The sequence below is a fragment of the Kogia breviceps genome, chromosome 4 (assembly GCF_026419965.1).
Source record: "Kogia breviceps isolate mKogBre1 chromosome 4, mKogBre1 haplotype 1, whole genome shotgun sequence".
Classification (NCBI taxonomy): domain Eukaryota; kingdom Metazoa; phylum Chordata; class Mammalia; order Artiodactyla; family Physeteridae; genus Kogia; species Kogia breviceps.
In genome coordinates, this window is record NC_081313.1 from 174208384 (window position 1) to 174352562 (window position 144179).

The 144179-nt window shown below is 42.1% G+C and overlaps 2 protein-coding genes and 1 pseudogene across 15 annotated transcripts; 2 read left to right on the forward strand and 1 right to left on the reverse strand.

Moving 5' to 3' along the window:
• Nucleotides 1–13974: 13974 nt before the first annotated feature.
• ADGRE3 (adhesion G protein-coupled receptor E3) lies at nt 13975–53132 on the reverse strand. The gene is made up of 16 exons (XM_059059770.2): nt 52989–53132; nt 43772–43822; nt 42389–42511; nt 40183–40338; nt 37056–37093; nt 32272–32455; nt 29069–29185; nt 27188–27372; nt 24511–24678; nt 23201–23398; nt 22676–22911; nt 22111–22177; nt 21799–21890; nt 19552–19720; nt 16559–16654; nt 13975–14190 (listed from the first exon to the last, which is right to left on the reverse strand). The coding sequence occupies exons 1-16, from the start codon at nt 53011–53013 to the stop codon at nt 14182–14184; spliced, it is 1914 nt and encodes a 637-aa protein (XP_058915753.1). The 5' UTR covers nt 53014–53132; the 3' UTR covers nt 13975–14181.
• Nucleotides 53133–59759: 6627 nt separating this feature from the next.
• LOC131755832 (group XIIA secretory phospholipase A2 pseudogene) lies at nt 59760–60434 on the forward strand (annotated as a pseudogene).
• Nucleotides 60435–66809: 6375 nt separating this feature from the next.
• ZNF333 (zinc finger protein 333) lies at nt 66810–92095 on the forward strand. Of its 14 annotated transcripts, none has more exons than XM_067032709.1 (13): nt 66812–67143; nt 67324–67454; nt 69725–69768; nt 70839–70962; nt 71388–71486; nt 75036–75118; nt 78185–78301; nt 79744–79831; nt 86501–86589; nt 87193–87319; nt 87736–87831; nt 88333–88409; nt 88912–92095. In XM_067032709.1, the coding sequence occupies exons 3-13, from the start codon at nt 69766–69768 to the stop codon at nt 90007–90009; spliced, it is 2001 nt and encodes a 666-aa protein (XP_066888810.1). In that variant the 5' UTR covers nt 66812–67143; nt 67324–67454; nt 69725–69765; the 3' UTR covers nt 90010–92095. The 14 variants fall into 14 exon arrangements, with proteins under 14 accessions (XP_058915752.1, XP_066888810.1, XP_066888814.1 ...); XM_067032713.1 differs by having other exon boundaries at nt 86504–86589; XM_067032707.1 differs by having other exon boundaries at nt 66822–67143; nt 67324–67650.
• The last annotated feature ends 52084 nt before the right edge of the window (nt 92096–144179 follow it).

Genomic DNA, 144179 nt, shown 5'->3' on the forward strand with positions numbered 1-144179 from the left:
TATTGGATTAGAGCCCACCCTGATGAGTTCATTTAATTTAATTACCTCTTTGAACACTTTATCTCCAGTCTTCACATTCTGGGGTGCTGGGGGTTAAGACTTTAACATGTGAATTTTTTTGGGGGGGTACAATTCAACCCACTAAATGCCAGAGGTGTCCTTCCCAGTCATTGTGCTAATCAAAAAAACCCCCCCAAAACAAAAAACACTCCCTAGAGGGCTGGTACTACCCCCGGCTGAGCACAAGTCAACACATCAATCTCTTTAGACAATCCCTGCATTTGTGTCCAGGGGTGGGTACAAGCCAATCAATTTATTGATCAACAAGTGCCCTTGACTAATAGCACAATAATTCCTGTTTTGCCTGAGAGCAGGGGACTAAGGCAAGGGCGCTCTGAGCAGGGAAAGCAGTGAGAGCAGGGGACTGGCATTCACTTCACTTCCTGTTCCCTCTGTACTTGTCTCCTCCCACCTCCACACCTGCCCCCAACTCATCAGTATCGAAACTAACTCTCCATACGGCTCATAGACTGCAGAGTGGGTGGGCATCCTGTTCTAAGCCCTCCACCCAGGGGAACTTGGGCCCAAGCAACTGTTTTCTCTAGGGTCAGGGGAAGTTTCCCCATCTCAGAAGAGGAAACTTCAGTTTCCCCGAATATGTATGCTGAGAAATGGGGAAGCACGAGGGCTGTGGGCACATCTCTGAGTCACGCTGCAGGGGAATGGTCCCCAGTGGAGCTGGTCCAAACCTATCTCCTGTCTGCATCTCTCATGATTGTCTAATTTCAGGTAGAGAGGAAAACATGAAGGAGGTCCTCTTTTTTTAAAAAATTTTTTTTTTTTTTTTTTTTTTTTTTCAGTACGCGGGCCTCTCACTGTTGTGGCCTCTCCCGTTGCGGAGCACAGGCTCCGGACGCGCAGGCTCAGCGACCATGGCTCACGGGCCCAGCTGCTCCGCGGCATGTGGGATCTTCCCGGACCGGGGCACGAACCCGTGTCCCCCGCATCGGCAGGCGGACTCTCAACCACTGCGCCACCAGGGAAGCCCTAAAAAAAATATTTAATTAATTTATTTTTGGCTGCGCTGGTCTTTGTTGCTGCCATTGGGCTTTCTCTAATTGGTGGTGAGCGGGGGCTACTCTTTGTTGTGGTGCAGAGGCTTCTCATTGCGGTGTCTTCTTTTGTTGTGGATCATGGGCTCTAGGCGCGCAGGCTTCAGCAGTTGTGATGCGCGGGCTTAGCTGCTCCGCAGCACGTGGGATCTTCCCAGACCAGGGCTCGAACCTGTGTCCCCTGTATTGGCAGGTGGATTCTTAACCACTGTGCCACCAGGGAAAGCTCTCTTTACCTCTTTGGGTCTAGGGGACCAAAGGTTGGGCATTCTTGGTGGTTAAAAAAAAAAAAGCCATGATTAGTCAAGCATATATCGTGCACTAGATAGATGGAGTAGCTCTCATTTAATCTTCACGATGATTTTGTGAGGTTGAAATAATTACCAACCCCATTTTATAGCTGGGAAAACTGAGGCCCAGAGGGGTCTCATGGCTTGTCCGTTGTCATTTAGTGGATAAGTGGTAGAGCTGGTGTTTGGACTCAGTCTGTGTCTCCAGTGGTTGAGCTCTCTCTGTAGCACCGCTGTCATTTAAGGGACTGTCTGTAAACCTGAATTATCCCTGAAAACTCTAACCTTGTAGCTCTTGCCTCAGCCCACAGTTATGGGAAAGGAACAACATGATATGATAGAACAGACATCCTGGACTGAGGTAGGAGAGCAGGAGTTGGGTTCTGAGTCTGATGATAATCATCTCTGTGGCTCTCCTGGGGCTATTACTATAACGCAGGTGAGGGATGATGGGGACCAGGGAGCTAATTGTGAAGGCAGGAAGAATTCTAGATCTATTTTGAAGATGCAGCTAGTGAGATTTGCTGATGAATTGGATGTTGGGTGTGAGAGAAAGAGAAGCCTAAAGAATGACTCCAGGTTTTCAGCTTAAGTAGTAGGAAAGAAGGAGTTATCGTTACTAGAGATGTACTTATGCTAACAACACAGTTAAATTTAGGTGGTTCATGAACTCCTGCCAAGTTCTAAGAACTTCTCTTGGGTCAAGGATAGAATCTTGTATGTAGCAGATGTGCTCATGCCCTGCTTATATCCTTAGTCCTCACATTTTCAGTGACTTCTGTTGGCCAGCAGCTGCCACTGGAAACCACCTTATCTGGCAGATGGCAGGTGAGAAGCATGAGGGGGAAAATGCTTCCTGGAACAATCCTCAACCAAAGCCTGAACTTGGTATACACATGCCCCAGCTCCCTCATCCCTCAGGTGAGATGAGTCTGAGATGCAGGTCCCAAGTGATTGCCCAGAGGTCCCTGCTGGGATTAAGCTCTCATCTTGTATTGGCTTCCTTTCTTCCCCTGATTCATTTCTTTGCAACCCTGCTGGTGTTCACCAGGATCACCTCCAAAATAAACTACTTACATTAGAATCCTTGCTTCAGAGTTTGCTCCTGGGGGAGCCCAAACTAAGAAACTATGGGAAAGGAGAAGATGAGATTGCAATATAATTCTGGTTTTCCTGGGATGGAGGGGTTTCTGGGATGCAGGACTTTTAGTGCCAAATCTGGGAAAGTGCAGGGCAAACTGGGATGAGTTGACCACCCTTAAAGGAGAATAGTGTGGTGTTAGAGAAGCCAGGAGAAGAGAATGCTTCAAGAAGCAAAGGGGATAATGCATACGTAGATAAAATCATCATGTTGTACACCTTAAATATATACAAATTTTGTTTGTTAATTATATCTCAATAAAGCTGGAAAAAATACCTAAAAATACTTGATTGTCAAAAAAGAGAAGAAAGGAGGACCCAAAGGTCAAGTTAGAAAACACTGAGAAGCCGTCAGTGAACTTAGCACTGAGGAAGCATTTGGGACATTGAGTCATTCTTGGGTGTGTTGGAAGCAGAAATCAGACTGCAGTGGGCTGAGCAGTGAAGGGTGGGAGGAAGTGGGGACAGCAGGGTGTAAACAACTTTTCTAGAATTTTGGCTATGAAGAGAAGTAGATAGAATGGTTATTGTAGCAGGCGGAACTTCTGGGGTGGAAGAGACCTGAACATACTTCCTCCCTACTCTTCCAACCTCTACCCCCAATTATTCCCATAGTAGATCTCCTGGGTCTCCAAGACTGATCATTTTCCTTCATGATTTTCATCTTTTTCTTTTTTTTTTTTTAATTTTTTAACATCTTTATTGGAGTATAATTGTTTTACAATAGTGTGTTAGTTTTTCCTTTACAACAAACTGAATCAGTTATACATATACATATGTTCCCATAGCTCTTCCCTCTTGCATCACCCTCTCTCCCACCCTCCCTATCCCACCCCTCTAGGTGGTCACAAAGCACAGAGGTGATCTCCCTGTGCTATGCAGCAGCTTCCCACTAGCTATCTAATTTACATTTGATAGTGTGTATATGTCCCTGCCACTCTCTCACTTCGTCTCAGCCCACCCTTCCCCCTCCCCATATCCTCAAGTCCATGCTCGAGTAAGTCTGTGTTTTATTCCCGTCCTACCACTAATCTCTTCATGACATTTTTTTCCCTTAGAGTCCATATATATGTGTTAGCATACGGTATTTGTTTTTCTCCTTCTGACTTACTTCACTCTGTATGACAGACTCCAGGTCCATCCACCTCATTATAAATAACTCAGTTTCATTTCTTTTTATGGCTGAGTAATATTCCACTGTATATATGTGCCACATCTTCTTTATCCATTCATCTGTTGATGGACACTTAGGTTGCTTCCATGTCCTGGCTATTGTAAATAGAGCTGCAATGAACATTTTGGTACATGAGTCTTTCTGAATTATGGTTTTCTCAGGGTATATGCCCAGTAGTGGGATTGCTGGGTCGTATGGTAGTTCTATTTGTAGTTTTTTAAGGAACCTCCATACTGTTCTCCATAGCGGCTGTATCAATTTACATTCCCACCAGCAGTGCAAGAGGGTTCCCTTTTCTCCACACCCTCTCCAGCATTTATTGTTTCTAGAGTTTTTGATGATGGCCAATCTGACCGGTGTGAGATGATATCTCATTGTAGTTTTGATTTGCATTTCTCTAATGATTAATGAGGTTGAGCATTCTTTCATGTATTTGTTAGCAATCTGTATATCTTCTTTGGAGAAATGTCTATTTAGTTCTTCTGCCCATTTTTGGATTGGGTTGTTTGTTTTTTTGTTATTGAGCTGCATGAGTTGCTTATAAATTTTGGAAATTAATCCTTTGTCAGTTGCTTCATTTGCAAATATTTTCTCCCATTCTGAGGGTTGTCTTTTGGTCTTGTTAATGGTATCCTTTGCTGTGCAGAAGCTTTTAAGTTTCATTAGGTCCCATTTGTTTATTTGTGTTTTTATTTCCATTTCTCTAGGAGATGGGTCAAAAAGGATCTTGCTGTGATTTATGTCGTATAGTGTTCTGCCTATGTTTTCCTCTAAGAGTTTGATAGTGTCTGGCCTTACATTTAGGTCTTTAACCCATTTTGAGTTTATTTTTGTGTGTGGTGTTAGGGAGTGTTCTAATTTCATACTTTTACATGTAGCTGTCCAGTTTTCCCAGCACCACTTATTGAAGAGGCTGTCTTTTCTCCACTGTATATCCTTCCCTCCTTTATCAAAGATAAGGTGACCATATGTGTGTGGGTTTATCTCTGGGCTCTCTATCCTGTTCCATTGATCTATATTTCTGTTTTTGTGCCAGTACCATATTGTCTTGATTACTGTAGCCTTGTAGTAGAGTCTGAAGTCAAGGAGCCTAATTCCTCCAGCTCCATTTCTCGTTCTCAAGATTGCTTTGGCTATTCGGGGTCTTTTGTGTTTCCATACAAATTGTGAAATTTTTTGTTCTACTTCTGTTAAAATGCCAGTGGTAATTTGATAGGGATTGCATTGAATCGGTAGATTGCTTTGGGTAGTATAGTCATTTTCACAATGTTGATTCTTCCAATCCAAGAACATGGTATATTTCTCCACCTATTTGTATCATCTTTAATTTCTTTCATAAGTGTCTTATAGTTTTCTGCATACAAGTCTTTTGTCTCCTTAGGTAGGTTTATTCCTAGATATTTTATTCTTTTTGTTGCAATGGTAAATGGGAGTGTTTTCTTAATTTCACTCTCAGATTTTTCATCATTAGTGTATAAGAATGCCAGAGATTTCTGTGCATTAATTTTGTATCCTGCAACTTTACCAAATTCATTGATTAGCTCTAGTAGTTTTCTGGTAGCATCCTTAGGATTCTCTATGTATAGTATCATGTCATCTGCAAACAGTGACAGCTTTACTTCTTCTTTTCCTATTTGGATTCCTTTTATTTCTTTTTCTTCTCTGATTGCTGTGGCTAGAACTTCCAAAACTATGTTGAATAAGAGTGGTGAGAGTGGGCAACCTTGTCTTGTTCCTGATCTTAGTGGGAATGGTTTCAGTTTTTCACCATTGAGAACGATGCTAGCTGTGGGTTTGTCATATATGGCCTTTATTATGTTGAGGAAAGTTCCCTGTATGCCTACTTTCTGCAAGGTTTTTATCAAAAATGAGTGTTGAATTTTGTCAAAAGCTTTCTCTGCATCTATTGAGATGATCATATGGTTTTTCTCCTTCAGTTTTTTGATATGGTGTATCACGTTGATTGATTTGCGTATATTGAAGAATCCTTGCATTCCTGGGATAAACCCCACTTGATCATGGTGTATGATCCTTTTAATGTGCTGTTGGATTCTGTTTGCTAATATTTTGTTGAGGATTTTTGCATCTATGTTCATCAGTGATATTGGCCTATAGTTTTCTTTCTTTGTGACGTCTTTGTCTGGTTTTGGTATCAGGGTGATGTTGGCCTCATAGAATGAGTTTGGGAGTGTTCCTCCCTCTGCTATCTGTTGGAAGAGTTTGAGAAGGATAGGTGTTAGCTCTTCTCTAAATGTTTGATAGAATTCGCCTGTGAAGCCATCTGGTCCTGGGCTTTTGTTTGCTGGAAGATTTTTAATCACAGTTTCAATTTCAGTGCTTGTGATTGGTCTGTTCAAATTTTCTATTTCTTCCTGGTTCAGTCTCGGCAGGTTGTGCATTTCTAAGAATTTGTCCATTTCTTCCAGGTTGTCCATTTTATTGGCATACAGTTGCTTGTAGTAATCTCTAATAATCTTTTGTATTTCTGCAGTGTCAGTTGTTACATCTCCTTTTTCATTTCTAATTCTATTGATTTGAATCTTCTCCCTTTTATTCTTGATGAGTCTGGCTAATGGTTTATCAATTTTATTTATCTTCTCAAAGAACCAGCTTTTAGTTTTATTGATCTTTGCTATTGTTTCCTTCACTTCTTTTTCATTTATTTCTGATCTGATCTTTATGATTTCTTTCCTTCTGCTAAATTTGGGGTTTTTTTGTTCTTCTTTCTCTAATTGCTTTAAGTGCAAAGTTAGGTTGTTTATTCAAGATGTTTCCTGTTTCTTAAGGTATGATTGTATTGCTATAAACTTGCCTCTTAGAACTGCTTTTGCTGTATCCCATAGGTTTTGGGTCGTTGTGTCTCCATTGTCATTTGTTTCTAAGTATTTTTTGATTTCCTCTTTGATTTCTTCAGTGATCACTTCGTTATTAAGTAGTGTATTGTTTAGCCTCCATGTGTTTGTATTTTTTACAGATCTTTTCCTATAATTGATATCTAGTCTCATAGCGTTGTGGTCGGAAAAGATACTTGATACGATTTCAATTTTCTTAAATTTGCCAAGGCTAGATTTGTGACCCAATATATGATCAATCCTGGAGAATGTTCCATGAGCACTTGAGAAAAATGTGTATTCTGTTGTTTTTGGATGGAATGTCCTATAAATATCAATTAAGTCTATCTTGTGTAATGTATCATTTAAAGCTTGTGTTTCCTTATTTATTTTCATTTTGGATGATCTGTCCATTGGTGAAAGTGGGGTGTTAAAGTCCCCCATTATAATTGTGTTACTGTCGATTTCCCCTTTTAAGGCTGTTAGTATTTGCCTTATGTATTGAGGTGCTCCTATGTTGGGTGCATAAATATTTACGATTGTTATATCTTCTTCATGGATCGATCCCTTGATCATTATGTAGTGTCCTTCTTTGTCTCTTTTAATAGTTTTTATTTTAAAGTCTATTTTGTCTGATATGAGAATTGCTACTCCAGCTTTCTTCTGATTTCCATTTGCATGGAATATCTTTTTCCATCCCCTTACTTTCAGTCTGTATGTGTCCCTAGGTCTGAAGTGGGTCTCTTGTAGACAGCATATATATGGGTCTTGTTTTTGTATCCATTCAGCCAGTCTGTGTCTTTTGGTGGGAGCATTTAATCCATTTACATTTAAGGTAATTATCAATATGTATGTTCCTATTACCATTTACTTAATTGTTTCGGGTTGTTCTTGTAGGTCTTTTCCTTCTCTTGTGTTTCTTGCCTAGAGAAGTTCCTTTAGGATTTGTTGTAGAGCTGGTTTGGTGGTGCTGAACTCTCTCAGCTTTTGCTTGTCTGTAAAGGTTTTAATTTCTCCATCAAATCTGAATGAGATCCTTGCTGGGTAGAGTAATCTTGGTTGTAGGTTTTTTTCCTTCATCACTTTAAATATGTCCTGCCACTCCCTTCTGGCTTGTAGAGTTTCTGCTGAAAGATCAGATGTTAATCTTATGGGGATTCCCTTGTGTGTTATTTGTTGTTTTTCCCTTGCTGCTTTTAATATGTTTTCTTTGTATTTAATTTTTGACAGTTTGATTATTATGTGTCTTGGCGTGTTTCTCTTTGGGTTTATCCTGTATGGAACTCTCTGTGCTTCCTGGACTTGATTGATTATTTCCTTTCCTATATTAGGGAAGTTTTCAACTATAATCTCTTCAAATATTTTCTCAGTCCCTTTCTTTTTCTCTTCTTCTTCTGGGACCCCTATAATTCGAATGTTGGTGTGTTTAATGTTGTCCCAGAGGTCTCTGAGACTGTCCTCAGTTCTTTTCATTCTTTTTTCTTTCTTCTGCTCTGCAGTAGTTATTTCCACTATTTTATCTTCCAGGTCACTTATCCGTCCTTCTGCCTCAGTTATTCTGCTATTGATCCCATCTAGAGTATTTTTAATTTCATTTATTGTGTTGCTCATCGTTTCTTGCTTCCTCTTTATTTCTTCTAGGTCCCTGTTAACTGTTTCTTGCAAATTGTCTATTCTATTTCCAAGATTTTGCATCATCTTCACCATCATTATTCTAAATTCTCTTTCAGGTAGATTGGCTATTACCTCTTCATCTGTTAGGTCTGGTGTGTTTTTATCTTGCTCCTTCATCTGTTGTGTGTTTTTCTGTCTTCTCATTTCGCTTATCTTACTGTGTTTGGGGTCTCCTTTTTGCACGCTGCAGGTTCGTAGTTCCTGTTGTTTTTGGTGGCTGTCCCCAGTGGCTAAGGTTGGTTCAGTGGGTTGAGTAGATTCCCTGGTTGGGGGGACTAGTGCCTCTGTTCTGGTGGATGAGGCTGGATCTTGTCTTTCTGATGGGCAGGTCCTCGTCTGGTGGTGTGTTTGGGGATGTTGGTTACCTTATTATGATTTTAGGCAGCCTCTCTGCTAATGGATGGGGCTGTAGACCTGTCTTGCTCTTTGTTGGGGATAGGGTGTCCAGCACTGTTCTTTGCTGGTCCTTGATTGAAGCTGGGTCTTGGTGTTGAGATGGAGATCTCTGGGAGATTTTCGCCGTCTGATGTTACGTGGAGCTGGGAGGTCTCTTGTGGACTAGTGGCTTGAGGTTGGTTCTCCCACCTCAGGGACACCGCCCTGGTGCCTGGCTGGGGCGCCAAGAACCTTTAATACACATGGCTCAAAATAAAAGGTAGAATAAATAGAAAGGAAAGAAAAGGAAGGAAGGAGGGAGGGAGGGAAGGAAGGAAGAAAGGAAGGAAGAAATGAAGGGAGGAAGCAAGAAAGGAAGGTGCAGAGGAAGAAAGGGAGGAAGGAAGAGAGGAAGGGAGGAAAGAAGGGGGAAGGAAGGGAGAAAGGAGGGAAGGAGGGAAGAAAGGAAGGAAGAAAGGAAGAAAGAAAGGGAGAAGACAGAGTAGTATAAAGTATAGTTATTAAAATAAAAAATAATTATTAAGGAGAAAAATTTCCTTGAAAAAAAAAAAAAACAGAAAAATGGGTCGGTCTAACCCTAGGACAAATGGTGAAAGCAAAGCTATACAGACAAAATCTCACACAGCAGCACACACATACACACTCACAAAAAGAAAAAAAAAGGGAAAATAATAGTATATCTTGCTCCCAAAGTCCACCTCCTCAACTTGGGATGATTCGTTGTCTATTCAGGTTTTCAACAGATGCAGGGCACTTAAAGTTGATTGTGGAGCTTTAATCCGCCGCTTCTGAGGCTGCTGGGAGAGACCTCCCCCTCTCCTCTCTGTTCGCACAGCTCCTGGGGTTCAGCTTTGGACTTGGTCCCGCCTCTGCGTGTAGGTTGTCCGAGTGCGACTGCCCTTTGCTCAGACAGGACGATGTTAAAGGAGCAGTTGATTCGGTGGCTCCAGCTCACTCAGGCTGGGGGGAGGGAGTGGCACGGGGGCGGGGCGAGTCCGCGGCGTCAGAGGCCGACGTGACGCTGCACAGGCCCAAGGCGCGCCGTGCGTTCTCCCGGGGAAGCTGTCCCTGGATCCCGGGACCCCGGCAGGGGCGGACTGCACGGGCTCCCGGGAGGGCCGGTGTGGAGAGTGACCTGCGCTCGCACACAGGCCTCTTGGTGGTGGCAGCAGCAACCTTAGCGTCCGACACCCGTCTCTACTGTCCGTGCCGACAGACGCGGCTCGCGCCCGTTTCTGGAGTTCCTCTACACGGTGCTCTTAATCCCCTCACCTCACACCCGAGGAAGCAAAGAGGCAAGAAAAAGTCTCTTGTCTCTTCAGCAGCTCCGCGCCCGCCCCCGGGGCTCCTTCAAGCGGCGCACTTAATCCCCTCTCCTCGCGCCCAGGCAGCAAAGAGGGAGGAAAAGGTCTCTTGCCTCTTCGGCAGCTCCAGACTTCCTCCGAACTCCCTCCCGGCCAGCCGTGGCGCACTAGCCCCCTTCAAGCTGTCTTCACTCTGCCAACTCCAGAACTTTCCCTGGGATCCGACTGAAGCCCGAGCCTCAGCTCCCGGCCCCGCCCGCCCCGGCAGGCGAGCAGACAAGCCTCTCGGTCTGGTGAGTGCCAGTCGGTACAGATCCTCTGCGGGAATCTCTCCGCTTTGCCCTCCGCACCCCTGTGGCTGAGCTGTCCTCCGCGGCTCCGGAGCTTCCCCCTCCGGCGCCCGCAGTCTCCGCCCGCGAAGGGGCCTCTAGTGTGTGGGAGTCTTTCCTCCTTCACGGCTCCCTCCCACTGGCGTAGGTCCCGTCCCTATTCTTTAGTCCCTGTTTATTCTTTTTTCTTTTGCCCTACCCAGATATGTGGGGAGTTTCTTGCCTTTTTGGAGGTCTGAGGTCTTCTGCCAGCGTTCGGTGGGTGTTCTATAGGAGGAGTTCCACGTGTAGATGTATTTCTGATGTCTCTGTGAGGAGGAAGGAGATCTCCGCGTCTTACTCTTCCGCCATCTTTAAGCCGTCCTTCATCTTTTTCTTTTTTTGCTCTGTGTTTTTTTTTTTTGAGATATTTCTTCCACATGGTCTTCTAACCCACTACTTTGGCTCTTGACAGTGATCATCCTCTTCTTTAATTCATCCAGTAAAATTCATCTTTTTATTTATTCCCTTTTTATTTGGTTCCATAGAACGTTTTGGTGTTGTACTTTAACCTCCTTGCATTCTTCTTCTTCTTCTTCTTTTTTTTTTTTTTGTGGTACGCAGGCCTCTCACTGTTGTGGCCTCTCCCACTGCAGAGCACAGGCTCCAGACGTGCAGGCTCAGCGGCCATGGCTCATGGGCCCAGCCACTCTGCGGCATGTGGGATCTTCCCGGACCGGGGCACGAACCCGTGTCCCCTGCATCGGCAGGCGGACTCTCAACCACTGCGCCACCAGGGAAGCCCCATTCTTCTTTTTTATTATTCTTGTTTAAAGTTGTTGTCTGTCTACTCCAGCAGCTCGATTTTCCTGGGTGACAATTATGTTGGACTATCCTCTTTTTGGCTGTTGGGGGCCTCTCACGGGCTGTCGTTTTTCTTTGGGGCTCAGATGTGGGGGTTGAGAACTCTAAGTGGTGACAGTTTCCCAAGTGATGAAAGGAGATGGATTCTTCACTGCAGGGGGTCTATGTGTGCACTAGGCAGGTGTGCAGGGGTGCCTCCTTGCTCCCTAATCTCCTTGCTTTCTTCTAGATTCAGGAGCAGAGCTCCTTTTGGAGTCCTTGGGAGCCAGATGGATCAGACACACACACACAGGAGTGATGCTGACCTTATTCCAGGATGTCTGTGGACCCTGGTGGGTCAGACTCTTCATAGGATGAACTGTGTTTGATTTCCACCCAGCGCATTCTTCAGCTTACCTTAGAACTTTCCACCTGGTGCATAGGGGAGACATTTCAACCCCAGATTTCCCTCTGGGGATTCCCCCCAGAGATATCACTTTCATGCCCACCCAGCTGCCATGGGTTCCAGCAGACTTTTGGTTCAAAGAGGCAGATATATTAAGGTAGAGAGTGGAGGGGAACTGAGATATGTGCAGATGGCCATTTTCCTAGAATCTGCCATCTCTCTTTCTTTATCATGGGGGCCAGCAAACTATAGCGTTGTGTGTGTGTGTGTGTGTCAAATCCTTCCTGCAGCCTGTTTTTGTATGGCCAGTGAGCTAGGGATGGTTTTTGTATTTCTAAAGTGATATACACATATATTCCTTTACACACATGTCACACAAATGTATTTATGCCTGTCTATCTATCTATCACCTATCTATCTATCTATCTATCTATCTATCACTGTATCTAGCCGAAAAGTCTAAAATATCTGGCCCTTTACAGAAAAAGTTTGCTCATCCATTCTTTAAAAAAGTATTTATTTATTTGGCTGTGTTGGGTCTTAGTTGTGGCATGCGGGATCTTTCATTGCTGTGCACAGGCTCTTTGTTGCTGCACAGGCTCTTCTCTCTAGTTGTGGTGTGCGGGCTCTATAGCGCGCAGTCTCAGTCGTTGCGGCATGCAAGCTCTCTAGTTGTGCTGCATTGGCTCCAGAGTGCGCAGTCTCAGTAGCTGTGCACGCGGGCTTAGTTGCCCCGCGGCATGTGGGATCTCAGTTCCCCGACCAGGGATCGAACCCGTGTCCCCTGCATTGGAAGGTGGATTCTTAACCACTGGACCACCAGGGAAGTCCCACTCATCCATCTTTAGCATATTTAAATGCCACTGAGGAATGTGAGGATGTGAGAGAGATGGCAGACTCAGGAGAGAGAGGAGATAATCAATGGAGAAAGGTCCCCAAAGAGGCAGGAGGAGACAAGATCGAAAGCACAGCGGTGGAGGTTAGTTTCAAACAAGAAGAGGGACCCTCTGTGCCATTGTGGAAGAATGGAGGAGATGATGTGAATCAGTGGGGGAAGGAATCAAGGATGAGTGTGGATGTGGGTATAATTGTAAGGGATGTCAGAAAGTTGAGGGAGTTTTCATAAGCCGGTGTTTATTTTCTCCGTGAAGTAGGAGACAAAGTCTTCTACCTTATATAGAGAAAGGGGATGCAGATTGAAGAAAGAACTGAAAAACTAGAACTCCCCATGTGGGGAAGTTGACCAGGGATAGGAAGAGTGAGTTCCAGGTAGCCTGGAAGGTCTCATTTAGACCAGAAAACACACATTTGTATTGGCTCCTAGCTGAGTGATTCTGAGAGCTCGCTGCCTTGATAGAGAGCAGAGAAGAGACATGGTTGATTCATAAGGAAGGATGCTTTGGACTGCAAGTAACAGATAACCTGACCCAACTGGCTTAACAAAAGGAGTTTATTTGTTTTACATATGAAAAAGTTCAAGGGTTGTTTCAGCAACCCAACAGTGTCATAAAAGCCCTGATTATTTCTGTCTTTTCACCCTTCCACCCTTAGTATTTCCATGATATCTCCTCTCCAAGCCTCATATTATTATATGTTAGCAGCTAAAACTAGGAAGTAATCGGCAAGCTCTTCCTGAATTTGTATTTGTTTTTATCAAGGAGAGAATGTATGTTCCAGTAGGTGTTTCTTATATCTCAGTGGCTAGAATTCATCCAAATGCCCATCCCAAACCATTTGCTAGCAAATAAGAATAAGATCACTATGGTTAGTTTATACCAGGGTTTCTCAACCTCAGCACTACTGATATTTAGGGATGGACAGTTCTTTGATGTATATGTGGGGGCTGTCTTGTGTATTGTAGGATATTTAACAACATCCCTGGCATCTGTCACTTAGGTGTCAGTAGCATCTCCCCTTGCCCCAGTCATGTCAACCAAAAATGTCTCTAGACATTGCCAAATGTCCCTAATGGTGGGGATAAATCACCTCCAGTTGAGAATCACTGGGCTTAGACCAATCTCAATTGACCTCTGGACCCAGGTACAGTGCTGTCCCAAATATGAAAACAATCAAGATTCTGTCAATAAGGAACATGTGATGGTGGTGATGGCTGCTGAGTAGACAATCCACAGTGCCTGCCATGATTGGATCGGTCCTGGATTTGGGTTTTCCCAGCTGGGTATAGAATCAGAATGAGGAAGCAATGGTGTTGAAAGCATGGGAGAGAATCATTTGACATGGTTGATCACGAGATTTAGCCTGGATAAGAGAGGAGGTAAAGATGATGGTTTGGAAGAAGCTGATGGTTTGAGGGACTAAATGAGTTTAAACTCATTTAGTTTAAACTCACAGTTTAGAGCAAGTTTAGGATGAGAGAGAGTAAGAACCTGAAAAAAGGCCTTGAAAAGGGCTTCTTCATTTACAAAAAGTCCAGGGAATATTTGCACTGGTCATGATTTGTGTATCCAGGAACAAGCATTGATTGAACACATAAGTGAAGAGAAATCCAATTGAATACACATTTATTGAGAGCCCATTATGCAGAACAAACACTTCAGGAAGTAAAGGTTAAGCATTTCCTCTCCAGGAATGACATGTATAATGATTCTCCTTGTCCCCACCTTCACTCTTTATGATGCCAACCAGGTCCACATGTATGACTTTCCATGAGGAGCTGAATGTTCTAGTTTTAGTATTTTCTCTTCACTTGTCCTGGAAAACATGCCCCCCCCCAAGACGTTTAGATTAAAGGTAGATGTAAGGGTAAAACAAACAAACAAACAAACGAATAAACGAACGAACGAATGACAACAAAACAGAAAGAAATAGCAGGAGTGGGTTAAAGCCAGAAAGCTCCATCCAGCAGGCAATGATGGCATGGTATCCTAGCATTTTGGAATCCTAGGAAAGGTGTGGCCTTCTTTAGCTTACAGTGGTAGGACTTCTTAAAAATCCAGGTTGAAGAATTCTTTTTTTGAAAAAAAGTTTGGATATAGTATTCTACTCTAGAATTTCAGCCCCCTGGATGCTGGTTTTTGTCCATAAAGAAAGGCTAGACTCTAAGCTCCTTGAAGGCAGGTACTGTGTTAGTCTTATTGCTTTTTGTATGTCCACTGCCTACCATAGTGTCTTATGCATTGTAGAACTCAACAAATACTCTCTTTGCCCCCTACAAGCTCCAGCTTGGTTTAGATGACTCAGGCCCCACAGAGGAACAAATATCTCGTACTGCAGCCCATGAGGATGGGAATTCCTGACTCAGTTGTAAGAGTCACTCTATGCAGGAAGTCCAAAGCTATGCCTTCCTTCCTGGTATTTATGGCTCATTCACAGAATTTCCCGCCGAGTCAAGCGTATGACTTTTCCCATAAACAGTATTTCCTGGTTATATAGCTGACTTTCCAATGTTATCAAATGTCTGGGGAACAGAGCTAGAGAGTTAACCCAAGACCAAATTTGTTCGTAAAGGACAGAGGGTTTTGTTAGCTTTTTACTCATACTCTATGCATAAAAAAATAAAAGCTTCAGAAATTCTTTTAATTAAACCAAATGTATTTCTTAAATGCAGCTACATATAAAATATATTATAAATATATAATATATCATTATATTTATATATGATATATAATTCCCTTTTAAAAGATATACTCATTCAATTTCCATAATGTTAAGCAATAATAATAATAATAATAAATAATAATAAAGCTTTCTTATTCATTGTGGGAAACCAGTAGCTGGAGTGCTGGCCGCTTTATTATTTTGGATTATCTGGGAAATGTTTCAAAGGTCACAGCCAATGGTTAGCACCTACCACAATTTTACTCTTATTGAAAATGATTAAGCTTAATATATATAAAAAATATTCCAATCAGCTGACGTGACTGTCCTAAAACTTTTGTCCTAAAAATGGTTCCATTTTCCTCTTGGTTCTTTTGGAAAGATTTAGAATGAATTCCCTTTCCCTCCCTCCAATAAGGAATAGATGTTTCTTCAGTGACTTCAATATTTCTACGGCTGAAGAAAATCCCATATTTTCTCAAGAAATGTAGAAGACAATGTATCAGAAATTTCTCAGCTTAAAAATAACATATTCTGGGCTTCCCTGGTGGCGCAGTGGTTGAGAGTCCGCCTGCCGATGCAGGGGACGCGGGTTCGTGCCCCGGTCCGGGAAGACCCCACGTGCCGCGGAGCGGCTGGGCCCGTGAGCCGTGGCCACTGAGCCTGTGCGTCCGGAGCCTGTGCTCCGCGGCGGGAGAGGCCACAGCAGTGAGAGGTCCGCGTACCTCAAAAAAAAAAAAACAAAACCCAAAACATATTCTAAGGCTCTTTGGCTAGCAGATGTGGTAGGCATGTACATGGAAGGTATAAAACCAAATGAGATTGGGAGAATTTTTATGGATTTTGAGCTTTGGAACCCATCTGGCTTATCTAGTGACATGGTTTCTTACAAGTATGTTCTCTCATTTTTCTAAAAGGGCAATTAGGAGAGAAGTCTCAGATAGTACTGGGAGCTTATTCCTTGGTGCATTGATCCTGAGTTAGCTCAATGGAAGAACAGACGAAAACTAGCAAACAAGTTCCAGAGAGGTTCCCTTTCTAACAGGACCATTTCCTCTCCCAGGAAGGTCCCATTATCACATGCACTCCTCCTCTATAGGTAGGTGGAGCATTTGGCGTGGGGTTCCTCTCCTGGATCCTTTCTGTGGTATCCACTAACTCCATGGGGCTCAAGTCCACCTCTCTTTAGACAGTGAGATTTCAGGGGATGATGACCACTCTGCTATGTCTATGATTGTAAGTCTCCCGCTAAAGGATTCAACATTAGATGGTGGTGGTGCTGGTGATGTTTTACCCATACTTTAAATGACAGGAATATATAGAGCAGCCAGCTTAAGCACTGTTAGTGGGCAAGGAAGAGTCACTGAGAAACAATACGATGGGAATGAGGAATGCAAGTCAGGTCATCAGGAAAAGAACTCTTCTCCATACCCTGCACGAAAGGGAGCTTGTACTAAGACAGGGAGAGGAAGTTCGGGGTGTCAAGGGTTAAAACATTAGCATAAGTCACAAGTCTTCTTACCTCATTGGGTTTTGAGTCAGGACCAAACCTGCTGGAAAGTGTATGAGTCTCAGGCTCAGGTTTAGATTTGATGATCTCGCCAAACCACTTTCGGACCTGGAACATCAAAGGAAATGCTAGGATTGTTTTTGTTAACAGTGGAGAAGAGAAAAGACAGTGAGTTAGAAAGACGATAGAGACATTATGAAAAACTTTCCCTACAAAATGTGGTATATGCATACAATGGAATGTTATTTATTCCTTAAAAAGGAATAAAATTCTCACACATGCTATAACATGGGTGAACCTTGAAGACATTACACTGAGTGAAATAGATGAGCCAGACACAAAAGGACAAATATTGTATGATTCCACATGAATGAGATCCTTATAATAGTCAAATTAATTGAGACAAAGTAGAATAGTGGTTACCAGGGGCTTGGCAAGGGAGGATGGGGTATTATTATTTTTTGTTTTGTTTCTTGTGGTACGCGGGCCTCTCACTGTTGTGGCCTCTCCGGTTGCGGAGCACAGGCTCCGGATGCGCAGGCTCAGCGGCCATGGCTCACGGGCCCAGCCGCTCCGCGGCATGTGGGATCTTCCTGAACTGGGGCACGAACCCGTGTCCCCTGCATCCGCAGGCGGATTCTCAACCACTGCGCCACCAGGGAAGCCCCACTAGTATATTTTTGAAAATTTTTAAAAATTATTTATTTTATTGAGGTATATTTGATTTACAATGTTGTGTTAGTTTCTGGTGTATAGCAAAGTGATTCATTTATACATACATATAGTATATATTCTTTTACATATTTTTCCATTATGGTTTATTATGAGATATTGAATATAGTTCCCTGTGCTGTACAGTAGCTCCTCGTTGTTTATCTATTTTATATATGATATTTTGTGTCTGCTAATCCCAAACTCCTAACTTATCCCTCCCTCCCCCTCCTTTCCCTTTTGGTAAATGTGTTTGTTTTCTATGTCTGTGAGTCTGTTTCAGTTTTGTAAATAAGTTCGTTTGTATCATATTTTAGATTCCACATATATTCGCTAATATATTTTGAATATCCTTCCAGTCATAAAATATTCTTGAGCCCAGACAAAAATGAACACTTGAATGGTCTATGCCTATGCTCATCCTTTGTTCTCTAGGGAGTGTCTGCTCTGTCAGCTCAGTTTCTTCCTCTCTCCTATCCTCAGAGGAGCTGTTCTTCCTTTCCTAGTTTGGTCCTTTGGGCGTGTAGATGCAGAGTGAGGAAAAGAGGGAGAGAGGAAGGAGCGCGCGCGCACGCGCGCGCGCGCGCGCGCGCGCGCGCGCGCGCGAGAGAGAGAGAGAGAGAGAGAGAGAGAGAGAGAGAGAGAGAGAAGAGGAAGAGGAGGAGAAGGAGGGAGGAGGAGGAGGAGGAAGAGGAAGGAGAGTATCAGGAAAGAAAGAGTATCAGTCAGGACATGTTTTGCTGCAGTAACAAACAACCTCAAAATCTTAGTGGCCGAGCTCAACAAAGCTCAGCTGGACTATGTGTCTTCTTCATCGTTTTTGAGAAGTACAAATAAAGAATTTGGGTGATTTTGTATTTCTTCTGGCTGCTGGAATATCTTTATTTGGCCATTGCACCTCCTGGCCTGGACCACGTGGATCCAAGTTTCATTGGGGTTTCAGTCTTTTACATTATATTTAATAGTTGCATAGTATCCTGTTCTATAGATGAGTGTAACTTAACTAAATCTAAGTAGAAGTATGTCAACATGGTTCAGTAGTGTACAGCACAGTAGCATCTTGCCTGGGGTTCAATTCTAAAGCCAGCATGCAGTTCACATTACTCCTGAGCACCCCTTAGTAAGGAGCCATCTTAGAGATTTATCTCAACAAGCCCAAAGCAGCCAGTATTTCCCAAGTGTCAGATGCACACTGTTTCTTTTGTTCAGCTGCAGACACATGAATTGGCTTGGGTTTAGTAGCCATATTGAATACAAAATATATATCTTGAAAAACTGGAAGCCCACACTGTGAGATGCCTCAGGCACTGAGATGAACTGGGGGAAGAGTACAAATAAGTCTTTTGCATTGTGCTCACTCAAGTGCATACATCCACTGAGAAGAGTTGCTTACAGTTTTCTTTGGCTGTATAGTTAGATGGATGGGTGGATGAATAGAAGGGTAGGTATATGGACAGTTATGTGATTAAGCAAACATAGCACAATGTTACTTACAGAATCTAGGTGAACGGTATGTGCGTGTTCACTACATAATTCTTTCAACTTTTTTGTATATTTGAAAAAGTTCATGATCAAATGTTAGAAAAACTATAGTATTATGTAATTTCATTATAGAGCTATTAAAACATTAATAGAGAGGCTATACATCACATTGAAATGTGTTTAATAATTCATGTTAAGGGGTGTGGTAGATTGCTTTATTGATCTCAGTTATTCACTCCTCTGTAGTAGTATTACACCCTGTCTTAGCTTCGTGGTGAATGGAGTGTTTTTCTCCCATTGACTTTGGGCTTGGACATGGGATCTTATTTGGCCAATGAAATATTGGTGGAGGTGATGTAAACAGAATCACCTTGAAATGGCCTTGCTCAGTAGAACTTGCCTTCTTGTGATTTTGCCATTGTTATAAGAAGAACTTATGTTAGGGAGATGCTCCCCTTTCTCCCAAGCCTCAGGGTCACAAAGAGCAGACCTGAACATGATCTGCATCCTGGAGCCAGGCCAAGCTGAACCCAGCCAAGATCAGCTGAACCCCAATTAACCTGCAGACTCCAGAATGAGAAAAGTAAATATTTGTGTTTAAGCCACTGAGATTTTTGAGGTTGTTTGTTAAAACAAATTTATGTTTGATACAATCAATAGCATCTCACAGTAGAGAAAGTATAGGGAGTGTTTACACACTACTCACAATTGCCTATGAAAATTTAGAGAACGTGGATTTCAATGTTTATTAAACTATGTATCTCCAAATTTCTCTTAACTTTAAAACAATAAAGAAATAGGTCACAGTTTACCTGCTGGCTGAGGAGGCAGTAGACCAGGAAAATGAAGAAACCCTGAAGGCTGTTGATAATGGTGAAGAGGTAGGCCATGACACGGGCAGCTGGGCCCACCTGCAAGATGCCCAGACACCATGTGCATCCCAGGATGAAGAGCTGAGCTGTTGCTTTGAGTGTCAGCATCCTGAGGGGAGTAGTAATCAATAATGTAAAAAAGCTAATGATGGACATGAATACTCCTATAGCATTGCTGTTAATCGTGAAGACTCTGGAGCTAGAATGCCTGGGTTTAAATCCAAGGCAGCACTAACTAACTGTGTGACCTTGGGCAAGTTACTGTCTGGTGTTTTGTTGTTATTGTTGTTTTTTATCACACCACGTGGCTTGGGAGATCTTATTTCCCTGACTAGGGATTGAACCTGGGCCATGGCAGTGAAAGCACCGAGTCCTAACCACTGCACCACCAGGGAATCCCTACTTTTCTGTAACTCAGTTCCCTAATCTTTATAATAGTCCCATTTCATAGGGTTGCTGCAAAGATTAAATGAGACCTTAATATATGTAAAGTATTTAGGACAGTATATAGAACAAAATTAGTACCATACATACATAAAGCATTCTAAAACTGCAAAGATAAAGCTCTTTATCTCTCTCTATAAATATCATTTATAGATGGAGGGGTCATATAATTTGTTATTCAAACAGGGAGGCTTTTGAGATCAAAAGGGGTGCTATTCAGGGGAAGTATATTCAATATCTGTAATAACCTATAATGGAAAAGAATCTGAAAAAGAATATACATATATATGTGTGTAACTGAATCACTTTTTTGTACACCTAAAACTAACAGAACATTGTAAATCAACTGTGCTTCAATGAAAAAGGAGTGTTGTTAATAATTACAGTGCATCAACAAACGTAAACTGGGACCATCCCAGGCAAACTGAGATGTAAGGTCACCCTACTTTTGTATCTATATATTCCTAAGTTTTAAATATCGTATTACATAAGTGAGAAAAGCTAGTTGAGGAACAATTTGTGTAGTGAAGCTATTGTATGTGAGCCTGTCTGTTCTACAGAAAATGTACAGAAAAAGGCCTGGGAAAATATCAGACATATCATATCATGCAGTTTGTTACCCCTGGATTCCCTGGGAGGTAAAAGTAGCAAAAGTAAAAGTAGGAAAAAAGGGAATAAGCAAAAAGTAAAAGTAAAAGTAGGAAAAGAGGGAGTAAGAAACTTTCACTTTTAACTTTATATATTTTGAAAACTTTTTTTTTTTTTTTTTTTTTTTTTGTGGTACGCGGGCCTCTCACTGTTGTGGCCTCTCCCATTGCGGAGCACAGGCTCCGGACGCACAGGCTCAGCGGCCATGGCTCACGGGCCCAGCCACTCCGCGGCATATGGGATCTTCCCGGACCGGGGCACGAACCCGTGTCCCCTGCATCGGCAGGCGGATTCTCAACCACTGCGCCACCAGGGAAGCCCTGAAAACTTTTGACAAATAATAAACAAATAACAAATGTTATTTTTGTGATTACAATGAAAACCTCAACAAATTACATGTTCATATTAAGATGGATGCTGAAAAATAAAAGAAATACTCATAGTTCCCAATTTTTTGAAATAGTATTATACAAAATGTATTTCAACCTAACTCCTCCCTGCACCTATTGCCTCTTGTGCTGTGTGGCCAAAGCTGTATTCTTCCATTCTCCTCTTCTTCCGTTTAGTGTTAGATCTCTTCGCTTTTTGAGATTTATCAAGGACACATGGCTACCCAGTTAGAGACTACATTTCCCAGCCTCCCTTGCAGCTAGGTGTCACCATGTGACCAAGGTCTAGCCAATGGGATATGAGCAAATGTGGGACTTGCAACTTCCATGTCAACTCCTTCCCACATATGGGATACTGATAAAGACAACATCCTAGGGGATGGTGGGGCCACACAATAGAAAGAATGTGAGTCCCTGGATCACTCTGTGGAGCAGAGCTTCCCATTAGCCCTGGACTGTTTACCTCCGGTCTGTGGCGTGAGAATGAAATAAAATTCTATTCCACTCCCTTTTTTGGGTCACAGAAATTTAGCCTGTACTCTAGTGAATACAGCTTCTCATTAATTGTGATAGTGGAAGATGGTAGTGGCCTTGCTAGTCCTTAGAGCCTGGCTGTGGGGTGTATGTCTTGTTGATATGTAGGAGGGACCAGTAGGAAGTGAGTAGAGGAAAAGGGGGTTAGAAAATACCACTTGCTTCATCTTACTTTATATTCTGGATGGTTGACACTTCACTGTTGAGGGAGGAAAGTTTTCTTTTCAAAATCCAAAGAACCAAGAGAAAAAATACAAAATTCACCTGCAGGAATGACACAGACCATGTAGAATACGAGTTAAAATGTACTATGTCCACTGTAAATTGTACACAGCTCCTACCTCCTTGCACATGGGTTTGAATTGGTAGCAGGTGGAAAAATCAAATCATACAACCGAGAAAATATATGTCCCTTGTGCTATCTGGCACCCATGTCTGGTACTTCTTCTTAGGTCAGGAACATCAGAGCCACATATTCACTCACACAGATTATGGCACAGACGGGGCCGAGGAAGGCCCAGATGAATTTCTGGTCCAGGTGGAGCCAGCAGCTGGGAAAAATGGGAAAAGGGATGCAAAGGGAGATCAGAGAAAGCACTTGAAATGGATATGAAATGACACATGTTCCTAACAGAGAATTTTCCAATGTCTCCTGAAAATGTCAGCTGACAATGAAGGCTTTAATTGTTCACTACCATGTGTTACTGCTACATTAAACATTCAACAGTCACGGTCCTGTTGAATTTTCACACTAGTATTCTGAAGGTGAGACCATGGAGGTGACCATTATCCCCATTTCACTAAAGAGGGGATTGAGAATTAAGGACTTGAGGTCACAAGTTATGGGAGAGATAAAGCTGGGACCTAACTGCAAAATTCTCCCCTTCCAGAGCCTTTTACATCATTTCCCCCTGCTTCACTGGGAAAGAGATTAGAGCCCTTATACTCAAGGGGAAAGTAGAGTGCATTTGATGTGAATATCCCAATCATCACTTTTAACAAATATGCCCTCAAATATGTCCATGGTACAGGGTGAGAGTCAAGCTCACCGATCCGGTGTTCCATAAAGATGAGGCCTGGATGCTGCAGAAATGGCCACGATCACAGCCGGGACTCCGTAGCCCACCGGGAACATAAGTTTCCTCATGAACCTGTTGACCCTGGAGTGGTTGACCACCATCAGGTTGCGTGCAGTGAGGAAGAGGTGCAGCCCCTCCAGCAGCGTCCAGAAGAAGGAGGCCATGTAGAGATAGTGTAAGGCACCTGCAATGATGGCACACAGCACCTGGGGAAGGAGGAAGGTGTCACCAGGAGGGATTGTCAGGGTAGGGCATGGCCCCAGGACCTCTCTTTTATACTGACATTGAGTTCAGAACGCCTGGTATTAGACCAAGGTCATTGAAGGTGAAGGTGGTTGATAATCAACGGCAGCACTACTCCCCTTGGCACCTCTCCCCCAACCTCCCTCTGGGGCCCAAGGCTATTTTATTAAGGTGTCCAATGCAGCATGGCTCCATGAACTCATCAGCATACGCTGGGGGCAGGGCAGGGGTATTTGGGGACAGTATAAGTACCTTGATCTCAGTTCTATCGATGGCCGTTAGGAAGAGCAGGTGGGCCAGGAAGAGGCAGAGTGAGAGGTGCAGGTGGAGTGAGCTGCTGGTGTTCTGGATGGCTTTGCACAGCAGGAAGGTGAAGATTGCCAAGAGGAGGCACAGCAGAGAGAGGCTCAGCCCCACGTAGGTGATCACAGTCAGTGCGGGATCCTCCTCCTGGGACCGAGCAGAGAGGAGCTCACAGTCAGGCTTTCCTGCTCTGGGATTATACTCCCCCACCCCTCGGAATGTGGCATCCCAACATAGGCAGATCACCTTCATCTCTGCAAGGAGGGGAGGGATGCAGGACTTCCTGTGTGCTGTCACCCAGCCTATGTCATCCGTACTCTGCGCCCTCATCTAGGATATGTGTCCAGTCTGACTTTCTCCCACCACCTTTGCTGCTGCCAACCCAATCCTGACCACCAACATCTCTCTACCAGTCCACTCCTGCTGCACCACCATCCATTCTTGACCCAAGAGCCAGAGATTTCTTCTAATAACATAAATATGCAGCATAGCTGATTCAAATTCTCTATTGCCTTTCCATTGTAATTTGAATGAAATCTAAACTCTTGACCATAGCATTTGAAGTCTGTTGCATTTTCCCTGAGCCCTTTTCTCCAACCTGAACTTTTCCACTTCCCTCTCATTCACTCTGCTCCAACCACATTTGTTTCTGGAACACACCAAGTTTGTTCTCTCTCAGGACCTTTACACATACGTGTAAAGGGGGATGGCCCTTTGGGGATGCTCTTCCCTGAAACCTTTTTTCACTGAGGTAAAATCCAAGTAATATAAAACTAACCATTTTACACTGTACAATTTAGTGACTTTTAGTACATTCAAAGTGTTGTGCAACCACCAACTATCTCTAGTTCCAAAACATTTTAATCACCCCCAAATAAAACCCCATGCCCATTAAGAAGTTACCCCCTACTCTCCCTTTCTCCCGGCCCCTAGAAACCACCAATTTGTTCTGTCTCTATGGATTTGCCTATTCTAGACATTTCGTATAACTGGAATCCTACAATATGTGGTCCTTTGTGTCTAACTTCTTTCACTCAGCATGATATTTTTGAGATTCATCCACATTGTAACCCCACTGACTTAATATTCAGATTTCAGCTTGAAGAGTTAATTCTCCTCCAACCATGTTATCTAAAGTAGCACACTTCTGCAATCACTCCAGACACGCGCTCTTTAAAAATTTTCCTTGTAGCATTTATGGCCACCTAAGCAGGGCCTCAAAAAGGATTGGCTTGAGGAATTCAATGTTTACATCATACCTGTCTGTGGAAGGCCATGAGGACAGCGAAACTGGACAGGTGAGTGGAACTGCATATACTGTGAGTCTCGTTTGCTTGTATCAGGAAAGAGCCCTCCGTGGACCAGTGGCCGCCCTCCTTTGTACCTTTCCAGTAGACGCAGAAGACCTTTTTGACACTGGGCTTTATCTGAAAATCGAACGGGCTCATTATGTCCTTCCTTGGGAGGGACTGCTCTCAGAGGGTCAGTCTATGCTGCTGGGGTGCCAAGAGGTGACACCATGGGTTAGGAGAGATCAAGTAATTTCTCTTTTAAGTGAAGAGGATGACCACCAGAAGGCTGTCCGCATAGTCCCAACTCTATTGGGATTCCACATAACAGAAAATGAGCCCACCTCTCTCTGGGAGCCAGAATTTTACAAGATGTCATTGGTTTCAGGACTTTATCCTCCAACATGGGAGTCAAATAAAAATAGAGTATAAGGCTCACTTAAATTTTTCTCCCAAATACTCTCTAAGCCAAATTTCCCTGATCTCTTCTCATCAATTCTGCCCTGACGGCTTACAACACAATAATTGCTCATACAATGACAGGGGTAGTGTAGGGAAGAAACATCACCAGGAGAGAATAAAGTTAGTTTTCAATCTCTTTTTTTTTTTTTTTTTTTGTCCCAAGGATGTCCATAGCATCACTTGATCGGGCCAAGGATGTGAGTTGGATGCTCTCCTATTTGGGGGCTGTATCTCTTTTGATAATCCACTGGACCATCCCCAGATATCTTGCTCCACTTCCGTTGCTCCAAGCCATACATCAAAAATTCCATTCCTAGATTTTATGCATCAGATGGAGAAAACCTACCTTTCCTCACCTTCCCCCACTTAATTCTTATTTTCTTAAAAATTAAAAAAAATTTGATTCATTTTCCAGCCTTATTGAGATTTAATTGACATATAACATTGTGTAAGTTTAAGGTGTATGACATAATGATTCTATATATGTATATATTGCAAAATGATTATTACAACAAGGTTAGTTAACATCCATCACTCCAAATATTTACAATTTTTATTTTGTGGTGAAAACTTTAAAAAATCCCTTCCATTGCTAGACTGCTAGAGGCAACAGTCAGGGGCTTCTTTTTTTTTTTTTTTTTTTAGATGTTGGGGGTAGGAGTTAATTAATTAATTAATTAATTATTGTTGTGTTGGGTCTTCGTTTCTGTGCGAGGGCTTTGTCTAGTTGTGGCGAGCCGGGGCCACTCTTCATCGCGGTGCGGGCCTCTCACTATCGCAGCCTCCCTTGTTGCGGAGCACAGGCTCCAGAAGCGCAGGCTCAGTAGTTGCGGCTCACGGGCCTAGTTGCTCCGCGGCATGTGTGATCTTCCCAGACTAGGGCTCGAACCCGTGTCCCCTACATTAGCAGGCAGATTCTCAACCACAGCGCCACCAGGGAAGGGAGGCCCTTGTGGTGAAAACTTTTAAAAGCTACTCTCTTAGCAACTTTCAGCTATACCATACAGTATTGTTAACTAGAGTTAACTAGAGTCACTATTCTCTCCATTACATCCCCAGAACTTATTCATCTTATAACTGGAAGTTTGTAACAGTTGATCACGATTACCTCTTTCCTCCACCTTCTGTCGCTGGCAACCACCAATCTGTCCTTTGTTTCTATGAGTTTGTGTTTTCAGATTCCACATATATATCAGATCAGTCAGTGTTTGTCTTTCTCTGTCTGACTTATTTCACTGAGCCATAATGCCTTCAAGGCTCATCCATGTCGTCAAAAAAACGGCAAGATTTCTTTCAGCTCTTACTTTCTAAACAGTTGACTACGTCTGGCTATTAACCCTCCTGCCTTTAAGAGTTTGGGCAGAGAATGGGAAAAGGCAATGAATTATATAAAAGTTTTTCTTCTGATTGAATTATGTAGTCTTAATAATTAATTCCAGGCTTTTGTACAAGAATAAATACTCTGTCTCAGTACAAATTTCATAGATATAGGAGGTACCTGCAATTAAAAAAATGCCACGGGGCTTCCCTGGTGACGCAATGGTTGGGAGTCTGCCTGCCGATGCAGGGGACGCGGGTTCGTGCCCCGGTCCGGGAGGATCCCACGTGCCTCGGAGCGGCTGGGCCCGTGAGCCGTGGCCGCTGAGCCTGCGCGTCCGGAGCCTGTGCTCCGCAACGGGAGAGGCCACAGCAGTGAGAGGCCTGCGTACCGAAAAAAAAAAAAAAAAAAGCCACGAACTAGAATGATGCTGCCCAAGAGAAATATCATGCGAGTCACTTATGTAATTTGAAAATCTCTACTACCACATTAAAAAAGGAAAAGAAACAGGTCAAATTAATTTTAATAAAGTACTTTATTTAAAGCACTATATTCAAAATAATATCTTTTAATATGTCAATATAAGTCAATACATGTAATCAGTATAAAATTATTAAGATGCTTAACACATTGTTTTTCTTACTAAGTCTTCAATATCTGGAAATACTGAATCTAAACCTGGAAATACTAAGTCTTCAAAATCTCAGTTCAGACTCACCATATTTCAAATGCTCAATAACTGTAGTTGGCTCCTGTTTATGATATTGCACAGTGCACGCCCAGAATCATTGACTTGGGAGTATTTGAAAATTGTTTGGTCTAACATCCGTGAAACCTAAGCAAGTACAAATTGCGGCTTTGACCCACCTTCACGTGCTGAAAACTTAGAATCACAGCCTGGGAGAGAGATGTGTTCCTTTTGGGTCCAATAGCAGCACTCACTACCTGGGAGTTCAGGTAAACTTGATCTTTCTCATTCACCTCTTCAAAAAAATTTGCATTTATGATGTTTCCAAGAGAAGAGTATGAAATAAAGGCAACTACACTGGGACCTGAGGAAACAGAATAATGGAGTCTTAAAAAGTGCCACCGGGGCTTCCCTGGTGGCGCAGTGGTTGGGAATCCGCCTGCCGATGCAGGGGACACGGGTTCGTGCCCCGGTCCGGGAAGATCCCACGTGCCGCGGAGCGACTGAGCCCGTGAGCCATGGCCGCTGGGCCTGTGCGTCCGGAGCCTGTGCTCCGCAACGGGAGAGGCCACAACAGTGAGAGGCCCGCATACCGCAAAAAAAAAAAAAAAAAAAAAAGTGCCACCATTCCTTCTGTTGTCCTTTCCCACTCCATACCTGCCAGATTTCCCATGCTCGCCACACCTGTGCTCAGCTGTGCCTGGAAGTTCGCTTTTCCTCTCCTGCTCTTCCTACCCAAATATTCACAACTCCTCCTCAAAGACCCAGCTCCAACCCAGCCTCTGGCTCGGGAAGTCTTCCCTAGGTCCTCAGGCAGCTTGATGTGTCTCTCTCCAAATTCGTATTTCAAGTGCAGTCCCTGCCATGCCAAAGCGAATTCAACTGTCCATTAATTATTTCCTGTGGATTGATCCTATTTTTCCAACAGGCACTAAACTTACTGGGTAACTAATACCGGATACTTCATTTGGAAACCACGGGGCTCCTAGCACAGTGCCAAGCATGTGGTAAATGACGAATTCTTTTAAAACATCTTTACTTTCTAAAAAAGTTTAGCTTATATTTCAAACACTTAGAAAACTATAAAAAAGACGTAACAGACATTTGTACTCAGTTTTAAAATATATTATAGTTTTGTCGTATTGGCTCCAGAATTATGTTTTTTTAAGAAATAAAATGTTTTAGATATGGCTAAAGATTCTACTATTATTTAATTCTCTTTCTTCCTTCTCGAGAAATAACCATGGACTTGAAGTGGAAGTGTGGCCTTTCCATGAATACCTTTGTAATTTTACTACCTAAGCATGTTTCCATTATAATATACAGTATTGTTTTCTGTGTTTAAAAATTCACATAAATGGTATCCCACATTGGGTATTCTTTTTTTTTTTTTTACTTTTTAAAAAAAATTATTTTATTTATTTTATTTTTGGCTGCATTGGGTCTTTGTTGCTGCGCGCGGGCTTTCTCTAGTTTTGGTGAGTGGGAGCTACTCTTCGTTGCGGTGCGTGGGCTTCTCATTGCAGTGGCTTCTCTTGTTGCGGAGCAACTCAAGCTGCAACAACTCTTCCCTGGGTCTTCAGCCTGCTGGCTAGATTTTAGATTTGCTACCCTCCACAATCACAGGAGCTAATTCCTTAAAATCTCCGTCTTTGTCCCTGTCTCTCTCTCCACACACACACACACACACACACACCCCACTGGTTCTGTTTTTCTGGAGAACCCTGACCGATACACCTACTGATGCTTCCTGGGATCATCTCCCCAACAAAATCATTACAATTGAACTCCTTACACTTGTCCATGGACTGCTTCTGAGTGAACCTAAACTGAGACCCAGGTACAACAGCCCCTCAACTGCAAAGAAGTCCCTTTCATGCTGAAGAATAGAAAGCCTCTACTTTAAGAATATTTTTTTTTTTAAGGAAAAGACTCAAATGACACAGTTTTAGGGTAACAGACCCATTAGAGAGGAGCCTATTGTGGACCTTTCCTTACTACTCACACAGTGATATTGCTCTGCATGTCTTAGGGATTCTGCATGCAGCCACCACACGTACCTTGTGTGTTTCCCTGGATGATGTCACTGCAATGGATATCCATGGAGTTCATTTGGGCATTCAAGTTGAAGATGATTCCCTTGGAGCAATTGTCTGTAACAACTCGAGTTTCAACAGCTGGTAAGAAAAACAACGGGCAAGCTTACCATTATTATAAGTTTCAAAAATCTGCATAGCTACACAAACAGCTCCAATTTACTGAATGTCTAGGATGTGCCAGGCACTGGCCTAAGATCCTTATACAGCATCATCTTATAACATGATTATAGCATCATATAACGCCATGAGGAACCATTGTTCAGATGAGGAAACTGAAGTTCAGAATTTAAGTATCACTCTAACTCCTGAAACCAAGTTCTTAAATAATATTCTCTAGCATATTGTCTTTGAAGCAACAATTCTGTTTCTAGGAATTTATTCTAGGAAAACAATCATGGATAAGAGGGCAGAATTAGCTACAAGAAAGATGTAGCTAATTTCACAGCAGCAAAGATGATAATGGTGAAAAAGAGGAAGTGACCTAAATGTTTAAGAACGAACTGATTAAATAATTTATGGCTAATCTCTTTAATGGGGAACTATGCTTCCAATAAAAATGAAGTCACAGAAAAGCAGGAAATAAGGGAATTCCCTGGCGGTCCAGTGATTAGGACTCCACACTTCCACTGCAGGGGGCATGGGTTTGATCCCTGGTGGGGGGAACTAAGATCCCGCAAGTCACATGGCATGGCCAAAAGAAAAAAAAAAAAGAGTAGGAAATAAGCTCATGAAAATATTTATCTTAAAAATCAGACAGTCTGAGACTGGTCATGAGTTGGAAATTATTCATTCTGGATGATGAGTGCAGTAGGCTTATTATGTCTCTTTTTGTATATGTTTAAAAGAAGTTAAAAAGAAGCAAGTAACAAAATAGCACTTAAAGGGCTTCCCTGGTGGCGCAGTGGTTAAGAGTCCGCCTGCCAATGCAGGGGACACAGGTTCGAGCCCTGGTCCAGGAAGACCCCACATGCCGCAGAGCAACAGCCAGTGCACCATAGTTACTGAGCCTGCGCTCTAGAGTCTGCGAGCCACAACTACTGAGCCCAAATGCCACAACTACTGAAGCCCACTCGCCTAGAGCCCGTGCTCCACAACAAGAGAAGCCATCGCAATGAGAAGTCTGTGCACCGCAAGGAAGAGTAGCCCCTGCTCGCCGCAACTAGAGAAAGCCCGCGAACAGCAATGAAGACCCAACGCAGCCAAAAAAAAAAAAAAAGCACTTAAAGAATGATACTATTATAAAGTAGATAGGAATATTAAAAATGATACTATTTAAATAAAACTTTATAATACTAAAGAGTGGAAAGTAGAATAATCAAAATTATAGCAATTACCAGCCCTAGTTGTAAGTGTATTATACGCAGCATTATTATCCCGTTTTATAGATGAGGAGACTAAAACTCCTGAGGTAAGGGTACTGGTCATCGATTAAGCAGTTAGGAACTGGCCAAATCAGGAAAGATGAGAGTTACTCGTAATCTGGTTTAATTTTGAATGAAATTGTGCAGATTCTGGTTTCCCAGGAAGGTTAGGCACTGAATTTTATTTTATTAAAACAATTTAAAAAATTATTATTTTTATAGAGTATAAAGTACTTTATCATGCAAGTTGGTAAATCAAAATGGTTAGTTAGGCATACACAAATATGCTGACATCTCTGAGCTGAATAAAAAGCACAGTAAACAGCTTTTCTGGAGACCAATATAGTGATATGTATCAAAAGTCTATAAAATGTTTTTTTCCCTTTGACCTAACAATTCCTCTTCTATGAATTTATCCTAAGAAAACATCAAACAAACACACAGCTAAATTTTCAATGGTCTTTGTCACAGGGTTGTTTGGTAACAACCTGCATTTACCAGAATAGGGAAATAAATAAATTATAGTATAAATAAATATATAGTATAAATAAATTATATATACAATGTAACTCTATATGCCATTGAAGACAGTAACATAGGTAATGATGATGTATATGATTTACATGGAAAGATGTTAGTAATGTAGTGAGTGAGAAAGCAGGTTGTGCAACCGTATGTAAATTGTAACATACACAACAATCATGTGTGTCTTCATCAGACATGTACCTACATGGGTATCAGATTGGAGGATTGGGTGGTGGGCAGATTTGGCTGGTCTCAATTTAGTTTTGTGTACATGTTTTTTCCTAATTTAAAAAAAATTTAATACTTGGCTTTGCTATGGTATTTTATTTTCAAAAACAAAAATTGTATATATTTATGGTGTACAGTATGAAGACTTGACACACACATATACATAGTGAAACGATTACCAAGGTCAAGCTAATTGACATATCATCTCATCACATAGATATATAATGAATATGTATGACTAGCATAATAAAAGTATTTTTTTTTTTTTTGGCTGTGCCGCGTGGCTTGCGGGATCTTAGTTCCCCGAACTCGGGTCCTGGCAGTGAAAGTGCCGAGTCCTAACCATTGGACCACCAGGGAATTCCCTAATAAAAGTATTTTTATTTTAAAAATATGTAGTAAGATGTTCCTCTGGGATGGTTTAAGTAGCATCACTGTGATGTGTACTGTTAAGTTATGTAAACACTGGTTGAAAAAAAAACAAAAACCTAACTTCAAGCCAGAATCCCAGACTCAGGATTAGAAGCCACTGACAATTTTTATTTATTTAAATTTTTTTTAATTTTTAAAAATTATTTTTATTTAAAAAATTTTTTGGCCATGCCAGGCGGCTTGTGGGATATTAGTTCCCAGATCCAGCCGGGTCCTGGCAGTGAAAGCACCGAGTACTAACCACTGGACCACCAGGGAATTCCCCCACTGGCAATTTTTAAAAACAGCTCTATGGAGGTGTAATTGATGTACAAAAAATTGCATGTATTAAAGTGTACAACTGGTTGAGTTTCATTGAGTGAATACATCTGTAAAACCACCACCACAATCAAGGTAGAGAGCATTTCTATCACCCCCAACAATTTCTCCAAATTTTTCTCATACCTTTTTTTCATCCCTTCACCTGCCCTCTCCTCCCTGTCACTATAGATTAGTTTGCGTTTTCTAGAATTCTATATTCATGGACTCATGCAGTACTTATTTACTTTTCTAATTGCTCAATCCAGACCCCAGTTAGTAACCATACCCTGTGTGTATCATGCCTTATTGTCTTCTTACCCACGGTACGGTTTTGGACTTTCTGGAGTTTTTGGTCTGGGGCTTTCAAGGCAGTTTCTAGAACAACTGATTCCATATTCTGGAGAAGAAATGTGAATGTGGCTGTGATGTTTCTCCTCTCTTCCATTCTCCATACAGACTTATTGGTGAGAAGTGACTCGATATTCTCAACAACCCGTTGCAGCTTTGAAGAGATAAAGAATAAAAAAAAATCCAATCTGATAGGTCCCACATCCAGAGGGTCAGAAGAAAACACAAGAAAGCAGGTGCTGGAGCCAGACAACTAGTTTAAATCCTGATCCCACCATTCACCTGCTGAGCAACCTTGGGAAAGTCACTCAATCTCTCTGTGCCTCAGGCACCCTGTTTAGAATGAGGACAGAACTAAGACCCCACAGAGTTTTGGGGAAGATTAAATAAGCGAAGAGATGCTACGTTTTTAGAACAGTGTCTGTGCCTGGTAAACACCATATAGTGTTAGTTATATTATGAACATCTTTTACCCACAAGGAAGTGGTAAGGTTTCTAGAAATAGACCAGTGGTTCTTAACTGGGGGAGATTTTGATCCCCAGGGGATCAAGTTAGTAATAATTTAGTACATTCATGATGTTGTGGAATCATCACCTCTATGTAGATCTAAAACATTTCCATCATCCCCAGATAAAACCCATTGAAGAGTTACTCTCCATTCTCCCTCCCCAAGCCTCTGGAAAGCACAAATCTGCTTTCTGTTTCCATGGCTTTGCCTATTCTGGACACTTCATATAAATGGAATCATACACTATGTGATCCTTTGTGTCTGACTTCTTTCACTAAACATAATGTTTTTAAGGTCATCCATGTCGTAGTGGGAATCAGAACTTCATTTTTTTAATGCCTGAATAATATTCCAGTGTATGGATATACCACATTTTATTCATCCATTCATCTGTTGATGGACATTTGGGCCATTTTTGCCTTTTGGCTATTGTGAATAGTGTTGCTAAGAACATAGGTGTGCAAGTATCTATTTGGGTCCCTGCTTTCTTCTTTTTAAAATTTATTTTATTGAAGTATAATTGATTTACAGTATGTTAATTTCCACTGTACAGCAAAGTGATTTAGTTTTATATACATTCTTTTTCATATTCTTTTCCATTATGGTTTATCATAGGATACTGAATATAGTTCCCTGTGCTATAAAGTAGGACCTTGTTGTTTATCCATTCTACAATATATATAATAGTCTGCATCTGCTAATCCCAAACTCTCCTTCCATACCTCCCTTACTGCCCTCCCCCATCCTTGGCAATCAAAAGTCTGTTCTCTATGTCTGTGAGTCTGTATCTGTTTTGTAGATAAGTTCATTTGTGTGATACTTAAATTCTACATGCAAGTGATATCATATGGTATTTGTCTTTCTCTTTCTGACTGACTTCACTTAGTATGATAATCTCTAGGTCCATGCATGTTGCTGCAAATGGCATTATTTCATTCTTTTTATGGCTGAGTATGGCTTTTTAATGGCTTTTTATGGCTGAGTAGTATTCCATTGTATATATGTACCACATCTTCTTTATCCATTCATCTGTCAATGGACATTTAGGTTGTTTCCATGTCTTGGCTATTGTGAATAGTGCTGCTATGAAATAGGGGTGTATGTATCTTTTTGAAGTATACTTTTGTCCAGGTATATGTTTGGGTCCCTGCTTTCAGTTCTCTTGGGTATATTCCTAGGAGTGGAATTGCCATGTCACATAATTGCCTTGTCACATAATTATTAAACATAATTCTATGTTTAATTGTTTGAGGAGCCTGGCAATGACATTTTATAATAAAATGCTCCTCTTGATAACATGATTACTTGTTCATTACTTCAATGAACAGTTGCGGAACTCCCAATGTGGGCTTGGTCTGATTCCTGCCCTCAGGAAGCTCACTGTCTAGAGGGTGACAGCACACCATGTAAATATTATCAGTCTGACAGAGATAACAATGGACAACATAGATGGAACATGTATTCTGGGTCAGGCACTGTGCCAAATACTACACATATATTATCTCATCTAACCTGCTCATCTATCCAAGAGTGCCATTACCACCCCCGTCTTACAGATGAGTAAATTCATCTTGAAGAGCGTGATGCTTAATTTTATGTTTCAACTTAACTGGGTAATGGGTTACACAGATATTGTTCAAGCATCATTCTGGGTGTGTCTGTGAGGGCGTTTCTGGATGAAATTAACATCTAAATGGATAGATGACGTAAAGCAGATTGTCCTTCCTGATGTGGCTGGGGATCATCCAGTCAGTTGGAGGCCTGACTAGAATAAGATGTTCCTCCTGCCTGACTGACAGTTCCAGCCTTGAGCTGGGACACTGTTTTCTTCCTTCAGACTCCAATTGAAACATCCGCTCTTCCTGGGTCTCAGACCTCTGGATTCAAACTGGAACTACACAATCAACTCTTCTGGGTTTTCAGCTTGTCGACTGCAGATTTCAGGGTCTGTCAGCCAATTCCTTATAACAAATCTCTTTATATTTTTTCTCCTATTGGTTCTGTTTCTCTGGAGAACCCTAACACAGAGAGCTCATCATTTTGCCCAGGTCACTTGCCATTGTGGTGCTGGGATTCAAACCTCTGTCTACACTTCTAAACCCCACATCCCCTACTGTAAGGACATACTGGGGGGATATTAACTAAGATGGAGGAGTTTAAGGAGGCCATCCAGGAGGACATGACACCTGAATTGAGTCTTTTTTAAAAAGTTAATTAATTAATTAATTAATTTTTGGCTGCGTTGAGTCTTCATTGCTGCGCGCGGGCTTTCCCTAGTTGTGGTGAGCAGGGGCTACTTTGTTGCAGTGCATGTGCTTCTCATTGTGGTGGCTTCTCTTGTTGCAGGGCACGGCCTCTAGGTGTGTGGGCTTCAGTAGTTGTGCTGTGCGGGCTCTAGAGCACAGGCTCAGTAGATGTGGTGCATGGGCTTAGTTGCCTCGAGGCGTGTGGGATCTTAGTTCCCAGACCAGTGAACTAAGCTCATAGGCTCATAGGCTCTAGAGCGCAGGCTCAGTAGTTGAGGCGCACGGGCTTAGTTGCTCCGCAGCATGTGGGGTCTTCCCGGACCAGGGCTCGAAACTGTGTCCCCTGCATTGGCAGGTGGATTCTTAACCACTGCACCACCAGGGAAGTCCCCTGAATTGAGTCTTGAGTAAGGAAGAATGGGAGGAACCAGCCAGGTGAGGAACTGGGAAAAGGAGTTTCAGGTTGAGAGAACAGCATGTACTTGGAGGCCTGGAGCTTGGGAGGTCAAGGCATGAACAGTTTCTCTGGAGTAGAGCAGGGTGAGGGTGGGGAGTAGGGCAAATAAGGAACAAGTCCATTCTGCTAGACTGTAGATTCTCAGAGACATAGATCGTTCTCTTTGTTAAAATTCAGAGTCAGTTTACAGACACTAAATGTTTACTACCTATCAGGCATTTTTTTGGTTTCTCCCTTTTAATTGTCCTACAATATCCATTTCCCCCTCCTACTTTTAATAATTGAATGAATTCCTCAAATTTTATCTGGGCCATGCTACCCAACCACAGACCATATTGTCCCAGCCTCCCTTGCAGCTAGGTTTGGCTATGATATATGAGACTTCTGGGTTGTCACCTTAAGACATGTCTCTAGAGACTTCCCTGGTGGCACAGTGGTTAAGACACCGCCTGCCAATGCAGGGGACACGGGTCCGAGCCCTGGTCCGGGAAGATCCCACATGCTGCAGAGCAACTAAGCCCGCGCGTCACAACTACTGAGCCTGCACTCTAGAGCCTATGAGCCACCACTACTGAGCCCGTGTGCCTAGAGCCTGTGCTCTGCCACAAGAGAAGCCACTTCAATAAGAAGCCTGCGCACTGCAACCAAGAGCAGCCCCTGCTTGCCTCAACTAGAGGAAGCCTGTGCACAGCAATGAAGACCCAACACATCCAAAAAAAAAAAAAAGAAAGAAAAAAAAAAACATGTCTCCAAGGAAGTTATCCTGACATTATTAGCATATCATATAGTGAATAGATGAGGAGAGAGGCCCTCTCTCTACTCTCTCCTCTTCACCTTGTACTCCAGAGAACTTGCCCTGGGCCCCCTCTACCCTCTATCCACCAGTATGAATGCAGCATTGCAGCAACCCAGCTTTGGCTATGCAGTTGAGGACAAGATGCCAGGGGATGATGGAGCAACAGTATGGAAAGACCATGGGTAAACTTAATGGTCTCATGGAGTAGAATCTCTTCACCAGCCTGGATTCCTTTCCTCTGGACTGATAAGTCAGAAAATAATAAAGATCCATCTTTTTAAAGCCATTGGATATTTGGGTCTCTTTGTTACAACAGCTCAGCATATCCTAATACAGTCTTGCTTAGTCTGTCTTTCTTGGTTTGGGAGAGATCTTCTCTGTAGGGGGCAGACGCACACATACCTATATATACATACACATACACCCTTATTTACATACATACTGTATCTATCTATCTCTATAGTGAGATATGTAGCAATAAACATAGTGATATACATGTATATATCATAGTAATATATAATACATATTAGATAACATTATAATAATATAATTAACACATATTATAATTAACATATAATATATCAAAATATATTGTCATAATATATATCATATATTTTATATTATCATATATATGGTATATGACATATAGCACACATATAATATATAGTATTCACCTCCATTTGCTAGCTTTGAGATTTGTAAATATTTGTTACCTGGCTAGGTTCCAGGATTCAGCTTCCACTCACCTCTTTTGTGCTACTGGTTGTCTCTGAGGGGGTGGTTTCTGAAAAAGACAACTAAGGATGTTACAGTCAGAATTGAAAGTAAAAGTGTGGAGAGGTTGGCAGGTAAGGTAGGTAACTTTGCATCTAGAAGGTCTGAACTCATACACTTTATATTTCCTGACAAGGTCATTTGCTCTTTGGGGGGATCAGAGTCCAGATTCCCTGTCGTGGCATAGAGCAGTGTTTTTCAACATAAGAGTGATTTTGCCTCCAGGGGACACTGGCAATGGCTGGAGATATTTTTGGTGGTCTCTCATGACTTGGGGTGGGGGATGCTACAGGCATCTAGTGGGTGGAGGCTTGGGATGCTGCTCAACACCCTACAATGCACAGAATGGCTTCTGACCACAAAGAATTATGGGGCCCCAAATGTCAATAGTGCTGTGGTAGAGATACCTTGGCATAGAGGAAGTGGAAAATTGTAAGCCCCAAATTCTTTCATTCAGACCTGGCTGAACATTATAACTGAAATGGCTGAGGAAATAGAAAATTAGGTGCTTCAGGTTTTAAAATTCAGCCTGGCTGGGAATTATAACTGAGACTAGAATGTCAGTTTATGATCTTCAGCTGTTAATGGGACCTTCGTATATTGCTTCTTGTATTGTACGTTGTGAGGATAATCATCTCTATTTTAGAAAGATGAGAAAAGTCTAGCAAATGTTTACATATCTGTTACCATCATACTGAGGTTAAATCTATACTTATTCTGTGTCTTGGTTTTCAGCTGAATCTATTTGCTAAAAAGAGCAAAGCGTTTTCCTGTACATTGAAGGTTTTGTCTTAAGAGTTCAAAAACTTTTACTTACAGCCTGAGTCGGAAAGTGTTTGTTATTGGAAACCACATTCAATGTACAAAAACATGCTTATGGCTGAAAGATGCATACTTTGTTTGTGAGGGCTTTCTTGGACCTACCAACCTTGGTGTTAACTAACCCTGGATGGACTCAATCCATAGAAAAGAGCTCTTAAAATTAGAAAATGTCTTAAAATTAGGAAATACTAAGGCATTTCTCTTTCTTGTAAGATAAGGTGAGTTTAACAGATTAACATCATAACACAGGCAAAATCTCAGCCTGTTTATACGTTGTCAACAGAGGTGACTGTTCCCTAGTAAAACACTAATTCACTTTGGGTTCAATCATGTTCTTTCATTCATTTATTCATTAATTCATTTAACAACTAGTTATTGATTGTCTGAGTTAGTGGTGGACTTATGGCACAGCAACCCCTTCCTACGCACCCCGCGCTCATTTCTGTCACCTTCCCCACCTGGACCTCAGTCCCACATTTGGGTCACGTGCAGCTCCAAGACCCTGGTGTGGGCTCCAGCCTGAGACTTGGGGAAATAGGGTAACCTGGACCTGAATCTTGCAGGAGCACCTCCCATTGATGGACAACATACTCTTGATATTAAAGAGCAACCTGAACTTTCCCAGACCTTTCTATCTGGAGCAGGGGTGTTAACGTAGTTTGGCTTTCCTGAGAATCAGATGAAAAGCTAGCAATATTAGCAAATACTTATAGGTACTGCACTAAATGCTTTAAATGGTACTGTCTCATTTAATCCTTGCAATAGCCCCCTGAGGGCTGTATATCTTCCAAATTTCCAGCTCTCATCAGATGGACCCAGCTTTGGGGTCCTGGTAATACCACTTCCTCTTCTGTCTCACTGGGTATAGGATGGCTACAGATTTCTGCTCTTGCTAATCCCTGTGTTGCTTCACGGTCCTTTTGACTTCTCAGCTCTTCCTTCACCAGCACCAATTCTCTATATGAAATTACTTATGTTTAAAAGACCTAGTGTGTTTCTGTTTTCCAGGCTTGATCTTGACTGATAAAGAGGAATAACTGATTATTACTACTATTATTATTATTGCACCAAAAAGCATGCTTTGTCCCTTTTATGGCTTCCCTGAGACCCATGTTGCAGTGTAGCAAGTGGCTGAGTGTGGACTCTCAATATAGGCTGACCTAAGTTAAAAATCATCTTATTAGTTGGCAGACCTTGAACAAGTTACTTAACTTTTGAGTGCTTCAGTTTCTTTATCTGTAATAACAGTGCTTCCCTCATGTAATAAATGAAATAATGAATGTAAAGCACTTAGTGTTGTACCTGGCACATAGTACAAATGAAATAAACATTATCTATCACTATTATTGTTTCTCCACAAATCAGTTTCCTAGAATTTAGCTTTAAAGACCCTCTCTCTTATGATTTCAACTGTAGTCAATACATCATGGATAGTCTGCCAAGTCCCATGTTTCTTATGTATAGATCTTCTCCATCTATATGATTTCTATGACAGTGATCATGCTTATCCAAGGTCACAGATCTGAGGGGGGGCATATGACTCAAATTGGGCCAATTTGTACATTTCTAAGTAATATGCAATTATGCCCAAGAGAGAATCAATTGATCCTTCTTTGGGTGGTTGGATCAATAAAAATGGTAAGATTTGGAGCTGTTGGTGGCCATATTTCCTGTCCTGTGGACAAGGAGTCAGAAAAGACAGTTTACAATGAAAGAGAAGAAAGGAGTAGACCCAGAGTATGAGGGATTGGGGTGCCCTGACAGTGTTTGGTCCCCAGATTCAGTCCATTCCAGAATCCCAGCTGTATTATTGCCCTTTAGTTCCAAGACTTTTCCACGCGTCTTTATCATAAACTCATCTTTTCTGCTTAAGTTAGCTTGAGTGGGTTTCTTTACTTTGCATTTCAAATAATCTTATCTTAGCCACAGCCCTGTCACCTCCATCTCCAACTTGCCTTCTTCTTCTTCTTCTTCTTTTTTTGTTTTTGCTGCACTGCACTGCTTGTGGGATTTAGTTCCCCAACCAGGGATTGAACCCGGGGACATGGTAGTGAAAGGGCCCAGTCCTAACCAGTGGACCTCCAGGGAACTCCCTCACTTGGCTTCTTAACCCCATTATTTCTCTAAACTTCCTTCTTTCCTTTCCCCCTCCTCTTTCCATCACCTATTTCCCTCCAGAAAATAGACATGTCCTGGCCCCACCACAAGTATCTATTTTCCGGTGTTAGACTCAATTAAAAATTAGAAAAGGAGAAAAGAAGACAAGAATTTTCTTACTCTGACAAGTGTTCTCATTGGAATCATTGAATTGTGTTTTCCCAGAGAGGAGTTTATATCCAGCCTCACAGTGACAGTAGAAACTTCCTTTGATATTCTGACATTCAGCATTCACACCACAATATATACTAATGGGTGGTTTACATTCATCAATATCTGGAACACAAAGGAGAAATTTGGTCATTCATTTGACAAAGATTTATTGAACATCTAAATATGTGCCCAAAGCTATATCCTTTCCACCAGGCTCTATCCTGGCTTTCCAAAACAACTCAGTTAAGGTAGTGGTTGTCTTTGTTCTTTCCTTTCTTCGTTGATTTTGGTTGGGTTCTCCAAGGAGCAGACATTGAGACAAGGATTCAATTTCAAGTACTTTATTTGGGAGATGGTCCCAGAAAACACTGGAACGGAAATGGTGAAATGAAACAGGGAAGGGAAGGCAGAAAATAAAGGGGGTATTATCCAGGAAATTTCTACTGTGGGCGACTGAAGCTCAATTCCTCTGGGAACCTCTGAGAGGCAGTGTAGAGCATGCACTTCAGGTAAGCCTACCTGAGGGGTGAGGGAGCTGGGGTATTTATCCACGAAATCTTGTCATTTATTGGTGGAGGAATGTTCCCAGGGAATGTAAACACTCCAGTGCTTCCATTTGTCCTGAGCGTGGACTGAGTGGTCTTCAGTAGCCAGAGAAAGCCTCAGACTTGGTGTACGAAGGAATGAAAAATGCCAAAGGCATATAGATGGGATATTGACCGTGTTTGTATCTCCCACCTACCCCCAGTTCATATGTTGAAGCCCTAACTCCTAGTGTGGCTGTTTTTGGAGATGGGACCTCTTCGGAGGTAATTGACGTTAAATGAGATCATAAGAATGGGGCCCTGATCTGATAGGATTAACATTTTTATAAGAAGAGACACAGGAGTGCTACTCCAAACCATTGCTTCTGCCCTTATGTCCAGTGAGGAAAGACCATGTGAAGATACAGTGAGAAGGCAGGTCTCACTAGAAATAGAATGTGCCAGAACTTTGATCATGGACTATTTCCAGTCTCCAAAACTGTTATAAAGTAAACTTCTGTGGTTTAAGCCACCAGCCCGTGGTATTTTGTTATAGGAACCTGAGCAGATTAATACATCTGCTAAACTAACTAAATGAGTTAGAATGTTTTTGTTAAATCAATATGTCTCCAGTCCTCAGGATCACTGTAGCCCCTTTACAACGATGTCAAGTGGGAAGTAAAAATGTGTGATTTCCCTATCTGTTACAGGAAACTGGGAATTTGGGATTTTCAGAGTGTGACATAGTGTGGCTGATGCTGTTGCTTACTCAATAGCTATTCCTTGTTTGGGAGGCCAAGCATGGCAATCTTGTTCCCGTTTCTCAGGTGCTCTCTTTCTCAGCCTGCCTTTCAGATAGGGTTGTCCTGTGACATACCCTTAACCAATGAAAAATAAGGATGGTCTCCCAAGAAAAAACTTTACAAAATGTGAGATAGAAAGTAGTTACAATTCACTACAAAGGAATGAGACTCAGTCTGGTATCGGAATTCCCAACTGCAAACTTGTAAACTTGAAGACAGTTTCTGTGATTACTGGGATATGTATCGATGGATTACTGGGGTAAGAGGATGGAGTTAAAAAATTCTCTACACAGGCAAGATAGAATCTACTTGTTAGAGTAAAAGAAAGGTGAGGGATGTTGAAAAGCAGGAAAGGGGAAAAACCTAATATTTACTCAACTCTAGAGTGTTCATTCTTCCATAGGATTGGACCTTTAGATTATTGAGTTGAGGCAGCATCTTGCATCTTAGGTGACCACAGGACTTTTAAAAAGTTTCTGCCCAAGCTTTTATTCTTTCTTTGCCATGACTTCAGTACATAATCTCTCTCTTTAAAAAATTTGTACAAAAAATTGCACAATGCTTTATTATTAATGGAGTACGGTTACATTTATTATTACCTTATTCAAACCCCTTACTGCTATCATGAGGTCAGCATTATTATCCCTACATTATGGAGGAGAAAATTGAGACCTAAACTAGGTTCTGGAAGAGCCCACTTTTCTGACTTCATGGAAGAATTTCTTTCTTGGTGAAGGTTGAGTTGGCAGAGGTTTCAGTATTGCATATTACTGTTACCTCCTCAAAGCCCTTATCCCGCCTTCTTTCCACATCTACCTCTAGGTGATTTGAAAATTACCCCTTTACCTTCACATATCTCCAAGGGGTATGTGAAGTATTTCAGCCTGGATTCAGAAATGTATCCATGGTTGCAGGTACAGTGAGTGACATTGACACAGGAAGCATCCTGGGGGCACAGAGGACAGGTCCCTGCAAGGAGAAGAGAGGCAGGTCAGATGTCACCAGAGTCAAAATCTCTCCTGTTATCATTTGGTTTTGCCTCTGAGCAAAGGCCTCTCAAGGCTGGGGAAGCTGCACCGTTTTCCTCTTGTGAGACGTCAGTACATTAAAAAGTTAAATATACCAAACCCAAGCTACAGAAAAAAGTGTGATTCTTCTGCATGATAAAGGACTGAGGTTGGCATTAAACAAGTTAATTTTAACACAAATATTTCAATGCAATATAACTGTGCTATCCTCAAGATCGTTGCAGAATATATAAAAGGGGAATGACTTGCTTAAGACCTGGGACACTGCGTTTGATTCTGTCTCCACCAGGTGCTACCTGTGTGTCTTTGCACAAATGTCCTAACCTCTCTGTGCCTCAACTTCCTCATCTGTAAAATGGGTTAATGTGAGGAATAAGTGAATTAACACATATAAAGTTCTTTAGGCAGTGCCTGGAGCATATTAAATGTCATCTATGATTACAGAAATTTGAATTCGTAGGGTACCACAGATGGTATATGGTGATAAGGGTGCATGATGTCTTTGTAACACTATGTATAACTTCATTTAGATGGAGATCACTAAAGATCTTAATTTGAGGCCCCTTGAAAATGAATGGAAATAACGGGGGCTGAGGACATATCTCAAGCTTAAGTCTAGTGGAGAAATCTGGGAGCTGTCCAGGGTTCACACAGAGTGGAGGCAGGGAACATGATGAGGGGGAAAATGTGCAGAGCCTGGCAACTCAGAATGCATCCCTAGCTTTTAGCTAGAAATGTAGAATCTCAGGCCCCACCCTAGGCTTGCTGATTCAGAATCTAGTGAGATCGCCAAGGGATTAAAGTTAACCTGGAATGAACTTGCTCATTTTTTGTTGACTTGCTTGTGTCCAGAATGAAATGATTATCATCATGTTCTGTCTCTCCCCACCAGAATGTTTACTTCATGAAACTTGGTGTGTTTTATTCACTGTTCTACCTCTACCTCGGTCACACTGTGGTTACTAAAAACAAATAAATAGACAAATAACAGTAAAATTTAAAAAAGATAACTTAAAATATACTCAAATTCGATAAAACGATGACTTAAAAAGAAGTACAGGAGTAAACCTGCCCCATTTCTGTTCCCAGAAGTAGCCCCCTTCCTCTGTCTTGTTGGAGGATGTGAGTGGTCCCAGGTGCATTATTGGTCTACACCCTCCCTGATCTCTGGCTATGGGAAAGTCAGGCTTTAAGCACTCACCTTTGGTTTTCTGAGCCACAACTCCTGACAAGCTTAGCAGAAAGCAGAGTCCTGAAACAGGGAAGCAGAAGGGAGACATTAAATGATTGAGGAAAGATTCTAGGATATTCTCCAAGGGCTGAGTATCAGTTATCTATTGCTGGATAAAACTATCACGAAATGTAGACATTCATTTTATTATCTCTTGTGGTTTCTATGATTTGGGAATCTGGGAAAGGCTCAGCTGAATAGTTCTGGCTTGGAGCTTCTTATACAGTTGCTGTTAGACAGTGATGGTGCTGGAGCATCTGGGAACTGGCTGGACATGGCTTCATGTAGTCTCAGGGCCTAGGGTAGTTTGGGCTTCCTCCCATCACGTAAGCCTTGGTCAGGCAGCTTCCATGGCACTTCAGAGCTCTAAGCATGAGTGTTCTGGCCAACCAGGCTACATCTCCTCTCAAGATCCAGCCCAGGAAGTCATGCAGCTCCATTCCACCATATTCTCTTGGTTACAAGCAAGTCACATGTCCACCCAGACTCAGGTGGACCAGAACCAGAGTCTTCCTCTTGATGGAGGATAGGCAAAATTCCAGAAACATGTCTTGGAAGGGAAGTATTGTTTCTGCCTTTTTGAAAAATGAAGGCTGCCTCTATGTGAAGGCTACTTCTACTGTTGCTGCTAAAGTGCTATTTTTTTCTTCCCCAAACCTTCCCAACATCTGGTGGTGTCATCAGCCATGTTCTTGCTTCTGCAAAGACCCAAAGGTGCTGGATAGATGGGTGGCTTTTCTCTTACTTTCTTGATAAACCTTACACTACTCTGATTGTTAGTTCTCTCCTTACCTTCTTTTCATTCTCTTATAACATACTAATGTCTAGAATAATTTGCCACTTGCAAGTACAATATACAAAATATTTAACAACTGATATGGTTCAGGAACTAGCCAATCAGAATGGACTTTGGAGACCCTCTCTGAGGCAGCAGGTATTAATCTTTCAGCCGCTGAATTGTGAGGCAGTCGATGGGGTCCCAGGGAAGGGTCTGGGCTGGCAGGAGTGTCCTGGAAGCTAATTCTGGGAAACAATTATTTACACACGGTGTGGAAACATTTCAATATGAACAACCAATGTGACTCTTCTAGTGTGCACAGGTCCAGTCACTAGTAATCTTATTTGCAACATTGGTTACCCCCTAAGAAAGTGGGTCCTGCAGATGAATGGATAAAAAATGTGGTATATATATATATATATATATATATATATATATATATATATATATATATATATATATATATACAATGGAATGTTATTCAACCTTAAAAGATAAGGCAGTCTTGCCATTTACAGCAACATAGATGAATCTATAGGGCATTACGCTAAGTGAAATTAAACCAGACACAGAAGGACAAATACTGTATGATTTCTCTTATATGAAAAGTAGTCAAACTCACAGAAGAAGAGAATAGAATGGTGGTTACCAGGACATTCTTTTTCAATGGGGATACAGTTTTTGCTATATAAGATGAATACGTTCTAGAGATCTGCTGTAAAACACAGCAAATACGTTTAACAACTTGGTGTTGTATACTTCAAAATATGTTAAAAGGATAGATCTCATGTTAATCATTTTACAAAAGAAGAAAAAGAAAAACATTTCCACAAATAATAAACATTTTGGAAGTGATAGATATGCTTAATATCTTGATTGTGGGGATGATATCATGGGTGTATGATGTATGCTTACGTCCAAACTCAACAAGATGTGTGCATTAAATGCGTGCAATTTTTTGTGTATCAATTACACCTCAATAAAGCCAAAACAAAAAAAGAAAGTGGGTCTTTGTCATGGAAGGTGTCTGTTTACCAAGTTGGATGACAGGTTGGGTGAGGGTGGACTAGTTTGGTGGAGCTGGTAAACTTTGATTCCTGTGGGTAAAGGATTGGGATTGGAGGGCTCGAGGATGAGAGTCTGGAGAAGTGGGTGGGGGGGATGTCTTGGCTTCCTTGGGGAGGTTCAGAAGATGTGGTTGCTGGTGTCTGTGAAGCAAGACTTGGAGGAGATGGGAATTTTTGGATTAAAATGCGGCATGCCCTGTGATGAAAACACCCCTCTATCCTGCCTATGAACACACTAGTGAAATTTCATGTCTTGGGGAGAGGATTTCCTGGGTGGGGAAAATTGGGCAAAGTTCTAAGGGCAGCCTCCACAATATCCAAGAGGAATTGAGCTCTTACCACATGCCAGGCATTGTTCTAAACATTTTAGGTACATGAACATACTTCAGCTTTCTAACGACTTTAGAAGGTGAATACTAGAAAAATTAATTTTTAGCAAATATCTACTGGCGGATTTTGGTTTTTAGAAGGAATTTTGAGAGTATCTAGTTGCTAAGGAGTTTGGAGACTTCGTTGGCATGCACCATTTTAAACAATGCTTTGCAAAAGACTCTGAAATAAAAAATAGTACATTGAAAAATTATACTCATGATAGTAATTAAATTACTGTCCCTTGAAATAATGTTTAATAATAAACATATGAACGTTTGAAATCCTTATGAAAGAATTATGAACTGGAGGGACAATTTGGGCAGACAAACTCTAGGGGACAGCATTAAATATTTCATCTTTCCTGCTCTTCAGGTTATATTTCTGACTTTTCCTTTTAGCTGCAAGTTTTTAAAACAGAGAATTGCAAAATATAGAAATGACCCAGTTTAGAGACATATACAAATGTTTTCTTCTCTCAACCAGGAATTTAGACATAAGGAATAATAGCTGGTTTATAAAGAATAAAAATACTTTCAAATATAACTAAAATTGCATCACTGAGACTCTTTTAAAAGCTTAAAAGTCATTCAGCCATCATCCTATAATATTCTTTGTACTGTCTCTAGTGTTAGTTTTAGCAGGGAAAAGTTTATGTTTGGCATTTATTAACTTCAACTTCAAAGTTATTTTTTTCTGAGCCACCAAATTATGGCTTCTGTTTGTTTTAATGATATTTTAGTTGAATTTATATTATAAACTAGGAGAGTTTGGGAGAGAATGGATACATGTTTATGAATGGCTGAGTCGCTTTGCTGTGCACCTGAAACTATCACAACATTGTTAATCAGCTATACTCCAATATAAGATAAAAAGTTTAAATGGTAAACAAAACAAAGAAAAACAAAACCAGAAAGCTGACTATGACTGGTATTTCCATAGTAAATCTATAGTTGGAAATATTGAAATTATACAATGATTTACAGATTCTAATCTAAATTATTTTATATTATAAACTAGAAAAATCTGATATATAGTTTTTTTAAAAAATGAGTGATCTTAGTGTCAAGGGGTTAGTAAATCAGATCATTAAAATATTCATGAGAAAGAGAACTCAAATGACATAAATTCTTAAGTTTTTAATTCCCATAAAACATCTCAAATATATAGAAAGAATGACTGCTGTGAGCCAAACACTGCCTTGGGCAGAAATGTGAGAACTTTAAAAAATGAATCACACTCAATCAAACAATAAAATCAATAATATATGCAGAAAACTATCTTGTAAGTACATGTAAAATAATATGAGGTGTTTTTTGTCCTTTATTTTAAAATAAAAACACGTGGAATAAAAAAAAGAAGGTGTTCTAATTTCATTCTTTTACATGTAGCTGTCCAGTTTTCCCAGCACCACTTATTGAAGAGGCTGTCTATTCTCCATTGTATATTCTTGCCTCCTTTATCAAAGATAAGATGACCATATGTGTGTGGGTTTATCTCTGGGCTTTCTCTCTTGTTCCATTGATCCATATTTCTGTTTTTGTGCCAGTACCATACTGTCTTGATTACTGTATCTTTGTAGTATAGCCTGAAGTCAGGGAGCCTGATTCCTCCAGCTCCATTTTTCTTTCTCAAGATTGCTTTGGCTATTCGGGGTCTTTTGTGTTTCCATAACAATTTTGAGATTTTTTGTTCTAGTTCTGTGAAAAATGCCAGTGGTAGTTTGATAGGGATTGCATTGAGCCTGTAGATTGCTTTGGGTAGTAGAGTTATTTTCACAATGTTGATTCTTCCAATCCAAGAACATGTTATATCTCTCCATCTATTTGTACCATCTTTAATTCCTTTCATCAGTGTCTTATAATTTTCTGCATACAGGTCTTTTGTCTCCTTTGGTAGGTTTATTCCTAGGTATTTTATTCTTTTTGTTGCAATGGTAAATGGGACTGTTTTCTTTTTTCTTTTTTTTTTTGCGGTACACAGGCCTCTCACCGTTGTGGCCTCTCCCGTTGCGGAGCACAGGCTACGGAAGCACAGGCTCAGCGGCCATGGCTCACCAGCCCAGCCGCTCCGCGGCATGTGGGATCCTCCTGGACCGGGACACGAACCAATGTCCCCTGCATCGGCAGGCAGACTCCCAACAACTGCGTCACCAGGGAAGCCCAAGGGGAGTGTTTTCTTAATCTCACTTTCAGTTTTTTCATCATTACTCCCTAACACCATACACAAAAATAAACTCAAATTGGATTAAAGACCTAAATGTAAGGCCAGACACTATCAAACTCTTAGAGGAAAACATAGGCAGAACACTCTATGACATAGATCACAGCAAGATCCTTTCGGACCCACCTGCTAGAGAAATGGAAACAAAAACAAAAATAAACAACTGGGACCTAATGAAACTTAAAAGCTTTTGCACAGCAAAGGAAACCATAAACAAGACGAAAAGACAACCCTCAGAATGGGAGAAAATATTTGCAAATGAAGCAGCTGACAAAGGATTAACCTCCAAAATTTACAAGCAGCTCATGCAGCTCAATATTAAAAAAACAAACAACCCGGGCTTCCCTGGTGGCACAGTGGTTGAGAGTCTGCCTGCCGATGCAGGGGACACGGGTTTGTGCCCCGGTCCGGGAAGATCCCACATGCCGCAGAGCGACTTGGCCTGTGAGCCATGGCCGCTGAGCCTGCGCGTCCGGAGTCTGCTCTGCAACGGGAGAGGCCACAACAGTGAGAGGCCCGCGTACCGCAAAAACAAAACAAAACAAAACAAAACAAAACAACCCAATCCAAAAATGGGCAGAAGACCTAAGTAGACATTTCTCCAAAGAAGATATACAGATTGCCAACAAACATATGAAAGAATGTTCAACATCATTAAGCATTAGAGAAATGCAAATCAAAACTACAATGAGATATCATCTTACACCTGTCTGAATGACCATCATCAAAAAAATCTACAAACAATAAATGCTGGAGAGGGTGTGGAGAAAAGGGAACCCTCTTGCACTGTTGGTGGGAATGTAAATTGATACAGCCACTATGGAGAACAGTATGGAGGTTCTTTAAAAAAACTAAAAATAGAACTACCATACGACCCAGCAATCCCACTACTGGGCATATACCCTGAGAAAACCATAATTCAAAAAGAGTCATGTTCCAAAATGTTCATTGCAGCTCTATTTACAATAGCCAGGAGATGGAACCAACCTAAGTGTCCATCATCAGATGAATGGATAAAGAAGATGTGGCACATATATACAGTGGAATATTACTCAGACATACAAAGAAATGAAATTGAGTTATTTGTAGTGAGGTGGATGGACCTAGAGTCTGTCATACAGAGTGAAGTAAGTCAGAAAGAGAAAAACAAATACCATATGCTAACGCATGTATATGGAATCTGAAAAAAAAAAAGGTAATGAACCTAGGGGCAAGACAGGAATAAAGACACAGTACTACTAGAGCATGGACTTGAGGACACAGGGAGGGGGAAGGGTAAGCTGAGACAAAGTGAGAGAGTGGCATGGACATATATACTCTACCAAATGTAAAATAGATAGCTAGTGGGAAGCAGCCGCATAGCACAGGGAGATCAGCTCAGTGCTTTGTGACCACCTAGAGGGATGGGATAGGGAGGGGGGGAGGGAGGGAGACGCAAGAGGGAAGAGATATCGGGGTATATGTATATGTATAACTGATTCACTTTGTTATAGAGCAGAAACTAACACTATTGTAAAGCAATTATACTCCAATAAAGATGTTTTAAAAAAGGTGGATACTATTAGCATTAACCTCATTGTGCCGGTTAAGAAACAGAGGCACAGAGAGGTTGAGTAACTTGCTCCATTTCCCAGAGCTAGTCCAGTGGCAGAGCTGAGATTAAACCAGGCTCTGGGTTCCTACTGCTAACCTACCACCCCACATGATCTCCCTTTCAGAAATCCCACACAGTGCTGCATGCAAAGAGGAGCTCTTCAGATTGTACACCCTAAGTTGGCAGTTTATTGTGACAGTGACTTGAGGAAGGGGTGCCCTTTCTCCAGAAGATGCTGATCCTTAGATTTGATTAGGGCCTCAAAGTTCAGTAGGGGTGTGATATGCTAACTTGGTCATTTGGGGCAATCCAGAACAATTGCAGGATTTGGGAGAAAATCCTATGGGCTAGCAGTGACCCTTTAAGAGTGGAAGGGAGGCCAGTACTAACACTTACTGGGTCTCCCTGTATGAGCTTCTGATTGCTGCTGTAAAAAATTAACTGAATTTAGTGGCTTAAAATAACAGAAATATATTCCCTTACAATTCTGTAGAAAATTCAATTCTGTCAAAAATCACTCTCATTGGGCTAAAATCAAGGTGTTAGTAGGGCTGATTTAGAAGCTCTAGGGGAGAATCCATCTCCTTGCTTTTTACAGCTTTTAGAGGCTGCCCACCTTCCTTGGCTCATGGCCCCTTGGTCCATCTTCAAAGCCAGTGGCATAACATCTTCTCTCCTTTCTGCTCTCTTGCCTCCCTCTGATGAGGACTCTTATGATTATATTGGATCCACCAGTATAATCCAGGATAATCTGCTCATCTCAATATCTTTAGCACATCTGCAAAGTCCTTTTGACCATGTGATGGGGTTCAGGACATGCCACCCCAAAATATTCCACTTTGGCATTTTCATTATTTTGAGCTGGAGGCAATTGAAAGGCAGAAGATGCAGGAAGCGCTTTATGACCTACCCTTTTCTATCTAAAAACTGGCCATAATTTCCCACAAGAAAGATGCCTTCCCTGTACCAGGATGAGAAGAGCATCTTTACTCCCAGAGACTGTGAATGGACCTTGAAATAGATCTGTACAAACTTAATAAAATAACCCTATCTTCCAATACTTTCTCCTCCTCTGTATCTTCTAGTCACTTCCTCACAATTTATTGCATCTAGCCCCAATCCCTTTGTCTTGTTTCCTCACACATTTATCATTTCTTTGTCTAAAAGGTACAAAACTTTGTGCTCTGGTCACTTCTTGGGGTCTTTATTTTCTTGTGAAGGCTCCCATGCACATGTTAAAATTTAATTAAATGTGTATGCTTCTCTCCTATTAATCTGTCTTATGTCAATTTAATTCTTATTCCCAGCCAGAGACCATAAGAGGGTAGAGGAGAATTTCTATGTCCCCTGTATATGTGAGGTAACATATCCACACGTTTCAGGGGATGTTGACATCTTTGGTGGGGGCTGTTACTCCTCCTCCCAGGCTCTTATTCTTCTCTAAAGAAGTTGCCAGGTCTGTCCTGTGATCAATTACTTATGCAACTGCTTTCATGGAGCATTTTGAATATTTTTGATGGTCCGGTGAATATATTCTCTGCTGGGATGTGAATCGCTTAATGGCAGAATCCTGGAATATGTCTTAATACATTTAAATTTCCCTTTTTCCTACTTTTGTATAATGATTAATTTGCAGCACCTACACTAACATTACAGCTGCCCCAGTGATGACTATAGCTTGCAGAGGCAGCTCGTAAAACATACGGCTGAAAAGTACTTCCTGGTTCCTAAAACTCAGGAGGTCTGGGTACCATCACATAAGTTTCCATATACGAAACAGGGTGACAGCATTGCCTGCCTCCTGGGGTTGGAGTGATTACATAAATGAGGGAATTGTGTAAAGCACAGTGTCTGGCTGAAATCACTCCATAAATGTTAGCTGCCTCTATTATCACTTTATTTGCACTAGAATTCTATTTTTAAATTCTTCACCAGATACTCATTCTACTACACTGTCTGTTCCATCTAGTGATGTGGTCAGAGAGGTCATGGATAACTGAAATTCACAAATAATCCATCTCAGAAGTTTACAGGACTCTGCCTGCAGTTGCCCAAAAGCAGGAAACATCTTTTTTGAGCTTCTCTCATTAAAAGAATTTTTTAGCTTTACTGAGGCATAATTGATATATAAAAAATTGCATTCTCTCTCACTTAAATTTGACTCCACAGATATATACTGGATACCTCTTATATGTAAGATGTTGCAGAAGGGGCTGCAAAAGTGCGGGGACATTTGCCTTCAAGTAGCTTATATTATTTTGATACAATTTATGATCTATTACCTGCCTCTGCAACTAAATAACTGTGAGGTTTTGAGCACCATTTCTGTGATACCATTTTACATCTGTAATGTGGAGGTACTGTGCGATAATGAATATAGAACATCTTAGCTTGATACCAGGTGCTCAACATATGTTAGCTTTGGTTGATAGTGTGGCTATTGATATTTTTATTTGATCTGGAGCCAGAGAATGGAAGGGATTTCAGAGTTGGAGAACCACCTGCACAGAGGTAGTTGTTGAAGCCATGGGATCTTAAGATTCCTCTAGGGAGAGAGAGTAGAAAAAGAGAAGGAAAAAACCCAAAGGCGTATTAACAAAGATCTGAAGCAAGAAGGCTTGGATTCAAATTCTGGTTCTGCCATCTACAATCTGTGTGACCTTGGACAAGTAACATAACCTCTCTGTGCTCCAGTTTTCTCATCTGTAAGATGGAAATAATATTAGTACCCACCTTATGAGCCCATTATGAGGATGAAATGGATTAATATGCAAGGAGCATAGTGAGTGCTCGAAAATTTTGGTTATTATTATGAATATTCGGGAAAAGGCAAAAGGAGGAGAAAGAAAGAATAGCAAGAGAGGCAGAGGAAAATCAGGGCAGTGCTAGGTCACAGAAGTTATCAAGGAGGAGAGAATATCAGTTCAAAAACAAGACCTGTGAAGAGGGAGATGAACAACTCATTGGATTCGACCGTAAGGACGATTTTACGGATATTTGAGAGCGTAGTTTGAATAGGGTGGTGAGGAAGGAAACCACAACCCAAGGGTGAAAGGAGAGTGTTCAAAGCAGAGCAGAAGAAAAAGGAGAAGGAAAAGACAGCTAATTGCTGAACCAAGTAGCCCCTGATATGGGGTAGGTTAAGGTTACACATACCTGGAAGAAGCGATGACCCTTGCATTCTTGTGTTCAGGTAATCCTTGCCAGTCAGCTCTCAAAGCTCCCTACCGTGCTCCCTCTCGACCACTTTTCCTATCTCAAGGAAATCTCATGAGACTTGACATGTATCTTAGGTCAGCTGACATAGGAAACCACTAACAGAAAAGTGAACTTCTTCCATCTTTCACCATCAGACCCATGGTTCTGCTTTTCATTAATTTATTTTCTTTACATTTTCTTCACTTGTTTTCAGATGTTTCCTTGGTAGTATGTTTTCCTAGCTATTGTTGATTGCCTTTGGGATTACAGAATCAATTGACCCTAGGAAAGGAATGCCCTTTAATTACAGAGCATTGTCTGAGCATCAGGAAGTGACCGTGGGATCAAAATAAACTTTAAATAACCCTGTGGTTTCGAGGTGGGTATGCCAGAATTTACGATGTCTCTGCTGATATCTAAAGTTTCTGAAAGTGTCATTTTTTACAAATCTGTGATCCCCCTTCCCCCTCAAAATATGGCACTCACCAGATCTGACTGGAGTCTCAAAGTCTTGTAGAAGATGATTATTATTTGGTCATTTGGAGCTATCTAGACCAATTGCAGGATTTGGGAGTCATTGCCTCTCTCAGCAAATATTTATTAAGACAAATTTTATTGAGTGACAAGATCTGTGCTACTTTCTAGGGATATAGCAGTGAACAAAATTAACACAATCTTTTCTATATAGAGCTACAGAGAAAGGGAACATTGGAGGAAAAGCAGGTTTTGGGGGAGAGATAAAATTAAGTTTTGGGTAAGTTGATTTTGAAGTATTGTGATTTCAATATACATTGTATATGTAATCTAGATCACAAAAAGAGGTCTTTTCCCTCCCACCCCCAGCCAATAGATGATAGTTATAGCCATGATAATGGATTAAATCATTTAGAGAGAGATTATAGAGTGAGAATAGAGTTCTGAGTAAGTAATTTAAAATCAGGGAGTGGAGGGACTTCCCTGGCGGCACAGTGGTTAAGAATCCACCTGCCAATGCAGGAGACATGGGTTCGAGCCCTGGTCCGGGAAGATCCCACATGCTGTGGAGCAACAAAGCTCATGTGCCACAACTACTGAGCCCGCACACCAGAACTACTGAAGTCCGAGCACCTAGAGCCCGTGCTCCGCAACAAGAGAAGCCACTGCAATGAGAAGCCCGCTCACCGCAACTAGAGAAATCCCACGTGCAGCAATGAAGACCCAAACCAGACATAAATAAATTTATATAAAAAATAAATAAAATCTGGGCGTGGAAGAGCAGCTAATAGACGAGACAGGGCAAGAGTGGTCAGACAGATGGGGGGAAATGAGTAGAGTATGGTGTCATGGAAGACCAAGGAAAGAGACCAAAATGAATTAAGACTAAAAAATATTCACAGGACAGAGCAGTAAGGAGGCTGTTCTAAGGGTAGTTCCAGTGGTGAGGATGATGGTAGTAATGAAGATGGTGGAGGTGGTAGTGGTGGTGCTGGTGAAGCTAGCAGAGGTGGTGGTGGAAGTGATGGTGGCAGTGGGGACAATTGTACTGGTGGTGCTGGTGGTGCTAAAGGTGGTGGTTATGGTGATGGTGATGGTGGTGATGATGGAAGCCATAATGAAGTGGATCGAGGAAAAAATGGGAGGTGAAGAAGTGGAGGCACCAAGTATAGTCAACTCCAGAGAGAGATGGAGAGTAGTATGTGAATGAGAGAAGATGAACAAGGACCTCCTTGGGTGGTTGGAGCATGGTGGAATTAACCAGTTATTGGGGTGGACATGGCCATGAGTCCTACATAGTAAGACTGTTGGGCTCTCAACATCCCACTGGCTCAGCAGCCATGTACTGGGCCTTCCTGTTGTTTCTCCCTAGTGGCCCTCTGGGGAGGGGGGAAGTGGGGAGGGGATGAAAGTTGGAGGCAAGAGTTGATCAAGAAAGACAGGCAGTGCCACCTAAAGGTCAGGCCAATGCTATTGCAGAGTCCTGGCTCTAGAGCCAGACTGCCTAGTTTCAAATCTTAGCTTGAGTACTTATTTATTAGCTGTGTGACTTTGGGAAAATTATTCAACTTTTCTGTCCCTAAGGCATCTCTGATATGGGAATAGGGATAGCTTCAACAGTCTCCTAAATGGTTGTCTTTACATCCCATGCTCTACCTTGCATCCGGGAAAGCTTTCTGAAACAAGAATCTGAGCCCAGCACACACCTGCCTCACAGCCCCACAGATACTTTGCAGGCTAAATGTGCTTCATAGGCACATAAATCATATTCACTCTGGCCCCAGTCCACCTCACCAGCCTCATCTCCCACCCCTCTCCCTCAGGCTGCTCATCTGCCCTGAGTACTTGCTCAGGCATGGTCCAGCCTCCGGGTGGTCCCCTCCACCAGGAATTTGCCTTTTTCCTCCACTGCTCTGCCCCTGGCCAAGTCTTCCATGTGTGCATTCTTTTGTATGTCCTTCCTTCACCCCCAAGGCGGATCCCCCAGAGCCCTACTCTGCCCCTTTCCCTACCCCAAGGTAGAGTTAACATCTCCCCTCCCCATGAATTCTGTATGTAACCAAACCTAAGGCATCATTGATTTTAAGGTACACCCGTATATTATGTACCACCAAACCTAACAAACTATGACACAATGCCTTCTTATTCTTTAGAATTTTTATGTTATCCTTACTGAACAAGCTCTACCACCCTTACACTCCTCAGTAGAGCACACAAGTATAAACCAAATATCCCTAGCTTTTTACCTGTGATAAGATGAGATTATAATAGCTTTTTTTAAAAAAAATAATTTATTTTTGGCTGCATTGGGTGTTCGTTGCTCTACTGAGGTCAGAGGTAATGTCATCCTGTTAAATCCATGTCGGATCCTGATCCTCCTCTGCTGAGAGCCCATGTGACTCCCACCTCACTCAGAGTAAAAGCCAAACTCCTCACTGTGGCCTGTAGGGTCCTGCATGATCTGCCCCTGTCATATCCTTGCCCTCATCTCCTCCCAGGCTCCCCCTCACTTTTTCTGCTTTGACCACACTGGCTCTTTGTCTTTCCTTGAAGATGCCAGGCACTCTCCTGCCTCTGGGCCTTTGCCTATGCTGTTCCCTGTATCTAAATGCTTTTCCTCAGATACCTTCAGGTAACCATATGTCTCACTTCCTCATTTCAAGTTATTGGTTAAGTGTCCCCTTGTCAGCGAGGCCTTCCCCGACTGCCCTGTCTAAAGTCACACACACACACACACACACACACACACACACACACACACACACACACACATGCCCCATCCCTATTGCCCAATTATTTTTATTTATTGTACCCACCACCTTCTAATATACAAAACAGTTTGCTTATTTACTTTATTGATTTTGTTTATTGTCTCTCTACACTACTGGAATGCCAGATCCACAGGGCAAGGATTTTTGTTTATTCATTGTTGTAACCCTTAGAGTAGCTATCAGCTGTTTCAAGTAACTGACTAGCTCCTGAGAGGTCTCCTGGTGGTAGGGGCCAGTAGTTCTCAGCAATGGGAATCTCTTGGCATCTACATATCTGAGTCCAGGCTCAATCTACAGCCTCACCCCAGAGGGCACTACTCCATTCTGGGTCCAAGGGATAAAATAGTGAACAGACAAAAATCCCCATTCTCAAGGAGTCTTGTTTTTTCACACGCTGTTCCCTCTACCTGAAATTTCCTTTCTCTCTCTAACTCTAGCTCCCCTTCCAACTCCCAGACCCAGAAGAGATATTTCCTCCCAGGAAACCTTCACAATAGGTCCCAAAGTAACTTCTACTAATTGATAGAAATTCCTTTATGATGTGGTTATCTTAGGCCAGTCTCCTTTTAGCAGATCTTGAGGTAGGAATTAAGATGCACATGCTTTGTTGGGGAATGCACATGCTTTTGTAAGGGTTTGGGAGCACTTGATTTGTCTGAGAGGCGGGGTTGTGATCACATGATTTGTTGGGTTAGTAAGGGTTGGGATGACATAATTTGTTAGAGGAGTAAGTGTTGGCATGCAAATGATTTTTTTGGAGGGTAATAGACTGTACATGATATGTTGGGGGGAACAGTTAGCATGCAAATAATTTGTTGGGGGGGTAATTGTTGGGATGTACATGGTTTATTGGGGGCAGGGGTAGAAGGGGTTGGAATTCACATGATTATTTTAGGGAGGATATGGGTTGTCCCAGCTAATTCCATGGGGGAGCTCTGGAATGGGTACCATGGAGATGATCCATCTTGAGGCAGAGCCTTTCATTCCCCTGTTTTAGTCAGTCATTGGTTATGGGCTACCTCTGGGGGTGGGGTGTGTACATAACTTGACAGGCAAAGTGATGAATGGGATCTGGACAGAGCACCAGGAGTGTTCACTACAGTGCTCAAAACTTTGTCTGATTATGTTTACCCACTGCCTCAAAAGTTGCTATATAGAATATGAATGTCACTTCCTCTTCATTTTAAAGTGTTCAAAATAATGATTTCCCATAAACCATGTTGCATCATTACATGGTAAAGCCAGGGGTGAGCAGCTTACATGTAATTCTTAATTCTTTACAGTCTCAAGGATTATGATGTCACTCAGGCTTAATTCATGTTGTGTTGGTGTAGAGGATGATGTTAGTACCTCCCATGGCCCCATTTCCTGGCCTACTCCTTAGAACTAGTTCCATGAAAATATATTTTTAAAGAAACAAATAAAGGAAAAAAATCAAATTTTGTTAATGTCATGAGTGTATTCACCCCCACCAAAGAACAAAGGGATTTTTCTTTCTTTCTTTTTTTTTTTTTTGTGGTACGCGGGCCTCTCACTGTTGTGGCCTCTCCCGTTGTGGAGCACAGGCTCCGGACGCACAGGCTCAGCGGCCACGGCTCACGGGCCCAGCCACTCCGTGGCATATGGGATCTTCCCGGACCGGGGCACGAACCCGTGTCCCCTGCATCGGCAGGCGGACTCTCAACCACTGCGCCACCAGGGAAGCCCCAAGGTTTTTTTTGATGTGGACCACTTTTAAAGTCTTTATAGAATTTGTTACAACATTGCTTCTGTTTTATGCTTTGGTTTTCTGGCTGTGAGGCATGTGGGATCTTATGTCCCTGACCAAGAATTGAAGCCACACACCCTGCATTGGAAGGCAAAGTCTCAACCACTGGACCACCAGGGAAGTCCCAAGGATTTTTCTTTATGTACCCATCTTCCAGCTGTTGTGAGACGGCTGTTACTGTTACTGAACCAAACTTGGGTCCGCTCGCCCACTCGTAGTAAAGCCTATCTACTGACACCAGGTTGTGGTGAAGGAAAATGCAGGGTTTATTGCAGGGCACCAAGCAAGGAGTCCAGGCAGCTAGAGCTCCAAGGCCTAAACTCCACGATGGCTTTCAGGGAAAGGTTTTTAAAGACAGGGTTGCAGGGTGTGATCAGCTTGTGGACATTCTTTTGATTGGTTGGTGGTGAAAGGTAATTGGGTGTCAACATCATCAACCTTCTGGTTCCAACCGGTCTGGGGTCTATGTGCTTGTGGGTAGCATACTGTTAACTTCTTTCCATCTGGTGGGGGTTTCAGTATCTGCAAAACAGCTCAGAGGACATGGACAGAATATTATCTATAGCCCTTGAGGAGGAACTAAAGGTCCTTGACTTTGTTTAATGGCTAAACTATTATTTTGTCTCACTTGACTGTTTTCCTTTTTTTCTGCATTTTTTCACTTCTCTGATTAAATTTATTCTTTGGAACTCAGGGAAGACATAGGAGGATAAAGTTTTTCTACAAACAAGAGGTGGGTGGAGGACATGAAGTGAGGGTGCCTGTCCTGGGAGGGCCCCATGGGGTGCTGCTTGGTACATTATCACTCACATCTGCCCTTTCCTTCAAAAAATTGTCCTGGGCTTCCCTGGTGGCGCAGTGGTTGAGAGTCCGCCTGCCGATGCAGGGGACGCGGGTTCGTGACCCGGTCCGGGAGGATCCCGTGTGCCGCAGAGCGGCTGGGCCCGTGGGCCATGGCCGCTGGGCCTGCGCGTCCGGAGCCTGTGCTCCGCGACGGGAGAGGCTGCGGCAGTGGGAGGCCCGCGTACCACACACACACACACACACACACACACACACACACACACACACACACAAAACTGTCCTCATCTAAACGGGAGCTGCTCTGGCAGGTAATGATTCTCATCCTTAGGGAGCATCTTGCAGCTAATGACTGTTAGAGATGGGGGTACGAAAGGCAAGCCCCTTATCTCAGAGTGGGAGCAACTCTGTGTTATCACCCATGGTCCAGGGCTCCTCCTGGAATCAGGGTGATGTTTGACTTTGGCTGAACCTACCTCTTTTAAAAAATTTATTATTATTTTTTTGGCCACGCTGCAGGGCATGCGGGATCTCAGTTCCCTGACCAGAGATCCAACCCCTGCCCCCTGCAGTGGAAGTGCGGAGTCTTAACCATTGGACCACCAGGGAAGTCCTAAGAACATACATTTTTGTTCAACTCCTTCATCTACCTTATCCTGTTTTCCTCACTCTCTCTCTCTCCTGGCAGCATCCCCAACAAATAATGAGCACCCAGCCCCCACCTACAGAACTTGACCTAACACAATCCCTCCCTTATTTGGCTATATCATCAAAACAGGAAAAAAGAATTCAAGGATACCAGCTCTTTCTGGTTTCATTCTGAGACAAGATTTAGAAATACTGTACATGGGACCTCCTTCCAAGTGGAAGCCCAGTGAAGGCGGCTAGGACCAGCCTCCCAGCCAGGAAGGACACATGGGTATGGAGCTGGTTGCAGCCACTCAGCCCGGGTTCAGCAAGGCTGCCCAGGGCATCCTGGAGGCTCCGTGGAGGTGCACCCATCACGCTGCTCCAGCGACCCGTGGGGTCCCACGCGGCGCCGATGACTTTTCTCCCGCCCTCCTCTTCCTCCTGACCACTACTTTCAGGAGCCAGGAGCAGGCCCAGACCACCGGCTGGAGGTCTACCCTGAAGGGCAACCAGAAGGGTGTTCACGAGAAAGACAAATGCCCGAATGCAGTCTTGGACCTCCTGGGAGGAGAGGACTGGCTCTGCCAGTGTAAATGCAGTGCTGGATCTAAGCCTTTCCCACGTTGTGATGATAAACCGTCCCTGCCGAATGGATGTGGCTCTTCACTGTTCGGTGTTCATCTGAACATTGGCATCCCCTCCCTGACAAAGTGCTGCAAACAACGCGACAGGGGCTATGGGATGTGTGGCAAAAGCAAAAAGGACTGTGATGAGGCGTACCAGTATTGTCCCTCCAAGATCTGCTGAGATTTGAGTAAAACACTAGGACCAGCTCAGCATTTAAGTGAAACCACAGTGGAGCTCTTGCTTGACAGTGTTATACATTTAGGCAGTAAATCATAACTGGGCAGCCAAGGAGCCTCATGTAGCTGTCGCTACAATGAAAAAAATGATCTTTAAAGAAGATACAGGTGGTGACAGCAGATGAGGACAGATGAACATAACCTTTGACAAAGAACTAATGTTTTAACCGCATAAAGCTGCCTTATTTTGGTGAAAGGGTTATTTTTAAAAACATCTTTATTGGAGTATAATTGCTTTATAATGGTGGGTTAGTTTCTGCTTTATAACAAAGTGAATCAGCTATACGTATACTTATATCCCTATATCTCCTCCCTCTTGCATATCCCTCCCACTCTCCCTATCCCACCCTTCTAGGTGGTCACAAAGCACCAGCTGATCTCGCTGTGCTATGCGGCTGCTTCCCACTAGCTATCTATTTTACATTTGGTAGTGTGTATATGACCATGTCACTCTCTCACTTCGTCCCAGCTTCCCCTTCCCACACCCCGTGTCCTCAAGTCCATTCTCTATGTCTGTGTGAAAGGGTTATTTTGATATTAAAACTTCAAACTAAAGAAAAAAAATGGGGGAGGTTATCTTTCTGGATGTCTTGACCAATTTCAGAAAAGGTGCATATTAAGGGGAGAATTTTTTTAAAAGAAAGAGTCTGTAACTCAATTTTCACAACTGTATTTACCAAAAAAATAAGGTCAAGTGTAAAATTCATTATAAAGTATGTTCAACATTATCTTATTTGGAAATAGGGGAAAACTTCTCTTATGTTTGTTTACTGTAAACATTTAAATATACATTTATGCTTGGAAAAAATGAACACTGTACTTGGATCATGGCAGGGTGCAAATAAGATCCCTTGTTATTAATATTATTTTATTGATAATGATGAAGATGATGGTTGAATCCTATTTGAACTTAGAGTACTTAGTCCTTACACCATACTGCCACCTTCCGGGGAACCTACAGAATAAGAAATTCAAAGCAGCTTCAAGTGCTGGGTTTATGAAACAGGTCGAAATCTTTGGGATGAGAGGAACTGAAGCAAATCCTACAAAAATATTAATTAGTGCCTTTTTATATCACCTTAAATCTATTAATATGTTCTTATTGCATTTGAAAATTCAGGTCCAAAGATACTCATTAAGTTAATAAGCTAAATTTTGTAACAAGTGCATAAAAATGGGAGTTAGGAACTTTATGCATATCCACCCATCCACCCACCCGTTCATCCATCCATCATCCACCATCCATTCACCCATCTTCTACTCATTCATCCAACAAATGTTTAAGATATACCTTCTCTGTGCTCAGTGATTTTATGTCAGGGTTATTAATTTTACTCAATCTCAATTTTCTCATATTTCAAGTGGGGTTAATCATGTCAATCCATTTACTCTTTAGGGGAAAGAAATACATTCATGGCACTAACAAAATTTGATTTTCTTTCTTTTATTTGTTAAAAAATGCATTTTTCATGCAAATAGTTCTAGGCAATAAAATCAGATAGTTGGTGCAGAGCAAGTTTGGGAATAGAGAAATGTTAGAGGATTAAAATAAAGATGTTGTTATGTAGTTAACTTACAACACTGACATATTTTGAGTAGCTATTGTAAATTATATATCACTTCAATTTTAATGACCTCACCACATTGCATTGTGTGGAATTATTTATTCAATTCCCTACTGATAGACAAGACACTTAGGCTGCTTCCATTTTCACCCTATAACAAATAATACTGCAATGAACATCCTTATGTGTTTTATCACTGAGATCTTGCGCAAATATTTCTACAGAGTAATTTGTTGGAACTGAGTCAAAGGGTAAAGACATTTGAGATCCTGACTTATTCTGTCTAAATGGTGCTTTTACAAGATTAATGATTTATATTTCCTCCTGCTTTGATTGTCTCCTCTTTGCCTCTTGGATGAGGGAGGGATTCCTGCCCAACTGTTATGGGGATAGTGGAACACATGACATCTGATGCTGGACAGACAGCACTTTATTAGTCACATATACTCATAGCCCTGGGGGGTGGGAGGATGGCATGTGTCACACAGGATTCCATGGGGCTATACTCAACAACAGAGTTGAATAGAGTGAATAGCCAGGCGTTGTCAGAGGCAGGCTTTGTAGTGATAAGAGGATGAAGTGCCCTGACATTCCCATGGGTGGATGTGACTGGCTTGTTTGAATAATTCTGCAGGCTGGCAGGGCACTGAAGCCCGCTATTCAGGGATGAGCAGGAACTGCGCCTGGTCCCCATGATAAGGAGGATTGTTTGCTAGGGGATCATTTCTGTGGGAGTAGAGTGAGGAGGTGAACTTACAGTAGGCCATTCAAGACCATCCCAGTTTTCCCCAGATGTCAAGGCAGCCCATAATAGTGGACCTTAATTTCAGGCCTTACACCACACCTCCCAAACAATAAGGTCAAGTCTAAAGAATAAAACAATGAATAATGTAAAAGCTCACCTCCCAGGCACAACCAGGATTAATGGTTGCGACCAGCCTTCCGTCTATCCCTGTCTGCATACCTGCAGAGAAGGATGGCAGACCAGGTCAAGTGTAGGGAATATGTGTCATTCTTTTTTGACTGCCCAGATCAATTCAACACCTCCTATGCTCCTCACTCTAGAAGTCAGATCCCTCCCTTCCTTGCCTCCCTTGTAGCACAGGGCTAGGCTCCACAGAGCAGATCCAGCATCACTTGAATCCTAAGCTAGCAATGCAGAAGGCAAGAATTTCAGGGCACCCGTGCTGGGAGGGTAGTGAAATGGAGAGGACCCTATGGTCCTTCCCTGCCATGTCCTCTGCCTGCCTTTTGTCTGTGGAAAAACTTTAGCCGAAGAATAAGTTTAATCAGAGAAGTGAGAAAATGCAGAAACAAAGGAAAACAGTCAAAGGAGACCAAATAATATTAGTCATTAAGCATAGTCAAGGACCTTCAGTTCCTTCTCAAGGACTATAGATAATATTCTGAGCCAGATCCTCTGAGCTGTCTTAGAGATACTGAAACCCCCACCAGGTGAAGATGTTAACTACATGATGACCAGACCGTAGCCATGACATAAGCTGCCACAATTCCAAGAATTGGCCTCAAGGAAATGGGAAGAATCCAACCCTGGAAGTGAAGATTAACTGTACTTAAAACAATCAAAACGATGCTGCTCAGACCACTGCATGACCAATTTCAAGATGACTGTCAGAGCTGGCTGTGCTGTTTCTGCATGTAGCCCCCTCCCTCTGTCTATAAATCTCTTGCCCACTGGTTGTCAGTGGGAGAGGGAGTCAGCCTTTGGACAGAAGTCCTCCCTCCCACTGGTTGCTGTCGTCCAGGATAAAGCAAACTTTCCTTTCCACCAACCTTGCCTCTTTATTGGCTTTTGAACAGCAAGCAGCTGGACCTCCTCTTTTGGTAACAGTAGCAGCAGCTATACAAGGTTTTCTGGGGTTACCAGTGCCAGAGGATCAAGAGTTAGCATCCAGCACCCAGGGTTGGTCACTTGAGTGTCTGGATTTTGGGGTCTGTGCCTGCCACGTGGGAAATTACCTTAATGCAATGACAGGCTCCAACTATATCACCAGGCAAGGCATGCTGGAGGTCACAGCATAGAAATGTTCACAGGCCAAACTGAAATACTTAAATCACATGGTTTACTAAATCAACTTAAAACACAGTGAGGAACAAGAGGAGAGATGGAGTAACACACTTAGGTGTGTGAGTGGACAGACCATGCTGAGTTCTAGGGTATACAATGTTCGTATGTCTTGTCTCTTCCCTTTGCCCAGTCAGGCTTCCCTGCTGCTGCTGAGGACAGAGCTGAGGTTTGAGCAAGCGGTCCCCAACCAGAAGGTGCCCTGGACAATGACATATGCTTTTGGTCACTGGCATTGAAGTCCAAGGAGCAAGTGAGAAATTCGAGGACTTCAAGGCCAGTTGGTTGCTTCTATATGTGATGGGGAGCTTAAAAAAAAAATGACACGCTCAAAGCCCTAAAATATTTGCTCAAGTCACTTTACTAAAAGAATGTCTTATTTCCTACATCCTCGGGCTTAAATCATTTAAAACTAACTTAGAGAGTGGCATGGACATATATACACTACCAAATGTAAAATAGATGGTTGGTGGGAAGCAGCTGCATAGCATGGGGAGATCAGCTCGGTGTTTTGTGACCACCTGGAGGGGTGGGATAGGGAGGGTGGGAAGGAGGGAGATGCAAGAGGGATAAGATATGGGAACATATGTGTATGTATAACTGATTCACTTTGTTGTAAAGCCAAAATTAACACACCATGGTAAAACAGTTATACTCAAATAAAGATGTTAAAAAAAAAAGGAACGAAACTGGGTCATTTGTGGAGATGTGGATGGATCTAGAGACTGTCATACAGAGTGAAGTAAGTCAGAAAGAGAAAAACTAATATCGTATATTAATGCATATATGTGAAACCTAGAAAAATGGTACAGATGAACCAGTTTGCAAGGCAGAAATTGAGACACAGATGTAGAGAACAAACGTATAGACTCCAAGGGGGGAAAGTGGCGGGTAGTGGTGGTGGTGGCGGTGTGATGAATTGGGCGATTCAGATTGACATGTATACACTGACGTGTATAAAATTGATGACTAATAAGGACCTGCTGTATAAAAAAATAAATAAAATTAAGAAAAAAGAGAACTGTATCAATCAACATACAACAAACACACATGAAAAATAGAAAATATAAGATAACTGTAAAATAAGGTGGTAAAAGTACATTAAACATATCAATAATCACATTAAATGTAAGTGGATTAAGTTCCCCTGTTAGAAGAGAGTTACTTTCAGACTTCGTTAAAAAACAAAATCCAGCTACGTACTATTTCTTTTTTCTTTTTCTTTTGTTTCTTCAGCTATGTACTATTTATTAAAAAACATCAATTAAGAGAAAATGACAAAGAGGTTGAAAACAAGAGACATATCAGACAAATACTAACAACAAGAGCAAGAAGATGTTATGGCAATATTAGACTAAAATTAAAGGCCAATTTTAAAAAGGGAAGAGGGGGAGATTTTATACTGATATAAGGTTATGTCATCAAAAACTATAATGATAATAGCCAATATTTATTGGGCACTTATAACATGTCAGGCATTATGATAAATGTTTTGCATACAGGCATTATATCATCCAATCCTCAGTGCAATCTCATTATTGCCCCCAATCAACAGTTTAGGAAACTTGAGGCACAGAGAAATTAGGTGGGTCACAGGTTGGCTAGTATCAAAAACCAGTACTCTTAACCATTGGGCTATGCAACTGATACCATACCTTTGAAAAATATAAAGCAAAATCTGTCAGGAATACTATTCCTACACTTTCATCTAAAATCTTAAACTTCTTCTTTAAGTTTGAGTCAGTCTGCCTGGAATTTATTGTTGTGAATGATGTGAAATAGGGATCTAAGAACTTAATCCTTTAGCCAATTGTCCCAACTGCCTCCTTTCCCCATTGATTTGAAATACTACCCCCAACCCATATAAAAGTCCATACATGCCTGAGTCTGCTTCTGAGCTATTGTTTCTTTGATCTATTTGTGTATTCCTATGACAGTAACACACACAAAGAGCTTTAATCTCTAGCCATAACTCATTACTCAGTGTTCCTAGAACATGTATTTCCCCCTTGCCTCTGTGTTTTTGCTCACACTATACCCCCAAGTTGCAACATTTCTCACCCACTGCGCTAACCATTCTCCGTGACTTGATATTCATCCTTTAAGATCTACTTTCAACCAACTATGCCAAATTTCTTCATTTCTCTTCCACATATTATCAGTTAAAAAAATTCTGCTAATACATCACATATAACAATGTGTTGAGTTAGTTTTATTGGAATGGATCAACCTCATCTCTCTCCCCACATCTTCCCTCCAGTCCTCCACTTGTAGCACCCTTGCAGGAAAGGGCTTTGTAACCTTAGCATGTAGCTATCAACTGATGCTCTGTAGGTTACTTATTGAGAGACATAATACACGCAGTGCTTGAAATATAAACGATATCAGGGAACTGGTCACAGTGGTTGTTTCTGGGGAGGAAAACTTAGGGATGGAGGGAGATACCCCATTTGAACTTTTCCTATATGTATGTATTATCTGTACGACATAACAAATACATAATTTTAAAAAGAACAGTCAGATCTATCTATTGTCTTGAATAGATTTTCACATCTTATTTTTAGTGAGAAAGGCAAACTGTAGAAGAAGTAGGATATATAATCTTATTTTTAGAAGAAATCATAAATTCTGAGCAAAAAAATTTTACTTATGGGTATGTTTTTGCAGGTCATTGGGTTAAGGCAAAGGAGAAAGGCAGGGCGGGGCAGGGTGGTGGGGGAAGAAAGGGGGAGAGGAAAGTAGAACATTGAGCGTACCAACGAGCCAGCGAGGCCCCGCCTCTATCCCGCCCACCAAGCCCAGGCCCTGCCCCAAATCCCGCCCATAGGGCTTCAGCTCCGTCCTTAGCCCTGATCAGTCGGGGTGCACGCAGCTCCAACCCCATTCTTTAGGTCCGGTCAGACCCCACCCCAGAGCTTAACCTCGCCCGCAGCCCTGGGGAAGGAAACTAGAATTTTTCCTCCAAGGTTGGATGCAGGAGGCAACCTTTCCATCACTGCCCGGAGACCCTCTGGCCCTGAGGGCCGGCGCCCCGACCACTTCCGCTCCCGGCGGCCCTGACACCGGAAGCAGAAGTGCGCAGCGGCGGCGGATGGTGGCGGCTGTACGGGGCTGCACGGCGCGCTGCCGTGGGAGTGTCTCCGGCCGTTTTGCAGGTGCGGCCAGGCCCCTCGGGAGGGCGGGGAGGGCTCGGCGGGCGCGGGGAGGGGCCGGAGGGCCTAGGACGGCCGCCCGGGCCGAGGTGCTTCCTCCTCGCGGTAACCCCGGGGCCGGGATGGGGCCCGCACAGCTCGGCTCTGCAGCCGGGCTCCCCCTGTTCGGTCTGTCGCCCTCAGGTACCCCTTGTTCGGGCCAACAGGACTGTCATCCGCCTATTGAAGGGGAAGCCACGAAGTACAGCCCAGGTCCCGCAGCGAAGAAGTGGTGACACCAGCCGGCCCCAGCACTCACCCGTCTTCCCCGATTTGTAGGCCGACCGTATCTCCCATATGCAGGATAACTGTTTATTAATAAATCACGTTTTATTTCATATTACGTTTCAGGTTATCTAGCTCTGCAAATGGGAATTTAGGTCTGAGTCTACATGTGCAAACTGGTTTGAGTGACTTCGCATGTGAATTTAAAAAATGGAATGTGCCCTCTATCAAGGGATGAATTAATTGGTGACTGACAATTTGCACTTGCTTACCTTAGGACCTGTTAACTTAGCTTTCTTTTCCTTTTCCTTTCCTTTCCCCTCCCTCCCTCCTTCCCTTCTAACTTTTACTTTGTATCGGTTTTCTTAACTGTAAGGGGAGCGTGTCCTAATAAAAGATATTTCTCACTTATGTCACAAGTCTTATTAACATCTAAGAAAAGTAAGACTATTCAGTTCTTTTCAAGTTGGCTCCAGCCTGTAAATCGCCATAAGGCTTCAAAAGATGGGACTCCAGGACAAAGCACATAAGCTTTGTTAGTACTGGGAATTGAAGCTGAGTTGGCAGTAAATGGGATGTCTTTTTAAAATCATAGTGTTAAGACTCACTTCTAATGAGAAATAGGGAAAAAATTATTCTGGAGGAAAATTAAGCATCAGATTTCAATTTGATGAGTGTGGTGTTTGTTTTTAGAGAGGATTCATGTCCTGCCTTGTTTTTTTAGGAAGAATTAACGTTTCTTAAAGACAGCTGAAATCTAGTGTTGTGATTTTTGGTATATGAACAGGCATTTTAAGTCATTTTTATTTTTGACTTGTGGTGTTGTCTTATGTGTTTGTGTGTGTGTGTGTGTGTGTGAGAGAGTGTGCATGCAGGCACATGCCTTCTTAGTTAAACTATATTGAATTATTCTTGAGGAGTGATGATTGTTTGGCACATTTTCATTGGGGCTGCCCTCAATGAACCGGGCCCTGTACACAGGGAACAATGTGACTGAAATAGATTTAGTGCTTGCCCCTGTGGAGGTTTTATTCTAGCTGGGAAGACAGATTTTAAATTAATAATGACAAGGGTGATGTAGAAACACAGAACAGGGGAACTTGAGGAGGAGATCAGCAAAAATATATTAAATGGGACAAATGTTTGAACTTAAAAGATGAGTTTTATGTAGCTAGACAGGGGTCAGCCTGTGGAGTCCGAGTGGGGAGGAGATTTGAAAGAATGGTGGATGTGTAATCCCTCAGGCAGTACAAAGCCTGGTGTATTCCAGGAGCTGAGAAAAGATAGGGAAAGCTAAAACACAGAAGACAAAGTACAGAATGGATGAGCCGGGAGGAGAGGAGGGCAGGACCCTGAAGGCCATGGTAAACTTTGGACCTTGTTCTAAGGCCAATGGGAAGCCACTGAATCAGAGTTTTAAGTAGGGAGTAATAATGATTTTGTTTGTGATTTAAACAAGACACCAACTCCTGGGTTGAGCATGGTGTTTAGGATGGACAAGAATGAATGTAAAGTCCACACATATAGCAGCTTGGGTTAGTTCAGGAGTCAGACAATTGTGGAGTTGGAAAAGTTGGGGCTTGGTGGTGATCGTGGAATTGAAAAAGTTGGAATGTTTGAGATGCATAAGAGGTAGAACTGAGAGAATTTGGTGATCCATGTATTCTCTCTAACACATAATATAGAGTAGGGCTTGGCAAACTGTGGCCTGTGGGCAAATCTACCCCAGTGCTGGTTTCTATTAATAAGGTTTTATTGGAACACGTGTTTATGTGTTCCCTGTGGCTGTTTCTGTGCTATAACCACAGTTAAACAGTTGCCATATATGTGGCCCACAAATTTTAAGATATTTACTGTCTGGCCTTTTACAGAAAGTTTGCCAACCCCTAGTACATAAGTGCTGTTCTGGTGGCAGGATTTGGAGTCCTGAAAAAAGTGGACACACGTCTATACTTCGAGAGTTCACATCGTGGTTGGAGAGAGAGGCAAACGTACCTATACAAATACATATTAAAAAATCGCAACTTGATAAGGGCAGTGGAGGAAAAGTCGAGGATGTTAGAGGTGTTTTGAGGGAGGATAAGAGGAGAAACGATCCTTTTATTAGGTGACTGAAGCCAGTAGAAACGATCAGGGCCTGTGGTGTGAAAGGTGGCTCGGGGCCCAATATGTTCCTTATTGAGATAATTTCCCGGTAAGCATGTTTCGCTTGGCCGCCCTGCTGGTGGTCCACAGAAATGGAATTACCTGGGCCAAAACCCTGCTTGGTGTTCTGCTTCCACTCTCATTTCTTCCTTTACCTCTGTCTCTCTTATTGCAGGAAGGACACCTACTGAAACTTTAAACCCTGGCGCTGGTGTCATGGTGAGGGGAAAGGGGGGTGGTTAGGATGGTTGGGGAGGGGAATAATTATGTACTCTGGGCCCTGTCTCCTCTCTGCCTGCCTCTCAACTGAGGAAGAAAGAAGAGGGAAATGTGGAGCATCTTTAGCCCCGTCCCCAGGACCTGGCAGCCTCTTTCAGTACATGACCTCCGGAGGGAACTGGTTTGGGTGGAGGGTTCCCAAAGCGACCCTGGGTTCTGTGGCTAATTCCAGAGTCTAACTGCAGTGTGGGGCTCATTTAGAGCTGGCAGCAGCAGCAGAGCTCCAGGGCCATCCCTGCCATCGCTCGTGAGACCTACCAAAAACGCATGGCTCTATACAGTAAAATTAATTAAAATCCAACAAAATTAAAACCTCAGTTACTCAGTCACCCAAAGCACATGTCTCAAGTGCTCAGTAGCCACACGTGCCAGTGGCTGCCTTTTTGGAAAGTGCAGACATAGAATATTCCCATCATCACAGTGAGCTTTACCAGTCAGTGCTGTTCTCGAGAATTCTGAGATTAAAAGGCCATCAAGTTTCTCAGATGCAATGGAAGTCCTATTTTAACAAGCATAAAAAATGACTAAATGCTAATCTATGTCTTGGGCGGTGTCCTAGGGACTTCATGAAAATTAAAAGATCAAACCCAAACTTTTGATGTCTTAAATAAGGAGTTTAGGAAAAGCTCTGTAAAGCTGAGAAGAACAGGCTCTGCCATCACTGGTTAGTGGAGTGACAGAGAGCCAAAGCTTATACTTTTGGATCTGTCCAAATGTTAAAAGAAAGTCAATATTTTCTGCTGGGTGTGCCATATGAGCTCTGTCCCAGCAACTCCTCAATTCTGCCCTTGTAGCACAAAAACTGCCGTAGAGATAAACAAACGGTTATGGCTGTGTGCCAGTAAAACTTTATTCAGACAAACAGGAGGCAGGCCGGGTTTGCTAAGCCCTGCTTTGGAGAGAACACTCTGAATGTTCTTGCATTGGGTCTACTTCCCCCGGGATAACCCCTCGTCCTGCAGAATGGTGAGGGTTATCCTTGCTGAGCCGGAATATGTGTACTGTCTTAGGAATCAGTCACCTTGGAGGATGTGGCAGTGGGGCTCATCCAGGAGTGGGCGTTGCTGGATGACGCTCGGAGGAACCTGTGCAGATACGTGCTGCTGGACAACTGCAGGACCCTGGCCCCCCGGGGTAAGGCTGGTGCTACTGCGGTCCTTCCTGTATGGAAATGCTTTTTAAGCGCCTGCCACGTGACCACAGTGATATAGTGTGGGTTTCCAGTTCATGGGCTTCCACAGGATAACAGCTCCATACGTTGCTTTTACTTAATTCTCTCCATAGTCACTCGTGTGGGTCTCACTGACCTTGACCTTGGGATTCGGGAGTTAGAGAACCTCAGTTCCATGGGGCAGAGAGGGAGCGTTTGTGGTTTGGGCCCTTGTGAAAGAACCTCACTGAGTTCATTAAAAACTGGATGTGATCACTTAGGTACCCTGCGTACTTGCTCAGGGTCAGGAGCTGAGGTCCAGGTGGAGGGCGGGCAGTCAGGGGAAGCATTTATTTTCCTCTGCAAACCCTCCCTCCCTTCCCTCAACACGTATGTTTTTCTCCACCAGCAGGGGCTCCACCCTGCAAAGCCTGTCTGGTCTCCCAGGTGGGGCCAAGAGAAGAGCTGATGACAGCAGAACGAGGCATTCTCTGTGCCACGGGTGTGGGTGAGTACCAGGGGGCGTAGCATATTGTGACCCATCCAGACCGGGGTTGGACGGTGGGTGCTGCTGGGAAGTGTCAGTCTGAGGGCATTTTTTTTTTTTTTTTTTTTTTTTTTTGCGGTATGCGGGCCTCTCACTGTTGTGGCCTCTCCCGTTGCGGAGCACAGGCTCCGGACGCGCAGGCCCAACGGCCATGGCTCACGGGCTCAGTCGCTCCGCGGCATGTGGGATCTTCCCGGACCAGGGCACGAACCCGTGTCTCCTGCATCGGCAGGCGGATTCTCAACCACTGCACCACCAGGGAAGCCCTGAGGGCATTTTTAAGGTTCCTTTTTCTGAGGGGAAGTAAGGTTGTTTGGGGTGAGTTCCTTTAGCTCTTCTTTTTTCACTTTTTAACTTTTTGTTGGTTTCAGAAAGAGATCTGTTCCAATTTCTCTTTTTTAAAAAAAAAAAATTTGAGATACGTACTGTAAAATTCACCCTTTTAAAGTGTACAACTCAGAGGTTTATAGTATATTCACAGAGTTGTGCAACCATCACCACTATCTATTTCCAGAACATTTCTATCACCTCCAAAAGAAACCCTGTACTTATTAGCAGTACCCCCATCCCCCTTCCTGCAGCCCCCAGCAATCACTAATTCACTTTCTGTCTCTGTGGATTTGCCTGTTCTGGACATCTCATATAAATGGAATCATATGTCTGTATCTGTCTTCTTTCACTCAGCATCGTGTTTTTGAGGTTCTTCCATGTAGTAACATGAAATGCTTCATTCCTTTTTAAGGCTGAGTGATATTCCATTGTGTGGATGCACCACATTCTGTTCATCCATTCATCAGATGATGGCCATCTGGCTTGTTTCCACTTCTTGGTGATTGGGAGTAGTGCTACTCTGAACATTCATGTATAAGAATTTATGTGGAGCAAACATCACTCTCAATGGTGAAAAACTGACAGCATTTCCTCTAAGATCAGGAACAAGACAAGGATGTCCACTCTCACCACTATTATTCAACATAGTTTTGGAAGTCCTAGCCATGGCAATCAGAGAAGAAAAAGAAATAAAAGGAATACAAATTGGAAAAGATGAAGTAAAACTGTCACTGTTTGCAGATGACATGATACTATACATAGAGAATCCTAAAGATGCCACCAGAAAAACTACTAGAGCTAATCAATGAATTTGGTAAAGTTGCAGGATACAAAATTAATGCACAGAAATCTCTTGCATTCCTATACACTAATGATGAAAAATCTGAAACAGAAATTATGGAAACACTCCCATTTACCATTGCAACAAAAAGAATAAAATACCTAGGAATAAACCTACCTACAGAGACAAAAGACCTGTATACAGAAAACTATAAGACAATGATGAAAGAAATGAAAGATGATAACCAACAGATGGAGAGATATACCATGTTCTTGGATTGGAAGAATCAATGTTGTGAAAATGACTATACTACCCAAAGCAATCTACAGATTCAGCGCAATCCCTATCAAATTACCAATGGCATTTTTTACAGAACTAGAACAAAAAAATCTTAAAATTTGTATGGAGACACAAAAGACCCCGAATAGCCAAAGCAGTCTTGAGGGAAAAAAACGGAGCTGGAGGAATCAGACTCCCTGACTTCAGACTATACTACAAAGCTACAGTATTCAAGACAATATGGTACTTGAACAAAAACAAAAACATAGATTAATGGAACAAGATAGAAAGCCCAGAGATAAACCCACACACCTATGGTCAACTAATCTATGACAAAGGAGGCAAGGATATATAATGGAGAAAAGACAGTCTCTTCAATATGTGGTGCTGGGAAAACTGGACAGCTACATGTAAAAGAATGAAATCAGAACACTCCCTAACACCATACACAAAAATAAACTCAAAATGGATTCGAGACCTAAATGTAATACCGGACACTATAAAACTCTTAGAGGAAAACATAGGAAGAACACTCTTTGACATAAATCAAAGCAAGATCTTTTTTGATCCACCTCCTAGAGTAATGGAAATAAAAAATAAACAAATGGGACCTAATAAAATTTCAAAGCTTTTGCACAGCAAAGGAAACCATAAACAAGATGAAAAGACAACCCAAAGAATGGGAGAAAATATTTGCAAACGAATCAATGGACAAAGGATTAATCTCCAAAATATATAAACAGCTCATGCAGCTCAATATTAAAGAAACAAAAAACCCAGTCCAAAAGTGGGCAGAAGACCTAAATAGACATTTCTCCAAAGAAGACATACAGATGGTCAAGAAGCACATGAAAAGCTGTGCAGCATCACTAATTATTAGAAAAATGCAAATCAAAACTACAATGAGGTATCACCTCACACCAGTTGGAATGGACATCATCAGAAAATCTACAAACATCAAATGCTGGAGAGGGTGTGGAGAAAAGGGAACCCTCTTGCACTGTTGGTGGGAATGTAAATTGATACAGCCACTGTGGAGAACAGTATGGAGGTTCCTTAAAAAGCTAAAAATGGAATTACCATATGATCCAGCAATCCCACTACTGGGCATATACCCAGAGAAAACCATAATTCAAAAAGACACATGCACCCCAATGTTCATTGCAGCACTATTTACAATAGCCAGGTCATGGAAGCAACCTAAATGCCCATCGACAGATGAATGGATAAAGAAGATGTGGTACATATATACAATGGAATATTGCTCAGCCATAAAAAGGAACCAAATTGAGTCATTTGTTGAGATGTGGATGGATCTAGAGACTGTCATACAGAGTGAAGTAAGTCAGAAAGAGAAAAATAAATATCATATATTAACGCATGTATGTGGAACCTAGAAAAATGGTACAGATGAACCGATTTGCAGGGCAGAAGTTGAGACACAGATGTAGAGAGCAAACATATGGACACCAAGGAGGAAAGCTGCGGGGGGCTGGGGATGGTGGTGTGCTGAATTGGGCCATTGGGATTGACATGTATACCCTGACGTGTATAAAATTGGTGACTAATAAGAACCTGTTGTATAAAAAAATAAAATAAAAATTAAAAATAAGAATTTATGTGGATATGTTTTCATTTCTCTTGAGTATATACTTAGGTGTGGAATTGCTGGGTCATTTTTTAAACTTTTTGAAGAACTGCCAAACTGCTTTCTAGAATAGTCACACTATTTTACCTTCCCACCAGCGGTGCATGAGGGTTCCAATTTCTCCATATCATACAAACAATTATTGTCCAATTCCTCTTTAAACCGAACACTTCTTTGTGTGTTCCTTGTCTAATTGCTTTTTACTTGTTTGCCTGATAACATTGTCTGATAACATCACTTTCAATCTCCATGGATTCCTTTGCTGGGAAAAAAGTCTCTCATTTCCACCTCATTCCCATCACTGCCCAATTCCTACTCTTTAGAGCCTCACTTTCTCACTGATACCTTCTTCCATTTCAGTACTGACCCAAGTTTAAGGTCAATATAAAAAAAATACATGTTGTGTGTGTCAATATCATGCCGCTACTTCTTTCTGAAAGAAGGTAATTTTTTTTTTTCCAATTCATTTTAGACCGGGAATCTCAACTTAAACCCAAAGAGTCTACTCCTCTGCAGGATATTTTGGAGGAAAATTCATCCCATGATTTGCAAATGGTAAGATTCGCGGGTGATGGTTCTTTACTCCCTCTCATAGAAGAAGTTGAAGGATACGTGAGTTGGACACGCACACCAGGGCCAGGCAGATATTTGAGGCAGGGCTTTTCCTCAAGGACGTGAAGTGTCTGGGGGGAGCATCCATGACCCATGAATTTGGGCAAATCCCACCTATCGCTTAAGATTCTTTCTTCTTAGAAAGTTCCCCTGAGTAAACATTTCCATCAGTGAGAGTCAGACATCGATTGCATGCAGTGTGATTTACTCTTCAACAGTGATCAGAAACACGCTGTCTGTTAGAGATGCCCCATGTAAGTTCAGGATGTGAGAAAGCCTAGTGGTGGAACCTGCAACATCCTGGAAGAACTCGACCTGTCTGAATAAGGCACACCTTTGAAAATGCTGAAAACGTGCCCCTGACAAGGAGCATCCCTGGGTGACCTTTTTGTCATCAGCCACCGCTTGTCAGGAGCAAACTCCCCCGGGAGAGACGCCACCTGCTGATTTAACCGCGGTGAGAAAGGCTCCTGGAGGAATTATAACTTGGATCTGAACAAGAGGACCTGCAGCAGAGAGGGCCACTCTGATTGTAGAGAATGTGGGAAAGTTGTCAGGGGTCCCACACCCCTAGGGAGACAAGTTGAGACCCCACACTGGAAGGAAGCCCTTGTCAAAGAGTGGAAAATCATTCAGAACCAGCTTGCACAGTATGGTGCATGAGAAAATGCAGAGTCCTGACATCCCCCCTTTGACCCTGAATTCCTGCCTTCCTAAACTACCGAACCTCCAAGTTTGAGTTCCCATTCTTGGCGTTTTGAAGCTTAGGGTTAGGGCTAAGATTTGGATAGAGGGATGTACAGAGCCCAGCTTCACCCCCAGGCTGGGCCTCTTTGTCCCAGAGCCAATGAGATATCTAGCTTCCCTCAGTGTGTGCCTCTCCACCTCTATCACGGATGGTGTCAGCTTCAGTGTCAGAGACACTGGCACAGTGCATGGGGTGGGGAGGCCGGGGTAGTAGAGACCTCTTTTCCATTCCTGTGCCCTGAGTACACGGAGCCTCAACCCTGCACAGCCTCATGAAGAGTGCGCTGCCAGGCAGCCCCTCTAGCGCCTGCATGGCTGGCATCAGACCCCAGGGCAGCTGAGCCCTCTCCTTAGTGCCCAGATCCTCCTTGTCCTTGGTTTACACTCTTGTTTCAGAAGAGAACGTCCTCCAGCAGCTGCTTGGGAAAGGGCGCTGGCTTTTGAGACCTTAAGATCTGCAAATGTCTTACTGGAGCTGCTGGATCCCAGGGGCCTCATCTGATGTCGTTGTTGCAGTAACCCCATTATAGAGTGTTCCGTGCGCCATTATAGAGCTCTCGATTGATGCCTGCTGAGTGAAGGAGTGAACAGATGGGTGCTGGTAAAGACGGCTCCAGGCCCCTGCCGGCACCATGCCTCAATCAGCAGATGGACTGTGTGAGGGAGGGAGAACGGGCCGTGAGGGAAGGGTGTCCTCTGTGGTTTCTGTGGGCTCTTTCCTCTCAGTATGGGGTTCCAGCACTTTCCACAGAACTTCACTGCCAGCTCAGTAGTGAGTACTGAGTGTGGGAGAGGAGGGGCTTCTGCTGCATCTGGAAACACAGGCAGTCACAGAATGTTCTGAGTGGGCATAAGTGGTCCACTTCCTTCTATATAGAGGAATCCCTCTACAGTTCCTTCTGTCTAGAGGAATCAAGCAGTTCATCCCTGAATATGCCCCGAGGTGGTCCAGAATATTTGAGGCTGGGAGTCAAGTCCAGGCCTTTCTCTAGAGACTGCTGTCTTAGCCACCAGGGTCTTCCGCTTGACGATTGCACATCCTGATACTTGGGCGATGTGGCTGAGCCTTTGGTTATCCCTTCTAGGTCACGTGGGTGTCACTGAGCCTTGTCGCAATCGCTGGGGCCCCATATAGCAGCTCTGAGGTCACGTGTGAATAAGTGCTGGTGGCCAGGGACAGACCAAGGCCCTGTAGCCCCAAAGAATGGGCATCTCCAGGCTCAGCCTTCCTACTGTCCCACGGCCGCCCACGCCACCTCTCCTGCACTACACCCAGCTCCTCAAGGCTGTGGTTTCACCTCTTTTGTTTTCTGCTGAATCCACAGTGCTTGTATTAGCAGTGCTCAATAAGTATGTGTTGAGCAAATAGGCGGAACTCCTAAAAACCTTCAGGAAGAGTGATCTGTGTCAGAATTATTGTGATTAAAAACATTTGTCTCAAAATGGTACCCCCGGGATTTCAACTTACGGAGGTGGTGACTGAGTGATGACATGGAGAGGCCAGTGACAGCGACTTACATTTCTTGAGAGGAGGGGGCTGGCCACACCACACAGGGCCGCACAAAGAAGCACCAGCATCGGTCAGGAGGCTGACAGGAGTGAAGGGAGACTCTAGGCCAGAGCCTTTATTGGTTTTCTGTAGGAAAGGCAAGGCAGGGCAGGGTAAACCGCTTAGGATTGGTGAGTTTGAGTAATAATTCTGGGGGGTCTTGAGCCACAGGGGCTGTCCCCAGTTGTCTGGTACCTGGCCTTGGTGATTTAGGGCAGGCGGAATATAGGCTTGGTGTGTGAGAACTAGATAAAGGAGGTGGTTCGGAGTACGGTCTGTGGATCACAGGGGAGATGTAAACAACTGTGGCCATTAGTTTGGCCCTGTGGTTGATGGAGGCCAGATAGACAGATATGGAATCTAAGAAAACATAGAATGAAGTTCATATTCAGAGCCACGGGCTCCCAGCCTTTCTGTAGAAACCTTTCTAGTTAAATATCTTGTAGCGCCTCCAAGGGCTTGTGGCCTAACCTCCAGACGGGGCCTCTCCAGAACCAGAAAGGGGTCAGGTCTGTCTCCAAGTCTCTGGCGTGATCAGTCCTCATTGGTGGCAGGGGCCCACAGGGCAATAAGGGGAGTCACCGGGTCTGACACTACCGGGCCCACGTTCCCCAAGTTCTGATGGCACTAGCCCCAAACTTAGGGTCTCTGAGGGTGAGAACAGCCTCCATACCTCCTCTGTCCTGCTCAGTACCCTCCATGCCTTTTCCCAGGGGCTGGGGCTGGACCTGAGGATGCAGACCAAGCCCATGATGGGAGAGAGGGGGACACCTCTGACTCCAGGGGACCGGCCAGCTCTCCAGGAGTCACCTTGGTCTTCTGAAGACACAGTAAGCCTGGGAGGTGGTTTGCTGGGAGGGCCCCAGCCCCAGCCAGGAAAGCCTGGGGTTCAGGAGTTTTGTTAGGTGGGGAGGCAGGAGGGAGGGATGAATCTAGGGCCAACTGCCAACTGTTGGGGGAACTGGGAACATGCTGGAGGCCCAGGCTTACCTCCTGGTAGGAACTACTGGACACGCCGTGGCGTTTCTGCGTTGAATGTAAATATCCCTAGTGTGATGTCAGGCCCAGAGCAGTCCTAGGGGAGGGGCTGGCAACTAGGGTCCAGGCCCTGCCTCTCTGGGTCCAGCCTTTCTTCGTCCAGTCCTTCCACCCTCATTCCCACCCTGTCCATGGCCAAGAAACCTACAGGAATTGAGTGGGTCCAAGGGCTGTGTGAAGAGTGTCCAGGCCGGTAACCAAGCTCTTGGCTCAGGGCCCTGTGTTTTGGTACTGAGGTGGACAGAGTTACAGAGAAGGACACTTAAAGGTGTGCTGTGAGCCCCGCGCTGAGGAGAAGGGGCCTCCTCTCACCTGTCCCTGCCCATCACCTGCCCCGAGGGACCTGCCACATTTACTTCCCATCCACCACCAAGTCCTACGAACTTTTCCTCCAAAATACAAACCTACCTCTGACCGCTCCTTCCGTTCCTGGTGCCACCACCCTGCCCAGAGCCACCGTTATTTCTCCTGGACCCCCGGGAACTGCCCCTGACAGGGTCCTGCTGCCACTGGGTATCACCCTGGACACGGAGGCCAGAGGCATCCCTTAGAAATGCAAGTCAGGCTTCCCTGGGGGCGCAGTGGTTGAGAGTCCGCCTGCCGATGCAGGCGACACGGGTTCGTGCCCCGGTCTGGGAAGATCCCACGTGCTGCGGAGCGGCTGGGCCTGTGAGCCGTGGCCGCTGAGCCTGCGCGTCCGGAGCCTGTGCTTCGCAGCCGGAGAGGCCACAACAGTGAGAGGCCCGCATATCACAAAAAAAAAAAAAAAAAAAAAGAAATGCAAGTCAGTTCGAATACCCTTCCCAAGGGAGTGGCTGGTGGTAGAGGAGAGTTCAGGTCCTTTCTCCCACAGCAGAGCTTCCCCTCCGGGATAGTTTACTAACGTCCCATCATTTGCAGGAGTCCACCTCTGCGTCCTCCGTCTACCCCTCAAGCTGCTGGCCATCCACTGCCCCTCTTTGCTCCAGCATTTCCCCCACTACTGGAGGCTGCTCAGAGGAGGCCCCCACCTACCCAGGCCCCCTCTCTCCATTCCATCTTGGAGTTGAAATTCCATGACAGTGGTTAACTTTATACGGAAGAATTGTAGACCTGGACCAGGGAACAGGGCCTGTCCCTGTATGTTCAGTGTGTTCCCCAAAGCAGGGCCAGTCGTGCCAGTTCAGTCTGGGTGAGCAGGCGTGAGTGGACCCCACCGACTGTGTGACTAATATGTTCCTGTCACTCTGTCCAGGGGCTGGAGGTGGCTGTGCAGATTCAGAGGGTGGCCACGCCGGAGCCTGCGCTGCGCCTCCTCAACCTGTTGGGATCTGGGGGTTCTGGTGAGTGAGAGCTGGGTGGAATTGACAGCCAGAGGGCCCCGCTGTGCTGTATTGCGTCTGGGAACTTGCATTCGTCACCTTTTCCTCTGACTGCAGTCGTTGCCATAGGGAGAGAATATATGAAGCAATGTCTCGTTATTTACATATGCAAGGAGAAAGGCACTTTCTAGAGATTGTGGGCTGGGATTCTTTTTTTGTTTCTTCTGGTCTCAGATCTTTCTGTTATGGAAGAGCAGTCCCCACTCGACTATGGCAAAGGCCAGACCTCTCTTGGGGCGCGGTTAAATTCTCCACTGCGCAAGCATGTCGATGCTGAAGGATACAGCTGAATTTACTATGAGTGGCACATGTTTGAACTGAGCTTTTAAAAAATGAGACTAAAAGCCACGTCTCCTGAGAGGTGGGGGAAAAACTTAATTCTGGAGGATAAATAACATTGTAGCTTGAATTGCAAGGCTTGTTTCCTTCCATCTTGCCTTATTGTAAGAATAATAAATTTTGTTTATTAATCATATCATCCAGTCTTGCATTTGGAATCTGTATTATACCACTGACAGGAAGTAATTCTTAGATTTGGGTTATATGTTGTTGTTCTGTATATTTTTGGCATGCTTTCTGGGCCAGGCTCTGCTATAATGTACTCGTTTTATGTTTGTTTGTTTGTTTTTAAATTTTTATTAGAGTATAGTTGATTTACAATGTTGTGTTACTTTCTGCTGTACAGAAAAGTGAACCAGTTACATATATCCATATATCCACTCTTTTTTAGATTATTTTCCCTTATAGGTCATTACAGAGTATTGAATAGAGTTCCCCATGCTATATAGTAGGTCCTTATTAGTTATCTATCTTATATATAGTAGTGTGTATATGTCAATCCCAGTCTCCCAATTTATCCCTCCCCCCCTTTCCCTCCTGGTAACCATAAGATTGTTTTCTACATCTGTGACTCTATTTCTGTTTTGTCAATAACTTTATTGGTACCATTTTTTTAGATTCCACATATAAGTGATACCATATGATATTTGTCCTTCTCTGTCTGACTTACTTCACTCAGTATGGCAATCTCTAGGTCCATCCATGTTGCTGCAAATGGCATTATTTTGTTCTTTTTTATGGCCGAGTAATATTCCATTGTATATATATACCACATCTTCTTTATCCATTCCTCTGTCGATGGATTTTTAGGTTGGTTCCATGTCCTGGCTATTGTAAATAGTGCTGCATTGAACATTGGGGTGCATGTATCTTTTCGAATTATGGTTTTCTCTGGATGTATGCCCAGGAGCAGGATTGCAGGATCATATGGCAGCTCTATTTTTAGCTTTGTAAGGAACCTCCATACTGTTCTCCATAGTGGCTGTACCAATTTACATTCCCACCCAGCAGTGTAGGAGGGTTCCCTTTTCTCCACACCCTCTCCAGCGTTTATGGTTTGTAGACTTTTTAATGATGGCCGTTCTGACTTGTGTGAAGTGATACCTCATTGTAGTTTTGAGTTACATTTCTCTAATAATTAGTGATGTTGAGCATCTTTTCATGTGCTTTTTGGCCATCTGTGCCATAAAGTACTCTTGAAGTACTTGGTGTGCTCTGTGCTTTTGAAGTACTCTGGAAGGTACTCTTGAAGTACTCACCGCTGTCATCCTGTGGTGAGATGGGCACTGGAAAACAATTGCAGACCAAACCCTGAGGCCCTCCCCCATGGAGTCCACAGTCTGGCTTGGTGGTCAGATTTTTAAGTGGAGACTGTAATGCAATGGAAGCATATAACAAGAGGGCTTTATCTTGGGGGGGCAGAGAGGAGCTCTGGGAAATTTAAGTTTAGGCCAAGTTTCTCAACTGCAGCACTCCTGACGTAGGGGCTGGATCTCTGTGGTGGGGGCCGTCCTGCATGTTGTAGGATGTTTAGCAGCATCCCTGGCCGCCACTCACTAGCTGGCAGTACCACCTCCCCCTGTATTAGTTTGCTAGGGCTCCCATAACAAAGTACCACAGGCTGGGTGGCTTAAACAACAGAGCTTTGTTTTCTCACGGTTTTGGAGGACAGAGGTCCAAGATCAAGATGCTGGCAGGGATGATTTCTCTTGAGGGCTGTGATCTGTTCTTTGGCTTGTTGATGTCCGTCTTCTTCCTGCATTTTCCTTCTGTATGTGTCCGTGTCCAAATTTCCACCAATTACATTGGATTAGGACCCATCCTACTGACCTCATTTTAATTTAATGACCTCTGAAAAGACCCTATGTCCAAATACAGTTATATTCTGAGATTCTAGGGGTTAGGCCTTCAACATATGAACCTTTGGAGGGACACAATTCAGCCCATAACACCCTAGTCATGATGACCAAAGACGTCTTCAGGTGCTATGGATTGTCCCCCTCTAATGCATATGTTGATGCCATAACCTCCCATGTGGCTGTATTGGAGACAGGGCCTTTAAGGAGGTTGTTAGGGTTAAATGAGGTCTTAAGGGTGGAGCCCTGATCCCATAGAACTGGTGTCCTTATAAGAACAGGAAGAGAAAAAGCAGAGTTCTCCACCATGTGAGGACACAGTGAGAAGGCAGATGTCTGCCAGCCAGGAAGAGCATTCTCACCAGAACCAGACCGTGCTGGCACCCTGATCTCAGACTTCCAGCGTCCAGAACTGTGAGAAAATAAATTTCTGTTGTTTAAGTCACCCAGTCTGTGGTATTTTGTTACTGCTGCCCGAGCTAAGATACTAGAAACTGCCACCTGACCTCTGGGGACAGGGGTGGCTTCAGACCATAATAATTACCATATCGTTTAGATGTTGGTCTGGAAGTTTGGGGAGAGGAGTTCAGGCCCTGGAATGGCATCTGTAAAATCCACCGGGGACCAGGGAAGAAGAGCCTGGTCTTTCAGCACCTGGGAGGAGGATGGGCCTCAGGAGGATACGAGTGGTGGGCGAAGGCAGTTAGGAAAAGGATGATCGTGGCCTAGACTTGAGGGTGAGTGTGGAGTAGGTGTGTCAGGGGTCCCTAAGACCACTCCCAGGTTTGACAATTTGCTAGGAGGACTCAGGGCTTAGCTTACAGTCGTACTCATGGCTATGATTTATTCCTGTGAAGGGATGCCGAGCAAAATCAGCCAAGGGAAAAGGCTCATGGGGTGAAGTCTGGAGGAATTCAGGCACAAGCTTCTGGAGTCCTCTCCCAGGGGAGTCACATGGGACACGCTTAATTCCTCCAGCAACAAGCTGTGACAACACGTGTGCAGTGTTATCTACAGGGAAGTTCTTTAGAGACTCAGAGCCCAGGGTTTTCCCTGGGGGCTGGTCATGTAGGCACCCTGTGCCTAGCACACACCTAAATTCCAGACTTCCAGAAGGAAAACAGGCATTTAGCATAAATCGCACTGTTTGTACAAACAGCTTAAGCAGAGAGTGAGCCCCTCTTATCAGTTAGGGTGGTAGGAACCGTCTCGAAATCCAAGTTCCCAGAGGCCAGCCAAGGGTCAACCTTGCTGGCAGGCCTTGCTGAGGAGAGCAGTCAGGCCTGCTGTGTTAACTCTTGTCTGCGCAGCAGGGAAGCTAGGAACCATGTAAGATGTACCCAGGAGGTCGAGTTGAGATAGTTTGGTGAGTCATGTGTGCATTCGTTTACCAGACATCCCAGGGCATTTTTATGTGCCAAGCACGGTTGGGGAGTGAGCGTGTAGCAAAAGGAAAAGGACCCCAGGCTTGTTCTTCCGAAGCTGCCAGTCCATTGGGGGAGATGGAAGATAATCACCTAAGGAAGCAAAAAAAAAAGTAGCTGGTTATAGATAGGTAAGGGCTGTGAAGAAAGGAGAGGGTCTTTTTAGAGAAAAGAAGAGTATTGGGGAGAAGAGACTTTCCGAAGGAGTGACATTTAAGTGGGTCCAAATGAGAAGGTATGATATAGGCGTTCCCCATAGCAGGGACAGGGTGAGAGGAAGGGGAATGGGGTGGGTGGAGGTGGGGAGGTGTGTGTAGAAATGTCATCACTCATTTCTTTTGACTGATTGTTGGGGTCAGAGGGGGTGGGATTGCTCATCTGAGATCAGGGACATTGGAAGGACAGGCTTTGAGAAGGTTATGAGTACACGAAACAACAGAAATTTCTATCTCACAGTTCTGAGGTCAGAAGTCTGAAATCAAGGTGTCGGCAAGGCCATGCTTCCTGTGAAACCTGTAGGGAAGGAAATAATCTTTCTTGCCTCTTCCTAGCTTCTGGCGGTTGCTGTAAGCCTCGGTATTGCTTGGCTTGTGGATGCATCGCTCCCATCTTTGCCTGCCTTGCCACGTGGCTTTCTCCCCTGATTCGGTAGCTCTTCTCCTCTTATAAGGACACCATTTATATTGGATTAAGGGCCCTCTACTCCACCATAATTTTATCTTAACATCTGCAAAAACCCTATTTCCAAGTAAGGTCATATTCTGAGGTACTGGGGGTTAGGACTTGTTATTTTTTGGCGGGACACAGTTCAACTCATAACAGTCTGCTCTCTGGACCCCCCCACATTCGTATCCTCCTTACATGTAAAATACAGCCATATGATCCCAACATCCCCAAAGTTTTTACCCATTCCAGCATCAACTCTGTCTAAAATCTCATCTAGATATTGACTCAGAATGTCCCAGATCTTGTCATCTAAATAATCTGAATCAGGTATGGTGAGACTGGGGGTGTGATCCATCCTGGGGGCATAATTCCTCTCCATCTGTAAATTGGTAAAACCAGAAAACAGGTTCTCTGCTTCCAAAATACAATGGTGGGGCAGGCATTGGATAGACATTCCTGTTCCCAAAGGGAGAGGAAACAAGGGTCCCAGGTCTCACGTAAGTTTGAAACCCAGCAGGGCAAGTTCAAAGCCTGAGAATGATCTGTGGCTTGAATCTCTGTCCTCTGCCTGGTGGGGCAACAGCCCCCCCCACCAGCTCATTTTGGATGTTTCATTCGTATTCCCCCAGGTAGATGAGTGGAGATGTCGGAGCCAATGGTTGGGTGTATGGGTCTGGAGTGCAGATGTGAGAGTCAGCCTGGAGATTTGGGCCTTGTCAGGTAGTTGAGAATTGACACCCAGAGCCGGGGATGGTGCCTTCCGAGGCGGAGACTACAAGGTGAGAAGAGGAAGGTGTGCGCCATGGGGACACCAGCAAGTGATGGAGCAGAAGCCTATACAGGAAACCGGGAGGGAGGCTGGGGGGGTGGGCACTGAAGCCCAGGGGGGTCGGTTTTAAGATGGAGGGATTGGATGACTGAACATTTCGACTAGATTCCCCACTCTGGATGGAGGTCACAGGTGATCCTAGTGAGGTGCTGGTCCTTGGAATGGTGATGTTGGGAAGTAAGAGGTGAGAAAATGGATACAGAGATTGCCCACGATGGGGAACAGAGAGATAGAACAGTAGCTAGAAGGAAGTGTGGAGTATTACAGCTTGAATTGTGAACCCCCCCAAAAAGCTATATTGAAGTCCTAACCATCAGTACCTGTAAATGTGACCTTACTTGGAAATAGGGTCTTTGCAGATGCCATCAAGTTAAGATGAGGTCATGATGGTGGACCCTAATCTAAAATGAATGGTGGCCTCATAAGAAGGGGAAAATGCCATGTGAAGACAGGGACACATGGGGGAGGACAGCCACGTGATGACAGAGGCAGAGATTCGAGGGACACTCAGTTACAAGCCCGGGATTGACTTTCACCACCAGAAGCCAAGAAGAGGCAAGGAAGGACTCTACCCAGAGTCTCAGAGAGAGTGTGACCCTGCCCACACCTTGATTTTGGGCTTCTGGCCTCCAGAACTCCGAGAGAATACATTTCTGTTGCTTTAAGCCACCCAGTTGTGGTATTTTGTTACAGCAGCCCCGGGAAACTAATGACATGGGGTCAGGGATTGGACATGATTCACGTTTAATTACCAAGGGGAAAGGTCCCATCGAGAGGGGAGGTGAGGGTGCAGGGAGACAAGGGTTGGCTGGGGAATCACTTGCTCCTCTGTAACAGGCCAGAGTGAGGAGGCCTGGTGCGGATGAGGGATGTTATCGATTTGAAGGCAGGAAAGGAAGGATGCTTCCTTCTCAGGCACACTCACAGGGAGGTGGCGGTTTCTCTGTCCCCTACTTGTGGTAAGTCCTGGGGTGCTATCAGCCCTGCAGAGTCGGGGCAGAAGAGGGGGCCCAGCAGCTAGGGCAGAACAGCTGACCCAGGGCTGAATCAAGGGGGAGAAAGGAGTGCCCCAGAAACTTCAGAGTCTGTTGGTGAACTGAGACTGTGGCTCCAGAGATTTGGAACAGAGGAAACGTGTGTGTGCGTGCGTGAGTGTGTGCGTGTGTGTCTTTGTGTATGTCTGTACATTTCTGTGTGTTTGTGTGTGTGCTTGTCAGTGTGGGTATGCGCATACTGTGTATGCATGGTGTGTCTGTGTGTGTGTGTAAACATTTGTGTAAGTGTATGCCTGCGTGTGTACTGGTGTGTGTGGGTGTACATGTGTGCCCAAGCAACTGGGAGTGTGTACAAACATATGTGCATGCACCTCTCTGTGTACATTACATGTGTGTGTCCCTGGGCGTGTGTGCATATGTGTGTGCACATGAGGTCATTCACGGGGTGGGCAGCCCTTGGCCCTGTAAGTGGGGTCACTGGGCCAGGCCCAGACCCTCATGGCTCCCCTCTTCTCCTGCAGCAGTGCCTGTTCAGGACCCCGCCTGGCTCCGGGAGGAGAGCACAGAGGAAGAAGTCGTGGCTCCTGGGACACTGAACACTTGTCTGCAGGTAAGTAACAAATACTTGTTCTTCTTCTTGCTTTGCCTCCTTGTCCCCTTCCCCTGTCTGGGAGTTTCTTGACCCCAGAGGACTGGTCTCCAGGCTTCCAGGCACTGGGCCTCTAGCGTTGGGTGGGCAGTGACCCCACTCCCTCATTCAGGCCTTCCCCCGGTTATCAAGGGCCATGTTCAGCTGAATGTCAGGAGGGAAAGCAGGGCGAGGACGTGAGCTGTCCTTGTCTTATAGTCATCATGGTCTCCCAAGAGCAAACAGTTGTCATTTACCAAACATTTTTCTCTTGCCTGTAACATGATCAGGTCTGCTGGACCCTGGGGCTAGAGGGGGAGGGCTTCCCAGTTAGTTGTTAATAACTAAGTCCTGTCATGAAGTTGAGGTCCTTTGCTGCCACCCCTTGGGATGCTGTCATTTAGGGAGGGAAGAGTAGATGGAGAAGAGTTCTAGTTCTGAGGCCTGAGCTGAGAGACCTCAGAACTGTGTCTGAACATCCTCTACATGGAGGTGTCCCTTCCCCAGGCCTGCAAGCCCCCCACTGTCCTCTTGAGTATTGGTTGGGGTGGCCCCTGTCTGAGCAGGGATGGGTGTGCGTTTTAGGAACCAGTCACCTTTGCGGATGTGGCCGTGCTGTTCACACCGGAAGAATGGCTGTTTCTAGACTCTGCTCAGAGAAGCCTGTACAGAGACGTGATGCTGGAGAACTATAGGAACCTGGCCTCTGTGGGTAAGGCTGGCCTCACTGCTTCACCCACACACTTGAGCAGCTACTGTGGTTTCCTGGAACTGTGCTGGTTTTCAAAATCGAGAGGTGAAGAGACAGGAAGGTCCTGCTTTCATTGTGCTTATAGTCTAGTGGTTTCCTCTTGGAAATGAAGATCTTTCCATTGTTTCTGGTCTTCTCAAGTGTGTCCCTGAGCCAGGCGCCAGGTTTGGGGGACTGGAGAGTCCCACTGTCCTTCGGGACCCAGTGAGGGAGCTTGTACTTTGGTTCCTTAGTGAAAGAGCTCGGCCGTGCCATCAGAATATAGGTGCGCCCATTTTGCTATGCCCATCTCCAGTGACTCCAAAGACTTCAGAATATTGGCTCCCATTGCATGGCAGGCACAGTTGCTCATACCCTGCATCTTTTCCCACGAGCAGGAGATCAGCTCTGCAACGCCAGTACGTTTTCCCATTTGGAGCAAAGAGAAGAGCTGTGCGTCACTGAGAGAGAGATCTTCCCAGGAACCCACTTAGGTGAGCACCAGGTAGATTAGGGGTGCTTAGTGCCTTTGATGGGGAAGGCTGTTGGGTTGAGCTCCTTCAGTAAATTCCACTTTCTTTCCTCTTTCCCTTCCCTTTTTATCTCTAATGCTTTACTCTGCCTTCATAGAAAGATTTATCCTACCCCCTTTTCACATTTAGCACTTCCATGTGTATAATTTCATCCAGTTCCTCCCCACTGTATATTCTTACTAATACTTTCTCTCAACATCAGTCCCAGTCTTCATAGAATCCCTTCTTAGTAAATTATCTACTATTTCCATTCCTTGTTCCTATGATTACGTGACTCCTCACATAGCCAAACACCTTAAAATTTTCCTTTACTCTCTGATATGTTCCTCTTATTCATGGTTTCTTTCCATATTTAGGATCAGTATTAAAAAAAATCTGCATATGCCTAGCTTTTTTTGTCATCTTGATCCCACACTTTCCTTCTCTGTGCACTTAATATTTCCTCCCCTGAATTCATTCCAGAACCTCAACTTCAACCCCAAGACTCAATTCCTAACCAAGATATTTTTGCAGAGATTCCATCCATTGGCATGAAAAGGGTAAGGCATAAAGGGATTATTCTTGTTCATCTACAGTAGGAAATGTCTGGGGTTGCTGTAGGTTAGAAACACAAGAAACCCAGAGAGAGATTCAAGGCAAGTGGTACTCACCTAGGAGAAAGCAGTTTCTTGGGAGAGAGTCTGTGAATGTCATGAATTGGGGAAAAACTCTAAATGTAGATCAAGATGTGGCTTTACAGAGTTCCCAAAGCTAACCATTTTCGTAAATCTGACACAGATGTAGGGCATTTAAAACTTAATTTAGCCTTACACAATTCAGAAAAAGTCTACATCTAAGAAGCCCCATGAAAGTAATGAAAATGATAGCTCTTTGTGGCAGAGTATCTGCTTGAAGGAACTCAAGGTAGAAATGGTATAGGTACACTAAAATGGTAAAAGCTTCAGCTATAGGAATGTCTCTTTCCTACACTAAGTTCACTTGGGGGAGAATATCTGTGAATGCAATAAAGCCTCTGGTCTTCCCATTTTCCTCAATTGACAGGAGCAGCTTCAGACTGGAGAAAAACTCTATAAATGCAATGTTCTAGGGAAGCCTTTTAACAGCATCAAACCACTTTTTCAGTACCAGAGAATTCCTGCAGGAGGGAACCCCTGTGAATGCCGAGAGAGTGGAAAATCCTTCTTCCAAACCGCTCACCTAATCGTGCCTGAGAAAATCCATAGTGGGGATAAAGCCTATGCATGTAACAAATGTGAAAAATCGTTCAGATACAGCTCCGATCTCATCAGGCACAAGAAGACTCACACTGCAGAGAAGTGCTTTGAGTGTCAGGAGTGCAGGCAGGCCTTCAAGTATTCCTCGAATCTGCGGCGGCACATGAGAACTCACACTGGAGAGAAACCCTTCGAGTGCAGTCAGTGTGGGAAAACCTTCACAAGGAACTTTAACCTGATCTTGCACCAGAGAAACCACACGGGCGAGAAGCCCTATGAATGTAAGGACTGTGGGAAAGCTTTCAACCAGCCGTCCTCTCTGAGGAGCCATGTGAGAACTCACACCGGAGAGAAGCCTTTTGAATGTGGCCAGTGCGGGAAAGCCTTCAGGGAACACTCATCACTGAAGACACACCTGCGGACCCACACCAGAGAGAAACCGTATGAATGTAACCAGTGTGGGAAGCCCTTCCGGACGAGCACTCACCTGAACGTACATAAGAGGATCCACACAGGGGAGAAGCTTTATGAGTGCGCCACCTGTGGGCAGGTCTTGAGTCGTCTCTCAACCCTTAAGAGTCACATGCGGACGCACACGGGAGAGAAGCCCTACGCGTGTCAGGAGTGTGGGCGAGCCTTCAGTGAGCCCTCATCCCTCAGGAAACACTCGAGGACCCACACCGGCAAGAAGCCCTACGCGTGTCAGGAATGTGGGCGAGCCTTCGGCCAGTCTTCACACCTTATTGTACATGTGAGAACCCACACTGCAGGGAGACCCTACGAATGTAATCAGTGTGAGAAAGCCTTCAGGCACAGCTCTTCACTTACCGTGCATAAAAGGACTCACACCAGGAGAGAAAACGTCAGGACTGGCGGCCTGCCTTTATCAGTGTCTCTTGCGTACGGTGGGCTGCATGCTGATTAACTTCCAATTTGTAAAAACATAAACATCCAAGGCTGTGATCATCTCTCATAGTACTCATTAAGCGACATCCCATGTTTCAATGTATAATATTTTCATTTTGGTTTAATTCTCCATATGTCTTAGTTTCTTTTACCACTTATTCTTTGACACACGAGTTAAATGGAATTAGGTTTTTAAATAAATAAAAGTACGTGGGTATATTTTTATAGAGGTATAATTGTAGTGAAATGCATAAATCTTAAGTGTACAGTTGGATGAGTTTGACAGATGTATACTTGTATGTAATCAATACTCCATTCAGGATATAGACTGTTTCTGTCGTCCTGGAAAGTTCCTGCATATATATGGGTGTTTCTTTTTAGTTGCCTTTTTGTTGTTGTTTTCTAATTTAATTACACTCTTAGCAGGGTGTGTGGTCTTTATGTTGTTGAATGTTAAGTATTTGTGGAGATTTGCTTTTAGGTCTAGTGTGGCACGTCCTGCTAGTTGCCTACCAAAATTGCCCCTTCTTGCTTACAAAAGCACTTAGGTTTTTTTTTGTTCAGATTGGGACTGTGCACTATTTTGTGTGTGTGTGTGTGTGTGTCTGTCTGTCTTAAAACAACAGAATTTATTCTCTCACAGTTCTGGAGGGAAGAAGTTGAAATCAAGGTGTCTGCAGGGCCACACTGCCTCTAAATGCTCTAGGGGAGGTTCCTTCCTTGCCTCTTCCAACTTTTGCTGGCTCCAGGTGTTCCTTGGCTTGTGGCAGCATCTCTCCCATCTCTGCCTCCGTTTTCAAATGGCCTTCTCCTCTGTGTGTCTGTGTCTTTTCCTCTTCTGTCTCTTATAAGGACACTTGTCATTGGATTTAGGGTCCACCGAGACATCCAGGATGGTCTCATCTCAAGATCTTTAATTCCATCTGCAAAGACCCTTTTCCAAATCAGATCACATCCATAGTTTCCAGGTGGACATATCTTTTGTGGGGGCATCATTCAAACCACAACACCATCAGGGAATGTGCACTATTGAAACACCTCCATCTTCCTGTCCTTCTTGCTGCCAGGCGAGGCCACATCCTCCAGTCCTGGCCAGTATGAGACATCGCTGGGTGTGAGTCCTGGGAAAGATGTTGCAAAGGAGTGGTTTCGTTTAGCCAGATCCTTCTCCTTCTTGCCTTCTGTTCAAGCAGACACCGTGTCCAGGACTAGAGGAGCCATCCTGTGACCATGAGGGTGAAAGCCACAGGCTAAAGAGAGTGTGGCCAGAAGTCACAACCATCCTGGTTCCCCAGTTGGTGTCCTTGTTTGGCTGTACCAGCCCTGGATTGTTTATTTCTGGACATTCTGTTACACGAATAAGATGTACTTCTTATTGGTACATGACATTGTCTTTTGGGGGGGGAGTGTGGGGGAAGGCAGGGATGGGTTTATTATGGCTGAATGCAGTCTCCAACTGATGCACTTAGTATATGGTCAGTTTTTATAAATGCTTCGTGGGTAGTTGAAATCAATGTATTCTACATATATTAACTAGATGGAGCATATTATTTGTGTTTAGAAGTCTTTTTACACATTTTAAAATATTGGTCTCTGTCTTAGCTCAGGCTGCTATAACAAAAATACTGTTGACTGGGTAACTTATAAACAACAGAAATTTATTTCTCACAGTCCTGGAGGCTGGAAGTACAAGATCAAGGCTGGTAGATTTGACGTCTGGTGAGGGCCCACTTCCTGGTTCACAGATGGGCATATTCTTGCTGTGTCCTCATGTGGCAGAAGGGGAGCAAGAGAGCTCTCTGGGGTCTCTTTTATAAGGACACTGATCCCATTCATGAAGGCTGCATCCCCATGACCTAGTTACCTCCCAAGGGCCCCACCTCTTAATATTATTCTCTTGGGGCTGAGGCTTCAGCATGTGAATTTTGGGGAGCACAAACATTCAGTCCTTAGCAGTTCCTGATCTATCATGTACTGAGAAAGCTACATTAAACTCTCCCACCATAAGTATGGATTACTGAATAAGTCTTGTAATTCTGTCAATTTTAAGTTTCATATATTTTGAAGAAATGGAATTAAATGAAAAGATTTTTGACATTTTATAAGTTTCCAGATAATTGTTCCTTTTATTCGTATAGTGACCATCTTTCTCCCTAGCAATGAATATTCAACCATCCAGCATCATACTAGCAAATAATTATTTAGTGCTTACTATTACTAGATAGTAGCTGCTACCCTAAACTTCGCATCTTTTAGGTTATTTAGTCCTCACAGACTTTCAGGAAGGTACTGGTTATTATCCCCAATTCACAGATGAGGAAACTGAGGCCTGGGAAGTTGAGGTGAGTTTACAGAGGTATGCAAGGTGGTAAGTGAGAGTCTGGCTCTTTCTACAGAGCTTCACCCCAGGGGCCCATTCTCCATTTTAACCTGCACTAACATGATTCTATTTTTGTGTTTTAAAGTTCTTTAATTGAGGCATAACTTAGGTAAAATTTCATAAGTTTTACTGTATACCTTAATGAATTTTATATATGTCTATACAACCCGCATCAAATATAAAATATTTTATCTCCCCGAAGTTTCCCTTGGGCCCTACCCCAGTCAGTAAGCCCCATCATCAGAGGTAACCAGTATTCTGACTTCTATCACCATAAATCTGTTTTTCCTGTTCAGAGAAATAGAACCACACAGTATGCCCTCTTGTGTCTGGTGTTTTCACTTAATATAGTACCCATGAAATTTATCTTTGTCACATTATCAGAAGTTTATTCTTTTTTTAAAATTTAATTTTATTATTTTACATCTTTATTGGAGTATAATTGCTTTACAATGTTGTGTTAGATTCTACTGTATAACAAAGTGAATCAGCTATATGTATACATATATCCCCATATCCCCTCTCGCTTACATCTCCCTCCCAGCCTCCCTATCCCACCCCTCTAGGTGGTCACAAAGCACCGAGCTGATCTCCCTGTGCTATGCATCTGCTTCCCACTAGCTGTCTATTTAACATTTGGTAGTGTATATATGTCAATGCTACGCTCTCACTTCGTCCCAGCTTATGCTTCCTCCTCCCTGTGTCTACAGCCCATTCTCTACATCTGTGTCTTTATTCCTGTCCTGCTCCTAGGTTCATCAGAACCTTTTTTTTTTAGATTCCATATGTATGTGTTAGCATCTGGTATTTGTTTGATTTTTCTGACATACTTCACTGTATGACAGAAATTGGGTCCATCCCCCTCACTAAAAATAACTCAATTTCATTTCTTTTTATGGTTGAGTAAAAATCCATAGTACATATGTGCCACATCTTCTTTATCCATTCATCTGTTGATTGACACTTAGGTTGCTTCCATGTCCTGGCCATTGTAAACAGTGCTGCAGTGAACATTGTGGTACATGTCTCTTTTTGAATTATGGTTTTCTCAGGGTATATGCCCAGTAGTGGGATTGCTGGGTCGTATGGTAGTTCTATTTTTAGTTTTTTAAGGAACCTCCATACTGTTCTCCATAGTGGCTGTATCAATTTACATTCCCACCAACAGTGCAGGAGGGTTCCCTTTTCTCCACACCCTCTCTAGCATTTATTGTTTGTAGATTTTTTGATAATGGCCATTCTGACCGGTGTGAGGTGATACCTCATTGCAGTTTTGATTTGCATTTCTCTAATGACTAGTGATGTTGAGCATCCTTTCGTGTGTTTATTGGTAATCTGTGTATCTTCTTGGAGAAATGTCTATTTAGGTCTTCTGCCCATTTTTTGGATTGGGTTGTTTGTTTTTTCGATATTAAGCTGCATGACCTGCTTGCATATTTTGGATATTAATCCTTTGTCAGTTGCTTCATTTGCAAATATTTTCTCCCATTCTGAGGGTTGTCTCTTCGACTTGTTTATGGTTTCCTTTGCTGTGCAACAGCTTTGAAATTTCATTAGGTCCCATTTGTTTAATTTTGTTTTTATTTCCATTTATCTAGGAGGTGAGTCAAAAAGGATCCTGCTGTGATTTATGTCATTGATTGTTCTGCCTATGTTTTCCTCTAAGAGTTTTAGAGTGTCTGGCCTTACATTTCAGGTCTTTAATCCATTTTGAGTTTATTTTTGTATATGGTGTTAGGGAGTGTTCTAATTTCAAACTTTTACATGTAGCTGTAAAAGTATGAAACAGTTTTCCCAGCACCACATATTGAAGAGACTGTCTTTTCTCCATTGTATATTCTTGCCTCCTTTATCAGAGATGAGATGACTGTATGTGCGTGGGTTTATCTCTGGGGTTGCTATCCTTTTACATTGATCTATATTTCTATTTCTTTGCCAGTACCATATTGTCTTAATTACCGGAGCTTTGTAGTAGAGTCTGATGTCAGGGCACTGATTCCGCCAGTTCCATTTTTTTTTTTCCCCTCAAGATTGCTTTGGCTATTTGGGGTCTTTTGTGTCTCCATACAAATTGTGAAACTTTTTGTTGTAGTTCTGGGAAAAATGCCATTGGCAGTTTGATAGAGATTGCATTGAATCTGTAGATTGTTTGGGTAGTAGAGTCATTTTCACAATGTTGATTCTTCCAATCCAAGAACATGGTTTATCTCTCCATCTGTATCATCCTTAATTTCTTTCTTCAGTGTCTTATAGTTTTCTGCATACAGTACTTTTGTCTCCTTAGGTAGGTTTATTTCTAGGTATTTTATTCTTTTTGTTGCAGTGGTAAATGGGAGTGTTTCCTTAATTTCTCTTTAGATTTTTCATCATTAGTGTATATGAATGCCAGAGATTTCTATGCATTAATTTTGTATCTGCTACTTTACCAAATTCATTGATTAGCTCTAGTAGTTTTCTGGTAGCATCTTTAGGATTCTCTGTGTGTAGTATCATGTTATTTGCAAAAAAGGACAGCTTTACATCTTTTCCGATTTGGATTCCTTTTGTTTCTTTTTCCTCTCTGATTGCTGTGGCTAAAACCTCCAAAACTATGTTGAATAATAGTAGTGAGAATGGGCAAGCTTTCCTTCTTCCTGGTCTTAGAGGAAATGGTTTCAGTTTTTCACCATTGAGAACGATGTTGGCTGTGGGTTTGTCATATATGGCTTTTATTCTGTTGAGGTAAGTTCCCTCTATGCCTACTTTCTGGAGAGTTTTTATCATAAATGGGTGTTGGATTTGTCAAAAGTTTTTTTCTGCACTTATTGAGATGATCATATGGTTTTTATCCTTCAGTTTGATAATATTTGTGTATATTGAAGAATTTTTGCATTCCTGGGATAAGCCCCACTTGATCATGGTGTACAATCCTTTTAATGTGCTGTTGGATTTTGTTTGCTAGTATTTTGTTGAGGATTTTTGCATCTGTGTTCATCAGTGATATTGTCCTGTAGTTTTCTTTTTTTGTTAAATCTTTTTTTTTTTTCTTTTTTTCTTTGCGGTACACCAGCCTCTCACTGTTGTGGCCTCTCCCGTTGCGGAGCACGGGCTCTGGTCGCACAGGCTCAGCGTCCATGGCTCATAGGCCCAGCCACTCCGTGGCATGTGGGATCTTCCCAGACCAGGGCACGAACCCGTGTTCCCTGCATCGGCAGGCAGACTCTCAACCACTGCGCCACCAGGGAAGCCCTTTTGTTAAATCTTTATCTGGTTTTGGTATCAGGGTGATGGTGGCCTCATAGAATAAGTTTGGGAGTGTTTCTCCCTCAGCTATATTTGGAAAAGTTGAGAAGCATAAGTGTTAACTCTTCTCTAAATGTTTGATTGAATATGCCTGTGAAGCCATCTGGTTCTGGGCTTTGGTTTGTTGGAAGATTTTTAATCACAGTTTCAATTTCATTACTTGTGATTGGTCTGTTCATATTTTCCATTTCTTCCTGGTTCAATCTTGGAAGGTTATACCTTTCTAAGAATTTGTCCATTTCTTCCACGTTGTCCATTTTATTGGCATAAAGTTGCTTGTAGTAGTGTCTTAGGATGCTTTGTATTTCTGTGGTGTCTCTTGTAACTTCTTTTTCATTTCTAATTTTATTGATTTGAGTCCTCTCTCTCTTTTTCTTGATGAGTCTGGCTAATGGTTTATCAATTTTGTTTATCTTCTCAAAGAACCAGCTTTTAGTTTTATTGATCTTTGCTATTGTTTTGTTTCTATTTCATTTATTTCTGCTCTGATCTTTATGATTTCTTTCCTTTTGCTAACTTTGAGTTTTGTTTGCTCTTCTCTCTCTAGTTCCTTTAGATGTAAGGTTAGATTGTTTATTTGAGATTTTTCTTTCTTGAGGTAGGCTTGTATAGCTATAAAATTCCCTCTTAGAACTGCTTTTGCTGCATCCCATAGGTTTTGGGCCGTCGTGTTTTCATTGTCATTTATCTCTAGGTATTTTTTGATTTCCTCTTCGATTTCTTCAGTGATCTCTTGGTTATTTAGTAACATATTGTTTAGCCTCCATGGGTTTGTGTTTTTTACGTTTTTTCCCTGTTATTCATTTCTAATCTCATAGCATTGTGGTCAGAAAAGAAGCTTGATATGATTTCAGTTTTCTTAAATTTACTGAGGCTTGATCTGTAACCCAAGATGTGATCTATCTTGGAGAATGTTCCATGTGTACTTGAGAAGAAAGTGTAATCTGCTGTTTTTGGATGGAATGTCCTATAAATATCAATTAAATCTATCTGGTCTATTGTGTCATTTAAAGCTTCTGTTTCCGTATTTATTTTCATTTGGGATGTTCTGTCCATTGGTGTAATTGAGGTGTTAAAGTCCCCCAGTAGTATTGTGTTACTGTCAATTTCCTCTTTTATAGCTGTTACCAGTTGCCTTATGTATTGAGGTGCTCCTATGTTGGGTGCATCTGTATTTATAATTGTTATATCTTCTTCTTGGATTGATCCCTTGACCATTATATAGTGTCCTTCCTTGTCTCTTGTAACATTCTTTATTTTAAAGTCTATTTTATCTGATACTAGTATAGCTACTCCAGCTTTCTTTTGATTTCCATTTGCATGGAATATCTTTTTCCATTCCCTCCCTTTCAGTGTGTATGTGTCCCTAGGTGTGAAGTGGGTCTCTTGTAGTCAGCATATATATGGGTCTTGTTTTAGTATCCATTCAGCAAGCCTGTGTCTTTTGGTTGGAGCATTTAATCCATTCACGTTTAAGGTAATTATCGATATGTATGTTCCTATGACCATTTTCTTAATTGTTTTGGGTTTGTTTTTGTGAGTCCTTTTCTTCTCTTGTGTTTCCCACTTAAAGAAATTCCTTTAGCATTTGTTGTAGCGCTGGTTTGGTGGTGCTGAATTCTCTTAGCTTTTGCTTGTCTATAAAGCTGCCCCAGTTATTCTGCTATTGATTCCTTCCAGTGTATTTTTCATTTCAGTTATTGTATTGTTCATCTCTGTTTGTTTGTTCTTTAATTCTTCTAGGTCTTTGTTAAACATTTCTTGTATCTTCTCGATCTTTGTCTCCATTCTTTTTCAGAGGTCCTGGATTATCTTCACTATCATTATTCTGAATTCTTTTTCTGGAAGGTTGCCTCTCTCCACTTCATTTAGTTGTTTATCTGGGGTTTTATCTTGTTCCTTCATCTCGTATATAGCCCTCTGCCTTTTCATGTTGTCTATCTTTCTGTGAATGTGGTTTTTTTCCCACAGGCTGCAGGATTGTAGTTCTTCTTGCTTCTGCTGTCTGCCCTCTGGTGGATGAGGCTATCTAAGAGGCTTGATGGGAGCAACTCGTGGTGGGTAGAGCTGACTGTTGGTCTGGTGGGCAGAGCTCACTAAAACTGTAATCCATTTGACTGTTGATGGGTTGGCCTGGGTTCCCTCCCTGTTGGTTTTTTGGCCTGAGGCAACCCAACATTGGAGCCTTCCAGTGCTCTCTGGTGGGGTTAATGACAGACTCTGGGAGGGCTCACACCAAGGAGTACTTCCCAGAACTTCTGCTGCCTGTGTCCTTGTCCCCATAGTGAAACAGAGCCACCCTTTACCTCTGCAGTAGACCCTCCAACACTAGCAAGTAGGTCTGGTTCATTCTCTCCCAGGGTCACTGCTCCTTCCCCTGGGTCCCAGTGAGCACACTACTTTGTATGTGCCCTCCAAGAGTGGAGTCTCTGTTTCCCCCAGTCCTGTCGAATTCCTGAAATCAAATCCTGCTAGGCTTCAAATTCTGATTCTCTAAGAATGCCTCCTCCCATTGCCAGACCCCCAGGTTGGGAAGCTTGACATGGGGCTCAGAACCTTCACTCCAGTGGGTGGAGTTCTGTGGTATAAGTGTTCTGCAGTCTGTGAGTCACCCACCCACCAGTTATGGGATTTGATTTTACTGTGATTTCACCCCTCCGCCCGTCTCATTGTAGCTTCTCCTTTGGCTTTGGATGTGGGGTATCTTTTTTGGTGAGTTCCAGTGTCTTCCTGACAATGATTGTCCTGCAGTTAGTTGTGATTCTGCTGTTCTTGCAAGAGGGAGTGAGAGCATGTCCTTCTACCTTCATTGCAGTTTTAAAATTTTAGGAATTTCTGACAGTTTTACAGTTCCTTGCTGTTCACAAATAGAAACATTCAAAATATATTATCCTGTCTTCTTTTTTATGTAGAATCATTATGTTCTTTTTAATTTATTTTATTGAAGTACAGTTGATTTACAATATTGTATTAATTTCTACTATACAGCAAAGTGGTTCAGTTATACATATATATATTTGTTTACATATTCTTTTCCTTATGGTTTATTACAGGATATTGAATATATTCAATAGTTCCCTGTGTTTTACAGTAGGACCTTATTGTTTATCCATTCTCTATATGATAGTTTGCATCTGCTAATCCACAACTCCTAATCCATCCCTCCCCCACACCCACTTCCCCTCAGCAACCACAAGTCTGCAGGTCTGTTTTCTATGTCTGTGAGTCTGTTTCTCTTTCCCAGATAAGTTCATTTGTGTCATATTTTAGATTCCACATATAAGTGATATCATATGGTATTTGTCTTTCCCTTTCTGACTGACTTCACTTAGTATGATAATCTCTAGGTTCATCCATGTTGCTGCAAATGGCATTATTTCATTCCTTTTTATGGCTGAGAAGTATTCCATTTTATATATGTACCACATCTTCTTTATCCATTTGTCTGTGAATGGACATTTAGGTTACTTCCATGTCTTGGATATTGTGAATAGTGCTGCTATGATCATTGGGGTACATGTGTCCTTTTGAATTATAGTTTTGTCCAGATATATGCCCAGGAGTGGGATTGCTGGATGGAATCATTATATTATTTATACCTTCAAACTTCCATATTAGAAGCATATTAATTGCATAATACATACTCATAAAAATGGCCACAGTGAAAATTGCTGATGATACTAAAGGCTGTTTAAGCCATGGAGCAACTGGATCTCTTATCCATTGCTGGTGGAAGTGCAAAATAGTACAATCACTTGAGATATTGGTGCAGTATTTTCTTTTATACTATTACATCACAAAACAATTGATGCAACTTTCCCACTCAAGATAGTAGCTTTTCAGGAATAAAAACTTACATTCATGAAAAACTGCAGGTAGAAATGCTTCTTAGAAGCTTAATTTATAATTGCCAAAACCTGGATGGTACTCCAACATCCTTCACTGCATGAATGGATAATCAACAGGACCCGTTACTACAGTGGGATACCCCTCAAAAATAAATGGAACGTGGTTTTCTTTAAATCCAATTTCAATTTTAACAAGGGTAAATTTACTGTTTGTATTTGAAAAGTTATAACATATAAACAATAATAATATTGGATTGGCCAAAATGTTCATTCTGTTTTTTCCATAAGATGGCTCTAGTAGCACTTGGTTGTCTTTAACTCCATTTGAAAGAGTTTTGTTAGATTGTATTGTGACAGCTGTTATATCAGTGTTCATTCAAAAAAACATCAAAATTGGTGAATTTTTGTGTAGCCATTTTAATATTGAAGATGGAAGAAAAAAGCAACATTTTCAGCATATTATGCTTTAATATTTAAAGAAAGGTAAAACAGTAACTGAAATGCAAAAAAAAAAAAAGATTTGTGCAGTGTATGGAGAAGGTGCTGTGACTGATCGAACATTTCAAAAGTGGTTTGCACAGTTTCGTGCTGGAGATTTCTTGGTGGATGATGCTCCACGGCCGTGTAGACTGGTTGAAGTTGATAGCGATCAAATCAAGACATTAATTGAGAACAATCAATGTTATACCACGCAGGAGATAACCGACATACTCAAAATATCCAAATCACGCGTTGAAAATCATTTGCACCAGCTTGGTTATGTTCATCACTTTGATGTTCGGGTTCCACGTAAGTTAATTGAAAAAAACCTTCTTGACAGTATTTCCACATGCAATTCTCTACTAAAACATAATGAAAATGTTCTGTTTCTAAAACAAATTGTGACAGGTGATGAAAAGTGGATACTGTACAATAACATGGAATGGAAGAGATCATGGAGCAAGCGAAATGAACCAACCACACCAAAAGCCAGTCTTCATCCAAAGAAGGTGATGTTGTGCATATGCTGGGATTGTAAGGGAGTCCGCTATTATGAGCTCCTTCTGGAAAACTAAACGACTAATTCCAACAAGTGCTGCTCCCAAATAGACCAACTTAAAGCAGCACTTGTTGAAAATCGTCCAGAATGAGTCAACAGAAAACGCATAATCTTCCATCAGGATAACACAAGACTGCATGTTTCTTTGATGACCAGGCAAAAACTGTTACAGCTTGGCTGGGAAGTTCTGATTCATCCACCGTATTCAACAGACATTACACCTTTGGATTTCCATTTATTTCGATCTTTACAAAATTCTCTTAATGGAAAAAATTTCAATTCCCTGGAAGACTGTAAAAGGCACCTGGAACAGTTCTTTGCTCAAAAAGATAAAAAGTTTTGGGAAGATGAAACTATGAAGTTGCCTGAAAATGGCAGAGGGTAGTGGAACAAAAAGGTGAATACATTGTTCAATAAAGTCCTTGGTGAAAACGAAAAATGTGTCTTTTATTTTTACTTAAAAACCAAAGTCACTTTTTGGTCAACCCAATAGTAAAAATAAAATCCCGAGTATCTGTATCCATGAAATAAAGTATATTTTGTATCAAAAAATTACTAGGGACAAAAAAGCACATTACCTGATGATAAAAAGTCAATCCGCCAAGGACATAGTGATTACAACAGAGAATCAAAATATTGGGTTGACCTAAAAGTACCTTCGGGTTTCTGTAAGCTCTTACGGAAAAACCCGAACGAACGGCCAACCCAATACATGAAACAAAAAATGATATATCATGATATTGTGCATCTTAAAAAGAAAAGAAGCCACATTGTACAACCTAAGTAATATAATTTTAATTTGTCAATCCTACCTTAATATAGCTGGAAAAAAAGAGTGAGATACATCAAAACATAACATGGTTTCATTGATATATTTTTCATAGCTATGAGACAAAGCAAGTATTAAAAATGGTAAAATCTATGTTGTGAGTATGCAGGTGTTCACCTAAAATTCTTTGAGGTTTTCTGTACTTTTGAAAATATTCACGATAAAATCAAAATCTAAAAAAATAACTGACATAACTGAAAGTAAAAATAGAGTAATCCAAAATTATAACTGGGGACTTCAGTACCCCCCCTCAGGAACTGACAGTGTTACTCAACAAAAAGTCATCAAGAATATAGAAAAACTGAGGAACTATCAAACATCAGTATCATGTTGACATTTATAGAACACTGGGTTGAAATTTGTAGTACACTCCATTCAACAACATCAGAATACATGTTACTGTCAAGCCCCCATAAAACATCCACCAAAATAGAACATATTCTGGGCCATTAAAAAACACTCAAGAAATGTAAAAGAATTGAAATCATACAGAGGATGTTCACTGACCATGATGGAACCAATTTCAAAGCAATAACATAAAAATGACTAGAAAATCTCCAAATAATTGGAGATTATTCAACACACTTATAAATAACCTATGGTAAAAATTGAAAGCCTCAAAAACATTGTTTTAAATAGACAAAAGTAATGAACATGAAAATACAGCACTTCAAAGTTTGTAGAATGGAAATAAAATAGTGCCGAGAGGGAAATTTATTGCACTATATACTTATGTTAGAAGAGAAGAAATGTCTGAAATCAATAATCTGAGCTCCACCTCAGGAAATTCTAAAAAGAAGAGAAGAGGGCTTCCCTGGTGGCGCAGTGGTTGAGAATCCGCCTGCCAATGCAGGGGACACGGGTTCATGCCCCGGTCCGGGAGGATCCTACATGCCGCGGAGCGGCTGGGCCCGTGAGCCATGGCCGCTGAGCCTGTGCGTCCGGAGCCGGTGCTCCGCAACGGGAGAGGCCACAACAGTGAGAGGCCCGCGTACTACAAAACAAAAAATAAAAATAAAAAAAATAAAAAGAAGAGAAGAGTAAATTTGGAGGATCGGAAGGAAGGTAATCATAAAAATAATGAAAAATCAATGAATTCTAAACAAATACAACAGGGACTTCCCTGGTGGCGCAACGGATAAAGACTCCATGCTCCCAATGCAGGGAGCCCAGATTCAATCCCTGGTCAGGGAACTAGATCCCACATGCATGCCACAACTGGGGAGCCCATGTGCTGCAACTAAGGAGCCCACCTCTGCAACTAAGGAGCCCACCTGCCGCAACTAAGACCCATCAACCAAATAAATAGATATTTTTAAAATAAATTAACGAATACAATAGAGAAACGGAAACATATTATGATGAAGTAATATGACAGGAAATAAAATCCCTGATTAAGTAGAGACATACCATCTTTATCAATGGTTACAATATTGGAAAGAGCTGATTTTCACCCAAAATATTTGATTTAATGTAATATAGTTAAAACCATAATGTAATTTTTAGAAAGTAAAGATGTAGATTCTCAAATTCACAAGGAAGGGAATTTTTCAAGGAAAACTAAGACATTTTAGGTGGGGGAACATGAGAGAGAATGTGGAAAATAGTAATATACCAAAATAATCTCCAGAGTTCATTATCAGAGGAAAAAAACAAAATATTGAATAAGAATACAGAGGCTCTAGAATCAATCCCTTGTTAATATAGAGGCTTACTGTTTGATAAAGTTGCCATTTCGTTCAGAACCTGCCTGCTTTGCATACCCTGTGAAACTGCACACAACATGTGATACCATAAAAAAGATAAACCCTGTGTCTGTAAAATGCCTTAATCCCTGATGTCCCTTAGAGCGGTCTAAGCCAGAGATCCCCACGAGGCTGCTGAGTCACATCAACTAGACATGTAAGTTTCCTCACTGACCACCTCCCCTCTCTCTAGTGAGAGTTCCCTTACCCTTCTACCCTCTGAGTAGTGATTTCCGTGCCATAACCTCTTCAAAATGTCATGCTCCCAGGTACCTCCCCTGCATGCATACTGGTCCAAGTGTTGCCTAGTAAAGCTTGTGTGTGCTACTGCCACCTTGTGTGTGGTCATATCTTTTTTCTCGCTCAACCCTGAAATATTTCAAAACCCTTATGCTGGGTTGGATTGTCATGGGAACATGTGAGAAATAGGTAGTCAGGAAGAACAACTAGTCTTGGCTTGAGCCTATTTCTTCCTCCTACCAGGGCACCTTTGAGGACACTCCCGGGCACGTTTATCCTTCAATGCCTCATTTGAGAACTTGCCTGAGGAGCAATTTGCCCACTAACATTTTTTTCCAATTTACCCAATTTTCTCATTTAATAAGACTTACTCTATAAATAATTCCTTTCAAGTGTAGTTTTTTTCTTTTTTTTGGTGGTACGCGGGCCTCTCACCGCCACGGCCTCTCCCGCCGCGGAGCACAGGCCCTGGAGGCGCAGGCCCAGCAGCCATGGCCCACAGGCCCAACCGCTCCGCGGCATGTGGGACCCTCCCGGACCAGGGTACGAACCGACGTCCCCTGCATCGGCAGGAGGACTCCCAACCACTGCACCACCAGGCAAGCCCCCAAGTGTAGTTTTATTCAAGAGTATATTTAAAGCAAGCAGACAAAGCCAGATTCTGTTCTGGCGTCTTTGAGAGTCAATGTCATAATAAAAAACACAGCGGGGGGAGGTGAGGTTCTGAGTAGGACTAAATCAAAAGACACTAAAAAGTCAATAACCTAATTGATATAGGAAGGTGGATTGAATCCTAGTTTGAAAAAAGCCACCTGCAAAAAGGAAATATTTGAAGACAGTTGGAATATGGTAAGTCCCCTACACACGAGCCTTGATGTTGAGAACTTTCAAAGATGCGAACATGGATTCGCATGTCCAATCATGTAAGTTAGTTCACGTGTCCGGCGTACATTGTCACGTGTCTGCATCCTCTACAAGTGGTTGTGCTTTTGCGTAGTTTACTGTACAGTACCGTATAGAGTACAGTAGCACAGCATCTTTATTTCAAGCGCAGGGTGTCTGGAAGCAGGCGTAAAAGCAGCGGTGATGTAGCTGGTACAGTGAAGAAGCACCAAGGGATAACAATGGGGGGAAAAAGTGGAAATAATTGTGGGAGTGGAGGCAAAAAGATGTTTTTTATGTATTACTTGTGTGAAAGGTATTAAAATCTATTACAGTACAGTACTATGTAGCCGATTGTGTTAGTTGGGTACCTAGGCTAACTTTGTTGGACTTATCAACAAATTGGACTCCCCAGTGGCTTTAAGGGAAGTGTTTTATAGACAAAGTGAGGAAGAGGGTCACGCTGCACAATTCTCTGATTGGTGGATGGTGAGGTAACAGGGTGGTATTTCAGGAGTGAACAGCATCAACTTCCTGGTTCCAGCCACTCTGGGGTCCATGTGTTTGTGGTCAGCATACAGTTAACTGATGCCACCTGGTGGGAGTTTTATTATCAGAAAAACAACTCAAAGATACAGCTCAGATTATTATATATACCCTTGAGGAGGAACTCAGGTCCTTGACTTTGTTTTCTGGCTAAACTACTATTATTTTGTCTTGCTTGACCCTCTTCCTTTGTTTCAGCATTCTCCCCCTTCTCTTATTAAATTTGCTCTTTGGAACTCCGGGAAGGCCTAGGAGGCTAAAGATTTTCTACAATATAAACATCAGGTGGGGGATACAGGGATCTGTCCCCTGTAAAGATACCACGGGTTCTGCTTGGTTTGATATGGACTGAATATTAGATGATACTAAAATAGTCTCAACTTTTGAAGTGTGATATTGGTATTATGGTTACACAGGACAATGTCCTGATTCTGGGTGATTCATGCTGAAATATTTAATGGTGAAGTGTCATGATATTTTCAACTTTCAAATGGTTCAGAAAAAAATTATATCTACCTCTACATGCAGTCAGTTCTGCTATAATGCTTGTTTGAAAACATGATATTTTTCTGGGTATTGATAAATTTGGAAACAATTTGAACATAATGTTAATTTCATGTTTGCTTATGTGCAATTTCATCTGCAAGGCACACAAGAGAAACAGGAGTTAACTGCAGAAAACTGCACCCAGGTGAACCTAGTTGCTCAGAAATACACAGAACACATGCGCACAGCTCAAGACACTGCCAGCTCATTCAGTGCCTCTCAGGTGTTATGAGGGATCCCCATATCCATCTGGGTTCTGACTTTCTGATTTTAGGTAACTCTCCTTCCACCTCTTCATTATAACTCACAAGTGTCAGTCCTTCTGATGATCACTTCTACAAGCAAAGGACAGGCCTCTTTCAAGGTAAAGTGCTCTGTTTCTTGTACTGCTTTTGTATTTCTTAACCATTCAATATATGTAAGATGCTGTTTTATTAGATTTTTTTTTTAATGTCAGTGACAAGTTTTGAGTGTTGAACCCCACCCAATCCCATTTTTCCCATAAGCCCTGTGGCTTTCTCTGTGTGATTATGCATAATATTGGTCAGGAACATCTATGAAAAAGTCTTGTTTAAAAGCAAACTTCCCTGGAGGGGGCAAGTTCCAGCCCACTGGCTGAAACTCATTATGTTCAACCACGTGACCTTCTGCCCTGTTGTCACTCAGGGAAAGGGGGTGGGGTCTCATGAATTGTCCAATCAGGGGCGCAGCACGGGAAAGTGGGTGGGGCAACACTTAGCCGACTACTTAGAGGCTCCTGGAGGTGCTCAGCATCACGTTTCATCTGCTCTCTCAGGTCCCAGGTGTCTCTCTGCAGCGTATATGATGCTGTGAACTGCAGAGCCAGCAGGAGTGAAGGGAGGACCCCAGGGGGACCCCAGAAGCCAGGAAATGGTGAGTTGAGGGGCCAGGTGTCCCAGGACAGGGAGGAGGGGTTGAGTCGGAACCTACCACTGTGGGACCTGGACCCTGCTGCGGTCAACTCCGGAGTCTGCAGACCCAAGTCCGCCCGGGGCTCAGCTCAGACCTAAGCCCCCTCCAGCTCTCAGCGTGGGGGCTGGGCCAGCAGCCGAGACTTCGGGCGTCCTTTCCCATCACTGTGCGTGGTGACTCTGGCCCCGGAGCCTCTCTGGGCAGCTCTGCGCCCGCAACCCGTCTCTCCTCAGATTGTGCATTGACCTCGGGTAGAGTCTTCAGACTCTGTGTCTTGTCTTTAAGTGTGGGTGGAGCTTTAGTCTGTGGGGACCCCAGTGCCACCTTTCTCCCCAAGAGGACCCGTTTTCTCCTGAGTTTTCCAAATGTTTTGGGAAGCAGAGTCTCAAATCCACGAACCTGTCGCCCTAGCCTAGCTCTTCCTAGGGCTGGCATTAAATCCATAAATTCCAAGTCCCTCCCCGCCTTCCCAAAGCCAACTGCGTCTCTAATTCACAGAATCATCAACTATTTGTCCTCCGTGGTGCATGTCAAACAGACGCGGTACTTTTCTTTCCAGGGCAGAAAATTTATGCGTTCATTTATTTAATAATAAAATCAATAGTATTATTAATGGAAATAAAAATTATTTAATGCTCACCATATACCAGGGACTGTGCAAACACCTTACACAGATCTCATTTAATCCTAACACCTAATAAATATTAAGCTCACTTCTTTAGAAGCAAACATTGAAGGATCCAAGAAGTTAAGTTCTTACACAAGGTCCTACAGCTACTCTTTGGCAGAGGGGGATGCAGAATTTTGTCATTTTCCCACAGCCAATGAATGGCTCATGTTTAAAGGTGTGGTTTTTGGTTTGTGGATACTTTATCATGAGAGGAAAGCAGAGAATAACCACCTGTATCAAGGCTGTATGAAACCCTTGGGTGTCTCCCCGCAGAGTCTTTCCTGGGCACAGACATCCTGTATCCTATGGGAAGCCCTTGGGTGTAGCTACCTCTTGAGAAATGTTCCTCCTCCTCCATGGGTTTGTCACCCGAAAAAGTTTTATTCACGTTTTAGTCACCGTTTTACAGTAACTGTAATCTAAAGAGGTGAATTTCAGAAAAGTAAAATGTAACATTAGTACATGGCCTGTGTTAAAATTTGTTTCCCTTTTTTCCTGCCCTTAGCAGGTGTTTCTGAAGTCTATTGCTTACTTTTGGGTGCTTTCGAATGTATCAATAATTCCGGGGCTTAGGCTTGCAGAGCAGAAGTGCTCAAGTATGATTGTTTACAAAACTGTTTCTTGTCATGGAAATAGTAACCAGAATCATTATTTTCTGGAATCAATAGATACTCGTGGCTTTTCTTGTTGAGCTAGCAGAATGCCTTACAATCTTCATTTTTTTTTTCCTTCTTCATTTTTCATGAACTGTTGTGTTGCTGGCTTTGCATTTGAAGAAACAGTCACCTCCTCCAGTTTTTACTGACTGGCTTTGGGAGAGAAACACCTTCACCATTCAACCCAGATGGATATTCTGAGCTTCTCTCAGGCTTTTTCTGTGGATGCCCACCTCATGCCTCTTGTTCCCTCTTTTGGACAGAATTATTATTATTATTATTTTTGCGGTACGCGGGCCTCTCACTGTTGTGGCCTCTCCCGTTGCGGAGCACAGGCTCCGGACGCGCAGGCTCAGCGGCCATGGCTCACGGGCCTAGCCACTCTGCGGCATGCGGGATCTTCCTGGACTGGGGCACGAACCCGCGTCCCCTGCATCGGCAGGCGGATTCTCAACCACTGCACCACCAGGGAAGCCTTGGACAGAATTCTTAAGACATAATGCCTTTCCTTGATCCCTCACATCCAGGCTGGGTGCTGTGTTTGCTTCCCCTGAAATGCTCACGTTTGTATGTCTTCCCAATCCCACCTAGTCATGTGTGTGCTTATGAGCTACATGTGTGTGCTTACTCTGCAGTCTTGCGCTTCTCATCTGGGGGTCATGTGGGGAGCCAGACATAGGGTGTGGGTTGACGTATACGGAGCACTGGGTGTGCCCGTGGGCCAGTTGGAAGTGTCTGCAGGCACAGTATCCCAAGCAGCTGGTGTGCAAGGCTCCTGATGGATTCAGCGAGCGATTAGTAGAGTCTGCAGCCCTTTTTTGGATTTCCAAGTCTTGGTTGGTGTGAGTCCTCATGACTTCCTGGTACCAGCCTTCCAGCCACTCATCCATGCTGACCCCCTTGGTATTCTTATTTATTTATTTATTTATTGCTGCGTTGGATCTTTTTTGCTGCACGCGGGCTTTCTCTAGTTGCGGCGAGTGCGGGCTACTCTTCGTTGCGGTGCGTGAGCTTCTCATTGCGGTGGCTTCTCTTGTTGCGGAGCACTGGCCCTAGGGCATGCGGACTTCAGTGGTTGTGGCTCGCAGGCTCTAGAGCGCAGGCTCTGTAGTTGTGGCGCACCGGCTTAGCTGCTCCATGACCTGTAGGATCTTCCCGGCCCAGGGTTCGAACCCATGTCCCCTGCATTGGCAGGTGGATTCTTAACCACTGTGCCACCAGGGAACCCCAGCTTTGTTTTGTTTTTTAATCCACTGTGACAGGTTTTTTTGGTTTCACTTATTTAGACCACTGATGTTTAAAGTGATTATTGATATAGCTGGATTAATATCTACCATATTTTTACCATTTTTTATTTGTTGCCCTTGTTCTTTGTTTCTTTTTTTGTCTTCCACTTCTCTTCTGTCTTCTCTACCTTTTAGGGGACATTTTACTTGATTCCATTTTTTTCTCTTAGCATATCATTATAACCTTTTTTTTTTTTTTTTACATTTTTAGTCATTGCCCTTGAGTTTGTAGTATACTTTTACAACTAACCCAACTCCTCTCTGAAGTAATACCATAGCATTTCACTGGATGTGCAAATTCTCTCCCTTGCCCCTTGTAACATTTCTATTATTCATTTCACTCATCCAAAAGCTATAATTACTGAATATATTGCTGCTATTATTATTTTAACAAAATGTTATGTCAGATTAATTAAAAATAACAAAACCAAATGATTTTATTATTACCTTCATTTGTTCCTTCTCTACCACTTAACCTTTATCATTTACCTTCTTCCTCATGAATTTCTTTTAACTTTTTTTTGCAAAGCAGGGGGTATTGGTGACAAATTCCCTCAATTTTTTTGAAGTCTTTATTTCTCCCTCACTTGAAAGATAATTTTGCCTGACACAAAATTCTAGTTGAGTGGTTTCTCTTTCAACACTGTGTTTCACAAAACTCTCTTCTTGCTTGCATGGTTTCTGAAAAGAAAAGTCCAATTTACTTCTTATCCTTGTTTCTCTGTAACTAAGGTTTTTTTTCCCCTGACTTCTTTCAAGATTTTTTTTGTTTTGATTTTTCTTGAGTTTGAATATATATTTCTAGGTGTGCATTTTTAGTGTTTTTATCCTGTTTGGTGACCTCTGAGCTGCCTACATCTGTATTTTGGTATCCATTGTTAATCTGGGGGAAAATCTCACTCATTATTGTTTTATATATCCTGTTTATTTCTTCTCCTTCATGTATTCCCATTTTGTATATGTTACACCATTTTTAATTGTCCTAAAGCTCTTGGATTTCTGTTCTTTTTACCCTTTTCTTATCTTTGCATTTCAGTTCGGAAGGTTCTAGTGACAGCTCCTCAAGGTTGCCGATTCTTTTTTCTCACACATTTCCACTGTAATGATAAGGTCCCCCCCAAAAGGAATTCTTTATTTTTGTTCTTTTGCTTTTTAAAAACATCTTTGATTTCCCTTTGGTTCTTTTTTAGAGTTTCCAGCTCTGCACATGTTACCTATGTGCTCTTGCAGGTCATCCATTATTTCCATTAGAGCACTTAGCATATGAATCATGGTTGCTTTAAATTACTGGTCTGATAATTCCAGCATATCTGCTACATCTGAATCAGGTTCTTTTGCTTGTCCTAATCCCGGAGATGTGTTGGGTTTTTTTTTTTTTTCTCTTCCCCCCTCCACTTTTTCTGTTAGTTTTTTAGGAGATGTGTTTTTTAAGTCTTTTATTGTGCCTTTTAATTTTTTGTTGAATACCAGACCTGACATACTGTGAAAAGGAACTGAGGTTTTTAGACCTGTAGTATGAGATTTTAGGTTTATCTGACTAGGGTTTGGACTTGTTTATTATTTGCTGTGGCTGTCAGAGGCTAAAATATCTTCACGTGTCCTTGCTTTTGTCTCTCATGTCATCTTTAGGAGTACTATAGAAACATGTAAATAAGTTCTGAAACATACAGTTCTGTCAGTGTTTTATACAGTTATTAGGTGTCTTCTTGATGTGGTGGTACATTGAGAGTGGAAAGGAAATGTTTTATAGTCCCATGATTGGGTCTCAGTATGTGACCATGGACCGTGACCCTTCTGTGGTATAAGAAAGATATTTGGTCTTTGTCCATGGTTCTTAGCAAAGACCTCCTAAAGCCCTTGGAATTTCCCATGTGATAAGGGTGATAGTAGCATCTTACGTTCTAATGAGGCAACTGTTTCCAGACACATAGATAATTTCATGATGGGGGATGGTTACCAGGAAGAACAAGCTATGATTAGAGGCTTAGAGCTTTCAGCCCAGCCCACGCACAAGCCCCCAGTGTTGAAAACTCCATCAAAACCCCTAAACCTCGGGATTCAGAGAGATCTGAGTTGGTGAACACATCACCGTGCTGGGAGGCTGTCATGCCAGGAGAGGGCATGGAACCTCCCCACCCCTGTTCCCCCACTTTGCCCTGTGCACCCTTTCCATTTGGCTGTTCCTGACTTGTATCTTTTAAAATAAACTAATAATAATAAGTAACGCATTTTTCTTAGTTCTAATAGTCATTCTATCAAATTAACAAACATGAAGGGTTATAGGGAACTTCCACATTTGTAGTCAGCCATCCAGAAATGTGTGTGGCCTGGGCCTTGCATTTGCAGCTGGCATCTGACATGGGGGCAGTCTTGCGGTGTTGCAGGAAGGGGGACCCCTTCCTGGGCCTGAGAATGGGCTCTTGTCTAACGCTCAGAAGTGAATTGTCCAAGGAGACCCACATGCTGACACAGCGAGAGAGTTCACTGGGAAGGGGCGCCCAGGTGGAGACAGCAGGGTAAGGGAACCCAGAAGGACTGCTCTTCTGCATGGCTCAAAGGCTCACGTTTTATAGTAATGGGGTTCGTTTCTGGGTTGTCTCTGGCCGATCATTCTGACTCAGGGTCCTTCCTGGTGGCACGACCATCGCTCAGCCAAGATGGATTCCAGTGAGAGGTTTCTGGGAGGTTGGTAAGATATACGGACTGGCGTCTCTTCTCTCCTTTTGACCTTTCCCGAATTCTTACGGCTGGTGGTAGCCGTTAGTTCTGCATTCCTTACCAGAACCTCCTGTTGTAAGATAACTTATTGCAAGTGGTTACTATCGTGTCTGGCCAGGGTGGGCAATTATGGTCAGAGGTTCCCCCAACAACAGGACTGGGCCCTTCAACTGTGGAATTTGATGTTAACTTTGGTTAGTGGTAGAATTGAGTTGTAAGACACCCAGTTGGAATTGGAGAGCTGGTGAAGTGGTTTCGGAAAACACACCACGTGTTTGCTGTTGGGGTTTAAACAAGACAAAACTCTCAACCTCGCAAGTCTTTCTGAGATCCCTCAACTTAGGTCAGGCAGAAAGGCTAGAGGAGACTCTAGTTAGCAATTTCCTCTGTTGCCAAAAAAACCTTGGCTCTCTGTGCACTGATGCTGAACAGGAATATGTAGACAGAGTTTTTGGAGGAAAAGAAAGATAGCTTTTAATTCTTTGCCAGGCAAAGGGGAAAACACAGCAGGCTAGAGCCTAAAGAACTTTGCCCTCACTTCCCAAAGAATCAGAGGAGATCTTAGGGGTGGGGCTCGAAGTCCGGGGGTGTATGACAAGGATGAAAGTAATGAAGGTCTTGCATTTTTCTTCTTCTTGCATTATTTCAAAACAGTCACAGCTGGCGTCAGGCAGCGCGGCCCGGCCGGTAACTGGGACTGTTTGTCTCTGGTTTATTGGCCTGTGACCTTCTTTCTGAAATGCGAAAAGTGACAAGGGGGACAAGGGGTGACTTGTTACAAGGGAGTGCAGGGAGCTTAGACACCAGGTGCAGGATGTAATTTACATCACACAGAGTGAGGGGGTGATAGGTGCAGGATGTAATTCACATAGTGTCAGGTAGTGATAGGTTAGCTTTGTGAAGGACTAATCTAGTTACAGACACTACAGATTAGTAACAGTTAAAATATAGCCAAGAGTGATGAACTCTTTCAGGCCTGTTTGTTTCTTCTCTAGCCTGATCACTGTTCCCTTTACTTTCCTTGTTCTCAGGAGAGGAAAAACTTCATTTCTATTTTTGCTGCAACAAATTCCCCACTGCTAGCTAGTTCATTCCCTCCGTATCAGTGGAGGAAGGGAAACGGGCCTCATTCTTGTCTGGCTGAGGACAAAACTTCAGTTTTGCTGCAGTTGACAAACACGAGCTGTCTGGCCCAGGGGCCCATCTATCTCCTACTTCACCCTCCCACCATGTCAGTTAGGCACTGGTAAAACAGAATCTTTTGAGGACAGGCATTGTTAAAAGCAGAATATTGTGGGCATATTTCAGAGTTGCTATTTTACTGTCTCTCCAATTTTGCAGACAGCAGTCGGCCCTGTGATTAATGGTTTGATAGATCCGAGTCGTTAATTTTAAGTTTGTTTGCTTTTTTCTGGTGAGGATTATAGGAATGTCATCTTCTAGGCTCTTTACATGCCAGATGAGAATCTAGAAGTCTGACTCCATTTTTCTTTTTTTTTTTTTTAACATCTTTATTTGGGTATAACTGTTTTACAATAGTGTGTTAGTTTCTCCTTTACAACAAAGTGAATGAGTTATACATATACATATGTTCCCATATCTCTTCCCTCGTGCTTCTCCCTCCCTTCCACCCTCCCTATCCCACCCCTCTAGGTGGTCACAAAGCACAGAGGTGAACTCCCTGTGCTATGCGGCTGCTTCCCACTAGCTACCTAATTTACTTTTGGTAGTGTGTATATGTCCCTGCCACTCTCTCACATCATCACAGCTTACCCTTCCCCCTCCCCATATCCTCAAGTCCATGATCTAGTAGGTCTGTGTTTTATTCCCATCCTACCACTAATCTCTTCATGACATTTTTTTTTTTTTTTAGATTCCATATATATGTGTTAGCATACGGTAGTTGTTTTTCTCCTTCTGACTTACTTCACTCTGTATGACAGACTCCAGGTCCATCCACCTCATTACAAATAACTTAGTTTCATTTCTTTTTATGGCTGAGTAATATTCCGTTGTATATATGTGCCACATCTTCTTTAACCATTCATCTGTTGATGGACACTTAGGTTGCTTCCATGTCCTGGCTATTGTAAATAGAGCTGCAATAAACATTGTGGTACATGACTCTTTTTGAATTATGGTTTTCTCAGGGTATATGCCTAGTAGTGGGATTGCGGGGTCATATGGTAGTTCTATTTGTAGTTTTTTAAGGAACCTCCATACTGTTCTCCATAGTGGCTGTATCAATTTACATTCCCACCAGCAGTGCAAGAGGGTTCCCTTTTCTCCACACCCTCTCCAGCATTTATTGTTTCTAGAGTTTTTGATGATGGCCAATCTGACCGGTGTGAGATGATATCTCATTGTAGTTTTGATTTGCATTTCTCTAATGATTAATGATGTTGAGCATTCTTTCATGTGTTTGTTGGCAGTCTGTATATCTTCTTTGGAGAAATGTCTATTTAGTTCTTCTGCCCATTTTTGGATTGGGTTGTTTGTTTTTTTGTTATTGAGCTGCCTGAGTTGCTTATAAATTTTGGATATTAATCCTTTGTCAGTTGCTTCATTTGCAAATATTTTCTCCCATTCTGAGGGTTGTCTTTTGGTCTTGTTTATGGTATCCTTTGCTGTGCAAAAGCTTTTAAATTTCATTAGATCCCATTTGTTTATTTTTGTTTTTATTTCCATTTCTCTAGGAGATGGGTCAAAAAAGGTCTTGCTGTGATTTATGTCATAGAGTGTTCTGCCTATGTTTTCCTCTAAGAGTTTGATAGTTTCTGACCTTACATTTAGGTCTTTAATCCATTTTGAGTTTATTTTTGTGTGTGGTATTAGGGAGTGTTCTAATTTCATACTTCTACAGGTAGCTGTCCAGTTTTCCCAGCACCACTTGTTGAAGAGGCTGTCTTTTCTCCACTGTATATCCTTCCCTCCTTTATCAAAGGTAAGGTGACCATATGTGCCTGGATCTATCTCTGGGCTTTCTATCCTGTTCCATTGATCTATATTTCTGGTTTTGTGCCAGTACCATACTGTCTTGATTACTGTGGCCTTGTAGTAGAGTCTGAAGTCAGGGATCCTGATTCCTCCAGCTCCATTTTTCGTTCTCAAGATTGCTTTGGCTATTCGAGGTCTTTTGTGTTTCCATACAAATTGTGAAATTCTTTGTTCTAGTTCTGTAAAAAAAATGCCAGTGGTAGTTTTTTAGGGATTGCATTGAATCTGTAGATTGCTTTGGGTAATAGAGTCATTTTCACAATGTTGATTCTTCCAATCCAAGAACATGGTATATTTCTCCACCTATTTGTATCATCTTTAATTTCTTTCATTGGTGTCTTATAGTTTTCTGCATACAAGTCTTTTGTCTCCTTAGGTAGGTTTATTCCTAGATATTTAATTCTTTTTGTTGCAATGGTAAATGGGAGTGTTTTCTTAATTTCATTCTCAGATTTTTCATCATTAGTGTATAAGAATGCCAGAGATTTCTGTGCATTAATTTTGTATCCTGCTACTTTACCAAATTCATTGATTAGTTCTAGTAGTTTTCTGGTAGCATCCTTGGTATTCTCTATGTATAGTATCATGTCATGTGCAAACAGTGACAGCTTTACTTCTTCTTTTCCTATCTGGATTCCTTTTATTTCTTTTTTTTCTCTGATTGCTGTGGCTAGAACTTCCAAAACTAGGTTGAGTAAGAGTGGTGAGAGTGGGCAACCTTGTCTTGTTCCTGATCTTAGTGGAAATGGTTTCAGTTTTTCACCATTGAGAACAATGCTGGCTGTGGGTTTGTCATATATGGCCTTTATTATGTTGAGGAAAGTTCCCTCTATGCCTACTTTCTGCAGTGTTTTTATCATAAATGGGTGTTGAATTTTGTCAAAAGCTTTCTCTGCATCTATTGAGATGATCATATGGTTTTTCTACTTCAGTTTGTTGATATGGTGTATCACGTTGACTATTGAAGAATCCTTGCATTCCTGGAACAAATCCCACTTGATCATGGTGTATGATCCTTTTAATGTGCTGTTGGATTCTGTTTGCTAGTATTTTGTTGAGGATTTTTGCATCTATGTTCATCAGTGATATTGGCCTATAGTTTTCTTTCTTTGTGACGTCTTTGTCTGGTTTTGGTATCAGGGTGATGGTGGCCTCATAGAATGAGTTTGGGAGTGTTCCTCCCTCTGCTATCTTTTGCAAGAGTTTGAGACGTATAGGTGTTAGCTCTTCTCTAAATGTTTGATAGAATTCGCCTGTGAAGCCATCTGGTCCTGGGCTTTTGTTTGTTGGAAGATTTTGAATCACAGTTTCAATTTCAGTGCTTGTGATTGGTCTGTTCATATTTTCTATTTCTTCCTGGTTCAGTCTCGGCAGGTTGTGCATTTCTAAGAATTTTTCCATTTCTTCCAGGTTGTCCATTTTATTGGCATAAGGTTGCTTGTAGTAATCTCTAATAATCTTTTGTATTTCTGCAGAGTCAGTTGTTACATCTCCTTTTTCATTTCTAATTCTATTGATTTGAGTCTTCTCCCTTTTTTTCTTGATGAGTCTGGCTAATGGTTTATCAATTTTATTTATCTTCTCAAAGAACCAGCTTTTACTTTTATTGATCTTTGCTATTGTTGCCTTCATTTCTTTTTCATTTATTTCTGATCTGATCTTTATGATTTCTTTCCTTCTGCTAAATTTGGGGTTTTTTTGTTCTTCCTTCTCTAATTGCTTTAGGTGCAAAGTTAGGTTGTTTATTTCAGATGTGTCCTGTTTCTTAAGGTAGGATTGTATTGCTATAAACTTCCCTCTTAGAACTGCTTTTGCTGTATCCCATAGGTTTTGGGTCACCGTGTCTCCATTGTCATCTGTTTCTAAGTACTTTTTGATTTCCTCTTTGATTTCTTCAGTGATCACTTCGTTATTAAGTAGTGTATTGTTTAGCCTCCATGTGTTTGTATTTTTTACAGATCTTTTCCTGTAATTGATATCTAGTCTTATAGCGTTTTGGTCAGAAAAGATACTTGATACGATTTCAATTTTCTTAAATTTGCCAAGGCTAGTTTTGTGACACAAGATATGATCTATCCTGGAGAATGTTCCATGAGCACTTGAGAAAAATGTGTATTCTGTTGTTTTTGGATGGAATGTCCTATAAATATCAAGTAAATCCATCTTGTATAATGTATCATTTAAAGCTTGTGTTTCCTTCTTTATTTTCATTTTGGATGATCTGTCCATTGGTGACAGTGGGGTGTTAAAGTCCCCTACTATGATTGTGTTACTGTCGATTTCCCCCTTTATGGCTGTTAGTATTTGCCTTATGTATTGAGGTGCTCCTATGTTGGGTGCATAAATATTTACAAAATTGTTATATCTTCTTCATGGATCGATCCCTTGATCATTATGTAGTGTCCTTCTTTGTCTCTTGTAATAGTTTTTTTTTTTTAACATCTTTATTTGGGTATAACTGTTTTACAATAGTGTGTTAGTTTCTCTTTTACAACAAAGTGAATCAGTTATACATATACATATGTTCCCATAACTCTTCCCTCTTTTGTCACCCTCCCTCCCACCCTCCTTATCCCACCCCTCTAGGTGGTCACTAAGTACAGAGGTGAACTCCCTGTGCTATGCTGTAGCTTCCCACTAGCTATCTAATTTACATTTGGTAGTGTGTATATGTCCCTGCCACTCTCTCACATCGTCACAGCTTACCCTTCCCCCTCCCCATATCCTCAAGTCCATGCTCTAGTAGGTCTGTGTTTTATTCCCATCCTACCACTAATCTCTTCATGACATTTTTTTTTTTTTTTTAGATTCCATATATATGTGTTAGCATACGGTATTTGTTTTTGTCCTTCTGACTTACTTCACTCTGTATGACAGATTCCAGGTCTATCCACCTCATTACAAATAACTCAGTTTCATTTCTTTTTATGGCTGAGTAATATTCCATTGTATATATGTGCCACATCTTCCTTATCCATTCATCTGTTGATGGACACTTAGGTTGCTTCCATGTCCTGGCTATCGTAAATAGAGCTGCAATAAACATTTTGGTACATGACTCTTTCTGAATTATGGTTTTCTCAGGGTATATGCCTAGTAGTGGGATTGCAGGGTCATATGGTAGTTCTATTTATAGTTTTTTAAGGAACCTCCATACTGTTCTCCATAGTGGCTGTATCAATTTACATTCCCACCAGCAGTGCAAGAGGGTTCCCTTTTCTCCACACCCTCTCCAGCATTTATTGTTTCTAGAGTTTTTGATGATGGCCAATCTGACCGGTGTGAGATGATATCTCATTGTAGTTTTGATTTGCATTTCTCTAATGATTAATGATGTTGAGCATTCTTTCATGTGTTTGTTGGCAGTCTGTATATCTTCTTTGGAGAAATGTCTATTTAGTTCTTCTGCCCATTTTTGGATTGGGTTGTTTGTTTTTTTGTTATTGAGCTGCCTGAGTTGCTTATAAATTTTGGATATTAATCCTTTGTCAGTTGCTTCATTTGCAAATATTTTCTCCCATTCTGAGGGTTGTCTTTTGGTCTTGTTTATGGTATCCTTTGCTGTGCAAAAGCTTTTAAATTTCATTAGATCCCATTTGTTTATTTTTGTTTTTATTTCCATTTCTCTAGGAGATGGGTCAAAAAAGGTCTTGCTGTGATTTATGTCATAGAGTGTTCTGCCTATGTTTTCCTCTAAGAGTTTGATAGTTTCTGACCTTACATTTAGGTCTTTAATCCATTTTGAGTTTATTTTTGTGTGTGGTATTAGGGAGTGTTCTAATTTCATACTTCTACAGGTAGCTGTCCAGTTTTCCCAGCACCACTTGTTGAAGAGGCTGTCTTTTCTCCACTGTATATCCTTCCCTCCTTTATCAAAGGTAAGGTGACCATATGTGCCTGGATCTATCTCTGGGCTTTCTATCCTGTTCCATTGATCTATATTTCTGGTTTTGTGCCAGTACCATACTGTCTTGATTACTGTGGCCTTGTAGTAGAGTCTGAAGTCAGGGATCCTGATTCCTCCAGCTCCATTTTTCGTTCTCAAGATTGCTTTGGCTATTCGAGGTCTTTTGTGTTTCCATACAAATTGTGAAATTCTTTGTTCTAGTTCTGTAAAAAATGCCAGTGGTAGTTTTTTAGGGATTGCATTGAATCTGTAGATTGCTTTGGGTAATAGAGTCATTTTCACAATGTTGATTCTTCCAATCCAAGAACATGGTATATTTCTCCACCTATTTGTATCATCTTTAATTTCTTTCATTGGTGTCTTATAGTTTTCTGCATACAAGTCTTTTGTCTCCTTAGGTAGGTTTATTCCTAGATATTTAATTCTTTTTGTTGCAATGGTAAATGGGAGTGTTTTCTTAATTTCATTCTCAGATTTTTCATCATTAGTGTATAAGAATGCCAGAGATTTCTGTGCATTAATTTTGTATCCTGCTACTTTACCAAATTCATTGATTAGTTCTAGTAGTTTTCTGGTAGCATCCTTGGTATTCTCTATGTATAGTATCATGTCATGTGCAAACAGTGACAGCTTTACTTCTTCTTTTCCTATCTGGATTCCTTTTATTTCTTTTTTTTTCTCTGATTGCTGTGGCTAGAACTTCCAAAACTAGGTTGAGTAAGAGTGGTGAGAGTGGGCAACCTTGTCTTGTTCCTGATCTTAGTGGAAATGGTTTCAGTTTTTCACCATTGAGAACAATGCTGGCTGTGGGTTTGTCATATATGGCCTTTATTATGTTGAGGAAAGTTCCCTCTATGCCTACTTTCTGCAGTGTTTTTATCATAAATGGGTGTTGAATTTTGTCAAAAGCTTTCTCTGCATCTATTGAGATGATCATATGGTTTTTCTACTTCAGTTTGTTGATATGGTGTATCACGTTGACTATTGAAGAATCCTTGCATTCCTGGAACAAATCCCACTTGATCATGGTGTATGATCCTTTTAATGTGCTGTTGGATTCTGTTTGCTAGTATTTTGTTGAGGATTTTTGCATCTATGTTCATCAGTGATATTGGCCTATAGTTTTCTTTCTTTGTGACGTCTTTGTCTGGTTTTGGTATCAGGGTGATGGTGGCCTCATAGAATGAGTTTGGGAGTGTTCCTCCCTCTGCTATCTTTTGCAAGAGTTTGAGACGTATAGGTGTTAGCTCTTCTCTAAATGTTTGATAGAATTCGCCTGTGAAGCCATCTGGTCCTGGGCTTTTGTTTGTTGGAAGATTTTGAATCACAGTTTCAATTTCAGTGCTTGTGATTGGTCTGTTCATATTTTCTATTTCTTCCTGGTTCAGTCTCAGCAGGTTGTGCATTTCTAAGAATTTTTCCATTTCTTCCAGGTTGTCCATTTTATTGGCATAAGGTTGCTTGCAGTAATCTCTAATAATCTTTTGTATTTCTGCAGAGTCAGTTGTTACATCTCCTTTTTCATTTCTAATTCTATTGATTTGAGTCTTCTCCCTTTTTTTCTTGATGAGTCTGGCTAATGGTTTATCAATTTTATTTATCTTCTCAAAGAACCAGCTTTTACTTTTATTGATCTTTGCTATTGTTGCCTTCATTTCTTTTTCATTTATTTCTGATCTGATCTTTATGATTTCTTTCCTTCTGCTAAATTTGGGGTTTTTTTGTTCTTCCTTCTCTAATTGCTTTAGGTGCAAAGTTAGGTTGTTTATTTCAGATGTGTCCTGTTTCTTAAGGTAGGATTGTATTGCTATAAACTTCCCTCTTAGAACTGCTTTTGCTGTATCCCATAGGTTTTGGGTCATCGTGTCTCCATTGTCATCGTTTTCTAAGTACTTTTTGTTTTCCTCTTTGATTTCTTCAGTGATCACTTCGTTATTAAGTAGGGTATTGTTTAGCCTCCATGTGTTTGTACTTTTTACAGATCTTTTCCTGTAATTGATATCTAGTCTTATAGCGTTTTGGTCAGAAAAGATACTTGATACGATTTCAATTTTCTTAAATTTGCCAAGGCTAGTTTTGTGACACAAGATATGATCTATCCTGGAGAATGTTCCATGAGCACTTGAGAAAAATGTGTATTCTGTTGTTTTTGGATGGAATGTCCTATAAATATCAAGTAAATCCATCTTGTATAATGTATCATTTAAAGCTTGTGTTTCCTTCTTTATTTTCATTTTGGATGATCTGTCCATTGGTGACAGTGGGGTGTTAAAGTCCCCTACTATGATTGTGTTACTGTCGATTTCCCCCTTTATGGCTGTTAGTATTTGCCTTATGTATTGAGGTGCTCCTATGTTGGGTGCATAAATATTTACAAAATTGTTATATCTTCTTCATGGATCGATCCCTTGATCATTATGTAGTGTCCTTCTTTGTCTCTTGTAATAGTTGTTATTTTAAAGTCTTTTGTCTGATATGAGAATTGCTACTCCAGCTTTCCTTTGATTTCCATTTGCATGGAATATCTTTTTGCGTCCCCTTACTTTCAGCCTGTAAGTGTCTCTAGGTCTGAAGTGGGTCTCTTGTAGACAGCATATATATGGGTCCTGTTTTTGTATCTATTCAGCCAGTCTGTGTCTTTTGGTGGGAGCATTTAATCCATTTACATTTAAGGTAATTATTGATATGTGCGTTCCTATTACCGTTTACTTAATTGTTTCGGGTTGTTCTTGTAGGTCTTTTCCTTCTCTTGTGTTTCTTGCTTAGAGAAGTTCCTTTAGCATTTGTTGTAAAGCTGGTTTGGTGGTGCTGAACTCTCTCAGCTTTTGCTTGTCTGTAAAGGTTTTAATTTCTCCATCAAATCTGAGTGAGATCCTTGCTGGGTAGAGTAATCTTGGTTTTAGGTTTTTTTCCTTCATCACTTTAAATATGTCCTGCCACTCCCTTCTTGCTTGTAGAGTTTCTGCTGAAAGATCAGATGTTAACCTTATGGGGATTCCCTTGTGTGTTATTTGTTGTTTTTCCCTTGCTGCTTTTAATATGTTTTCTTTGTATTTAATTTTTGACAGTTTGATTATTATGTGTCTTGGCGTGTTTATCCTTGGGTTTATCCTGTATGGGACTCTCTGTGCTTCCTGGACTTGATTGACTATTTCCTTTCCTATATTAGGGAAGTTTTCAACTATAATCTCTTCAAATATTTTCTCAGTCCCTTTTTCTCCTCTTCTTCTGGGACCCTTATGATTCGAATGTTGGTGTGTTTAATGTTGTCTCAGAGGCCTCTGAGACTGTCCTCATTTCTTTTCATTCTTTTTTCTTTCTTCTGCTCTGCAGTAGTTATTTCCACTATTTTATCTTCCAGGTCACTTATCCGTCCTTCTGCCTCAGTTATTCTGCTATTGATCCCATCTAGAGTATTTTTCATTTCATTTATTGTGTTGCTCATCATTACTTGCTTCCTCTTTATTTCTTCTAGGTCCTTGTTAACTGTTTCTTGCAATTTGTCTATTCTATTTCCAAGATTATTGAATCATCTTTACTATCATTATTCTGAATTCTTTTTCAGGTAGACTGGCTATTACATCTTCATTTGTTAGGTCTGGTGTGTTTTTATCTTGCTCCTTCATCTGCTGTGTGTTTTTCTGTCTTCTCATTTTGCTTATCTTACTGTGTTTGGGGTCTCCTTTTTGCAGGCTGCAGGTTCGTAGTTCCCGCTGTTTTTGGTGGCTGTCCCCAGTGGCTGAGGTTGGTTCAGTGGGTTGAGCAGGTTTCCTGGTTGTGGGGACTCGTGCCTGTGTTCTGTTGGATGAGGGTGGATCTTGTCTTTCTGGTGGGCAGGTCCACGTCAGGTGGTGTGTATGGGGATGTTGGTAGCCTTATTATGATTTTAGGCAGCCTCTCTGTTAATGGATGGGGCTGTAGACCTGTCTTGCTCTTTGTTGGGCATAGGGTGTCTAGCACTGTTCGTTGCTGGTCCTTGAGTGAAGCTGGGTCTTGGTGTTGAGATGGAAATCTCTGGGAGATTTTCGCCATTTGATATTACGTGGAGCTGAGAGGTCTCTTGTGGACCAGTGTCCTGAGGTTGGTTCTCCCACCTCAGAGACACAGCCTTGACACCTGTCCGGAGTGCCAAGAGCCTTTAATCCACACGGCTCAAAATAAAAGGGAGAAAAAAATAGAAAGGCAAGGAAGGGAGGGAAGGAAGGAAGAAAGGAAGGGAGGGAGGAAGAAAGGAAGGAAGGAAGGAAGGAGGGAATAAAGGAAGGAAGGGAGGAAGGAAGGAAGGAGGGAAGTAGGAAAGAAAGGAGGGAAGAAAGGAAGAAAGAAAGGGAGAAGACAAAATAAAGTAGGGTAAAATACAGTTATTAAAATAAAAAATAATTATTAAGAAGAAAATTTTCTATTAAAGAAAACAAAAAACAAAAAAACCCGGGTCGGTCTAACCCTAGGACAAATGGTGTAAACAAAGCTATACAGACAAAATCTCACACAGCAGCACACACATACACACTCACAAAAAGAAAAAAGGGGAAAATAATAGTATATCTTGCTCCCAAAGTCCCCCTCCTCAACTTTGGATATTTCGCTGTCTATTCAGGCTTTCCACAGATGCAGGGCATTTCAAGTTGACTGTGGAGCTTTAATCCACTGCTTCTGAGGCTGCTGGGAGAGACCTCCCCCTTTCCTCTTTGTTCGCACAGCTCCTGGGGTTCAGCTTTGGCCTTGGCCCCGCCTTTGCACGTAGGTCGTCTGAGGATGTCTGCCCTTCGCTCAGACAGGACAGGGTTAAAGGAGCAGCTGATTCGGGGGCTCCAGCTCACTCAGGCTGGGAGGAGGGAGGGGCACAGATGCGGGGCGAGCCTGCGACGTCAGAGGCCGGCGTGACGCTGCACCGGCCCGAGGCGCACCATGCGTTCTCCCGGGGAAGCTGTCCCTGGATCCCGGGACCCCGGCACTGGCGGGCTGCACGGGCTCCCGGAAGGGCCGGTGTGGAGAGTGACCTGTGCTCGCACACAGGCCTCTTGGTGGCGGCAGTAGCAACCCTAGCGTCCCACACCCGTCTCTACTGTCTGTGCCGCGGCTCGCGCCCGTTTCTGGAGCTCCTTTATGCGGTGCCCTTAATCCCCTTTCCTCGCGCCCCAGGAAGCAAAGAGGCAAGAAAAAGTCTCTTATCTCTTCGGCAGCTCCGCGCCCATTTCTGGGGCTCCTTTAAGCGGCGCGCTTAATCCCCTCTCCTCGTGCCCAGGAGGCAAAGGAGGAAGAAAAGGTCAGTTGCCTCTTCTGCAGCTCCAGACTTCAACCGGACTCCCTCCCGGCCAGCCGTGGTGCACTAACCCCTTCAGGCTGTTTTCACGCTGCGAACTCCAGACCTTTCCCTGGGATCCGCCTGAGCCTCAGCTCCCAGCCCCGCCCGCCCCGGCGGGTGAGCAGACAAGCCTCTCGGGCTGGTGAGTGCTGATCGGCACCGATCCTCTGCGGAATCTCTGGGCTTTGCCCTCCGCACCCCTGTGGCTGTGCTGTCCTCCGCGGCTCCGGAGCTTCCCCCTCCGCCACCCGCAGTCTCCGCCCGCGAAGGGGCTTCTAGTGTGTGGGGTCTTTCCTCCTTCCCGGCTCCCTCCCACTGGTGCAGGTCCCGTCCCTATTCTTTGTCTCTGTTTATTCTTTTTTCTTTTGCCCTACCCAGGTACGTGGGGGAGTTTCTTGCCTTTTGGGATGTCTGAGGTCTTCTGCCAGCGTTCCGTGGGTGTTCTATAGGAGAAGTTCCCTGTGTAGATGTATTTCTGATGTCTCTGTGAGGAGGAAGGTGATCCCTGCGTCTTACTCTTCCACCATCTTCTCGCTCCCCCCTCCTGACTCCATTTTTCTATGTTTGACTGCTGACAACTTTTAAAGCCTCATCCTTCCTTCTCCTGGTGCCCCACGTCTGTACAAGATGACAAGAAGCCCTGGGTCCTTACTTCTTTGGTGCTGGTAAGAGATTAAATCCTTGGTAGCCCCTGCCTTTATGTGCAAAATCTCACACTAGCCCACCTCCTAATCTCAAAACAAACAAACAAACAAACAAACAAAAACCCTCAGGCCAAAATTTGCAGCAACATGGATGGACCTAGAGATTCTCATACTGAGTGAAGTAAGTCAGACAAAGACAAATATCATATTATATTGCTTATATGTGGAATCTAAAAAAATGGCACAAATGAACTTATTTACAAAACATAAATAGAGTCACCGATGTGATAAACAAACATGGTTACTGGGCGGAAAGTGGGGTGGGGAAGGTTAAATTGGGAGATTGGGATTGACATACTCACACTAACATATATAAAATAAAGGGACTTCCCTGGTGGTCCAGTGGTTAAGACTCTCCACTTCCAATGCAGGAGGCACAGGTTCCATCCCTGGTCTGGGAACTAAGATCCCATGTGCTGCATGGTGCAGCCAAAAAAATTTTTTAATTAAAATAAATAAAATAGATAACTAATAGGGACCTACTATATAGCACAGGGAACCCTACTCAGGACTCTGTAATGACCTATATGGGAAAAGAATCTAAAAAAGAGTGGATGTATGTTTATGTATATACATATATGTATGTATATATTATGTATATATTATGTATAATTGATTCACTTTGCTGTACAGCAGAAACTAACACAACATTGTAAATCAACTATATTCCAATACAAATTCAAAAAACTCAGGCCAAGCTCCTTTCCTTGTTCTGTCAAGGCACTTCCCACCTACTTAAAAGGCCTTCCCTGCCCTCCCCAGACACTTCCATTATGGAAGTAATAAACTCTTTCATACGTTCCTGGCAGTAATGTGTTGTCAATCAAACCTAGGGTAGGGACCGCCCCCTAACACAGTAGGTTACCATAACAGTTGTAGAAGGGGTAAGGTATTGTCAACTGAAAAAAAAATGTTCACAACCTGAAAGTTGAGAGTTGTGTTTTCTTCAGTGGATATACTGAGGACTTCACGTCCGGGGGCAGCATTTCAAGTAATCCTGAGAAAACTGCTCTGAGGAGGCGAGGGGGGAGCTAGGATATATAGGAGTTTTGCAACAAAGGGCAGGTAGTAGGAACAAAAGATTACTGTTAATAAAAGAAAACTAGGTACAGTAAGTCCCCTACATAAGAATGAGTTCTGAGTTCTGGTTCTGAGAGCACGTTCATCAGTCCGATTTGTTTGTAAGTCCAACAAAGTTAGTCTAGGTATCCAGCTAACACCATCGTCTATATAGTACTGTACTGTAAGAGGTTTATAATACTTTTCACACAGATAATACATTAAAAAAGAATAAAGAAAACATTTTAAATCTTACAGTACAGTCCGTTGAAAAGTACAGTAGTAGTACAACAGCTGGCATACAGGGGCTGGCATCGAGTGAACAGGCAAGAAGGGTGACTGACTGGAGGAGAGAGAGAGGAGGTGAAAGATGGTAGAGCTGAAGGATCGTCAGCAATAGGAGGTGGAGGGCAGGCTGCAATTTCACCCACGCCTAACGCTGATGGAACACGCATTTGCATCTTTGAAAGTTCACAACTTGAAAGGTCGTTTGCAGGGACTTACTGTATCTCAAGTTAAGGAAGTTAGCACTTTTCTATGTATGGGAAGATGCAAGAGTCTGGGCTCACTGAAATCATTCCTTTGATGTGCATCTCGGCTATCTGGGGCCAGTATCCTGTGTATTCACATCCTGAGTTTCCTCCGGGCTCACCGGCTCACCATGGCAGTGCTGCGATCGCTGATGATTGTGACATCCTTTGCTTACTGATGTGGCAGGCAGTATTTTATTTCTCAGTATCTTTATCAGTACACTTTGTTTAATTGTTCTATTGATAAATACTCCAGATTTTTACACATCAATGCACACCACCCTTTATTTTTTAAAGGTACATATGATGATGAATTTATGTAATCCATTTTTTTCTAAATATTGGGTTGGCCAAAATGTTTGTTTGGGTTTTTCCATAAAGTGGACCATAAGGTGGAACGAACTTTTTGACCAACCCAGTAGATACATGGCTTGTTACTGTGGATGAAAAATGCTACCTGCCATTATCAATAAACAAAGGATGTTGCAGCCTTCAAGTCATCAGCCATCAAGCCATCCCCAACTGTGCACCCTGAGGGGATTCAGGGTGGAATAAAGGATACTGGCCCTAGATAGTTAAGGTTCATATCAAAGGAATGTTTTCAGTGAGCCCAGACTCTCGCATCTTCCCACATGCAGAAAAGCGCTAAATTCCTTAACTTGAGATATCTGGTTTTCTTTAATTAACAGTCATCTTTTGATGTTCCACTACCTGGTTTTTATCGCAAAACTCCTGTATATCCTGGCTTCTCCCTTACCTCTTTGGAGCCCCTCAGAGCTACCTGAGAGACGGCCTCCCAAACTTGAGTCCTCAGAAAGTCCACCCAATAAAACATAATTCTCAACTTTTATATTGTGCATTTTTTTTCAGTCGATATTACTAATTCTTGCTGCCAAAATCATGAATGAAAACTCAGATTGCCACCTTACAGGGCAAAAAACATTTACAAATTGTTATATTCCAAACTGAATTTCTTCTTAAAATTTTTATCATAAAATATATTCAGGGAAAAAAATGTACAAAATGTTTTGTGGTAAGATGTAGTAATAATATACACATCCTTGGAATCATCGTGAGGATTCTTAAATGGCCTGTGGGCAGGGGTGAGAGTGTCCTGATGTTCCCATGCCTGACTTATCTCCATCCTGCCCCCTTCATGACCACTGTCCCGATTTTTTTGTTTATCTACATACCCTTACCATCTAAATATTATTTTTCACTCAGCAGTGTTCTTTCAGTTTTACCTCCTTTGACCTTTCAACAAACGAGTATTAATGGAATCCCATTGAAAAGGTTTTCCGGTGGTTTCTCTGCCTGTGTTTCACACATGCTAGTGTCTGAGGCTTCAGGGCTGGTCTAGGACTGCGGGGTTCATCCTCCCACCAGAGCCAAGTGCCCCTGAGGCCACGGGACTTTTTAAAGTACCAAATGAGTGGGGATGGGGAGGGAGGGACAGAATTCTCCTAAAGGAAATGGTGAAAGATGAAAGTGGAACAGAGCCTTTTTTGGGGGGTGGGGTGGGGAGGGTGGGAGCTGCTCTGCAGGGCTTGTGGGACCTTGGTTGCCAGACCAGGGATCCAACCCGTGCCCCCTGCAGTGGAAGCACGGAGCCCTAACCACTGGACGACCAGGGAATTCCTGGAACAGCCTCATTATTACCGAATGGTGAGGACACAAAAGTGTCCATGTTTGTGAAGGGTCACAGTTCTGTGCCAGGACTCAGTAGCCTTATGGTTTGATGATGGGTCCTTGGAGAGAACATTTCCCACCCACTGGTAGGACAAGGTCTGCTCAGAGACGCGACCTGCGACCTCCTGTCACTCAGGCACGGGAGGGCGGGGCCTTGTGAACTGTCCAATCAGGAGAGTCGCCATTTATTTTACGGGACGGTGCTGCTCCGATGAGTGATTTTTCTGGATTATTGAAACACTAGGTTTATGTCATTTAAATTATCAGTGGTGATCCGAAATATTGTGACTAGAGCAGAGGCCTGAGGCCAGTGACTCCAAACTAAAGTTCCCATCTGGAGCTGGCAGTGGGGGGGTTTTCTTTGGCCTAGATGTTTTATGTTTGAGTTCTGCATCCATGATACAGGTGCACTTGGAGTGTATATTGTGTATTTTTAAAAAGTCTGTGGTCAGGAGTTTTGTCTCCTGGACAAAAAGTTTATGAATTTGGGAGTTTAAGTCAGATCTTAAACTGAATCTGCCTGAGAATTTCCTCACTTGTGAGAATGTGAGGAGAGTTCTTTCCAGTGACTGCTCAGGTGTCCCTACCTTTCTTCACCAGGGACTGACCCACCTTAGTGGTTGTATCTCAACCTGGGTATCTAGACCCCAAGCTTGGGAATGTGTTTAACTTTCTGAATGTGGGTTTTCGTTCTTAACTGTGGGCAAGCAGGCTTCTTATCTGAGATGATTTGAATATTTGTGTTTCTTTTCTTTAGATGCCTTTATCTATTGGATATTTCAGTCCTTTAACTCTAGTTTACCTTAGCAGTTTGAAATTTTATTTCCTTGGTGAGTGTATATGATTTTTGATAGGCTTTGAAAAATATAAGTTAATTGAAAAATATGTGTGTAAGGCAAGAAAATCCTGGAACCAAACAGAAATTCTGCTCCTTTTAGGCAACAGAATCTTAAGCTATGAGATGGGTATGTTTAGGTTCTCAGGCACACTTTTCATTTTTAGATCAGTTTTTGTATGTGCTTGTCCCTAGAGAACTTTAATATTTAAAAGGCTGTACAGTTCTTAAGGCAAGTGAATTTCTACTTGTACTGATGACTGAAAAAAACTATTTAATTTCTGTTTTAATTGATATGATAAAAACTACTCAAGCTTAGGGAAATCTTTGGAAATCCTATTAGTTTTCTTCATGGATTAAATGCAAACCCCTAATGCATTATAATATGGTACTCATTCCTGACCATATCCTGAATGTGAAATATAGTGCAGGGACAAACTATGTCATTTGTCCTTTTAGTTAGAAAGACATTTGAAGTTTTTCACTTTCTACAGTTTGCAGTTTTATACCCAATAGTGTTTAAAGAATTAAATTTAGAATGATTTCCTATGTAGATAAGTTAAAATTAATTTAAAAATAAATTTAAAGTAGCAAAAGTTAATTAAAAACAGACTACTAGGTAGGAAAGTATGGTGTATATAAATTTCTCTTAATTTTAAATAATGCTTATAAAGGATTTATAAAATTGTAAGATATGAAACCATGAGATTTCTGTTTTTTTAGGACATTTTAGGCTTACAGAAAAATTTGATAAGAAAGTACAGAGAGTTTCCACTTGACCCCTCTGCATCCACACAGTTTGTACTATTTTTTTTACATGTCATATTATTATGGTATATTTGTTACAATTGATGGATAAATATCAATGCTATAAAGCCCACTGTTTATATTAGCCTTGACTCTTTGTGTTATACAATGTAGCGGTTTTGGCAAATGTATAATGACATGTGTCCATCATTTCTATATGATATAGTTTAACTTTGCTAAGGATACCCTGTGCTTCACCTATCCATTCATCCCTCCCTCAAACCCCCAAATCCTTCCCAAGCAAAGATCTTTTTACTGGCTCACAGTTTTATCTCTTCCAGAATGTCCTATACTTGGAATCATACGGTATGTAGCCTTGTCAGAGTGTCTTCTTTCACTTAGCGATATGCTTCTAAGTTTCCTGTTTCGTTCAGGCTAATTATGCTCAGAGACTGAGACTGTCTTTGCCAGTAATTTATTTAACACAGGTTCACTGCAGGAACTATAATTTATAATATTTCACAAGCTAATAGCAAATAGGATAATGTCTCTTAATAAGCCAGTAAAGAAATAACATACCCCAAACCAATGATAGTTTAATTACACTATTGTTCCAGCCAAAGGGAAGATGAAAGAAAGAAAGTCCAAATTTAGTTGAGTTGCACCTTTATATGAATTGGTTATTGATAGCATCAGTCCTTCCAACTAAAAGCTGGGTATCAGATGCCCGCTTAGATCCCTCCCTGCTGGACAAAGGCACTAGTGTTGGCAGGCAAGGTAGGCTGCGTGGTCCAGGGACCATTTCATGGCTTGCACCACTGCCTATGAGGAGTAGGCTCGCCAAGGTAGAAACAAATATGTCCCTTCTCTTCCTGAGACTGCTGCTTGGTTTAACTCCACTGCTATCCAAGAGTAACCTGGCCACAGCAGGAGTGAGTGTCTCGTGATCTTCTGAGAGCTTTTTAGATTAACAAAGCCTTGCCCAGACTGAACACTCAAATTAAGTCCTCACAAATTCCTGGTGTTTAAAGTTTAAATGTCTATCACATGATTGTCACTCCTCCACATGTTCATAATGATAAGCACAATTTTGATGGCGTCATCCTGACATGGCCTCCCAAAGTAAACAAATTCACTCTTGGACCAAAACATCTTTACTTGAGCCATAAATGCGTAAGTTTAAAATTATAACAAACCAATACACAGCAGTTTCCTCCTTGTCTGTTCATGGCTTGATAACTCATTTCTTTTTATCACTGAACAATGTTTCTTCATATGGATATACCACTGGTTGTTTATTCATTCTATTGAAGGATATCTTGCTTAACTCTAAGCCTTGGCAATTATGCATAAAACACCTGTAAACACTAATTTGCATATTTCTGTGTGAAGACAAGTTTTCAACTCATTTGGGTAAATATAAATATACAAGGAGTATAATCTAGGAGCTAGATCCTGTGATAAGGATATATTTGGTTTTGTGAAAAAACTGCCTGTCTTCCAAAGTAGGCGTACCATTTTCCATCCCCATCAACAATGAGTAAGGATTCCTGTAGCTTTACATCTTCATCAATATTTGGTATTCTGAGTGTTTTGAATTTTACCCATTGTAATAAGTGTTTAGTGGTATCTATTTGTTTTATTTGCAATTTCCTAATGACATTTGATGTTGAGTTTCTTTTCATATGCTTATTTAACATCTGTATATCTTCTTTATTGATGTGTGTGCAAATCTTTTGCTCATTTTTTTCCCCATGTTTGGGACTTTATTTTTTTTCCCCAGGGATTCTTGCTTTATTTTCAATTTTGCTCCCCCCTTTTTTTGGCTGTGCCACACAGCATGTGGGATCTTAGTTCCCCAACCAGGGATCAAACCCGTGCCCCCTGCATTGGAAGCGTGGAGTCTTAACCACTGGACCACCAGGGAAGTGTCCCAAATTTTGCCCATTTTTTAACTGGATCGTTTGTCATCTTACTGTTGCATTTTAAGAGTTCTTTAGACATGTTGGATACCAGTCCTTTGTCAGATAAGTGTTCTGCAAAGATTTTTTTTCCCAATCTGTGACTGTCTTTATATTCTCTTACCATTGTCTTTTGTAGCACAGGGGATTTTAATGAAGTTAAGCTTATTGTTTTCATTCTTGGATCTTGCTTTTGGTGTTGTATCTTAAAATTCATCAATTAACACAAGATCACCTTGATTTTCTCCTACTTTATCTTCTAGAAGTTTTTTACTTCTGCATTTTACATTTACAGCTATGGTCTATTTTAAGTTTTGTGTAAGGTCTGTGTCTAGATTTAGTTATTTGTTTTTTGCATGTGGATATCCACTATTTCCAGCACTGTTTGTTGAAAAGATTTTCTTTTTTCCATTGAATTGCCTTTTAGTCCTTTATCAGAGATCAGTTGGCTATATTTTTCTGGGTCTATAAGAAAGCAGTTGACTTCTGTATTCTCAGTCTTTCTATACTCTCATTAATTCCCGGAGTGATCTCTGGTGTTATGGTTTCTTTCAGATATTTTACATGGAAAATCATGTCATAACAAAGACAGTTTTATTTCTTTCTTCCCGATCTGTATACATTTTATTTCCTTTTCTTGCCTTATTGCATTAGCTAGGTCTTCCAGTACAGTGTTGAATAGGAGTGGTGAGAGGAGACTTCCTTACCTAGTTTCTTATCTTACAAAAAAAAGCATCTTGTTTCTCACTATTGTGATGTTGCCTACAAGTTTCACGAAGATGTTGTATCTCAAGAGCCTGAACTCCCCTCTATTCCTAGTGTGTTATCATAAGTGGACGTTAGATTCTATCAAATGCTTTTCCATTTTACTTACACTCCTTTCATTCCTGATATTACTAACTTCTGTCTACCCTCTTTTCTCAGTTAGCTTGACTAGACCTTTATCAATTTTACTGATTATTCCAAAGTGCACCAGCTTTTGGTTTTGTTGCTAGTCTGTATTCCTGCAATTTTTATGTCTTCCCTAATTTTTTTTGGTCATTTTACTTATTTTTATTGAGATATAATTGACATATAACATTACTTTCAAGTGTACAACATAACGACTTTATTTGTATACATTGTGAAGTATTAACTAGACTAACATCATCACACGCAGTTACAGTTTTTTTTCTTGTGATGAAATTTTTAAAAATTTCCTCTTTTCAACTTTCCAATAAGCAATAAAGTATTATAGTCACAATGCTGCACATTATATCCCCTGACTTATTTTATAACTGAAAGTTTGTAACTTTTGATCTGCCTTCACCTATTTCACCCACCCCTTGACACACACCCCCCACACACCTTCATGTCCCACCTCTGGCAACCACCAATCTGTTCTCCATTTCTGTGAACTTGGGTTTTTGGTTTGTTTGTTTGTTTGTTTTGCTGCATGGCTTGCAGGATCTTAGTTCCCTGAACAGGGATTGAACCCAGGCCCATGGCCATGAAAGCACCACGTCCTAATCACTGGACTGCCAGGGAATTCCCAGGGTTTTCTTTCTTTGTTTCAGATTCCATATATAGGTGAGATCATATGGTATTTTTCTCTCTGACTTATTTCACTTAGCATAATACCCTTAAGGTCCATCCATGTCACAAATGGCAAGATTTCCTTTTTTATGACTAATATTCCATTATATGTGTGTGCATGTGTGTGTGTGTGTGTGTGTGTGTACATTTAAAAAATCCATTCATCCATCATTGGGCACTTAGGTTGATTCCATGTCTTGGCAATTGTAAATAGTGTTGCAGAGAACATGGGGGTGCAAATATTGGGTTGGCCAAAAATTTGTTTGGATTTTTAAATTTTTTGAGGAGCCTCCACACTGGTTTCCATAGTAGCTTCATCAGTTTACATTCCCACCAACAATGTGCAAGAGTTGCCTTTTCTGCACTTCCTCACCAACACTTGTTAGTTTTTGTCTTTTTGATAATAGTCATTCTAACAGGAGTGAGGTGATATCTCATTGTGATAGTAGTGTTGAGCACATTTCGTGTACCTACTGGCCATCTGTATGTCTTTGGATAAGTATCAGTTCAGATCCTGTGTTCACTTTTCTTAGTCAGATTGTTTTTGTGCAGTTGAGTTCTTTATATATTTTGGATAGTAATTCCTTATCAGATATGATTGAAAGTATTTTCTCCCACTCAGTAGTTTGCCTTTTCATTTCGTTGATGGTTTCCAATGCTGTGCAGAAGCTTTGTAGTTTGATGTAGTCCCACCTGTTCACTTTTGCTTTTCTTGCCTTTGTTTTTGGTGTCAAAACCAAAAAAATCATCTCCAAGACTGATGTCAGAGAGGTTACTGCCTGTGTTTTCTTCTAGGATTCTTATGGTATCGAGGCTTATGTTTAAGTCTGCCATTAAAAAAAAATTTTTTATTGGAGTATAGTTGATTTACAATGTTGTGTTAGTTTCAGGTGTACAGCAAAGTAAATCAGTTATACACATATCCACTCTTCTTTAGATTCTTTTCCCGTATGGGTCATTTCAGAGTAATTGAGTAGAGTTGCCTGTGCTATACAGTAGGTCCTTATTATCTTTTTTTAAAAATAAATTTATTTATTTATTTTTGGCTGTGTTGGGTCTTCATTGCTGCATGTGGGCTTTCTCTAGTTGCAGTGAGCGGGGGTTACTCTTCATTGTGGTGCACAGGCTTCTCATTGCAGTGGCTTCTCCTGTTGAGGAGCATGGGCTCTAGGCGTGCAGGCTTCAGTAGTTGTGGCACATGGGCTCAGTAGTTGTGGCTCATGGGCTCTAGAATGCGGGCTCAGTAGTTGTGGTGCACGGGCTTAGTTGCTCCGCGGCATGTGGGATCTTCCCGGACCAGGGATGGAACCTGTGTCCCCTGCATTGGCAGGTGGATTCTTTTTTTTTTTTGCGGTACGCGGGCCTCTCACTGTTGCGGCCTCTCCCATCGCGGAGCACAGGCTCTGGACACGCAGGCTCAGCAGCCATGGCTCATGGGCCCAGCCGCTCCGCGGCATGTGGGATCCTCCCGGACCAGGGCACGAACCCGTGTCCCCTGCATCAGCAGGCGGACTCTCAACCACTGCGCCACCAGGGAAGCCCAGCAGGTGGATTCTTATCCATTGCACCACCAGGGAAGTCCTCTATTTTTTATATATTAGTGTGTGTATGTCTATCTCAGTCTTCCAATTTAGTTAATCCATTTGAGTTGATTTTTGTGTATGGTGTAAGATAGTGGTCCAGTTTCATTCTTTTGCATGTAGCTGTCCAGTTTTCCCACACCGTTTATTGAAGAAACTGTCCTTTCCCCATTATAAATTCTGGGTTCCTTTGCCAAAAATTAATTGACCATATAAGCATGGGTTCTTTTCCTTAGACTCTTTATTCTGTTCCACTGATTTATATAGGTCTGTTTTATGCCAATACCATACTGTTTTGATTACTTTAGCTTTGTAATGTAGTTTGTAATCAGGAAGCATTATGCTACCAGATTTATTCTTTCTCAAGATTGCTTTGGTTATTCAGGGTCTTTGTGGTTCCATACAAATTTTAGTATTGTTTGTTCTATTTTGTGGAAGGTGCCATTGAAATTTTGATAGGGATTGCATTGACTTGTTCATTGCTTTGGGTAGTATGGACATTTTTCCAGTCCATGAGGGCAAAATATCTTTCCATTTATTTGTATCTTCAGTTTCTTTCATCAACACCTTATAAATTTCAGTATACAAATCTTTCACGTCTTTGGTTAAATTTATTTCAGGTGTTATATTCTTTTTAATGCAGTTGTAAACAGGATTGTTTTCTTTCTATTTTTGTCATTGAAGTAGAGAATTTTTTCTTTTTGTTTCTCAAAAGATAAAGTTTAAGTTTATACTGATGTTTCCACAGGACTACAGGATTTTAGTGTCTCTAGTAAATGTGTACCTCTTTTCTCTCAGACTGAAATTCCTGGTTTTCAAGAGTTTGATCTAATCAGAATATGATCTGATTTGCTAATTACTCATTTGCTTCTTTTTAAAATTGAAGTATACTTGATTTAAAATGTTGTGTTTCAGGTATACAGCAAAAGTGACTCAATTATATATAATCCTTTTTCAGATTATTTCCCATAATAGGTTATTACAATATATTGAATATAGCTCCTTGTGCTAAATAACAGGTCCTTATTTATCTATTTTCTATATAGTAGGGTGTATCTCTTAATACCAAATTCCTAATTAGTATTGTTTTCTTAATTTCTCTTTTTGATAATTCATTGTTAGTGCATAGAGATAGATTTTTGTATACTGATATTGTATCCTGCAGCTTTACTGAATTCGTTTATTGGTTCCAACAGATATGATGGAGTCTTTAGGGCTTTCTATATATAATGTCATATCATCTGCAAATATGACAGTTTTACTTCCTTCTTTCCAATTTGGATGCCTTTTGTTTCTTTTTCTTGCCTAATTGTTGTAGCTTATCATCCAATACTATGTAGTGGGCATCTTTGTCTTGTTCCTGATCTTAGAGGAAAAGCTTTCAGCTTTTCTGTATATTAATTTTGTATCCTGCAACTGTACAGGATTCATTAATGAGCCCTAGTAGTTTTTTGGTGATGCCTCTGGGATTTTCTATGTATAGTGTTATGTCATCTGCAAAAAGTGACAGTTTTACTTCTTCCTTTCCAATTTGGATTCTCTCTCTCTCTCTGATTGCTGTGGCTAGGACTTCCAATACTATGTTGAATAAAAGTGGCAAGAGTGGGCATCCTTGCCTTGTTCCTGATCTTAGAGGGAATACTTTCAGCTTTTCACTGATGAGTATGATGTTAACTGTGGGCTTGTAATATATAGTCTTTATTATGTTGAGGTACATTCCCTCTATACTCACTTTATTGAGAATTTTTATCATAAATAGATGTTGGATTTTGTCAGACACTTTTTCTGCATCTATTGAGATGACCATGTGATTATTATCCTTCATTTTTAAAATGTGTATCACATTGATTGATACACAGCTGTTGAACCATCCTTGCATCCCTGGAATAAATCCCACATGAACATGGTGTGTGATACCTTTAATTTGTTGTTGAACTTTGTATAATAATAGTTTCTTCAGGATTTTTATATCTACGTTCTTCCTGACCTGTAATTTTCTTGTGGAGTCCTTGTCTGGTTTTGGTATGAGCAGAATGTTGGCCTTGTAAAATGAGTTTGGAAGTGTTCTGTCCTGTTTTTTGGAAGAGTTTGAAAAGGATTGATCATAGTTTTTCTCTAAATGTTTGTTAGAATTCACCGGTGAAGGCAGCTGGCCCTAGACTTTTCTTTGATGGGAGGTTTTAGATTACTGATTGAATCACCTTACTAGTAATTGGCCTGTTCAGATTTTCTATTTCGTCATGATTCAATCCTGGTAGGTTGTATGTTTCTAGGAATTTTTTCTAGGCTGTCCAATTTGGGGGGAGTGTAACTGTTCATAGGAGTCTCTCCTGATCCTTTGTATTTCTGTGGTACCTATTGTAACATCTCTCATTTCTGATTTTATTTATTTGGATCTTCTCTTTTTTGTCTTCATGAGACTAGCTAAAGGTTTTTCAGTTTATTTTATATTTTATTTTAAAAAAATCTTTATTGGAGTATAATTGCTTTACAATGTTATGTTAGTTTCTACTGTATAACAAAGTGAATCAGCTATACGTATACATATATTCCCATATCCCCTCCCTCTTGTGTCTCCCTCCTACCCTCCCCATCCCACCCCTCTAGGTGGACACAGAGCATGGAGCTGATCTCCCTGTGCTATGTGGTTGCTTCCCACTAGCTATGTGTTTTACATTTGGTAGTGTATATATGTCAATGACACTCTCTCACTTCATCCCAGCTTACCCTGCCCCCTCCCCGTGTCCTCAAGTCCATTCTCTACGTCTGCTCTTTTATTCCTGTCCTGCCCCTAGGTTCATGAGAATCTTTTTTTTAAGATTCCATACATGTGTGTTAGCATACGGTATTTGTTTTTCTCTTTCTGACTTACTTCACTCTGTATGACAAACTCTAGGTCCATCCACCTCATGACAAATAACTCAATTTCATTTCTTTCTTTCTTTTTTTTTTTTTTTTTTTGGTACGTGGGCCTCTCACTGTTGTGGCCTCTCCCGTTGCGGAGCACAGGCTCCAGACGCACAGGCTCAGCGGCCATGGTTCACGGGCCCAGCCGCTCCGCGGCATGTGGGATCCTCCCAGTCCGGGGCACGAACCCGCGTCCCCTGCATCGGCAGGCGGATTCCCAACCACTGCGCCACCAGGGAAGCCCTTCATTTCTTTTTATGGCTGAGTAATATTCCATTATATATATGTGCCACATCTTCTTTTTCTATTCATCTATCGATGACACTTAGGTTGCTTCCATGTCCTGGCTTTTGTAAATAGTGCTGCAGTACACATTGTGATACATGACTCTTTCTGAATTATGTTTTTCTCATGGTATATGCCCAGTAGTGGGATTGCTGGGTCATATGGTAGTTCTATTTTTAGTTTTTTAAGGAACCTCCATACTGTTCTCCATAGTAGCTGTATCAATTTACATTTGCACCAACAGTGCAAGAGGGTTCCATTTTCTACACACCCTCTCCGGCATTTATTGTTTCTAGATTTTTTGATGGCTATTCTGAATGGTATGAGGTGATACCTCATTGTAGTTTTGATTTGCATTTCTCTGATGATCAGTGATGTTGAGCATCCTTTCATGTGTTTGTTGGCAATCTGTATATCTTCTTTGGAGAAATGTCTATTTAGTTCTACCCATTTTTGGATTGGGTTGTTTGTTATTTTGATATTGAGCTGCATGAGCTGCTTGTATATTTTAGAGATAAATCCTATGTTGCTTTGTTTGCAAATATTTTCTCCCATTCTCAGGGTTGTCTTTTCCTCTTGTTTGTGGTTTCCTTTGCTGTGCAAAGGCTTTTAAGTTTCATTAGGTCCTATTTGTTTATTTTTGGTTTTAGTTCCATTTCTCTAGGAGGTGGGTCAAAAAGGATCTTGCTGTGATTTATGTCATAGAGTGTTCTGCCTATGTTTTCCTCTAAGAGTTTGATAGTGTCTGGCCTTACATTTAGGTCTTTAATCCATTTTGAGTTTATTTTCGTGTATGGTGTTAGGGAGTGTTCTAATTTCATACTTCTACATGTACCTGTCCAGTTTTCCTAGCTCCACTTATTGAAGAGGGTTGTCTTTTCTCCATTGTATATTCTTTCTTTATCAAAGATAAGGTGACCATAGGTGTGAGGGTTTATCTCTGGGCTTTCTATCCTGTTCCATTGATCTATAGTTCTAGTTTTGTGCCAGTACCATATTGTCTTGATTACTGTAGCTTTGTATTATAGTCTGAAGTCAGGGAGTCTGATTCCTCCAGCTCCGTTTTTCTTTCTCAAGATTGCTTAAGCTACTCGGGGTCTTTTGTGTTTCCATAGTAATTATAAAATTTTTTGTTCTAGTTCTGTGAAAAATGCCACTGGTAGTTTGATAGGGATTGCATTGAATCTGTAGGTTGCTATGGGTAGTAGAGTCATTTTCACAATGTTGATTCTTCAAATCCAAGAACATGGTATATATCTCTCCATCTGTTTATATCATCTTTAATTTACTTCATCATTGTATTATAGTTTTCTTCATACAGGTCTTTTGTCTCCTTAGGTAGGTTTATTCCTCGGTATTTTATTCTTTTTGTTGCAGTAGTAAATGGGAGTGTTTCCTTAATTTCTCTTTCACATTTTTCATCATTTAGTGTATAGGAATGCCAGATATTTCGTGTATTAATTTTGCATCCTGGTACATTAAGAAATTCACTGATTAGCTCTAGTAGTTTTCTGGTAGCATCTTTAGGATTCTCTATGTTTAGTATCATGTCATATGCAAGCAAGGACAGTTTTACTTCTTCTTTTCTTATTTGGATTCCTTTTATTTCTTTTTATTCTCTGATTGCTGTGGAGAAAACTTCCAAATCTATGTTGAATAAGAGTGGTGAGAGTGGTCAACCTTGTCTGCTTCCTGATATTAGAGGAAGTGGATCAGTTTTTCACCAGTGAGGACGATGTTGGCTGTGGGTTTGTCATGTATTGCCTTTATTAGGTTGAGATAAGTTCCCTCTATGCCTACGTTCTGGAGAGATTTTATCATAAATGGGTGATGAATTTTGTTGAGGCTTTTTTGGCATTTATTGAGATGATCACATGGGTTTTCTCCTTCAATTTGTTAATATGGTGTGTCACATTGATTGATTTGCATACATTGAAGAATCCTTGCATTCCTGTAATAAACCCCACTTGACTATGGTGTATGATCCTTTTAATGTGCTGTTGGATTCTGTTTGCTAGTATTTTGTTGAGGTATTTTGCATCTATGTTCATCAGTGATATTGGCCTGTAGTTTTCTTTCTCTGTGACATCTTTGTCTGGTTTTGGTATCAGGGTGATGGTGGCCTCGTAGAATGAGTTTGGCAGTGTTCCTCCCTCTGCTATGTTTTGGAAGAGTTTGAGACATATAGGTGTTAGCTCTTCCCTAAATGTTTGATAGAATTAACCTGTGAAGCCATCTGGTCCTGGGCTTTTGTTTGCTGGAATATTTTAAATCACAGTTTCAATTTCAGTGCTTGCAATTGGTCTGTTCATATTTTCTATTTCTTCCTGGTTCAGTCTCGGCACATTGTGCATTTCTAAGAATTTGTCCATTTCTTCCAGGTTGTCCATTTTATTGGCATACAGTTGCTTGCAGTAATCTCTCATGATCTTTTTTATTTCTGCAGTGTCGGTTGTTACTTCTCCTTTTTCATTTCTACTTCTGTTGATTTGAGTCTTCTCCCTTTTTTTCTTGATGAGTCTGGCTAATGGTTTATCAATTTTGTTTATCTTCTCAAAGAAACAGCTTTTAGTTTTATTGATCTTTGCTATCATTTCCTTCATTTCTTTTTCATTTATTTATGATCTGATCTTTATGATTTCTTTCCTTCTGCTAACTTGGGGGTTTCTTTTGTTCTTCTCTCTCTAATTGCTTTAGGTGCAAGGTTAGGTTGTTTATTTGAGTTGTTTCTTGTTTTAAGGTATGATTGTATTCCTATAAACTTCCCTCTTAGAACTGCTTTTGTGCATCCCATAGGTTTTGGGTCGTTGTGTTTTCATTGTCATTTGTTTCTAAGTATTTTTTGATTTCCTCTTTGATTTCTTCAGTGATCTCTTGGTTATTAAGTAGTGTATTGCTTAGCCTCCATGTGTTTGTATATTTTACAGATTTTTTCCTGTAATTGATATCTACTCTCATAGCGTTTTCGTCAGAAAAGATACTTGATACGATTTCAATTTTCTTAAATTTACCAAGGCTTCATTTGTAACCCAAGATATGATCTATCCTGGAGAATGTTCCATGAGCACTTGAGAAGATTGTGCATTCTGTTGTTTTTAGATGGAATGTCCTATAAATATCAGTTAAGTCCATCTTGTTTAATGTATCATCATTTAAAGCTTGTGTTTCCTTCTTTATTTTCATTTTCGATGATCTGTCCATTGGTGACAATGGGGTGTTAAAGTCCCCTACTATGATTGTGTTACTGTCAATTTCTCCTTTTATGGCTGTTAGTATCTCCCTTATGTATTGAGGTGCTCCTATGTTGGGTGCATAAATATTTGCAATTGTTATATCCTCTTCTTGGATGGATCCCTTGATCATTATGTAGTGTCTTTGTCTCTTGTAATAGTCTTTATTTTAAAGTCTATTTTGTCTGATATGAGAATTACTACTCCAGCTTTCCTTTGATTTCCATTTGCATGGAATATCTTTTTCCGTCCCCTCACTTTCAGTCTGTATGTGTCTCTAGGTGTGAAGTGTGTCTCTTGTATACAGCATATATATGGGTCTTGTTTTTGTATCCATTCAGCCAGTCTATGTCTTTTGGTTGGAGCATTTAATCCATTTACATTTAAGGTAATTATCAATATGTATGTTCTTATTCCCATTTTCTTAATTGTTTTGAGTGTGTTACTGGAGGTCTTTTCCTTCTCTTGTGTTTCCTGCCTAGAGAAGTTCTTATAGCATTTGTTGTTAAGCTGGTTTGGTAGTGCTGACTTCTCATAGCTTTTGCTTCTCTGTGAAGGTTTTAACTTCTCCATTAAATCTGAATGAGATCCTTGCTGGGTGCAGGAATCTTGGTTGTAGGTTTTTATCCTTCATCACTTTAAATATGTCCTGCCACTGCCTTCTGGCTTGCAGAGTTTCTGCTGAAAGATCAGCTGTTAGCCTTATGGAGAGTCCCTTGTGTGGTATTTGTTGTTTTTCTCTTGCTGCTTTTAATATTTTTTCTTTGTATTTCATTTTTGATAGTTTGTTTAATATGTGTCATGGCATGTTTCTCCTTGGATTTATCCTGTATGGGACTCTCTGTGCTTCCTGGACTTGATTAACTCTTTCCTTTCCCATATTAGGGAAGTTTTCAACTATAATCTCTTCAAATATTTTCTCAGTCCCTTTCTTTTTCTCTTCTTCTTCTGGTACCCCTTTAATGTGAATGTTGTCCCAGAGGTCTCTGAGACTGTCCTAAGTTCTTTTCATTCTTTTTTCTTTATTCTGCTTTGCAGTCATTATTTTCACTATTTTATCTTCCAGGTCACTTATCCGTTCTTCTGCCTCAGTTATTCTGTTATTGATCCCCTCTAGAGAATTTTTATTTTCATTTATTGTGTTATTCATCATTGTTTCGTTGCTCTTTAGTTCTTGTATATCCTTGTAAAAAGTTTCTTGTGTTTTCTCTATTCTATTTCCAAGATTTTGGATCATCTTAACTATCATTATTCTGAATTATTATTCCTCAGGTAGACTGCCTATTTCCTCGTCATTTGTTAGGTCTGGTTGGTTCTTTCCTTGCTCTTTTTTTTTTCTTTTTTTTGTATTTTTTTTTCTTACCTTGCTCTTTTATCTGCTGTGTGTTTCTCTGTATTCTCATTTTGCTTAACTTACTGTGTATGGGGTCTCCTTTTTTTTTCGGCTGCAGGTTCATAGTTTCTTTTGTTTTTGGTGGCTAACTCAGTGGCTAAAGTTGGTTCAGTGGGTTGTGTAGGCTTCCTGGTAGAGGGGAGTAGTGCCTGTGTTCTGCTGGGTGAGGCTGGATCTTGTCTTTCTGGTGGGCAGGTCCACGTCTTGTGGTGTGTTTGGTGTGTCTGTGGCCTTATTATGATTTTAGACAGCCTCTCTGCCAATGGATGGGGTTGTGTTCCTGTCTTGCTAGTTGTTTGGCATAGGGTGTCCAGCACTGTAGCTTGCTGGTCGTTGAGTGAAGCTGGGTCTTGTCATTGAGATGGAGATCTCTGGGAGATTTTTGCCATTTGATATTACGTGGAGCTGGGAGGTCTCTTGTGGACCAGTGTCCTGAAGGTGGCCCTCACACCTCCAAGGGACAGCCCTGACTCCTGGCTGGAGCACCTACAGCCTCTCATCCACACGGCTCAGAATAAAAGGGAGAAAAAAAATAAGAAAGAAAGAAAGAAGGAAAGAAAAAAAGAAAGAAAATAAAATAAGATAAATTGATTAAAATCAAAAATAAAAACTAATTATTCAGAAAAAATTTTTTAAATTAAAAAAAAATGGAGGGACAGAACCCTAGGACAAATGGTAAAAGCAAAGCTATACAGACAGTATCACACACTTAGGCATACACATATGCACTCACAAAAAGAGAAAAAGGGGAAAAATATATATCTTTGCTCCCCAAGTCCACCTCCTCAATTAGGGATGATTCATTGTCTATTCAGGTATTCCACAGAGGCAGGATACGTCAAGTTGTCTGTGGAGATTTAATCCGCTGCTCCTGAGACTGCTGAGAGAAATTTCCCTTTTTCTTCTTTGTTAACATAGCTCCAGGGGTTCAGCTTTGGATTTGACCTGCCTCTGCATGTAGGTCGCCTGAAGGCGTCTGTTCTTCGCTCACACAGGACGGGGTTAAAGGAGCAGCTACTTCAGGGGCTCTGGTTCACTCAGGCCGGGGGGAGGGAGGGGCAAGGAATGCGGGGAAAGCCGGCAGTGGCAGAGGCCAGTGTGACGTTGCAACAGCCTGAGGCATGCCACACATTCTCCAGGGGAAGTTGTCCCTGGACCACGGGACCCTAACAGTGGTGGGCTGCACAGGCTCCCAGGAGGGGAGGTGTGTAGAGTGACCTGTGCTTGCACACAGGCTTCTTGGTGGCTGCAGCAGCAGCCTTAGCATCCAATGCCCATCTCTGGGGTCCTCGCTGATAGCCGCGGCTCTTGCCATCTCTGGAGCTCCTCCAAGCGGCGCTCCTAATCCCCTCTTCTTGCGCACCAGGAAACAGGGAGGACAAAGACTCTTACTTCTTGGGCAGATCCAGATTTTTTCCCAGACTCCCTTCCGGCTACCTGTGGAGCATTAGTTCCTTCAAGCTGTGTTCCCACAGCCAACCCCAGCCCTGTCCCTGGGATCCAACTGAAGCCCGAGCCTCAACTTGCAGCCCCCGCCAACCCAGCGGGTGAGCAGACAAGCCTCTCAGGCTGGTGAGTGCTGGTTGGCACTGATCCTCTCTGTGGGAATCTCTCTGTTTTGCCCTCCGCACCCCTGTTGCTGCGCTCTCTTCCGTGGCTCTGAAGCTTCCCCCCTCTGACACCCACAGTCTCCTCCTGCTACGGGTCTTCCTAGTGTGTGGAAACCTTTCCTCCTTCACAGCTCCCTCCCACTGGTGCAGGTCCCGTCCTTATGCTTTTTTGTCTCTGTTTTTTCTTTTTTCTTTTGGCCTACCCAGGTACGTGGGGAGTTTCTTGCCTTTTGGGAGGTCTGAGGTCTTCTGCCAGCATTCAGTAGGTGTTCTAT

Bases quoted from the DNA above. Each gene is read 5' to 3' on its own strand.
- ADGRE3 (XM_059059770.2), bottom strand. From the start codon at position 53,013: ATGCAAGGGTCATCGCTTCTTCCAG. The intron at 43,823-52,988 runs GTATGTGTAACC...TCCCTGTTTCAG, and splicing joins AGGGTCATCGCTTCTTCCAG to GACTCTGCTTTCTGCTAAGC. The intron at 22,912-23,200 runs GTACTTATACTG...CTCCTTCCCCAG, and splicing joins TCGATAGAACTGAGATCAAG to GTGCTGTGTGCCATCATTGC.
- ZNF333 (XM_059059769.2), top strand. From the start codon at position 66,960: ATGCAGGAGGCAACCTTTCCATCACTGCCCGGAGACCCTCTGGCCCTG. The intron at 70,963-71,387 runs GTAAGGCTGGTG...TTTCTCCACCAG, and splicing joins CAGGACCCTGGCCCCCCGGG to CAGGGGCTCCACCCTGCAAA. The intron at 88,410-88,911 runs GTAAGGCATAAA...CTCAATTGACAG, and splicing joins CATCCATTGGCATGAAAAGG to GAGCAGCTTCAGACTGGAGA.